Source organism: Sarcophilus harrisii, chromosome 1, assembly GCF_902635505.1.
Source record: "Sarcophilus harrisii chromosome 1, mSarHar1.11, whole genome shotgun sequence".
Classification (NCBI taxonomy): Eukaryota; Metazoa; Chordata; class Mammalia; order Dasyuromorphia; family Dasyuridae; genus Sarcophilus; species Sarcophilus harrisii.
The window spans coordinates 19432724-19576902 of NC_045426.1; the positions used below are offsets into that span (position 1 = coordinate 19432724).

At 42.5% G+C, this 144179-nt stretch overlaps 2 protein-coding genes across 5 annotated transcripts in view; both read right to left on the bottom strand.

The window, feature by feature from the left end:
- Positions 1-5792: 5792 nt before the first annotated feature.
- Positions 5793-120235, bottom strand: FAM107A (family with sequence similarity 107 member A). Of its 3 annotated transcripts, XM_031953403.1 has the most exons (5): positions 119787-120235; positions 44621-44684; positions 11470-11647; positions 8880-9036; positions 5793-7294 (listed from the first exon to the last, which is right to left on the bottom strand). In XM_031953403.1, the coding sequence occupies exons 1-5, from the start codon at positions 119949-119951 to the stop codon at positions 7190-7192; spliced, it is 669 nt and encodes a 222-aa protein (XP_031809263.1). In that variant the 5' UTR covers positions 119952-120235; the 3' UTR covers positions 5793-7189. The 3 variants fall into 3 exon arrangements, with proteins under 3 accessions (XP_031809263.1, XP_031809274.1, XP_012399530.1); XM_031953414.1 differs by lacking the exons at positions 44621-44684; positions 119787-120235 and adding an exon at positions 42898-43157; XM_012544076.3 differs by lacking the exons at positions 44621-44684; positions 119787-120235 and adding an exon at positions 34688-34888.
- An 8929-nt stretch (positions 120236-129164) lies between these two features.
- Positions 129165-144179, bottom strand: part of FAM3D (FAM3 metabolism regulating signaling molecule D) — a 48635-nt gene continuing 33620 nt past the window's right edge. For both annotated transcript variants that reach the window (XM_012543541.2, XM_023498083.2), the window contains exons 7-10: positions 139281-139331; positions 133788-133872; positions 132971-133097; positions 129165-129637 (exon numbers count right to left, since the gene is read on the bottom strand). In XM_012543541.2, coding sequence (XP_012398995.1) covers positions 129548-129637; positions 132971-133097; positions 133788-133872; positions 139281-139331 — 353 coding nt within the window. In that variant the 3' untranslated portion in view covers positions 129165-129547. The remainder of the gene's footprint in view (positions 129638-132970; positions 133098-133787; positions 133873-139280; positions 139332-144179) is intronic.

Here is a 144179-nt window from a genome sequence, read left to right on the forward strand (position 1 = left end):
GAATGGCCAAACAAGTTGTGGTACATGAAAGCAATGGAATATTATTGTTCTATAAAAAATGATGAACAAGCTGATTTTAGAAAGTCCTGGAGAGATTTATAAGAACTGATGCTGAGCAAAATAAGCAGAACCAGGAAGACAGTGTACACAATAACAGCAAGATGATCAACTACGAAAAACTTGGTTCGTTTCAGTAGTGTAGAAATCCAAAAGAATCCTGATAGACTTTGGACAGAAAATGCCATCTGCATCCAGAAAAAGAACTAAGGAGACTGAATGTAAATCAACACAGGCAATGTTCACTTCTTTTTTCTGTTTTTGTTTTTATTTTTCCCATGGTTTTTCCCATTTGCTTAATTTTTCTCTCCCAATATAATTCATAAAAGAATGGGCATTAAAAATAAGTAAACTAAAAAGGCAAAACCAAAAACAAACCCCCCCCAAAGACAAATTACTGGCTTGAGGCAGCTAGATGGTGCTACAGTGGATAGAGTATTGGCCATGAAGTCAAGAAAACTCATTTTCCTGAGTTCAAATCTAACCACAGACACTTTATAGCTGTGAAACCCTGGATAAGTCACTTTATTCTGTTTGCCTCAGTTTACTCATCTGTAAATGAGCCAGAGAAAGAATCAGTATCTCTGTCAAGAAAAACCCAGATTTGCGGTGGGGGGGGGGAACAGGAGGAGTCACAGAAACTCTGAAAGGACTGAACAACAATGTTGGTAGAAGGGATGGAATTGTTTTAGTATGAGCTAGCTGTATTTTAAGGTTCACTAATATTCTCTCATTTTGTTTTTTCCTATAATTACCCCTATTTTACAGTTGAGGAAATTGAGGTAGACAGAGTTTAATGACTTTCAGCATCACACTAAATATCTGAGGGGAGCTTTGAATTCAAGTTTCCCAAATATCAATCCTTTGTGCCCCAGAAGTGCCTTTACTACATAGGAGATAGAGGAGTGAGAAGGGGGTGTAATTATATTTACAAAATAATTGTGAGACTGCTGTAGTCTTAGGTACTGTATGTATATGTTCACCCTTTGGGCCAATGTATTGGTCACTCTGTTTATCGGATGAGCATTTCAAATTCTGCAGAATCATGATACCAAGAAAAATCCTGTCCATAGGATCCATTGAAGGCCCTGGGGAATCATTGGCTACTTCAGTTGGGAAGAAGCCTATATGAGGACCCCAGATCTCGTCGGGGCCATGGAGTCCACCCTCAGCCTCGCTTTACTGGAGAAGGAATGGCCAGGATCACACAAGGCTCTGTGTGGCAGAGGTCACTTTGTAAATCCTTTTCACCATCCTCTATTCCCTTTCCAGACTTGTCCTTCTTGGACTTAGAGGACAGAACAAGAAAAGAAGTAGAGAGGTGGGTTTAGACAGGAGACAAGTTTGTTCTAAATGTTAGCTCTATCTCACTGTGGAATGGGCCATCTCAGGGAATGGGGGTGGGGGGGTGTTTCCCTTGCATAGAGGTCTTCAAGCAGAGACTTGAGGACCACTTTTTTTGAGGCAATAAGGATTAAGTGAGGGTCACAAAGCTAGTGACTGTCTGGATTTGAACTCAGATCCTCCTGATTCCAGGACCAGTGCTCTATCCACTGCCCCATTTAAGTGCCCCCGCCCCCACCCCATGCTATTATTATTAAGAGGTTTCTGGGTCAGCAGGGAAAGATCAAGAAAGGCCAGCTCATTTTGGATCAGACCAGGCTCAGGGTGGGCTGCTTCAGTGAACAGGATGGTCACCCTGAAGGGCAGCTCACTGGCCCTGCTCTTCCCCCTCGCCTCCTGTTGTGTTTATCTCCTTACCAGCTGTAGATGTAACTTGGGCGATCAGGAAAGCCTTGTTGAATTGGATGATTTTGACCTAGGGACTTCGGGACCCTTTGGCTCCCACCTGTGGCTTCTGTTAATAGATAACACAGACAGACTGTCACACGTGGCCACACCTGTGCAGTTGCAGGGTACAGAGATGCTCACGCCTGCCACATTTGGGGCGCCACCGGGCACCTGCCGGTCATGCTAGAGCGTTCCTGGCTGGGCATCCAGAAGCTGGAGCTTACTTGATTCTGCTACCAATGAAAGGTCACTGTTTCCTCCTGTATGGATGAGATTGGATCAGATCACTGCTTCCCAGACTTTGTTACTAATATTATTGTTGCTGTTTATACAGTTGTAACTCAGGGATACATTGTTGGTCCTGATTTCTTTACCTTCTAAAACTTCCTACAAATCCTTCCATATTTCTTTGTATTCTTCATACTTGCCATTGCTAAAGATACAGAAATATCTTATTGTATGCTTCAAACAGTTTTTTTTTGGGGGGGTGTATGGGGGAGGTTCTTAGGTAGGGGGGAGGAGAATTTCACCCCAGTTACCATCTGGTGGCTTTCTACGGTCTGTGTTCCAGCAAGGTCTTCTTGCTGACTGTAAACTACTGGTAACTCTCTAAGATTGAGTGTCACAGGCGGCGGCTGCTTCATTGGTGATTAGCAAAGGGAGCTCACCAGGAGGTCTCTACACAGACACCATGATAGGTCTGGAAAACAATTCCCTTTCTCCCCAAAGGGGGTGCCAAGGTGTTGTTTCTGTACCGCTGAAGGACACCCTTTAGATTTGGTTCCCTGGGATAATGTCCCAATTGCCCCATCTAAGTTCTGACTCCCACGTATCCCCCAGTTGCTTGTCATGTCACACGTCTCATCTCTCTGATGACCCTTCCCCACCATTCCCAATACCACGCTGGCCACTTAGGCTCCATCCTCCTCCTTATACCCTGGTGATCTATCACCTTCTTTTACACTATGTCTTCCATCCTTTTATTTTGTCCCCCACTCCCTTTTATCCACACTTCTGGATTACTCTGGCCAGAATTTGTGAGATCTGTCTATGTATTTCAATTCCCTGTATGCTCTGGGGTCACACTGAGGTAAAATGTTTTATAGATCACAACTATATTGGATCTATAGTTCCTCTGGATTCTGATGATAGCCAGGCCTTGGGAGTCCTCTGAAAGGAGACCTTGGGGCCCTCTGATCTAATGCTTCCCAAACTAGGATCATGGAATCATGACTCTAGAACTGGAAAAATCTTAGGAACTTTCTAGTTCAACACCTCATTTTACAGATGAGGAAACTAAGGTTCAAAGACATTAAGTGGCTTGCCCAAAGGCAAGAAGGTTGTAAGTGCCTGAGCCTGGATGTGATCTCAGGATCAGGGTTCTTTCTAGTCTCTCCCAGTGTCTAAGTAGTTCTTGGTCTTTGAGAATCTATAGCTTCTGGGGCCAGAGCCAGTGGTCAGGCAATTCACAAATCTGTGATCACAATCACAAATGCTAGTTACCAGAGAAAGAACCATGTCAGACAGAACTATCGGATCATGAGGGCCAATCTCAGGGGTAGAATCAGTAGTAAGATAGAAGTATCAGAAATGCTGGCCACCAAGGGCAGAGCCAGTGGGATGCTGGTCACTAGGGGCAGAGCCAATGGTCAGAGCTATTGTATGATGGATGCCAGCCACACTTTGGTTCCTTCCCCCACGCTATGAGCTGCCTCCCTTCCCTGGCCCGTAGGACATTCCCAATGTCCTTGCTAGAGTTCTCTCTCCCTCTGGTGGGCCTGCTTTTCCTGTCCCAACTGGCCCAAGCCCTACTCAACTCAGAAAATAAAGAAACTTTCTTTGGAAACTGGAGAATTCATTAGCTTTATTTTGGAGCCCTGCATCATTCCAGGTGGGATCTGGAGAACAACACCATTGTCTCACTGGGGTCACATCCAGTTGCCCTTTTAGAAGGCAGACTCCATGATCCAGATCCCACCTGCCTATCCCACTTTTCCCAGAGAGCACAGGTGCTGTGGACAAGAACGTCTTCCAAAAAGTCAGTGAGTGTGGACTCATGTAAAGGGCATCATTCTTGGGGTGAAGAAATCTGAGTTCAAGTCCCAACTTGACCATGTACCAGCCACGTGACTCTGAGCAAGCCTGCCTAATCTGGTTTTTCCTGTATCTTTCACAAAGGTAACAAAGGTAAGCAATCAGATGATTGATTTCTTGTGCTTGACTTTCTTGGCCAACAAAGAAATATGAATCAATGTAATTTTTTTTTTTTTTTTAACTAAAGTTGTAGAGGCTGGGGAGTGGTTTTTCACTTCTAGTTCTACTTTTGATGCTGTCTATCAAAACCTGGAAAATGTAATTTTAAAGAGGGAAGATGACAAGCTTGTTTTATTTATTGGGCCTTCTTTCTTTAAAAAAAAAATAGTGTGGGGCAGCTAGTTGGTGCAGTGGATAGAACACCAGCCCTGAAGTCAAGAGGACTTGAGTTCAAATCTGGCCTCAGATATTGAACACTTCCTAGTTGTGTGACCCTGGGCAAGTCACTTAACCCCAATTGCCTCAGGGGAAAAAATTAAGAGTGGAAGACAAGCTCAGATTGAATGACAGGCAGAGTCTGTCCAAGAGACCTTGGACTGCATCGGGCTGTATAGGCTTTGGGAGTTAGGGAGGTGCCCATCCTACACTACCCTATGGCCAGGCTGCTTTCAGAGAGCTGTGTTCAATTCCAAATGCCACATCTCAGATGGGTTAATGAACTGGAGAATGTGCAGAAGAGATTGACCAAGATGGTGCTGAATTCATGCCTTATTGGTTAAGGAGGAGAAAGCCTGAGTGAGATATGATGGTCACCTCCAGATATTTGAAGGGCCATCATCTTGGAGAGGAATCACTTGCTCCATCTGATCTCCAAGGGCCGAACCAGGAGCTATGAGGAGACACAATGTTGCCTAACCAAAATTCTGGCTGCCCCAGAGGGAGATGGGCTACCCTGGGAGGTGATGGGATTCCCTCTCACTGGCAGCCTTCTGGCGCAGGCTAGATCACCACTTACCATGTTGGACAGGGGCACTTTCTGGTGTCCCTGGATTGGACTAGATGCCTATTGACTCCCATTGATCTCCCAAATTCTAAGATCCAATGATTAGTTGAGAATCAAAATTTAACAATGGGACCTGAGGTTTGTTTCATTTTCTAGTGTGGGCATTTTTCTAGTGTCCAAACTCTAGCTGTGTCTAGTGGACGCGAACTCCAGTTTGGACACTTTTGTAGAGTCCAAAACGAGAATCCGAGACCATTCGTGGCCTTCCTGACCTCAGGATGGCGCTACTTGAGATTTTTAGCAAAAATAATTTCTGTTCAGTGAGTTAGCACATAAGAATTAGTTAGACCAGTGTAGGCTGGACTGTCGGCCACTGCTATTTGTAAACGAGAGCTAAAAGGTCTAGTTCAGCCAGTGGCCCAGAGACAATAAATGGCTCACACTGCTGTGAGCAGACCTGGGTCCGGAATCCAAGTCTCTTGATTTCCAGTCCTGGGGCTCGTGGTGTTTGAAGCTTTCTGTGGGAGAACATCTCTGAGCATGTCGTCAGATGGACAAATCCGCCATGTCAGAGCTCTCTCCAGGCCCTTGGATTCACTTTTTCTAACTCCCTCCTTCCTCCATCTTCCCCGTTCTCCCTTCCCTCCTTCCATTTTTTCCTTCCCTTCCTAAAGGTTTCACCCACTGGGAATTATTTGACAAATACATCAACACAAGGGGCATGAAGAATTCTTGTTGGCCGCCCCTTGCTCCCGGGAGGCTGATATGGTTCCCATTTGGGGCTGGGATGGGGAGAGAGGGACGGGAGGATCTGACCATAGGGAGCTGGCCTTGTTTGGAAAAGCACTGAGTTTCAGGTTCTGCGTTGCACTCATTCGGCCCAATCTCATCCATAAAGTCTCTACCAGCAGCTGGAATTTTCATACAACTTAAAGATGTTTGATCTACTGCAGCAGTTTTATTTATTCATTGGATGCTTTGATTTTTTGTTTTGTTTTGGTTAGCCCAAATCTGATTTGAACCAGTGCAGGCCCCTTCCCTGAAGCTCCTAGTCCTTGAGGGCCAGACCAGGTAGCCGGTACTGGCCGGTACTTCCCAACGGCTTTCTCTGGACTCTCCAGAGCCTCTCAGGATTTAATTTTAAGCCGTTTGTAGTCTCTGAGTTTCCTTTGGTCTGCCTCGGATGTACAGTTAGTTGGATTAGGGAGTTTGTTGGAGGTTTAGCTCTTAACCCAGGGGTGGGCATGGCTGGTCGGAGCAGAGACCCTGGCCTTGTACCTCCCTGCCAGACTGGGCTGATGCTGGCCAGAGCCTGGAAGGAGCAAAACGTGGCTTCTCTCTGCCCGCTCCGCCAGTCCGTCCCTTTCTGGGCAGAATTCTGTTTGAGACGACTTAAGGGTCTGATTTGAGCAGCTGAGGGGACTGGGGGCTAAATATTCTCCAGTTTTCTCAAACATACAAGGCATCACAAAATGGCACAGAACTCACAGGGGTGCAGGTAGCCCAGGAAGCAGAAAGGGAAATGGAGTCAGAAGGAGCCCAGGAAACCAGGTCTGAACACCGGATTGGGAGGGGTCTGCTGTTCCTGGAGCGGGGGTGTCTTGGTGACCCCCACAATGATGGCCCGCTAGGAAGCCATCCCCAGGGCAGCCAGGGCTGGTCCTAACTCCAAGAATTACCCTCTCCATGCTGATGACCCCAAGCCCTGTGACTGGCAAACCTGAGGGGGAAAGGGCACGGGCTTCCCAACACTTGGCAGCTGTTTGAGTTTTGGCCAGCCGGGCAAGGCTCTGATCAGGAAGTCCTACTTATCCAAGCTGGGGCTCATCTGGGGGTCAGACCACGGAAGGCTGCCATTAAGTGCCCCCTGTGACTTCCGGGCTAATAATGGCAGCAATAATAAAGACAAAAACACTTGCAGGGTGCCCTCCCTCTCCTTCAACACGCCCAGATTCCCATGGTGGGCAGGGGACACTGGGGGGTTGTTACCGAGGAAGTGGAGCTCTAGGTGTTAGTGTGCCCGCAGGGAGGAGAGGCCCTGGTAGTGGGCCATGCCCGCCCTCATAGGAAGAGTCCTACTAGGGACTGCTATATGTCGCGTGACCCTTGCCATAACCCACTTCCGGACCTAGAGCCCCCACGAGGCGTTGGGGAGCGAGCGCTAGTGTCGGGAAGGAGTCCCAAAGGTCTGGTTGCCAGTGTCCATGGGGAGCACAGGGATGTCAGGTACAGGAGGCTGCGGCGGCTGCTGGGGTCGAGGCTCCGGGAGTCCAGGTGGCGGCCCCCTGGCTCCGTCCTCCCCGGCTAGACTTGCTCCTCCCCCGCTATTGTGGCAATGTGCCGCAGATTTTCTTTGACTTTAATAAACTCGGGGGCCTGGTCCTCTTCCCTTTGGGCTTCTTTTTCCATCTGAAGAAAAGAGAAATTGATACATCAAAGAGAAACGCATGGGCTGTTTTTTGCACTTACAGGGTGCCCAGCACTGTGTGGGTGAACTTGGGAGACCTGGAGTTGAGCCTGACCTGGGCAAGTGCCCACTGGGCGCCTCATCCATTGCTCTGGGCAGCTCAGGCAACAGGGAGAGGAACCCTGGGTTCCAGTTTCACCTCCAAGGCTTACTACGGTGCCGGTGGGACCTTGGCCAGATTGAGCCTTTCTGGGCTGATGGAACCAAGGGCTCCCTCTCTGAGGTTCCCTGCACCCTGAGCCAGGACCCAACACTTGGAGACCCTTTGATAGTAAGGATATCCGCAAGGTCGTTCAAATAGAAAGGAGCTGAACAAAAAGTTGAACCTGGGCTTTCTGACTCCAAATCCAGGGCTTTCTCCACTGTACCAAGGCCCTAAAAGTACCAAGGCCCTAAAAGTACCGAGGCTGTGTCCCCATCATGGAACTCCTGATACCATCCAGCATTAATTGATCTCTTTAGGGTGGGTAAAACATGGGATCTCCTAGGATGGTTGTGAAGAAAAGACCGACTAATTAAAGCGCTCTGTAAATATCTTCTTGCCATTATTGTCTGGATTTCTTTTTGCTTTGTGCTAATTTATTGAACCCATTTAGAGTGGTTGACCATTTCCGCCTCCTGTTCATTTACAGATGAGGAAACTGGGGCAAGCAGGACCCCATTTGGAGTGCTTGGTCATTTCCCTTTCCAGGAGAATTACAGATGAGAACATTAAGGCACACAGGGTGAAATGACTTGCCCAGAGTCACACAGCTATGAGGTGTCTGTGACTGGATTTGAACAAGGAACTTGAGTCTTCCTGACTGCAAGCCCAGGGCTCTGTCCACTGCCCCACCTGGCTGCCCATCCAGTGCCGCCAATTCTGGAGAAGGCTTTGCCGGCCATGTACTGAGAACCCTAATCTCAGACTGGCTTACACCTGGAAGGAGTCTTAGGGACCTAGTCCAGACCCCACATTTCTAGAGGGAGATCTGAGGAGTGAAGTCACTGGCCAGAGCCAGAAAGCAGAGCAGGAAGGGTTTGGATCAAAGTCTCCTGGTACCAGATCCAGTTCTCTTCTCTGGTTCTGGTTCTCTGAAAGTCTCCTCCAAGGCTTCTGTGGTTTGCCTTTGCCCGGCTTTGCTGGGTTCCCCCCACTCACAAGAATGTTTTTCACCCACTGCCCTCTGGGGAGCAGAGAACATTCAGTCTAGAAAGCGCCTTGGGCATCTTGCTGCTCCTCATTTTATGCAGACCAGAGGCTGCTTGTCCTGGCACCGGCTGGCAGGTGGCAGTGGGCCTTCCAGGACCCGATTCCTCCATGTGGCTGGTCCCTGCTCTCTCCCTGGTCTCTCCCCGCTTCCCTACCCTCCCTACTTCCCCTACTGCCTCCCTCCTCCCCAACTCCCTGCCCTCTCTTCCCTCCCACCCTTTTTCTCCCTCTCTCCCTCCCCCACTGTGCCCCTCCTCCCCCACTCCCCACCCTCCCCCACCAGGGCAGCCCCTCCCTTTAGCCCTCTCCCCCACATTTGTGGGGGTCTTTCCCACCTCGTCCAGTCGTTGCTGTCTCTTCAGGAGCTCCTGCTCAAATGGCGACTTGAGTTTTTTGGCTTCTTCCTCCTCCTTTTTCAGCCTGAGCAGCTGATTCCTCCTCCGGTGCTCCAGGACCCGCTGCAGCTCCGGCTTGCTGTCCACTCCCAGGCCTCTGCAGGTGTCAGGGGTAAGGCGGGGGAGGAAGGGACAAGGACAGAGGCTTAGTGGGAAAAGCAGCTGGATTGGGGTCGCAGCCAAGCCCCTCAGAGCATGATTCCTCATGGCTCCTTGGAATCCACAGAGAAAGGAAGCGGCTGCCTGGCTGACTTCTCCCGTCCCCCACAGCCATGGGAGCTTGGGAGTCTGTGAAGCTCAATCCTCCTGTCTGTAAAATGGGGCATGAAGGGGATTTTTTACACAGGTTGCCAACTGTTGGGGAGAGTTATTCCAAAAATCAAGATGTGGTACTTTTGGGATTGTTGTTATTCAGCTTTCTTTCTCTTTCTCTCTCTCTTTCTCTCTTTCTCTCTTTCTCTCTCTCTCTCTTTCTTTCTCTCTCTTTCTTTCTCTATCTCTTTCTCTCTCTCTCTCTTTCTCTCTCTCTCTCTCTCTCTCTCTCTCTCTTTCTCTTTCTCTCTCTCTTTCTCTCTTTCTCTCTTTCTCTCTCTCTTTCTCTCTTTCTTTCTCTCTCTTTCTTTCTCTATCTCTTTCTCTCTCTCTCTCTTTCTCTCTTTCTCTCTCTCTTTCTCTCTCTCTTTCTCTCTTTCTTTCTCTCTCTTTCTCTCTTTCTCTCTCTTTCTCTCTTTCTTTCTCTCTCTTTCTTTCTTTCTTTCTCTCTCTTTCTTTCTTTCTTTCTTTCCTTTCCTTCCTTCCTTCCTTCCTTCCTTCCTTCCTTCCTTCCTTCCTTCCTTCCTTCCTTCCTTCCTTCCTTCCTTCCTTCCTTCCTTCCTTTCTTTCTTTCTTTCTTTCTTTCTTTCTTTCTTTCTTTCTTTCTTTCTTTCTTTCTTTCTTTCTTTCTTTCTTTCTTTCTTTCCCTTCTATTTTCCATTATTTGCATTGTACCTGATTGCCCCAATTTGCTATACCACAAAAGTAGGATGAATACATCTTTAACCATTTAAAGTTTATTCATCCTATAGGGCACATCCAATTAATGTGACCCACAGTTATTGAGCTTCATAGTCTTTTCTTTCTTTCTTTTTTTTTTTTTTAAGAGTGAAAATACTATGTTGTGATTCACACTCAGTTCCCACAGTCCCACAGTGCACATGATTGGCCTTTCAAGGGCACCAACATCCCTCTGGGTTCCCAGGTTCATTATCTCTCTCATGACTCTTTTTTTTTTTTTTGCTGAGGCAATTGGGATTAAGTGACTTGCCCAGGGTCACACAGCTAGGAAGTGTTAAGTGTCTGGGACTAGATTTAAACTCGGGGACCTCCTGATTTCAGGACTGGCGCTCTACCCACTGCGCCATCCAGCTGCCCCTCTCTCATGACTCTTGACTCCCATCTCTAATGAGAACTGTTCCATCTCCCACAATATCTTAATTGTCAAATATAATGAACTTTTCTCAGTCCTCATCCTTCCCATGGCTATGTAGCCTGTAAGCCATAGATGACCCTCTTTTCCTGGGTACTTACTATTCCTCTCTATGTTACTGAAAATTATAAATGTCATTTATAAAAATTCTCATGTTTATAGAATTAAAAATTAAAAACTTGCAATTGGAATTTTGAAGCATGTTTGAAAATCTTCCAAAGTTTCAGTAGGTTCTGAACCTATTTATTAAAAATATAAAATGCCTTTCTTCTGGTTTGTAAGAACAACTGATTGACATCAGGGAAGATGGGAATTTGCCAGTGGATTCTGTGAAAAGCCTTTGCATGATGGGTGGATGGCATTGAAAATTGAAGATTATATTTTGGTAAGTGTAGCTGATGATGTTCTTTTTTGAGGGGGGCCTTCAGAGCCTTGTGTGGCATTTAAAAAAAAGCTAAGATATCCATCGAAACCATGTGTTGAAATAAAAAGCTTAGGACCAAAGTTGTAATCTCTATATCACTGTTGCTGTTCAATGGTTTCTAACTTTTCCCATTTGAAGTTTTCTCGGCAAAGATCTTGGAGTGGTTTGTCATTTTCTTCTCCAGATCATTTTACAGTTGAAGGAACTGAGGCAAACAGGATTAAGTAACTTTTTTCATCTTTATCTCTTTTTTAATTTCAATTTTTGTGTAAGATTTATAATAAACATAATTATTAGTAAGCATAAGTAACATAATCATAATTATGTTTATGATGTTATATTGTAGTATTAACTGTAATGATTATGAATAATTATAAGTATATGGTATTAACATGATTTATAAATAAATATAGTTGTTGGACCCATGTACAATTAAAAAAAAGGGCCACACGATTTAAAAAAGCCTGGAGAACACTAGGATGGTTTATATATGTCAGAGATGAGACTTTCACCCTCTAAATCTAGATTTTTTTTTTTTTTGGGTACCCAATTTCCATGACAATCCAGAGACTCCAGCTGAGGATGCTCAGGGTCTAGTTCAATCTAAGCAATGGGATGGAGATTCCTTCCCCAGCTCTCACCTTCTGTGGTTCATTAAGAGCTCCCTATGTAGCTCCTGGTGACTTCTGGAGGCTTTGACGGGATTGGTCAGCTTCTTGGGTTTGATAAGTTCTGTGTTCCAGTCTTTGTAGTCCGGATGGGCTGTGACTCCTCCAGCTCTTTCTGTTCGATCCCTCTGCATTTCGGAATATAATGAAGCTGTGAAGAGAGGGGCGAGAAAGGTGGACACATTAGAGACAGGGAGCTTCCTCAGGGAGGATGGCAAGGTCCAAACTTACCTCCAGTGACGTTCCCCAGGAAGCAAATCAAAGGATCAGAGTTTGTGTCGAAATCGACCCTTCTCATCTCACCCCCTTATTCTGCAGATGGGGAAACTGAGGCCACTTGGCCAAGGGCATCCAGGAGTGGCAATGGAGCCAGGATTCCAGATCTGGCTCCGGATGGGGGCTCCCTGTGATGCAGGTGCTTGCTGAGCACTTTGGTCCTATCAGGGAGTCCTGGGAGGGAGACAGTATGTGTCCTATGGGATCCCACTGAGGAATTCTTTCTACCCATGCAGAGCCTGCTGGGCAGCCTATCATCTTGGGCGCTGCTTGTGGGCAGTGAGAGGCTCAGAGCTGGGGCAGACAGCCAGCTTGTATGTCAGAGGGCAGCACTTGAATCCAAGTCTTCTGGACTTTGAGATCAGCTCTCTGCCACCAAGCCACACTGCCTCTTACTCCATTTGACTGAAGGAGAGACAGGCTCATTCAGGTTAAGTGACTTGCCTATGGTCACAAAGACATGCAATACAATAGCATGTATTAGACACCTATTGTATGCCTCTGTGTAAGGTGCTGGGGAAAACAAAGACAAACATGATGTAGTTCCTAAAGAACTCTATATGTTATAGCAACCCAAAAGCTAATTAATTTTGGGCTGAATTAATTGGGGATAGGAAGGAATAGCATCTCTAGGCTGGGGAAGGACACGTCTGCCCAGGTCCGATCACTTTGGTGAATGCTGTAGCTAGTTCTGGCGTCCACTGGGGCTGAGACCCTACCCACTATGAAGCATATTACCCAAGGATGCCGGGACACCGAGACCCCACGGATAGAAAAATATTCATTATAGCATTCTTCATAGAGGCAAAGAACTGGGAACAAACAAAATACCCACTGACCTGGGAATAAATGGCCCATCAAGGCTATAGGATATTGCTATATATAGTGCTATAGAGAGAGCTATAGAAAATGATGGAGGAGGAATTCAGATAATCATGGGGAGATATCCACTTTTTTCTGACCAACCCCCACCCCCCCAAAAAAAAAATTAGTTACATCCAGAGGATGTAGTCTCCATCTGTTTTAAGTCCATCCCTTCTCTGGCAAAAAGTGAGTCAATGAACTTAATCTTTAGTTCTCCAGAGCATGGTTAGCGATTGCATTGATCAGGATTCTTTGTTGTTATGGTGCGATGGTATAAATTGTTCTCCCTGTTTGCTGTTGTCTTGCTCAGACTGGGGAAGACTTGTATGAACGGATGCAAAATGAAGTCAGCAGAACCAGGAAAATACTACACACAGAAGGCCATAAGAGGTGTCTATAAAAAGAATAATAATTTTGGTTCTGTGGAATATGTAAGGAAATAGCCCTCGCTCCCCTTGTTAGAGAGAGCAGCCCACAGCAGCAGATGCCATAGACACGTGTCAGAAAGGTTCCTGGGTTGGCTGGTTCCATTAAATTCAACAGGCATTTATTAAATGTCTGCTCTGGAGGCTGAGGATACAATGGACTTGAGGACCTTATGTTGTACTTGAGGGGAAGTAGAGTAAAAAGAAGAACAATATTTACATAAATGAGCAAGTATAAAGTAAATGTAAGATAAACATAACCGCCTTTTGAGTGTGTACATGTAGGGACAAATGGAGAAGCTATTGAGAAACAGTTCTTAGGCTTAAGCAAACTCAAGATTTCAAGGGAAAGCATTACAGCCAGGGGGAAAATGCCTAGATTTGGGAGATGGGGAATCTTGTTGGAGATTATTGGCTTCCAGATTGGGGGAGGAGGGGCATAAAGTATAAAAAGAGCTTCAGGACTGGCCTTTTGTGAGGGTAGCAGAATTTCAAGGAGGTGGGGAGCCTCCCATTCCAAGATTTCTCCCCTATCTCTGTTACTCATGCTCTTAAGTCATCATTTAAGTTATTTCTTTGGATTAAAGTACGTCCAGTGGAAGACAGTGTGATAGAATAATAACTTTTAGCTTGCGGTTATCATGTGCTAGCCACACAACCACCTTGGAAGGTCGATGCTATTATTATCCTCATTTTACAGATTAGGAAACTGGGGCAAATAGAGTTTATGCAATCTGCCCCGGGATGTGGTTGAGGCAGGATTCCTAACTTATTAGAAATCTGCCACTCAAGAAAACTTTCACCATTTCAGTGTCATTTGTTAAAACAGGTTTCCCTCCCTTCCTCCTCCCAGAGAAGTTTATGCATTGACCCAAGTACAAACTTTTCCTGCACCTGTCTGTCCAGCTCTGCCTGAAGGCTGATACGGCCAGAGAGAGAACAGCTCTCTTGGCTTGAGGAGGTTTTGTGGGTACATTGTGTTTTTATGTCACAGTTGATTCCAGCACTTTTTGGCTGCTTGCCCTCTGAAACCAACAGGACTTTGGACAGTTAATAAATAAAGGTCACATCTGCCAAGTGACACAATAAATAGACCACTCCAAAGTGAATGGGTGACCTCCACCAGATGTCTCAGCAAGAAGAGTCCCCATCACCCAGGAAGACATGGGGGGGCCCACCCTCAGGTGAGAGGTGGTAGCAGGGGTGACCGGAGGCCTGTCCTGCACCCAGAAGTAGTCAAAGAACTGGAGAAAGGATATTCCCCTCAAGAGATTTCACAGAAAGGCCCGGACAGGAATCACACAGGTGAAGTTGGCAAGTAAGAAGGGAATCAAGAGCCAAGGAGGTAAGCCTCAGGCTGGGTCTCCTTGTGGGGAAAAGGCCTGAAGTTGCCTTTGATTTTTTTTTTTGCTCCCTTAAAGCAAAATTTTATTGTGTTTAGTTTTCATGTCACTCTCATTTTTTTATATTTTTCTCCCTCTTCCTTACTCAGCAAGCCATTTCTTATAACAAAGAATAAAAAAGGGAACAAGACAAAAAGGAATACTTTACCAGTTCAGTTCCTCCTACAACTGAGCTTGAGAGTTCGCCCATCCTCTGCACTAAAATGGAGGCCGCCTCCTCTCATCTCTAGACCTAGCCCCCATTGGTCTCCTTATCTCTAGTCTCTCTTCTCCCCAGTCCCTCATTTGCCAGTAAACACACATTGACCACATCTCTCACTTACTTAAGTTGCTTCAGTGGCTTCCCATTTCCTTGAATTCCCCACTCTCCCATTGTGGGGAATAGAGAGAGAGAGAAGGTGAAGAACTTACAGGAATGGATGAATCCTTTTTCTGTATTTTATTTTCATGATTTCTGTGTTTCCCCTATGACCCGTATATGTGCAGGCCCATATTTACTTGAGCCTTGGCCAGCTAGAAACCTATTTATTTAACCTGAGCTGATGCCATTTATCGGTATTTGACATTTATCGATATTTAGTCTATTAGCTGGTCTACTATCTGCTTGATTAAGCCTGAAGGTCTGATTTTCTGTTTCCCGAAAAAATGAGAAACCTTCCATTCCAATCTCTCCAAACAGGGAGAGAGGCATCTAATTCGTTGTTGCTTTCTCAATGCTCTCTTCCTTGTGATGTAATCTCTTGTATAAAAGCTGTTTCTTTACTTCTTTAGCTCTCCTGCCGCGAGCTTTCTCTTTCGCTTATCTCATGATGGGATAGCTCATCCTTCGGAGGTTTTAATAAACAACCTTCCTGCTTTCTACTGAATGATCTCTGAGTAGTCATTTTGGGTAAGGGGGGGTCTTCTATGTCCCTCACACCATAAAATACCAACTTCTCTGGTATTTCAAAGCCCTGACTCCAGACTTTGGCCACTTCCTGGTGCTTAAAATGGAATGTTTTGGGGCAGCTAGGTGGTGCAGTGGAGAGAGGACTAGCCCTGAAGTCAGGAGGACCTGAATTCAAATCTGACCTCAGACACTTAACATTTCCTGGCTGTGTGACCCTGGGCAAGTCACTTAAGCCTCAGGGGAAAAAAAAGAAAAAGGAATGTTTCCCTGGCCTTCTGGAACACCCCCTCAACTGTACCATGCTCTCAGTGGGGTCCTCTTCTCCTCCCTCAGTCTACTGGCTCCTTTTTTACAAGCTTCTTTTCCCCATTAGAGTGTAAGCTTCTGGAGGGCAAGGCCTTTTTTTTTTTTTTTTTTTTTTTTTTTTTTTCCCCTGCCTCCATCTGCTTCAGGAAGGCTTCTTGACTTCACTGGTTGAAGTGCATTGTACTTCCAGGGCTGACCTTTCCTGCACAGAGCCTTACCTGCTTAACTCGCATCTATACCCGGAAGATTTCCTTCTTGGCCAGGCTTGGGTCTGCTAAAGTCACAGCCGAGGACCAGGAAGAAGGCAACGATATTGGAGTCGGGAGACCTAGGTGGGAATCCCAGCCCTGCCGCTGTCCCTCCTCTGTGTGACCGTGTGCCTCAGTTACCCAAATTGTAAAGTTAGTAGTGGGGCCTTTGGACCCTTTCCACCGTGTCTTGGATTCATGGAAAGAATTCCTTTGCTTATGAACAGCTTTCTGGTTTCCGATTTAGTTCTGTGCCTTTGGGAAGCAGCTACCTCTTAGAGGAGTTACTCCAATATAGAGAAAATCACCCACAGGTGATGGATTTGTATTCACTGCCCCTTTCTGCCAGTTAATCTAAGACCTTCCTGAATAACAGCCTGGATTTTTTTTTAATAGTTTATTTTTTTTAATAACTTTTTATTGACAGAACCTATGCCAGGGTAGTTTTTTACAACATTATCCCTTGCACTCACTTCTGTTCCGATTTTTCCCCTCCCTCCCTCCGCCCTATCCCCAAAGATGGCAAGCAGTCCTATACATATTAAATAGATTGCAGTGGATCTTGGATATAATATATGTGTGCAGAACCGAACAGTTTTCTTGTTGCTCAAGGAGAATTGGATTTAGAAGGTAGAAATAACCTGGGAAAAAGAACAAAAATGCAAGCAGTTTACATTCATTTCCCAGTGTTCTTTCTCTGGGTGGAGCTGCTTCTGTCCATCCTTGATCAATTGAAACTCAGTTGGATCTTGTCTTTATTGAAGAAATCCACTTCCATCAGAATACATCCTCATACAGTATCGCTGTTGAGGTATATAATGATTTCCTGGTTCTGCTCATTTCGCTCAGCATCAGTTCATGTAAGTCTCGCCAATCCTCTCTGTATTTGTCCTGCTGGTCATTTCTTACAGAACAATAATATTCCATAACATTCATATACCACAATTTACTCAACCATTCTCCAATTGATGGGCATCCATTCATTTTCCAGCTTCTGGCCACTACAAACAGGGCTGCCACAAACAGGTCCCTTTCCCTTTTTTAGTATCTCTTTGGGGTATAAGCCCAGTAGAGACACTGCTGGATCAAAGGGTATGCACAGTTTGATAACTTTTTGGGCATAGTTCCAAATTGCTCTCCAGAATGGCTGGATGTATCCACAATTCCACCAACAATGTATCAGTGTCCCTGTTTTCCCACATCCCCTCCAACATTCTGCATTATCTTTCCCTGTCATTCTAGCCTGGATGTTAATAAAGCTCTAGTTTAATGATCTACTCAACAGTAAATAATGAATTTGTTTTTAATCAATATACTTTAAAAGTGCTGCCAGTTTATCCAAAGACATCTGGCTGTCCTTAAAAGCTTTCGGGAAGGACAGCTACATGGTGCAGTGGATAGAGCACTGACCCTGGAGTCAGGAGGACTTGCTTTCAAATCCAGCCTCAGACACTTAACACTGTGTGACCCTGGGCAAGTCGCTTAACCCCAACTGCCTCAGCAAATAAATAATTAAAAAGCCTTCAGGAGCTCTACCTACATCAGTAGCACCTACATCACCTATTCCTGCCATGTTGGCGGTTGAATAAGACCTCAGGGTCTTGAGGGAGAAAAACCAGTATTTTACTGTCCAAGGTATTCCCAGAGGGAAGCAGGGAGGAGCACTGATGGGATTATCTCGGCCTTAAGCAGGCCTTTTGCTCCTTGCATTGGCAAAATCTTCATGACCCCATAGTTTACTGTATCCAATCAGAGAGCCAAGTCATGATGTCAACTTCCAAGGCTATATTTTCCCTATAAAAGACCATACAGTAAACTCCTATTAGGAGCAACTTCTTTTTAGAGTTAGCCCCAGCCCATGGAGTAATCTCTTACTAAATTTCTTTTCTAGGAATTTAGTCCGCCTTGTAGAGTTCAGAGTTCATTAGCAACTTGCCATGCCTTAATGGACTCTTCCTCCCCGTTAATTGTGAGTTTTAGAGAATTTAACTCTTCCTCTCCACCCTTTCTTAATTTCTAAAAACACCATAGAGGTTTAGCATGTTTTTAACAGTGTAATAAAATCTTTGCCTCTTGTTTTGGAGAAGGTCCCTTGAAACATTGGCTCGTAACCCCAGTATACTTTAGGGGTAACATCCCCTCTCTCTAACATTTGATGGGTAACCCCAGATTCTGTATGGCAAGAATCTGGATGCACTCACATTCTGATAATGCCAGGCCAGCTCTGATTTGATTTTATCAGAGTATCTTTAAAAAAAACCCATTAATTTACAACTTAGACTTAGGAACTTGAAGGGATGTTAACTAATCTACATTGCTGCTAACTCAATAAATGGAGAGGAATTCCCAACCACCCATCAGAGCAAGACAAAGGAGCGAAAATATCAGCATTTTCAAAACCAGTTTAAGGATGTAACCCAACCTCCGTTTGCCCCCCAAATGCCAGTTGGCTATTTCATATGATTAGATTCATATGGAAAATCGGATGGTCAAGAACGCCAAGAGAAGAATAATTTTTTGAAGAAGAAAGACGAATCATTAAGGAGCATGTAAAAAGGTGCTCAATTTATTTGATAATTAAAGGAAATTCAAGGAAGACAAATTTAGAAGACCATATTATATCCAGGAAGGATCAGGACTAAAGCTGTCATTTCATTGGTAGGGAACTCTCAGATTAGGAAACTCTTAACAGTATCCTAAAGCCTTAGGGATTTACCTGGAGCACTGATAGATGGAGTTACCTGCCTAGAGTCACATTGCTAGTGTGTGTTCCAGCACACAGCATGGCGTCTGGCATGGATGTGCTTAATAAATGGTTTTTGATTGATTAAAGGAGGAAGAGTTGAATCTAGCATTTTGTGGTTTTGAGGGTGGCTCTTCATTCACTATATACATTATACTTATTCAAAAACCAATAATTTAATGGTGGTGGAATTTGGGGAAATCGGCATTCTAATACATTATCGGTGAAACTGAATACTGGTCAAGCTAGGAAGTGTTAAGTGTCAGAGATCACATTTGAACTCAGGTCCTCCTGGCTTCGAGGCTGCTGCTCTACCCACGGCACCATCTAGCTGCCCCTTCTTTCCTCTATTTTCACTCATTTTTGAAATCTTCTATGGAGAGATGAGAGTATTATTCTGGAAATACTAAATGTTTTTTGAAAATATTATTTAATAAGCATTATCTATGGATAGAAATACATGAACCATGGTTTGAATGGACTGTAGGAATTATATTTGAACATTTTGATAGTAATAGTAGCAATTCACAGCAGAAGGAAACTCAGCCAGAGAGAGGTTAAGGGATTCGCCCAATGGCACGAGTTGTCTAAGAGATGGACTCTGAGCTGAAGGTTTTCCTTCTAATCTTATGCTAATATCCAGCAAGGACAAAATCACTTAGTCTCTGCTTGAAGAACCCCCAGTGAGAAGGAAGAAGGTCATTAATAGTAAGAACTGACATTTATTTGGCACTTTAAAATGCTTTTATATCTCTCTATAATATATTTACGTTCTCCTATATATATTTCGAGAATATTTATGTTAGATATATTTATTCGCCATTATATTAGAAATATTTGCAATGTGATATTTATATTATTCTGTAATTTATCTTCCATAATATTTCTGCTATTCTATAATTCATATGGTTATAGATATTTTTGATCATTTATATTCTATATTTATGTTATTCTATAATTTATATCGTATCTGTGTATAGCATTTATAGATGCATTTATATGGCGCTGCCAAGTGCTGAAGGCCATTCCTTGGAGGCTCCCAGCTGCTGGAAGGAGGGGCCCCCTTGGGAGACTCCCCCAGGCTCACCAGCTAAGGAGTACCAGCCATGGGCTTTGGTATCCATCGCACCGTCGGGCTTCCTAGAGGGCTTGCCTGGGGAAACAAAGTCTCAGTTTCCTGCTCTATTTCCCGCCCCTCCCTGCACGCGGTGCCAAAGTAATTCACCAACTCTTGTTAATTCCCATCTGGGGGTTCTGCGGTTACTTAGAGGATTTCCCAGAGCGGCCACCAGGTGGCGGTGCAGCAACACCGCCTCCACGTGTCCCTGGCGTTGGGAGGCAGTGGGGTGGGCGTGGGAGTCAAAATAAGCGGATTTAGTTTCTGTCTCCCCGGGAGGCGGGAAGGGCCGAGGTTGGGGCGGCGGACGGAGGACCCTGCGTGCTGTCCTTGCCCTCTGCTGGGACTCCAAAAGCTTGTCCGCTTGTGATGGGGGAAAGTGGAGCCCGCCGGGCAAATACCCGAGGGAGGGAAGGAAGGGTTCGCGGGCTCACCGAGTCAGAGGGGCTCAGGTTCTATTCTATTTATTTATTGCTGAGGCAGTTGGGGTTAAGTGACTTGCCCAGGGTCACACAGTTGGGGAGATTTGAGGGCAGATTTGAACTCGGGTCCTCCTGACTTCAGGGCTGGTGCTCCATCCACTGAGCTGCCACTCAGATTCTTCATTTTGAAGCGGGGGAAACTGAGGCACAAGGAATCAAGTTACATGCCCAGCGTCACAAGGCTCCGAAGTGCTTGACATAGAATTTGAACTCTGGTCTTCCTGACTCCTAAGGTAGCACCCTAAGCTAATGGTTCCTCATCCAGCCCATTAGTCTCTGTTCCAGAGAAGGTGTGTAGCTGTCAGCTGGACAGGAGTGCCTGGAGACCGCTGCGCCTACTCTGGCCTGAAAGATGCCCTCTCAGGTTGGAGGATCCTGCCCAAGGGTCGTCCCATTGATGCCGGACAGGAGCCAGAAGAAGAACTGCCCAGTGAGCAGCACTACTGGATCAGCCCCGCAGTGGTAGCTGCCAGGGAGGCTGCGGGGATGAGGTACCAGGAGTCTGGGCACCCAGGTTCTGGTCTCAGCTCAGCTTTCACTTGTCGGGTGACCTTAGACAAGGGCTTCCTTTCTTGGATTCGGTTTCTTCGCCTGTCAGTTTAGGGGTCTGGTGGGATAGGTTGGTGATGTGGCAGACAAGGATCTGCCCTAGAGTGAGGAAGGCAGAGTGTTTTCTGGCCAATGACAACTGGCTTTTTAAATAATGCAAGCAAGTGGGATGGGGAATGATGGGGGTAACAGTGGGAATCAGGTATAGTTTAGCTTCATTCGGCTCTATGTCCTTATCATGGTCATCAAATAGGGTGTTCCTTAGGAAGGAAATCAAGGAAAGATTTGGAAGCAGCTGGGTTCAAATCCTGGCAAGACCAGGGTTGTCTGGGTAATTCCGAGAAAGCCTCTGAACCTCATTATGCACAGCTGCAAAACAAGAAAGCTAGACTTGATGCCTTGGGAGGCAATTTTCTTATAGCTGGCATGGAGAAAAGTCCTTGGAAAAGCCAGTGACATATTCCTAAATACCCTCAGAGGGTCAGGGAGGTAGGACTTTGGGGCTAAAGGGCACACCAACAAGAGGGAGAAAAGAAAAAAGAAACTCAAGGTGGGACAACATTTGTTAAGAAATGGAGAAATACGCCCAAATGTTTCACAGTGATAACATCTTGATCTTTCCTAGATCATCACTTTTCCAAGTCGTTTGCGTTGGTTAAAAGGTTTTACTAACATTGTAGAAGCTCAGCATAGGAAAAGGTCCCAGAGACCAGCTAGCCAGCCCTTGCCAGAAGAAGAATTAGATACCCAACACCTCCAGCCCGTAGTCAGCTATTCCAAACTAAATCTGCTGCCCTGCAATTTCTACTCAGATTTGCCTTATGGAGCCTGTGAGGCAAAGTGAAATCATTAGTCCTTCCCTCAGATTCTTTTTTTGCTGAGGCAATTGGGGTTAAATGATTTGCCCAGGGTCACACAGCTAGGAAATCTTAAGTGTCTGAGGCCAGATTTGGACTCAGGTCCTCCTGACTTCAGAGCTGGTGCTCTATCCACTGAGCCACCTCACTGCCCCCTCTTACGTCAAATTCTTAAAGACAGCCATCACAACCTCCCTAAAACTCTTTTTTGGACTTAAGACCCATAGTTCTCCCATTTCATTTTTGTATGGTTGGGTTTCTAATCCTTGCCCACCACCTGGGCATTCTTGGATTATTAGGTAATCCCCTTTCTACAGTGTGGCACCCAGAAGTGAACACAGTGCTCTAGGTGGCATCTGGGCATGGTGGAAGACGGTCTGAAAGCCTTTGTTGAATGCAGGAGTAATTTATGTCTAAAGTGATTCACTGATCTATTGCTCTAATAAGTAACCCTTTCAAAAAAGGACATGGATTCAGTCTGTTTGATCTATTCTTGATTGTCTGGTATGACCTATTTTTGATAAAAATCACTCTTGCTTTTAATGATCACTAATTTTCTTTCTAGATGCTGACATTCTAGAAGATGAAGCTTTTCAGTTTTAGAAGAACCTGGCCCTAGGCTTGGATCAGGAAGACATAGATTCAAGTTCCATTTCATTCTCATCCTATCTGTGTGATGCTGAGGAAGTCCCTTAACTTTTCTGAGTCTCAGTTTCCTCATCTGCAAAATAACAAACTTGGGGGAAGTAAACTTTACTGTCCCTTCCAGTTCTAATTTAGGAGCTTCCAAGTCAAGAGAAGAAACCAGATTACTAATCTATGCAGAGGGCACAAACTGAATATGCAGAGGGCCGCAGACAGTGGGGGAACTCTGGGTAAGATATAAGACCCTTCAGCCCAGAGGAAACCTGCTGACAATGTCTGGTTTGGCTCCCTATTTCCCTTGGTATTCACACCTTTTCCTCAGAAGTCAGGATGGGCACAACCACTTGTCCTACTTGAAATAAGGGATACTTACAGCAAGAGGCATTTACATAGCAAAATGCATGTAGTTAGCACTTCTCAGTGTGATTGATGATATAATGGTTCTCTAGTTCGCAAATACTTAATGTGCTGTAATGATATAAACATACTGAGGTATTTAAGGGCTGAGAAGACTGGAAATAGACACACTCCATCTTTGACCATCCTCATGGCTCTCCTACCTCCTCCACTCCTCCACTAAGACCAAGGCTAGTCCGGAGATCCTCCCGAGAGCCAGTCCAGACACTACATATTGGCGCCCAATGTGGGGCCCACAAAAGAAAGTGGGACATATAGAGGGCCACAGATAGTGGAGGAACTCTGGGTAAAGTATAAGACCCTTCAGCCCTGAGTTCCCCCACTATCTGAGGCCCTCTATATCGGGGACAGACTCAGACTGATTAAAATGGTCCTTTAAGTCTGAGAGGTCCTTTTAAAAGAAATATCTAAAGAAACAACATTCAGGAAAAGCCCATGGTCTTATTTCTCCTTTTCTTCCCTTCATCTTTTGCTGTTTTGGTTATAACTATAACTTGGTTCCTATGGATCCTTTGTTAGAGGTCTCTAGGATATCTCATTATGATCACTTTTGCTCTTCTAGCCACAATTTTTTGTTTTTGTTTTACTTATAAATAAAATGGTTTGGGCACATGAACAAACTAACATTTATATGAAATGGAATAGTCGCTATATAAGAAAATCATAAAGAAGGAATTCAAGGGAAACAAGGGAAGACTTGAAGGATTAAGAAAGAAGAAAGCAGAATCTTTATATAATTTAAACAATAAAATTACATGGGTCAAAGTCTAATAAATTATAACGAACAACAATGGTCCTGGAGAACTTTGAAAACTCACCTTTCTCTTTGTTTTAATGGTGAGGATGGATAGATGTATGATGTCAGATGTTCTTATGTCACTTTAAGGGTTTTTCTTTGTAATAGAGAAGGGTTTAATGTGTGTGAGAGATGAGATTAAACAGAAACCCTTGTTTAAAAAGGCAAACAAAATTCAATTAATAAAGAACTGAAAGAAAGAAACAATGGAAGCAAGGAAAAAGGAAGTAAAGAGAAAGGAAGAATGAAAGAAAGGAAGGAAAGAAATGACCAAACAAAATGAAAGAAGAGGGATGGAAGGAGGAAATGAAAGAAAGTAGGAATGAAAAAAGAGCAATGAAAGATGAATAAATGAAAAGGAAAGGAAGTTTTTGGAATTTTCTACCTGTCCCAGAGCTATTCATCAGAGTTAATCCCTATGTCCCACAGCAGAGATAGAAATGACAGAAAATATCATAAAACAGGGAAACATGGAGATTTCTGTCTTCTGTTTGTATAGTTAATGTACTATTGCAAGGAGTTACTTCCCACTGAGTTTGACCACCACTTGGGTATGGGAAAAATCATACAGATGACTGGATTTTGTACATAGCTTAGCTTAGCATCATAACAGAGAAAAACACCATTAGAACCCTTGCACACTTAATTTGGGAACATATGTACTGGGGAGGAGTTAAAAATTAGCCACACAATTGTGCAATGTTAAATAATCAGATAACATCTGCTTGAACATCTAGTCATCCTTTCTCCCTCCCTCCTTTCCCGTACCAAGGCACCTTGTTATCATAGTAGTCCATGAGTTAAAAAAGAGGAAGAATCAGCTACAGCTCTCCATTTTGCAAATGGAGAAACTGAGGTCATTTGAATGGAAGTAATTTTAAGATCAGACAACAGGATCAAGGAAGCTCTGGTTAAGGGCTAGGATGATGTCTCTTCACTTAATTTAAATAAAAATTAAATGATAAAAATCATTCAGCAAATCATAAATTGTTCTTCTAGATTGTCCTACGTTCTGTCCTTCCCTTAGTACTGGGAATGTGTAATCAGTTGATATGCTGGATGCTGCTGCTGGAGTGCAGCATTATTGCTACAAATCCGAATCAAAGAAAGGTGGAATTAGAGCTTGAAAGTCTCTTTACGATCATTTGATACAACTCCCCCATTTTATAATCAGAAATCCTGAGGCAAAAGGGGTTAGTGTCTTGCCCACAGCCATACAGATGGTATCAGAGAAAAGGTCAAAGTCAGTCAGCTTAGCTTCCCTTCCATTATCACCTCCATGTAAGGTTGCTCCCTTTCCTGCCCCACAACTGGCCACTTCTGTTTGGTGACAATCAGCAGTCAGATTCAAAGAGGCCTTTGGAGGAAGGAGCTAAGGGTATCTATGGGGAGCAGATTTTAGTTCTGAGAGATCATCTCCCCCAAATAAGAAGGCAACCTGGGTGTTCATTTAGTCCAATGGTGTCACACTCAAATAGAAACAGAGGCTTCCTTGGTTTAGAATATCACAAATTGGCCTTATTTATATTGTATTACATTTTAATTTCTTAAACATTTCCAATCTGAGGTTGGTTCGGGTTCAGGAGTTCTGGAGCTCTGAGCTAAAGCAGACTGGATGTCCTTGATGAGTCGGGCACCAGTATGGTGAGTCCCGGGAGTGACGGGCCACTACGTTGTCTGATGAAGGGCAAAGGAGCCCGGGTCAGAAATGAGTGGGCCAAAACTTTGGGTCGTTCGGTAATGGGATAGGGTCCGAGTGGAGCCATTTCTGTTTCCTTTTCTATGTGACCTTGAACAAGACTCTTAAACCATTTGGGACCTCAGTTTTCTCAAATGTAAGGTGTGATTTTGGACTATGTGACTACAGAGGTCCCTTCCCCACCTTGATCTATGACCCTTATTTGGATGTTCTCCTCCTGCTTGAGCCTTAGTTTATTAAAGCTGGGGCCTCCAGGGGGGAGTATCCCATTCCAGATGGGAGCACAGGGGGAGTACCATGTTGGAATCAGTCAAGATATTGGGATATATTCTCTTTCTCAGAGTTACCGTCCAGCAAGCTGTGCCTTGAACTTGGTAAAACAACAATCCTTTGTACTCACCCTCTGAGCTCAGCCACACCAAAATCACAGAACTATTGCGCGCGGGCATCAGGTGGTCTCTGAGCTTGGACAAGCACCTGCAGGACTCATGTTCTGGTCATGAAGCCCTGCTATAAATTAAACGTGTCTCACTCTTGTTGCTACTCTTCATTGTCAGGACCACATATAACCAGAGATATAAGTACTTGGATCTCACCACACTACCTCGGGTCCCTTCCATTAGGTCCATGTGTCCTAGCTTGCAAGCCATCTTCCTCACTTTGAAATTAAACTTCTGTTTGCTCTGTCTCTCCTGCTTCTAGCCTGCTTTGTTTGGTTCTGGCCGCCCATAGGTTAGGGGCCAGTTCCGGTCCAGTTGACAGATCCATGAGCCTTGAAGCAAGGGTCGTCAGGGTCCATAATGTCGGGTCCTCTGGAGCACTAAACTATCCATAACTCTAAGGTTTTTCTCATGTTTCTTTCTTGTACCCACTTCCAAGGAGCTGCCACGAGCTTGTAAGTAGTCGATCTCCAACACATAGACATCAGCCAAGTCTCCATGACAACTCAAGCTTCCTCCCTAGGTCTCATACTCTAAAATTTCAAAAGCCTTCTTTTAGGCTTTCAAAGACATTTCTGCAAAACCATCGCCACAAACAAAAACAACCGGGAGTCTCTGCAACTGCTCTTGGCTGAAAGAATGGAAGGGGTGGGAGTGTGTTGGGATAATAATAACTTGTCATGGAATACAGTATGGGGAGGGGGCGAGGCTGCAAAGAAAAGGAACTTAAGCCTTTATTAACAAGCTTAGGCCATAAAAAATTGTCTGCTGGAGATCTGGGAAAGGCAAGAGGCTTGTTTTCGAAAAGCGTGTGTGTCAGAGAGAGAAGAATGAATATTCTTCTGAAAATCATCTTCCTCTCAGTTGCCATTAGGGATGGTTGGTTGGGTCCTTTATCCCAAGTACGGCTCTCCTTTGGTTTTCTCTTTCAGACATTTTTGTTCTGTCTTAAGTTTGTTCTTCTGGGGTGACAGGAAGATAAAAAAGATGGAAAATGGATCGGGGTTCTGAGAAGAGGGCCGTGAAAGGAGAATGAATGGGTGGAAACCTCAGAAGGCACCAAACTCCATCCTGGCCAAAGCAGGCAAATTCCCAGGATTCCAGGCCATGGCTGCCCCTTCTCTGACCTTTCAGAAAGCTCAGGAGTGCCACCTGATCTGCCAAGCCCCGGGGAAAGCTCCTCGGTGCCCTGTGGGGCCTTTTCCTACCAGCTATCCAACCGGCCCTCTGTCTAATGCCGACTATGGGCAAAGTACTGCCCGAGAGATCGGATGACAATCGGGAAAAGAGTCTGGAGTAAGTAAATATGAGTACTACTACCCTCCCAGGGCGTGGGTGCCTGCTGCTGCTAACTGCACAGGGCTTTAAGGGGTACCAGCCAATTTGTACAGCGCATAGTACTGACTATTTACCTTTCCAGCCTTGTTACTTGTTACTTCCCTTCCCAAGCTCCATGGTCCATGCAGACTGACCTTTCTGCTCCTCCCACATCAAGCCTCCAAGCCTTGCAATGACTAACCTGAACCCCTCACCTAGAATTCTGCCTCTGAGAATCCTCATTTCCCTTCAGGGCTCAGCTCTGGGGCCACTTCCTACAGGAGGCTTCTTCTGATCTGCCAAGTGCCAGTGTCCTTTATCCAATTAGCTTATATTTACTTGAAATATATCTATTTAAGTGTGGATTGTTTCTCCTATAGCCTCCTTTGGCCTAAAATTATTTCACTTATATGTGTCTACTAAGTGCCTAGTGTGGTGGCTGGAACAAAGCAGGTGCCTAATAAGTGCTCACGGACTGATTACTTGAAAGGTGTTCTGGGGAGGGAAGATGGTTTCTGAGTTAGAGGGTAAGAAGAGAAAGCTCCACAAAAAGGGGTGACATTGGAGCTGATTGATAGATTGATTGACATATGTTCTGTGATCTAGATTGATTAGCTGGGAGGATCATAGGATCCCAAGGAATCTTAGAGATCACCAAATCTGAGATGCTCTTTTTATTTGGTGAGGAAACTGACTCTTAGAAAGCTTATACAATTGGTCCATTAATTAAGTATATGAGGAAGCATTTGAACCCGAGTCTTAATGATTCCAAGAAGCCTACTGGCCTTATTATAGGCTGCTTCTTAAGGACTTTGGAGATGATTGGGTTCTTCTCCCCAATTTTATAATGAAAAAATATAGCTGAAGAAGCTGGAACTCCTTCTTGAAAGTGTGGGGGGATTTAAAACAGGTTGAAGTGGAGCTGAATTTATTTGTGGAGATTGCACAGACAAGACACAGGAGTAAGAAAAAAGAGGATGTTTTCCTGAATCGGGTTTATTCCCCAACCCAAATGAAGGATTGCCCGGCAATCATCGGGGAGGGCCTTGAGATGAATCTGTAAAGATAGTATGGATTAGATTGCAGAGGGCTTTAGAGTTTTCCTTTAGTTGGGGGAAAAAAAGTCATAGGATCTTAAATCTAGGGGGAGAAAAGGTCATCAAATCAGATAGCCCAGTGGTTATATGCTTTTCCCCAAGGTCACACAGGGAGTAAATGGCAGAGTCAAGATTTGAACCCAAGTGTCATTGTTCAGTTTTTGTCCAACTCGCCTCAACCTCATTTGGTGTTTTCTTGGCAAAGATGCTGGAATAGTTTGTCATTTCCTTCTCCAGCTCAGCTTACAGATGAGGAAACTGAGGCAAATAGGGTGAAGTGACTTGCCTAGGGTCACACAGCTAGTAAGAATCCATTCTTGAACTCTCAAAGATGAACATGACTCCAGGCCTGGTGCTCTATCCACTGTGCCACCTAGCTGCTCCAGTCTGGGCAGTGCAGTGACATAATCAGATCTATTAACTAGTAAAATCAACCCGACAATGGTTTGAGAGACAGGAGTAGGGGAAAGGTAAGAAGCCCAGAGAATTTTGAATAGTCCAGGCAAAAAATAGTTGAATACCTGGATCAGGGTGATGGGAACTATGGGAATAACATGGGGTCCATGGATTGGGGATAAAAAAGACTAAGCAGCTGAAAGAAACAAGTAGGGAAATGAGGGGCAAGGAAAAGTCAAAAAGCATACTAAGATCTCAAGATTCACCAAAGAGGGGAAGGCTCTGTCATAACACAGAGAAAAGGATGGTACCCAGTGGGCAAGAGAGGCTTTTGTTTGGTTCTAGTCATGATGAATTTGGCGGCCGTTCAAGATGTCTTATGGGCATTGGAAATGTGGGTCTGGACAACAGCATTCCTTGCTGTCAAAGGAGTTAAATAAATCACTTTCAAAAGAAGAATGACAAACCATTAGATACCAAAGGAGACCACACCTCATGCTACTGGTGATAAGAGAAGAGCAAACGGACAATTTTGGAAGCAGATTAGCAAAGATGAGAAGAATCGGTGTTGGAAGGACTGTGGGAAACAGGCTCTTGATAGATCTGGGAAGTGGTCTGGCTATTCCAGAGGAATCACGTGAGGAAAGTGACCGGTGATTCTTTTTAGTTCAGTGATCACCATACCCAACATGCACCTACAAGATGTCCAAGTCAGAAGTGAAAATTTGAATTTGTACTAAAAAAAATGGGATAAAATAGCATTCCTTGTGGCAGCAAAGAATTGAAAGCAATGCAGGTCCCTCTGACCTGCGTTATAGGGATGTAATGATATATATTATTATGAAGTAAGAAATGATGACCATGAGGAATTCAGAGAAAAACCTTGGAAGACTTGCATGGACTGAAACAAAATAAGGGAAGCTAGAGGAACTCTCTGACTGATGTGAAAAGAATATTGAAAGGAAATGATGTAACAATTTTGGACCAGAAGACAGTTGAAGAACCTAACATATCTCCTTCCTTTTTTGCAGAGAGGCACAGAAACATAAGGGCAGCATGCCATGGACATGGTCGGGTGTGATCACCGTCTCATTGTTTTTTTTTGCTGTAAGGGAGGGCTTCGTTTCCAGGTTGAGGGGTGGCGGTGGCAGAGGAATATATCTGGAAACGACTATGATGTGATCGATCTTATTTAATAAATTAATGAATAATACACATGTAAACAAATCCTGTGGGTCTGTAACCTGGGATAAAGGTTGAGATTAGAGATGCGAATTTAGAGGTTTCTCATGGAACAATAGTTGGAACTGTGGGAGGAGAAACGGTCATAAAGAAGAGCGTGGAGAAAGGTCAATGGAGGAGAGATGCCCAGAACCAGCCTGGTTTAAGGGGTCAGCAGGAAGAAAGATGTGAAAAGCTCAGAGATGGATCAATGGCAGAGACAGACCCAGCAAGATGCTGTTCTCTAGAACTCAAGGGGAGAAAAGTAGCAAGGAGTGAGCTGCCAACACTCTAAATGTTGCCAATAGAGTGAGGAAGGGAAGAAGAGGCCACTTGATTGGTCATTTGCCCACTGGGGACCTTTTAGAGAAGTTTTTAGAGATGGAAGGCGGATGGTGTAATGAGATGGAGATTACTCTTTCAAAAAGTCACTAGTGAAAGAGATGAGGCGGTGGCTTTTGGGAAGGAGGTGGGAGAAAGGCATAGAAAGGTTTGAATAGGATTGTTTTTTTAAAATTTGCTTGTTGCTTTTATTTTAAGAGAAATAAGATGAATAATAAAGTCATTCAAAGAGAGATTAAAGATGCATGGAGATAGGGAGTGTCATAGAATCTTGAATAACAGGGATCTTTAAAACGGAAAGCAATTATTACATAAATTTCTCAATCACCTCATTTTACAGAGGAGGAAACTGAGGCAGTGAAGATTGCTTGACTTGCTGAGGTCACAAAAGGAATCTGGACCCAGATGGGACCTGGGAGGTGCTGTTGCTTTCATTCCTGTCAGAGGAAGCCCAGAGGAGGAGATAGCTCTCCAGACTGCAGACGCCAATGTGTTAAGAGCTAACAAGACTTTTCCCATACTAATCGAAGGCAGGGTGATCATGAAAGGCTGCGGCTGGTCAGGAAAAGCTGGGAGGGGCTGCCAGAGTCGGCTGTGTGACAATTATTAGGGTATTTGTACGGGACGCAGAGGATGAGAATCACAGCATCTCAGAACTGGAGGAGACCTTGTGGGCCATGTAGAGCAATCCACCCTTGGACAGAAATCCCTCCACAGCAGAAGGAAGAACTCCAATAACGACACTGCCCATTTTATTTTTCCGTAAAACTCTCTATGTTGAAATATTTTTTTTGTTTTGCATCAGGCTGAAATTTCATTTTTTCCAACTTTTATCCATTACACCCTTTTCTGGCTCAGGGACAAGTAGAGTGCTGGGCTTGGAGTCAGGAAAAATTCATTTCAAATCTGAGCTCAATATTTGGTAGTTGTGTGACTCTGTGCAAGTCACTTAACCCCTCTTGTCTAAATTCTACATCTAAGATCCCCATCTGTCGAATGGGGATAATAAGAGTTCTTACCTCTCATGGTTGTTGGGAGTCTCAAATGAGATAATATTTATGAAGCACTTAGCACAGGACTGGAATACAGTAGGAGCTTAATAAATGCTTGTTTCCTTTTTTCCTGTCCTCTGGGGCCAATCAGAAACAGTCTAATTCCACTGCACATGAAGGCCCTTCAGATGCTTGAATGTAGTGGTTCATATGACCCTTTATATCTCTTCTCCTCCTGTCCCCAAACCCCCTTACACCTAATCTCCATTTGTCATGATCTCAGTGGCATTTGCTGATCTGGTGGCTCTCCTTGGATAGTCTCCAGCTTGCTACAATTCTTCCTCAAATCTCCAGAACTGATGTCATCAGAGTAGAGAACAAGAGGATGATTTCCCCCTACCCAGTTCTAGACCCTTCGGTCCCTCAGAGCAATCTAACCCACTATAAGCTCAGATTGAGTTTATAGTCCATTGAGACCCCCAGGTCTTTTTTTCCCCATGAGGCAATTGGGGTTAAGTGACTTGCCCAGGGTCATACAGCCAGGAAGTCTTAAGTGTCTGAGGTCAGATTTGAACTCAGGTCCTCCTGACTTTAGGGCTGGTGCTCTCTCCACTGCGCCACCACCTAGCTGTCCCACCCCCAGATCTTTTTTCAAAGCTAATGCCCATCTAAAGTTCTGACAGTTATTTCTGGGGATGATGGTCAATTCCTAGCTTTACATTGATGAGAGGTCAGAACAATTACAAATTAACCAATATATCTATAGGTACGACTGTACAGCCAATGCTCCATCCCCCCATCTCTGGCCACAATGACCAAGCCTGGTCCCAGCATCCTCTCAGGGCTACCTTCCCAAAGTGACCGGGCTTCCAACCGAAGCCAGCATCCTCAGACTCACACACTGTTTATCCCCACATCTCTGAGGGCTTTCAGAAGTCACCTCATCCATCCTGTAGCAGGAAGAGACCCTCTCTCGACAGCATCCTTCTTCTGATGCTCAGAAGACAGGAAGAAAAGGGGAGGGTGCGTCAGCCTGTAGAGGGGGGGTGCGTTTAGTCCTTTTGCTACAGCAAGGGAATGAATCTGAACGTACAGAGTTCAGGCTGGTCTCTCTCTTATAATAAAAGATGAAAGAAAGAAGGAATCGCTTTCCTGCTAAGAGATAAAAAACCTTTTTTTTTTAAATGGAGGGATTTCAAAGTAAAAACAAACAAAAAATAAAAGAAGAAGAAACTACAGAGGGTCCAGTTACTCTAATGTATGACAGGGGCTGGAAGGTGGAAGGAGGGGCTAACTAAGGGACTCTCCCTGCAGAGGGCAGAGATGAGCCATCTTGAAGGAGGCTGTGAGATGAGAGGTTACTCAGTAAGGGTCAGGGGAAGATGAGTGGTAGGCGATTCTCTGCTGAGGGAACGAAAGGAAACCAAAGTTTGTCAAACTGTGGTCAATCAGCAAGATTTTCGGTGTACCTACTATGTGCTAAGTGCCATCTTAGGCTCTGAGGAGATGGAGACAGAAATGAAAGAGTCTCCTCCTTCCAGGAGCTTCTGCTGCAGCCAGGCACACACCAGGCCAGGATGCGAACTGGCAAACTCATTCCCCACTTCCAGTGATTTAGTGGGGATGCATTATACTACCGCAAGAAAGTTAGCAAGCATGACGGGCACCAGGAAGTCTTGGGCAAGAAAGTGGAGGCTTTTAAGGGCCCAAGGGGCTTTTTCATCATGTTTGTCAGTTAAAACAAGAGCTTTTGGAAGAGAAAGACACATGTGTGGAGTGAACAGTTGCTTAAGAAGAGTTTTATCTGAAAAAATATATTTCTATTTTGACTAGAGTTAAAATGTGGGAATAACACACTTTTGACCATAATCATAACATAATAAAGTCTAGAAAAATATATCTGCTCAGAGACTGGCAATGCTATTAAAAGAAAGGGACTTAGAACTGGAAAGGGGGGAGAGTGAAAGGAGAAAGCAACCTTCACCTATTGCCAAGCTCAGGATCACTGAGTGTAGTTCCAATCATAGTAGCAGAGAGGCCTCCTAATTCTCGGGAGCCAAAAATGCAAGAAAAAAGTCAGCAGGAGCACGGGGGCCACAGAGGGCCATCCACAAGGGCACAAATTATGGATAATAAGCAAGAGGAACGAGAGGAGGCCCTTTGTCTATAGGATTGAGGCTTGGGGGAGTGGATTTATGTCTAGACTACAACTTTAGAAAGATATACCTGATTAAAGAATAACAGAAAACGAAAGGGCCCCATCATTGGGAGGGAACTTACCCCAAGCCAGATCTGAACAAGAATTCTCTTCACATAAAGCTTTCACACCTCAATAATGGGGGGGGGGACCCACTATCTCCTTAAGCAATTGATTCCACTGCTAGATAAGGGGTGTGTGTGTGTGTGTGTGTGTGAGAGAGAGAGAGAGAGAGAGAGAGAGAGAGAAAGAAGAGAGAGAGAGAGACAGACAGAGAGAGAGACAGAGAGACAGAGACAGACAGACAGAGAGAGAGACAGAGAGACAGAGAGAGACAGAGAGAGACAGAGAGAGACAGAGAGAGAGACAGAGAGAGAGAGAGAGAGAGAGAGAGAGAGAGAGAGAGAGAGAGAGAGAAAGTAAGAGTGTGTGTGTATGTGGATCAAGGAAGGCTTTATGGAGAAAGTGGCATTTGGATTAGCTTTTAAAGGACACCAATTAGGGGCTTCCAACTTTTCCCCTAACTAGCTGTGTGATCCTGGATAAGTCCCTTCACTTTGAAGAATTTCAGTTGCCAAATGAAGACATATGGGGAGGAAGGAAAAACTCTGAACATTCCATGATTTTTTTTCTTTTCATCTCCCGATGCCAGCCCAGAGCTCTACAGATAATGGACACTCAATCAGTCCAAGCTAAGTGATTAATAACCCCGAAAGGCTGCTTTGGGCCCTTTCTTGTCCCGAGCAGGCTTCAGAGTTCATTTTTAGCCATTCCCAGCATGTCCCGGGATGATTGACTCCAGGAGCCGCTGAATCAGACTGAATCCCTGCAATTTTGCTTGCTTTGATGTTTCCCAAGGCTCCAGGAGCAGACACACAAAAGCCCCGGCTAGACTCGGGCTCCGTTGCCCACGGCTGGCAGGGCCCCAGTTGGGAGCTCAGGGCGCCTCGCTTGGTTACCAGGCTGGGTCTGCCTCTCTGACCTTGGCCCAGGGCATCCTGGCTGATTTCTCATGAAATCTCTTTTGAGTTAAGGAAGGTGGAGCCGGCAGGATTATGAGGCTACGGAAAACATCGCACTCAAAATACAATCATAGAAATGTAAGAGACACAGGGACCATTCTTTGTCTTCCCCCCTTTCCAAAAGGCAAGCCATTCCCCTGTTAAAACTAGGACTTCCTTACCGGGACTCTGGGACTTGTTAAAAAAAAAGGAAACAAACCAAAGAAATCTCCCCTGGATAATCATAATACCCACATTTGTAGAAAAAGTATAGTCAGCAATCTTTTAAAATCAGTCATTTTAAGAAATCTCATCTACAGGGCAGCTGGGATCCTGTCATAGAGCTCTCCAGCACCTTGCAGACGCCCAGGAAAATGCCAGGAGAGGTGCCCAGGTGGAAGCAGGCAAACACATCCTTTGCCCAGCCAAGGAAGCCGGGCAGCTGACCCCCCCATGCCAAGCTTACTCTTACCTGATTTGACCAGCATGGCTCGGTAGAACCCTGTTGCCTCAGGGGGCACCCTGATCCCCATGTCTCTCTGGGCCATGAGTGCCGGCCGGGCACGGGGGAAGCTAGTGGAATCTCGGAGGCTGCACATGCTGGCAAGTGTGCATAGCTTTTTGGCAGTTTCTCTCTCTCTCTCTCTCTCTTTCTCTCTCTCTCTCTCTCTCTCTCTCACTTCAGTGAGGTCTTTTCAGAGATGGAAAGCAGTCATGTGAGATGGGCAGGCTTAGCACAGCCCCTGCCCTCCCCTGCCAGGCGGTACATTTTGATCTGCTGCTCTCACAAAAACCTTTCCTGGGTGATTTCGAGAGATTATGTTACAGCTGCGAGGGCTGGGATCCCAGGGCCAGGATGGAAGAACAGCCACTTTTCCTCACAATTTGCTTGGAAAGAAGGTAGGACAGGTAGCATCATGGATAGGAAACTGAGTCACAGAGGGACCAAGGGTTAGATTCTGACTTTGTTATAATTCTGACTCACGAGGGCATCACTGAGACACTCTGGTCCTCAGTTTTCTCACTTGTAAAATGAAGAGATGGGACTAGAAGACCTTCAAAGTCCCTCCCAGCTCTAGACCTATCATTTTGGTTTTTACTTTATATGTTTAATACCAATCAGCAATGGATAGAGTGATGACCCTGGAGTCGAGAGGATCTGAGATTAAATCTGACTTTAGACACTTACTAGCCGTGTGATCCCAAGCAAGACATTGAACCTGTTTGCCTCAGTTTCCCCACACCTGTAAAATGAACTGGAGAAATGGCAAAGTGATTCAGAATCTTTGCCAAGGAAACTTCAAATAGGGTCAGGGAGAGTCAGAAATGATATAAAAAAGCTAGACAGGGGTAGAAACAGCTTGAAACCCAGAGTTTCTTCTTGACATCTTGGGCTCTTTCTGGGAGACCAAAGACTTCATCAAGTGAAATGGAAAGAGTTGGGGGCTTGGAGTGAGAGAGTCTGGGGTAGCCCATTAATAACACTATGATGTTGAATAAATATTCTTTACTTTACTCTAAAGTCCTTTTTGGTTCAAGATCTCAGGCTCTGTGATTCTGGGTTGACCATTGGCTGAGAATCAAAACTAAATACAAAATACACTGGGGGCAGGGGAGGAAGATATGGCTAGAATATGGTCAGCAGGTGGGCAGCCCCGGAACCTCGGAGGGGAAGGTCTCAGGGCTTCCTCCTTCTTCGTTCTCCTAGAGTTCAATGTCAATGGATTTTGACCTCTTTCCCTTCCCCCCTGCACAAGCATCTGAAATGTAGATGGATGAGTAAGAACAATGGGAAGAACCCGGGGTTCCCATGAAGAGACTCAGTGGTTCACTCATTTATTGGGCATTTATCCTGACAACCTACATGCAGGCCTTGGTGATGGGCACTGTAAGGACTTCATTGATATGGGGGACACTGGTCCTTGCCCTCTTGGAGCCCATAGGACTATACGGGAGAGAATAATAACTAATAATTGTTTTTATTTATATTTATTTACTGCTTTATTATTTATTTATATATTGCTTTAACATATGCAAAGCACTTTACCAATGTCATCTTATTTTAGCCTTAAAAGGTAGGTAGGTGCTATTATTATAACCCCATTTTACAGTTGAGGAAATAGGGTAAAGTGACTTGGTCAGGGTCACACAGCTAATAATACCAGCCATTGAACTCAGTTCCTCTTGTCTACACATTGAGTGTACCTGTGAGTGCAATGGAGAATGCAGGGGGAGATAAAGTACTTTATTAGTTCAGAAGATAGAAAGATGGGGGGGGCAGCTTGAAAGAAAAGCAGGTCTTAGTTTAGCTAGGAACTAGACAGATAAAGGCTAGAGCATCGGACATGGTTGTTAAGACTGATCTTTGTGAATTCAAATCCAGCCTCAGGAACTTACTAGCTGTGTGACCCTGACCGAGTCACTTCATCCTATTTGCCTCAGTTTCCTTATTTGTAAAAAAAATTGGAGAAAGAAATGGCAAGTATTCCAGTATCTCTGCCAAAAAGACTCAAGAGTTGGATGTGTCTGAACAACAGTGACAAAGACAGGAAAAAATGGATAGAATCCAAGAACTCTGAGAGGAGGGAGAATTTCATCTTTATCTTTCCATCCCCAGGGTTTTATGATGGGGACTGGAACCATGATTTCATGAGTATATAGATGAGGAAATTCCCAAGACAGGTTAGCATTATTGCTATCAGTCTTAGAAAATGGCCCAGAAGCCTGAAAGGTGAAGAGGATTGCTCAGGATCACTTAGGGAGGATTCTTCCTGACTTCAGAGCTGTCTCGGTCACATATACTGCTTCCCATGGTGGATTTTGTGAAGAAATAGATGAATAAATTCTTATCGATTGATTGAAAATGAGGTGGCAAAGGGAAGTCTACATAGCTGTGGTACCAGGAGTAGAGATGGAGCTGTGAGAAAGAGTGTGGTGAGGACTCCGGGTATCACCAGCCCAGAAGACACACAGAGGGTGGAAGACCAGCCTGGAAGGTTGGGTTCCTATGGCCAAAAATGTTGGCTAACTCTCTGGTAGCCACTGTGACAACCGCGCTAGCTCCCTGGATACCTTAGAATGAGCTAGAGTCAGGATAAGCAAAAGTCCTTGGTCTTTATTCTTGATCTTTAGGGGGAGAAGTGAATTGGATGGACACAGGATCTCCACGACCTCTCCTCTTTGGCTCTCGCCCAGAAGTGACCCTGGCGAGTCTTACTCCACCCCCTAGTCCCTCCTACAATTTTCTATATACACCAATCATTGAGCCAGCACAGAATAGTGGGAAGGGCCATTTTCCAAGCATATGCTTATAGAGTATTGTCCAATCGGGTATTAGCCTTAAGTGCTCAGTTGTCCGACCTCAGTGCATCAACTCAAGAGTTTCAGTCCTTTACAGCCACAAATTGGAGATCTAGTGTGTGTCCATTCTTGGGGGAATGGCTGAACTGACAGAGATAGACAAATAGGATGGAATACAAAGAACACGAGGAGTTCAGAGAGTCGGGAGAAGACATATATGAACTGATGTGTTGGGGAATAAGGTAGAACCAGAAGGACAAAGCAGCTGCTATGGTTTAATCCAAGTCTGATCCTCTTCTGGTGTCAGTCAGTCGTTGTGTATGTTGAGATGACAGGATCACGGACTAGAGTAAGAAAGGGGCTTTAGAGCCCCATAAATCCAGCCCACCCATTTTACCGATGGGGAAACTGAGGCTCAGGCAAGAAAGGTGGCTTGCTTATCCAAGGTCATTCAAATTGTACCAAGGTCATTTAAATTCTGCCTTTGTCATTATCTGTGTGATTTTGGGTACGTCAATTAACCTCTCTCTGGATCTCAGTTTTCAACATCTGTAAAATTAGAGTTTAGATTAGTTGACCTTTGTGTTCAACTTTTCATTTCTTAAGCTAGCATTATGTATTATGTGCAGGGAGTACAGAAATGATAGGAAATATCACTAAAGCAGCTGAATTGTGATTTATTTTAATGAACAGTCTTGTTCTCAAAGAACTAACGCAGACAGCTATGGATTGAATGAAATGGAATGTAGTATAAGACATAACCGCTATGGCAGCTGTTTAAATCTTTATTAAACTTGTCAAATTGTTTAAATCTTTAAAAAAACAATCATCAAATTAAAAATTACCTAATTGTTTAAATCTTTTAAAAACAATTATCAAACTAAAAAAATTACCAACTTGTTTAAATCTGTTTTAAACAGTTGTCAAGTTAAAATGATCAAATTGTTCATGCCTTTTTTACAACAAATATCAAGCTAAGAAATTATCAAATTATTTAAATATTTAAACAAACTATTATTGAGGCAACTAGGTGGCACAGTGGATAGAGCACCAGCCCTGATGTCAGGAGGACTTGAGTTAAAATCTGACCTCAGACACTTAATACGTCCTAGCTGTGTGATCCTGGGCAAGTCACTTAACCCCAATTGCCTCAGCAAACAAATAAACAAAAAACTATTATCAATTTTAAAAATTACCCAATAGTTTAAATCTTGTTTTAAACAATTTTCAAATTAAAATGATCAAATTGCTTATAGCGTTGATAATCTCTCATGTCCATTTCATCTCTTTTATCTCTGGCTCTCAGTTTCCTCATCTGCAAAATGGGGGATGGGGTGGACTCCATGACCTTTAGGATTCTAGGACGAAATGTATGACATAATTACGAGCTTAGAAGGGGGAATAAAAGCAGTTCTCAAGCTTACCATGAGGGGTAAGACTTCTGGGTAGCCCAAGAAGACAAGGGCAGATTTGGGGAGCCTCTTGGATCCTAGTTCAGAAGCTGCTTAAGAGATCACTGGGTATCCAGGGCAGTGCTAGTCCCTGAGGGTGACTCTGATCAGTACGGGGGGGGGAGGGGAAGCGGGGGCTGCAAGAGTCAAGAAGAGTTGGCCAAAGGCCTAAGAGATGTCGAGGAGGGAGAGAGACCCGTCTGGCAGGTCCTGGGGATGGAGGTAGGTGTGAGGATAAGGAAAGGTCCCTGGAGGAGGGAAACAGCATTCAAGCCAGCCAGGATTTGTAGGATGGAGAGGATTCCAAGAGACAAGAGAGCCCGGGCATGGGGAAGAATGGGAGCAAGGACTTCTTGCCTTCTCTGACCATCAGTTTACTGATCCAGAGAATGGGGACAATCATATTCTTACTCACCTTTCTAGCAGGATGGTGGTGAGGAGGAAAGCACGTGGCAGAACTTAAAGTCCTTTCTAAACATGAGCAATGCTTTATAGGAGGGGAAAACCCATTTAAGAGGCAGAGCGGAAGGGGAGCTGAATGGGGATGCTGGAGGACAAAGTTTGGATCCCATCCTGACGCTAATGAGCTGTGTGACCACAGGCAGCCCACTAACCGCCCTCAGCCTCAGTTTCCTGTACTGTAAACAGGAGTTAATCATATAGAGTGATTCACCAAGGGGAAGCTGGGGGCTGTACGAACAGGAAGTCAGGGGCTGTTTGTAAAGAAACCATCACAGTAAGGCTAAAACTCCATAATTTGGGGCCTGCCGTATGTTCACATCCTGACTAATCACTGGACAATCCATTTCTGAAAGGCTTCAAGCCCTTCCGAATCACCCGCTCCTGGGGAAGGGGCTCAGTGGCTGCTGAGATTCTGTGTATAAAGTACTTGGTTATCATTAAGGCACAGCTCGTTACTCAAGGAATAGCGGGTCCAAATTAGCCAGCATTGAGAGCGCCTTTAGAAGCAGGAGGGGAAGTTTCTTTGGCCAAGTGTTCCAAGTCAGTCAAGCATCTGAGCAGCTGCTGCCCGGAGCTCTCCATGGTCCAGTGGAGCTGGAGCCTCTGTCCGCCCCTGACCTGTCGGGGCCTTCGTCCGCCTTGAACTTTGTTTTCCCCCACCACAGCTGCCTGCCCTGACCGGGCACATGCCCGGCTGTGACTGCTGTCTGCCTGGCAGCTGCTGGCTCCTGTTGGTACAGTTTAGTTTTTAATAAACACGTGTACGTGTACCTGTTGTTTAGCTGTGCATCCCTGGGCAAGTGACTTAACTGCTCAGTCTCAGTTTCCTTATCTCTAAAAAGGAGATCATAATGGCTTTTGTGTCACGGGCCTGCTGTGAAGAACAAACAGCATATATAACTTTGTAAACCTTAAAGTTCTAAGTGCTAGCTCTTATTGTCTCCCCTGGTAGAATGGTAGTTTCTTGAGAATAAGAATCCTTCTTCTTTCCTTCCTTCCTTCCTTCCTTCCTTCCTTCCTTCCTTCCTTCCTTCCTTCCTTCCTTCCTTCCTTCCTTCTTTCCTTCCTTCCTGCCTCCCTCCCTTCCTCCTTTCTCTCCTTCCTTCCTTCCTTCCTTCCTTCCTTCCTTCCTTCCTTCCTTCCTTCCTTCCTTCCTTCCTTCCTCTTCCTTCCTTCCTTCCTTCCTTCCTTCCTTCCTTCTTCCTTCCTTCCTTCCTTCCTTCCTTCCTTCCTTCCTTCCTTCCTTCCTTTCTTCCTGCCTCCCTCCCTTCCTTCCTTCCTTCCTTCCTTCCTTCCTTTTTTCCTTCCTTCTTTCCTCCTTTCCTCCCTCCCTCCTTCCTTCCTTCCTCCTCCCTCCCTCCCTTTGTCCCTCCCTCCCTCCCTCCTTCCTTCCTTCCTTCCTTCCTTCCTTCCTTCCTTCCTTCTTTCCTTCCTTCTTTCCTTCCTTCCTGCCTCCCTCCCTTCCTCCTTTCCTTCCTTCCTTCCTTCCTTCCTTCCTTCCTTCCTTCCTTCCTTCCTTCCTTCCTTCCTTCCTTCCTTCCTTCCTTCCTTCCTTCCTTCCTTCCTTCCTTCCTTCCTTCCTTCCTTTCTTCCTGCCTCCCTCCCTTCCTTCCTTCCTTCCTTCCTTCCTTCTTTCCTTCCTTCTTTCCTCCTTTCCTCCCTCCTCCCTCCCTCCCTCCTTCCTTCCTTCCCTCCTCCCTCCCTCCCTTTGTCCCTCCCTCCCCTCCTCCTTCCTTCCTTCCTTCCTTTCCTTCCTTCCTTCCTTCCTTCCTTCCTTCCTTCCTTCCTTCCTTCCTTTTTTTTCATTTGTTTCTCCTCCTCCCTTTTTCCTCCTCTTTCTTCTTCTCTTCCTCTTCTTTCTTCTCCTCCTCCTCTTCTTCCATTATCCTTTATGTCATGATCTCTCATGTCTCAGTAAAAAGAGCTAACATCTCTACAGCTTATAGCTATATAACACACATGTGTGCAGTTCATTTCAAGGTTTGCCCAGCACTTTCCATGTAACTTGCTCCTCACTCCAGCCCTGGGAGGGAGGTGCCATGTAGTTATCTGGCATATACTCTTTCCCTCTGTGCTCACACCCTCAGTCTCCCCACCCTCCACAATCCTGCCTTCTAAACCGTCTCTCTCATTACAAGGGGCTCTCTTTCTAGCTCTCTCTTTGCCTCACCCCCTAATCCTATTCTTTATCTTTACCATGACCCGGGGCAGGCGTCTCCTTCCCCCAAGTCTCTGCTACCCCAGTCCTTCATAATAATTACTAAATGGCTTTGTAATTGCTTTTATGTATCTCCTATTTCTTTGTATAAATTTCTCGCCTTTCAGCCGCATACATGCTCCTTGAGAGACAGGGTTGTATAATTTTTGTTTCTATGTCTTTAACCTCTGGCACAGTATCCCAACAAAGGGCAGCCACTTACCAGGTGATTATTGAATTGGATCAAGGAGGATGAATTCATTCCTTCACAAGTTACGATGACTATGAAGACCTGAGTTTGAATCCTACCTTAGACACTTTCTAGTTGTGTGAATCTGGGCAAGTTACTTCAGTCTCCTTATCAGTAAAGTGAAGGGAGTTAGAGTTTTTGGTCTCTAAGATCTTTCAAAGATCTAGATGTATGAACCTGTGATCTTTCCAGTTCTCAATCTGGGAGAGAGGTTGTGTTAATAGTAGCTCTTTACGGATCCTTCTCTTTCCCCACCCTCAAGTCAGAAGTGATCATCCCCTGCAGTGCCCCCTACAGATCTCGAGTCTATGATCCATGATCCCAAGAATTGAAAGAAATACAAGAAAACTTACTTGGGGAATGAATTTTTCACACAAAGAAGAAAAAGAAAGCTAAAAGAATGATGTGACATCCTGAAGTCAGGAGGACCTGAGTTCAGATCTGACCTCAGGCACTTAACACTTCCTAGCTGTGTGATCCTGGGCAAGTCACTTAACCCCAATTGCCTCAGCAGAAAAAAAAAAGAATGTGACAAAATTCAGCCAAAGTTAAAAAATGACCATAGCTGACACTTCTCTAGTTCTGGGGTTCTTGATGCACTTTTTCTAAGAAGCAGCCTAGGGGATAAGTTGCCCAGTTTGGCTCACCTTTCTAGAAGAACAGTGGGAGATGGATGGGCAGATGGAAAGAGAACGGGCGTACCTTTGGCCATTATCAAGAGATTCATTGGGAATTAGGAGCAGAGCCCACCAAGCCAGCTTCTGGGCCAGGGAACAGGATTTGTAAAATCCTTCGCTCTAAGTGAGCTGATGTAGAGAATGGAGGCTGTGTCCAACAGGGCTACCCCCGACCTAAAGAGACTTTTATTTGTTGGGTGCGTTCTTGAGATCCCACAATAATCTAGGGCCAACTAAAATCTAGTGTGAAGACTGAGAAACCTGGGCATGGCAAGGGCGCAGCAGGAGACAAACGGCCGGGAGGTAGATGGAACTGGAGGTCTGTTGCCTTTCTGAAGTACTTACTGAACGTAACGCTGGGACAGGGCCTTGGATTACGCTCGGCAAGCTCCTTTCCCATAACTTTTGACAGGCCGATGTGGCAAGGTAAGTCTTAGAGAAATTCAGGTTCCCTTCAAGTTGTTCTATGACCTTGGAAATTCATGATGGAAGAATGGCTGGGGAGCAACAAAGGGAGGATATGAACCTTAGTCAGGCATTTCGGATCTTGGAAATGTCATCGATGTCTTAACAAGTGGAAAGAGAAAAGAAAAACAAAGAATGTTCCTCTTACGGAGAGAGCATACTGGCGTGATTGTTAAGAGTTCCTTGGAAGAAATGGATTGATTATCAGGGTAGTGCTTTGTCCTAGCTGGTGCCAGATTGTATTGGCTCTGGAGAACTGATTATTAAATTTTCAGTGTGGGGAACTGATGGTTAAATTTTGTGAGTGTGAATTTGAGTATTTATTTAAATCTTGGATCAGTCACTGCTAAATACCAAGGTTTGATTTATTCATTTATTGATTGATTGTTTAGACTTAAGAAATGATAAGGAAGATGGAAATAATGTAGATATAACTTTTAAATGTACTATGTGTACACTTTTTCCTTCCAGAGATCTGATTGTTAAATATTTACTAGCATACCCTTACATCTGTGCGGGTAACTTGACTATATTAACTGCCTAAGTTAACTATATTTGGGAGCACTGTATGTAGTCTGGACAGTCAGTCACAAGACACAATACTTAAAGTTTGGTAATGAGCAAAGAGAGGTCAGAAAGTTGAAAGAGAAGCCAAAAAGCTATGGAGAGCAGAATAGGATCATGGGACCATCAGCTCAGAACAGGAAGGAACCATCATGACAGTCTATCACAACCTTCTCATTTGACAGTGGAAGAAACTGGGACCCAAATAAGGGAAGAGACTTGGGCAGGAGCATATAGGCAGAAAGGAATCCCTGGGATTCGAATTCAGGTTTTCTTTCTACTATTCTACAAATAGTTCTTCATGAGAAGAGCAAGGGAAGAGAGAGAGAGAAAGAGAGAGAGACAGAGAGAAAGAGAGAGTGAAACAGAGCGAGCAAGAGATAGAGAGAGAAAGAGATAGAGCGAGAGAGAGAGAGACGGAGCGAGAGAGAGAGAGAGAGAGAGAGAAAAAAAGAGAGAGACAGAGAGACACAGAGAGAGAGACAGAGACAGAGAGACAGACAGATAGAGAGACAGACACAGAGAGAGAGAATGAGAACACAGGGGCAAAAAGAATAGAGGATAGAGAGCTGGCCTTGAAGCCAGAAAGCCCTGGGTTCAAATCTTAACCTCAGACTGTTATTGACCCTGGGTAAATCATTCACTCCATCCAATAACTATCTAAGATTGTAAATCATCAATAAGGTGCTGATCTGCATTGGTAGAAAGACTTTCCCTGCCTGAGAGTTCCTTATACCAATGAAATCCAGTACCTATTCAATAAAAAGGGGAACTTTTTAATGCATTTGTTAATTCACATCATAATAGTTAGAAAGTTAGAATAAAATCTCAGATTTTCAATCTGAAGTTGAAAAAAATAGGCCTTAATAAAGTGGGGAGCCAAAGCAGACCTTAAGCCAGACCCATTTGGAAAGGTTGTACCCTCTTGATGGGGGGCGGGCACCTTCCCAAGGATCCAGCCTCTGAGCTGGGAAGAACAAGGTCACTCTTCTAGGTTCGCTGCTCTGGGTAACTCTAGCCGGGTTAGTTTCTGACTTACCTGAGCCATTCATACTGTGTTTCCTATTTTCATTGTGAAACTTGGACTGAGAAGAATATTCTTTCTGCAAAAACAGAGAAAGAAAAGTAAAATAGATGAGCTGCTCTTGGAGGGTGTGTGTGAGTGTGAATGTGTGAGTGTGAGTGTGTAAATGTGTGTGTGTGTGAGTGTGTGTGTGTGTGAGTGTGTCTGTGTGCTATAGTCTGGGGGAGGAGGAGGAAGCGGGACGTCTGAGGGAGACAAGCAGGCTCCTCTGGATTCCCAGCATCCCACACTAATCCTTCCACTGTTCAAACTTGCCCCTGGAGAAGGCTCTTTGGGAAGGAAAGCGGGGAGGGCTGCCTTGGGAAATGAAGACGCTGCAGAGACAAAGGACAGTAACAAAAGTTATTTTATTCAAGTAAATGAGATTGTTTCCAGAGAATCACAGGGCTCCGGATCCCAGGTCAGAAGGATCTCAGAGCTCATGTGCAACAATCCACTCACGTTACGGTCGAGGAAACCAAAGCCGACGAAGCTGTTCCAAGTTACCTGGCCAAGGTCATACGATAGTTGCCCTGCTGCCTGGAGAACAAGGGAATCCTGTGCTAAGTTCTGTCTCCTTTTCGGGGCCCCTAGGACGTCATGGCTCCAAAATAGGCGGCTTCACACGTGGCTTCATTTGAACAAGTCATTGATGTTAGAAAGGTAGACCTCCAACACCTTGCCTATGTTTTTCTTCTTTCAAAATGACGATGGTGATTGAGTAGGGCCTCTTCCCATCCCAAGTCTTATTTTGCAATTTGCAGAAGTGATGCATCGGACTAGATGGTCTCCTTTCTACTCAGAATTTTTTTTCCCCTGAGGCAATTGGGGTTAAGTGACTTGCCCAGGGTCACATAGCCAGGAAGTGTTAAGTGTCTGAAACCAGATTTGAACTCTGGTCCTCCCGACTTCAGGGCTGGTGCTCTATCCACTGCACCACGTAGCTGCCCCTTCACTCAGAATTTTGATCACTAACTGTCCCAATAGTGAGAAGTCCCTTCAAACAAACAAGGATGTTGCTGAACATTTGAAAGGAAGGATTGTGTACAGTAGAATTATATCCAGAAGAGACATTTGCTCATGAGAGAGCATGTTATTCTAGAATTAGAGCATAAAGTTACCTGACTTAGAAGTCATCTAATTTGATTTCCTATTTTTATAAACTGGGTAAACTGAGGCCCAGAGAGCTTGAGCAATTTGCCAAAACAGTGAATATATAGTGCTGTCAGGATTTGAATCTAAGCCCTCTGACTTCAGAGGGCAGCAAGGTGGTGCAGCAGATAGTGCTGGGATTGGAATCAAGAAGATTCATCTTTGTGAGTTCAAATCTCGGCTTAGACATTTACTAGTTGTGTGACTCCGGGCAAGTCACTCAGTCCTATTTGCTTCAGTTCCTCCTATAAGGAGGAGAAGGAGGCTGTAAGCTGGAGAAGGAAGAGTTGGACATGACTGAAAATAAGTGAACAACAAGCTCTCAGGCTCCAAAGCCAGAACTCCTTCCATTACACCTTGTATTAGAACAGAAGGGCCTTCAATGACTCTGGAAGAGGGAAGGAGCCGTTCATTCAGCCGGATATTAGAAAGTAGTTTGGTGAAAACAGAAACAGCATCAACCTGTTTCGACAGAGGACTGGGGCCTTGGCTTGGCCGTTTATTGTCCTTGGGAGCCTGGGCCAGCTTACTTAAGCTCTCCGTGTTTCTCATTACTAAACAACAGGGATGGCCTTGTGCACCTCTGTCTCACTTAAATCCAGTGGACGAATGAGTACCTGTGATGTCATTGGCCTTTGAAAATGGACAAACCACAGCAGCAACGGCAACGGCCTAAACACACGATACATGGATGTCCAGAAGTCGGTCACATGCTCCCTTTCCAGAGCCCATTAACCACTGCTGCGCTGAGTGACTGCATTGGAATTATAATTCAACAATTCTGGAACAGGCAGAGTTTGGGGTGCAAAGAAATGCTTGTGTGTTCCTGCCGAGGCTTCCATGCTCGAATTCATGACAAATAAGGCTGGTTTTATATATGACGAAGCTCCAGAAATCGAAGGTCGTCATTTGTCTTTAAACACAAGGCTCTCCGAGGAGAGAAAAGGACCTGTTTCTGAAGTGAGAAGGTCTCATGGATTAATTAAGTGTGGATGGCAGCTTGGCTTGGTAGCAGCCAAAGTCTGTGACTTGCTCAGGGTCCCACAGGTAGTAACTGTCTAGATTAGATTTGAACTCAGACCATTCTGACTCTAACCACTAAGCTACATGACCACCCAGGCCTTGGCTAGAGGCTTTCAGTAGCTGCCAATATGTCTCCCAGCCTCTCGTCTCTCCCTTCTCCGGTTCATCTTCTATTCATCTGCCAAAGGGATCTTCCAAAAGCACAGCTCCGATCCTGCTTCCCAATTAATTGCTCATGGTGGTATGTATGTAGTGGTCTGCCCAAGCCGCCATCTTCTCCTCCTTCCCTTTTGGGTAACCTCCAATTTTAATTCTTCACTGTCTTCACTATCTCCTGACTCACAGGATCAACATCAACAAAAAATTATTGTTACAAAGACAGGCTTTTGAAGAAGCTGATGATGATTAAGTGACGTACAATCCCGGTGGCTTCCCCTCCTTCTATTCAATAAAGGGCTCAATTGTAGCTCTGATCTAAGATCCGTGTACTGAGGGACCAACTCCATGGCTGTTCATTCAACTGAATATTAGAGAGTAGCTTGGTGAAAATAGAACAGAAAACTGTTTAGACTGGGGCCTTGGCTCGGCCATTTATTGTCCTTGGGAGCCTGGTCAAGCCTACTTAAGCTCTCTGTGTTTCAGTTCCTTCATCACTAAAGCAATAGGATTGTTCTATATAACCTCTAGGGATCCTTTTAAGTCAAAGTCCATCATCTTATCCTGATGAAGGGTCTCAGTTTTATCTTATTTTTTTAAATATATATATTTAATATTTAGTTTTATTTATTATTTTTCATTTCATGAATTTTGATGAATTTCATTTCATTATATATAAATTAATATTTAATAATATATATTATTATATTTTATAAAAGAATCAAATAAAGACACTGGGAAGGTATCTGTCACATGGGGGAAATAAGACCTAGGAGACACATGGAAGACAGAAATCTTCCTGTTTCATAGACTGTCTGACTTCAGGGGAAGTTTTAAAGAGAAAAACTTAGATTTGACTTAAAAAGTTTGCAAGCTAAAAGTAGCTAGGCAGTACAGTGGAGTTAGGAAAGCCTGAGTTCAAATCTGCCCACGGCTTTGACTGTGTGACCCTGAGCGAGTCATTTAATATCTATCTGGCCCGGTATCCTCATCTGTGAAGTGAAGATATCATCATCATCAAGTTGTTATAAGGATCAGATGAGATAATATTTGTGAAGTTCGTTGTATTCTAAAAATGTAAACGATAATTATCATGTGGAAAAGACCATAGGGGCCATTTGGCCACCCCGAGGGGTAGTGAGAGGGTTCCCACGTGTTGGAGTCTTCAGGTAGAGGCTGTGTTGTGTGCTTTGTAGAGGAAACTCACTTTTTGGTACAGATTGGACTAGACGACCCTCGAAATCCCTTTAACTTGGAGATCCTATGATGTCTGCAGCTTTTGGGGAGCTTTTGGGGCAGCAATTTGTGACCTCCCAAAGAGCCATTTGGCTAAATTTAGCCACAAGAATTGGCCCAGAGAGTTGCCAAAAAATCCAAAGGAAAATAAATACAAACTACGTGAATAATTAATGCAAAATAAACTTGTGATAATGTTGACGAATTGGAAGAGACTGGGAGCAAGGGGGAGAATGGAAGCCATGGGGAAGATGCAGAACAGATGACTCAGAAAGGGGCAGATCCCAGGAGACAAAGCATTTCTGTGTCTGATGAGGAAGTTCTGGTTTGGCCGGAACACTGGAGCTCTTGGGTTCACAGGTAAGTCAAGTTAAGAAGTATTTCTAAAGCACCTACTATGTGCTAAGCACTGGAGATATAAAGTAAATAGAAAGTTAGTCTGACCTCAAGAAGCTCAGTCTCATGCTGGGAAGGAACAACATGCAAATGACTATTCATAAACAACAGGAAATATTAGAGATTATCAACAACAGGAAGGAGTTAGTATTAAGAGGCTCAGAAGGCTTCCTGAAGAAGGTGGCGTTTTGTCTAAAGGTGATCTGGGAAGCCCGATGATGAGGGAGTGCATTCCAGGCAGGGGGGACAGCCAGGGCAAAGGCCTGGCGTTGGGAGATGGAGGGCCTTATGTGAAGAACTGCTAGGAGTCATCATTGGATCACAGCATGTAGGAAAGACAGAAAGGGGGAAGAAGGCTGGGAGGGAGCTGACCTTCAGAAAGGGCTCGAAAGGGCAAATGGAGGGTTTGAGAGTTGAAGCTGCCGGCCATTGGGAGGTAGTGGTGTGGGATGAAGAGCATTAGGTGATGTGCTCAGATGTGAGCTTTGGGATGGTCGATTTGACATGTGAGGGAAGGATTGGAAAAGGCAGAATCTTAAGGGAGAGAGAGAGAGAGAGAGAGAGCGAGAGAGAGAGAGAGCGAGCGAGCTGGGTTCAAGTTGAAAAAAGGGGCTGGGTGGGAAAGTTGCTACAAAGGTAGAATGGATAGGACTGGTAATCTGGAAGAGGGAGAGAAATAGAAGACAGACAGAGATACACACACAGAGACAGAGAGACAGTGATAGAGATAGAAAGAAGAAAAAGGGACAGAGAGCAAAGAGAGAGACAGAGAAAGAGACAAGGAGGTAAGGAGAAAAGGATGAAGGGAGGGAGAGAGAGAAAGCTAGAGGGGGGAAGGGAGAGACTGACAGAGCAGAGACAGAGATAGAGAAGGAGAAAGAGAGAGAAAAGGGGGGGAAGGAGAGGGAGAGAGAAAAAGGGGGAGGGAGGGAGAGGGAGAGAGACAGATAGACAGACAATAGACAGACAGAAAGAAGTTGAAGCTAACCCCTGTATTACAAGCCTGAGTGACTGGGAGGATGGTGGGTCCTCGACAGTAATAGAAAGGTCAGAAAGAGGAAAGGGTTGGGAAGTTCCATTTTAGACTTGTAAATGTCTTTGGGACATTCAGTAAGAGATGTCAAACAGTCAGTTGTAACCATGAGGATGGAGGTCAGGAGAGAGGTTAAGATTGGATAAATTGATCCCAGAATCATTTCCTCAGAGACTATAATTAGCCCATTGGAGCTGAGATCACAAATAAAATATTACAGAGAGAGAAGAGAAGAGAGTCCTGGACAGAGCCTTTCTTCTCTTCTGCCAATCAAAGGGAGAACATTCAGGAGAATCAGGCACGTTTGGGGAGTGAACAGATGTCTAAGAATAGGATTTAGAGTGCTGGACTGTGGCACTAAATTATGGGCTCTTAGTCCAGGATGATGTTTTCATAAAAAGGGCTGTTTAAAATCATAATCCAGAGACTGGAGAATCTGATCAAGATGTTTTCAGAAAGAATGGGAGAAGGGAGAAATAGAGAACAGGAGATATAACCAGGACAAAGAATAGGAGATAGAAGACTATGAGATTACAGGACATAATGTCCAAAAGGGACCTAGATCCGTGGTGCTCCTTGGATGTCTACGTTCAAATGCATAAAATGTAGAAAAAGAACTAGAAATGACTCATCAGTCAGGGGATGGCTGATGGTTCATGATTTGATGGCAACTCGAATTCTCTAGAACTATAAGGGATGATTCAAGAGAAATTTGTGAAATTGTGTATGAATGGATGAAGTAAACAGGACTTGGAGAACAATTTATACCATAATGAAAACATTGTAAGGATAGATAAGATTGAAAAATTTTAAAATTCTGATCAATACAATATCAAATCTCAGTTTCAGAGAATTGACAGTGAAATCTCCTATCACTTTCAGCATCACTTAGCACAGTGCTTAGAAAGTAGTAAGCACTTAAAAATATTTGTTGATTTGATAAAAAAGTAATGAATAAGACATATTTTTGGACGGGGTCACTGGGGGAATTTGTTTTGTTTGATTATGTGTATTTGTCAAAGAGGTTTTGCTTTTGATTTGGTTTTTTCCTATTGATTGAAGGTATGATGATGGGTGAGGAAACATGCACATTAACTGAAAAGATAAAATGAAATGTAGAAAACTAAAGGATGGGTAATTAGTTAAAAGGTATATTTAAAGATCTTAAAGCCCCCCAAATTTGATATCATAGCTCTCACTGACTCTTGGTGGGAAAGGACTGGTCGCTTGAATATGACTGAGGAAAAGGAATTCTTTGATCAAACAGAACAATAGATAATGTAGGTGGAGTAGAATTTTATATTAAGGAGATACATTCATAGGGAGAAATCTGAGAACATAAAAAGGACGGGGGTAGAACATATTGGAGAACATTTAAGTATGAATATTAATTAACAATGACATAGGAAGATATACTACAGAGGATCTGGATAGAAGGATGGGAAATTAGGTTTGTTTGCAAAACACCACAAAGGTAACTATCTAGACATTTGGTGTAACATGCTCTTTCTCTTTTAGTCTCTGTCTCTGTCCTTTTTCTTTCCATTTTTCTCTCCTTCCTTTCTTTCTCTTTTCTCTGTTTCTCTTTCTTTTTTTCTTTCTTTCTCTCCTTCCTCTCTCTTTTTGTCTTTCCATTTTCTCTTTCTTTCCCCTCCCCTCTCTTCCCCAAAATCAGAACCATTGATAAATCTGTAGCTTGATCTACTGATAATTTTTTCTTTAAAAGGGACCACGGCCTTAGTATTTTGCATCTGAATCTGTCCAACCAGGAGGACTTATCTTCTGAAGTGGGGACCTCTGCTTCATCACAGAGTTCATGAAATTGAGAGGAAAGGAAAAGTGACTGTAGGCTGACTCTAACTCTAGACTTGGGGAGAGTAGATTTCAAATGGTTCATAGAAAGTATGGATGGGATCCAACAATCTTTCTGGAGAAATTGCCCCAAGAAAGAATGAAATTTGGAGTTATTCTGATGAGGAGGAAAAATGGAAACTATCTATAAAGATAAATGGGGACACCCAAGGAACATGTCATAGGATCTTAGATTTAGATGTGGAGGGACCTTAGACAATATCAAATTCAATCCATCTCATATTACATATGTGAAAAGTCTGTAAAAAGTCAAGTCACAGCTAATAAGCAGCTGAGGTAGGATTTGAATTCAGATCTTTCTGACTCCAAGATCAGTTGCCTTTTCACTGTAACATGTAGCTGCTCAACTAGGAAGAGGGAAGCAAGGGTAATTCATGGGGCTAACTGGTCCCACATCAGGACCACTAGCCCCAAGAATGAACTGAGGCTGGCAGAGGAGGCCACTATGATGGGGGCAAGAAAAAAGATTTATCAGGTCCTTATGTGAGGGTGATAGGATCTTGATGATGCAGGATAGAGAGATGACTGGATTCTTCTACTCTGACTCAGTTGCCTCTTCTAAATGAGGACTTGATTTATTGTTTTGTTAGTCATCGACTTAAGAAAGAGACGGGGAAATGCTAATGTTGTAAATTAACCTTCCCAGTGTGCTGTGTGTACATTTCCCCCTCTCTTTCCCCCTCCCCTCCGGCGAGCGCTGGTTGCTAAGTATTTACCAGCATGTTCCTGGCTCTTGCTGATATTTATGTAGGGATGGAAGATTTGTGAGATATTCCATACACTCCATGTCATTTCATCCTCACAATGACTCCATGTCATTGGGGCAAGTATCACCATTTCCATTTTACAGATGAGGAAACTGAGACAGAGAGAAGTTTAGTAAATATCCTGGAAGGATCCAAACCCACCTCCTCCTGTCTTCAGCTCCAAGCCCTTCTCCAAATTACAGAAGTGCCATCATTTACTCAAGTAAAATATTGGGGAAAATTTCTCACATTATCCTTGTGGACAAGATGGGGAGATAGGGACTAGATGACAGGACAGCTGAGTCGATTTAGATCTGACTGAATGACCGGACTTAGTCATTAATGGGCTGAGTTTGGAGGCAGATCCTTAGGATCTCACAGGATTGTCTCCATAACCCCATATTCTTCCTCATTTTTATCAAGGACTTGGGTGAAGGCGCAGACATTATACATGGCAGAAAACATGAATTTTGGAGTCAACTGGCATCTGGGATTATAATCTGGGTTTAAAAAAGATCTTGACAGGCTGTAGCATCTAGGGAAAGGAAGTTTAATGGAGATAGAGGTTAAATTCATTTCTTGGGTTGATTGCACCAACTCCACAAGTCCGGAAGAGGAGGAAACTGGCTCAGGATGAAAAGTTGCTATTGATGTGAAGTTTTGGGGACTCTGTGTAGCTTTGGTAGCCCCAAAGCTAATGCTACCTTGTTCCACCGAAAGAGGAAGAAAGGGAGAACCTTGACACTCTTGCCCTGATTAGATCCCAGCTGGACAATTAGGTGCAATTGAGGCACAATATTTTGGGAAGGACATCGATATGCTGGAAAGTGTCTGGCAAAGGGTTAAGAGGATGAGGATGATGAGAGCCTGGGGAACACACTTCACAGGCTCGGGTGAAGGGATCAAGGATACTTGGCCTGGAGAGGAAAAAGGCCAAGGTAGATGTGAGAGGAGGCTAACTACATTGGAAGATTTGTGAGGTGAAAGATATTTTGTTCTGCTCATTCCCAAGAAGGGAGAATAAGGAACAAGAAATAGATAGAAGCCAAAAAGAGGCAAAATTAGGTTTGATGTCAGTAAAAAACAACAAACTTCCTAATTCTTTAAATGATCGAGAGTGGGATAGGCTGTCTCGGAGGCTGGTCCCTTGAGAAGGGGGCTTTTGAAGAGGTCTCTGAGGTCCCATCCAACCTGGAGAGTCTATGATTCCCTTGATTCATATTCTGGGAGTTGATAATAATCTGGATTGGGTTTCATAAGACTCTGAACTCATATAAAAATGCCAGACCTAATTGGGAACATGATTTGGGATGCTTGCAGTGTTCAGCTTTTACAGTTGCCAGAGCACTGGGGAGGAGGCCGTGGAAGAGAGGACCCCGCTGCTCCAAGGGAAAACCTCCAAGGGCTCCAGAGCCAGCGGCTAATGCATTGTCACTTCAGGGGTCCGGCCTCTTTTAAGCTGCCATTTTATCAGAGAACATCGGGTATTATTGACTTCCCCAAGAGATGTTTATTAGCCAGATTTTGTATCTGGGGATGGGGAAAAAATCCGATCCATCCTTTCCTGATCCGTCCATTTTATCAATTGGGCAAGAAGGAGGCAGTGTCCCTGCCCTGTTCTATGTCTAAGAAGAAAGTGGGGTGTCGGTTTTCCAAATGTGGGGGCCCGGCCCGATGCCTTCTAAAACTCTTGAGGTATGAACAATAGAAACTCTGAACAACTGGCTTCAGTACTCAACCTCTTGAGCTCAAAAATCAAGATACTTTTCTTTTGGGGCTGCCGCCTCCTCCTCCTCTTCCTCCTCTTGAGACCATCAGATGATCCTCTCCAAGGTTCTTTGGAGAAAAAAGTCCCAACCCAGAGAATTGTTTGGGTTCAGAGCTACAGTTACACCTGGCTTGTATCGAATTCCTTCAGCTGAAATGTGGTAATGAGGTCACCGTCTTCGAGTAAGGAAAGCCTCCCAAATCTCAGTCTCCCGGGTCGTCTCACTGTCCCTTTCCCGTCACACTCCCTCTCAGGTTCCCGTGCCCCAGAAAATGCCCTTCTGGCTCTTTTTCTACAGCCAGGGGAACTTCATCTCTTACTGAAGTAAAAGCAAAGGTGCCACCTGCTCCGCCGGGCCGCAAAAGCAGCCAATGTCCTTTGCACCTTGATGGTCCGGGTCTTAGAAGTGGGCATTCCTTTGTGACTCCTAGATATTGGACACATTTTGTACTGACCTGGAATGGAACTTTCCATTATTCCCTCCTGGATTTTGTTATTGCTATAGCAAAAGGAAGCTCTTATTTTAGGGCAAAGCTGCCTGAGAGGTGGCTAATGTGGCAGGGTGTGTGGTCATTGAAAAAAATCAATCCTCCATATATATATATAAAATGCCTATTATGAGCTAATTACTGTGTGTACAAAACCTCAGTCTCAGCCCTCAGGAGGTTACAGTCTAACATAAAAGCAAAGACCTCAGAATGCATTAGATGCAGGGCCAAATTATTTTTTAAATGCCTGCATCATTCCCACAATGGGGGTCGTTCTGTATGAATTATGGGGGATGCAACAAAGGGGCTGAAATTTGCGGTCTGGGATTAGTATTTGTAAAATTAAGGTTCCCAAATTACAAATATTCTCTTATTGGTGCTCACAACAACTCTGTGGGGTAGATACTATTTTTATGCTTATTTTACAGAGGAAGAAACTGAGGCAGCAGGTGACTTGCCCAGGATCAGACAGCTAGTAAGTATTTGAGGTTGGAGAATACATAGGTCCAGTCTGGGTCCAGATGGTTTATCAACAAGAGCAATCAGTGAAGACTTCTTGGAGGAGGTGATGTTGAACTGGGCTTTAAGGGATAGTCAGGGATTCAACAGAGAGTTAGAGGACCATCATAACAAAGAAAGCAGTAGCCAAAGAGCACAAACATGGGGCACAGGGTTGTCTGTGCCTGAAGTAGGGGGTTTGTGATTGGGAAAACAGTGAAGGAAAGCTGGGTGACAGCAGACTCCAGAATGTTTGTTTGTTTGTTTGCTTTTTGCTAAGGCAATTGGGGTTAAGTGATTTGCCCAGGGTCACACGGGTAGGAAGTGTCTGAGATCGTATTTGAACTCAGGTCCTCCTGATTTCAGGGCTGGTGCTCTACCCACTGCTCCACCTAGCGGCCCCCAGAGTGTTCTTAATACCAGGCAGAGGAGTTTGGATTTCATTTGGTTAACAATAAAGATTTCTCAGCAGCCAGATGAAACCAGCAGTTGTGTGCAGAAGGATTTTGTGGGCAATGCGGGAAATGGTGCAATTTTCAGCAGGGAGGGGAGGAGGAAGCCTCTGGAAGGAAGGTATTGAAAGTGTCCAGGTGGGTGGTAATGAAGGCTGGCACTGAGTGTTGGCAGTTAGAAGAAGTAGGAGGGCACTGATGAGAAATCCAAGAAGTTGGCACTATGGGGTTGAAAGAAAATTGAGTCAGGAAACCCCGGTCAAAGTCCTGTTGCTGCCAATTATTCACTGTAGATCTTTGACAAATCTCTTTAAGTTTCCTCAAATGTAAATGGACTTGGACTCAGATTTCCACAGCTCCCTTCCAGCTCTGAATCCAATCATTCCAGCTTGGGGAGATGGTATTGAATGGACCTTGAAATCTCTTGGATATTAGAAAGAATGGAAATGGAAGGATCCAAGGAAACTTCAAAATGGCGGCCATGGTGGGCTGAATGAATGGTGGTACATCAAGCAGGAACGTTGGAGGAAGTTGTATGGATGGAAAAAGATGCCCCATTTTTGACAAACTGAATCTGGAGTGCAGATCTAGGTAGGGATGATGGCTAACTTGCGATGTAGGTGTAGAACTCAGGACTGGAGACAGAACAGCTCATAAATCCAAAGCTAGAAGGAACTTTAGGTCGATGCAGTTCAATCCAAATTTAGAACTGAGGAAAAGGAGTTTCCATAGAGGTAAGATTTGAATCCAGGTTTTCCCAATCCCTGGGTTCTTTCTACTTTTCCATTGTTGTTGTTTTTATTCAGTTGTATCTAACTGTTCATGACCCTATTTGGGGTTTTCTTGGCAGAGATAATGGAACGGTTTGCCATTTCCTTCTCCAGCTCATTTTACAGATTAGCAAACGGGGTTAAGTGACTTGTCCAGAGTCTCATAGTTAATAAGTGTCTGAGGCTGGATTTGAACTCAGGGATCTGAGTCTTTTTGATTCCCAACCTAGTGCTCTGCCCACTGCAGAACCATTAGTTATACCATGTTGCTTGCCTCTGAGTGGTACTTGAAGTCTGGGGAACCTTGCTAAGGAGGTAGGTGACAAGGGAGAAGAGAAAATGGCCTTCATATGATAGAATGAGGTTATGGGGTGACTGTGGGTACGAAGGAGGTTACTCAGGGTAGTAGTTAGGTAGGAGAAGCCTTTTTTTAAGGCTAGAAGGGACTTTTAAAGTATTCTATTATCCCCCAATATTTTATGGATAAGAAGGTCAAAGCCCAGAATGGTTGATTAAATTGGTCGAAGTACCACAGACAGCAAATAGCAGGCACCCAAGTCCTGTGCCAATAGCCATGGCAGCTAGATACACATTTATAAAACCCTATATCTAAAGCCAGGAAACTCTGAGTTCAAATCCAAACTCAGACACTTATTAGCGATAATACTCTGGGCAAATTATTTAATCTCTGTTTGCCTCAGTTTCCTTATCTGTAGAATAAGGTCAATAATAGCATCTAAGCACTCTGTTTGGCACATGTAGGTACTTATTCCTCCTTTTCCTACAAAGGAAGCCAATTATATGGGCAGCTAGGTAGCACAGTAGATAGAACCTGAGATATAGAATTCAGAAGAACTGAGTCAAATGGCCTCAGTCACAAGTGTGTGACTCTGGGCAAATCATTTCACCTGTCTACCTCAATTTCTTCATATATAAAATGGGGATCATAATAGCACCTCCCTCTTAGGTTTAATTTAAGGATAAAATGAGATAATATTTTGTAAAGTCCTTAGCATAGTGTCTGACGCATAATAGGCACTGAAAGTGTCCTTTCCCTTTCCTTCCCTCCTCTTTAAATTTAATGCTTTTCCCACTGGACATTACTGCCTCCTGGCTAGTGTCAAAAGATGTAGAGAGATCTATTAGGATTAGAGCAAGAAAGCCCAGTAAAATTGCTGTCAATTATATCAGGCTGGCCAGAATTAGACTAGACCCCAAAGCTCCAATTTCCAGGACCTAGCATTTGCTGAGAACTTGTGAAGGATGAAATACAGACAAAACTCGCTTCATACAACCCACATGCCCCTCCGGTTACCATAGAAGCCAGGAACCTCCAAAACGCCCTAGAAAACCTACACAGGGAAGTGTTACCTTGACCCTTTTTGTCGAGCCTTCTCTAAGTGATGTTAAGCAACTGTTCTGTCTAGCATATGATCCCAACTTAGGAAAATGACAATTCCCCAAAGTTGGACACATTTTATATAAAGTCGTCCTTGGGCCACTGGCAGTGGGGAAGGGGAAAGAGAGGCAGGGGAAGGAGAAATATTCCAGCAAATGGAATAGAAATCTGCTTTTTATTGAGAGAATTCTTACTGGATTGTGAAAAATGATTTGTTTTATCCCAAAATAATGAGGAGCAAGACTTCCTTCTGGAAGTGGGGCATCCCCAATTTAGAGAGAGAAGCAAAATAAATGAAAGGACTGGAAGCCAAGGGGGTGCCCACCAACGGGAGAATGGCTGCGCAAAGTCTAGTACATGAAAGTGAAGGAAAGTTGGGCCACAAGAAATAATGAAAGGGATGGCTTTAGAAAAATCTGGGAAGATTTGTATGAATTGAAAACTGAGTGAAGTCAGCCAGAACCAGGAGAACAATTTATACAATGAAATATCATAAAGGAAAACAACTCTGAAAGATTCGAGAATTCTGGTCTATACCGTAGCCACCGATAATTCCGGAAAACTGTTACCAAGCCATCCCTCTCTTGGCAGAGCAGGGATGGATTCACAAAGCAGAATGAGGCAAACAACTTTTGGACACGACCAAGCTGGGGATTTGTTTGACCTGATTATCCATGTTTGCATTTGGGTTTACTTTTTCTTTTTCTTTTTCATTGTGGGGCATGGATGGAGAGAGAAGAAAATACATTTTTATTATTAAAAATTAGTTTTATTAAAAAGAAGCTTCTGAACAGGCAAGTTTAGAAGGTGAAGGGAATGTGGCCAGAAGGGCCCCTTGCTCAGAAGGTACCTCCAAAGGAGAGCTATACCCATTCCCTGTCCTCCCCAGCAAAATCTCTAAAGAAGAGTTTTTGTGTTTGGGGGAGCAGGACCCTAAAACATTGCTATGAGGGTGTGGCAGAGAGAGACCCAAGGAAGCTGCCACTCGAGGGGGGCCCGGAGCTGATTGCTAGGTGGTGTTTATCTGGAATGGCTCCTCTGGACACCGTAGAGAGGGCTTGAAGGTCCCGAGTTATTGGCTGGACTTTTGCTGGGGATGCTTAGAGCTGGGATGGATGTGGGGACAGAGTGGCAAGCTTCTTACTTCACTTTAATTAATTAATTAATTAAATTTCTGCTAACTGGAGAGAGGCAATGTGGCCCAGAGGGTAGAGAATCAACCTCCAAATGGGGAAGATCTGAATTCGAAAGAGATTACAGAGTCTGTGTGACTCAAAGTAAGTGATTTAGCCCTTCTGAGTCTCTGTTGTAAAACAGAGATGGAGGTCCCTCCAGAGGCAGAGGGCTCCCTCTCCCCTAATGAAGTCATAGAGACCCCAAACCCAACCCCTACAAAGAATGACTACCTCTAGATACTGAGTTCAGCTGTTTCATTACTGTAGGATCAGCTAGATGGTGAGTGGATAGATTATGAGGTTTAGAACAAGGGTAGCCTGAATTTAAATTCTGCCTCAGACTCCCCATCTGTGTGACCCTGAGCAAGTCACATAACCTGCCTGAGCCTCAGTCTCCCCATCTATACAATGAGAACATTCATCGGATTTGAAGATGTGTCTCTAAAGTCCTTTCCGGTTCAGAGATTCCCAAATCTTGGTGCTTAAACACAACCCCAATCATCTCACTCTAGCTCCTTCCCCAAGTCACCTGGGGGGTAACCCCAAACCCAACATCTTCCCCTAGGTTTGGTTGCCCTCTGTACTCCCAGCTTCTCATACACCTCACAAGGAGAAGGAAAAGCAGGGTTCTCTGCCTGTCCACGGAAGGGCAGCCAGCTGAGCGTTTCCTCCTGTAGCTCTCCATCCACGTACCCTCCCTTCCCATTACCCCACAAGCTGTTTTTCTGGGAGTCACCTGAGCTCAGATTCAAGTTGGCATCTAAATTAGTAAACAATTTCAACATGTGCTCTTAAAGTCAGCCACCAACAAAACGTCTTTGTGTTTCTCCACGGTCCCTTGAAGGTTATTATACCTTGGAGGCGGTTGCTAGGTGATATTTATCTGGAATGGTTCCTTTGGACAATGCACTGAAGGCTTGAACTGCTCCCCCGTCCTCCCTCTTCCCTCCCTCCTTCTCCTTCTCCACCTCCCTCCTTTGGAAACTGAAATTCCTGCACTCCTCAGCCCCAGGTAATATGATCTAGACTGGGCACTCTTTCCTAACCTATTTCTTAAACTCAGCCATCATGTACAGGGAGTCCAGGGCTTTAAGCCCCCAAGGGCGGGGCACATCTTGGATTTCTTTTGCACCCCTTTAGCAACAAAGTAGGAGGAAGCAGAATTGTTTCTGGGGCCCCTTTCTAGAAATCCATCTGCAGGGCACTCAGAATGTTGGGCAAGAAGGTAGAGCCCCTGGGCAAATAGCAGGGACCTTGGAGGCAAAGGGTCGTTGAAGGAGAGGAGCAGAACAGGGCTGGGCAGGGAGGGGCTCACCTTGATTTGAGGGAATCTGGTAGCTCCCCAATTTGAACTCATTACTCGTACTAACCATCTGCTAAACTCTGTTGTTTCTATGCTACACAAGGATTGGAAATTCTGCCAGAGATGTCTAAATTTAGAAACCTGAGCAAAACCCTGATTGTTTCACCCGAGTTCTGGCTCTCTGAATGCTTATGTTATGGGCATATATGTGTGTGATGAGTGTGTATATATGTGTGTGTATATGTATTTGTATTTACATGTCTATGTGTATATATGTATATTTGTATGTGTGTATGTTTGTGCACGTGTGTGTGCATGAGTGTTTATCTCACAATCTATGTGCATGAGTGTTTATCTCACAATCTATCCATCTCTCTAGAGCTATAATGAGCAGAAATCAAGTTGGGCTGCCAACCTGTAGAGGAAGTCTACTTCATCTCCTTGATCAATCAATTAACAAACACTTATCTCGGTGGACTCCATCTACTGTGTGCCAGGTGCTGGGGATACAAGTACAAAGAATTCATCAACACCTATTCTCATGGATCCTAATTTATCTCTAAACCTGGCTTCCTGCTCCTTTGGCATCGGACAGTGGGCACGGCCACCTCCAGGCCACTCCATCAGGGTTCATTGCCATGGTACTCTTACCCTGATGCACTCAGACTTCCCCCCCCCCCCAGAAGCATAGAGACTGCACTCCCTGAGTGACAGTTGTCTCTTCTCCCTTTGTGACTGCTCTTGGGATTGGACTAATCACTGGGATATCACCAAGATTCTTCCTCCCTATGGCCAAATTAATTTTCCTAAGGTTCAAGAAGTTTTAATTCTGGCTCTGGCTCTGTCTCTCTCTCACTGCTGATCCCAGAAACAGTACTGAGATAAAATACAGTTAGGAAATTGGGGAAGTTTTGAGGCAAAATGGAGTAGAATGATCTATTTCTGAGAGGTTGAAAGGGAGGGGATCCTCTTATAAATTAGTTAATTTGTTCTGACATAGAAAGATTTCCTGGGTCCATATGAAGACCAGCTTTATAATCCCTTCAAGTCCCAGCTAAAATCTCATCTTCTAGAAGCCTTTGCTAAACCCCCACACATAGTAGGTATGAAAAAATAAGCATGTAATTATTGGTGATTACTTTTCAAAGTATTTGTAAGGTTTGCAAAGACTTATTCTGTAATTATCTTCTACAAAGAAAATCATTTGTAGATTGTCTCCCCCATTTAGAAGATAAGGTCTTTGAGAGCAGATACTGCCTAGTGTCTAGTACATAATAGGTACTTAATAAATGCTTGTTGACTTGATTTACAGAGAACCAGAGTCCAGTAGGAGAACTGGATCTCCATCTTGAGCTTATCCATCAAAATCCTTAATTCTTTCCACAGCAAACTTAGCTTTTCGTCTCTTGTATTTCTTCAGATGATTTTTGGGCCCCAAGTACAAGACTTTCTAGCCATCCCTGTTTTGTTTCCTGTTGGTCTATTGTGCCATTCTGTCCATTCCTTTGCATGCTGATTCTGTCATCCTTCCAAACTCAGGATAATTCACACTCTGGAAAGCCTGGTTTCTATGTCTTCATCTAAGACGTTAGTAAGAATAGTGAATAGATGAGGGCAGTTCTTTGGTTCACTCCAATGGAAATCTAACTACATCATTCATTATTGTGAAAATCTTCTCATTAACTTCACTATCAAGCCAACTAGGTCAGCTAGATAGGGCTTTGGGCTCGGAATCAAATCTGACCCTATTCAGTCATCAAAAAGGCATTTACTAGTTGTGTGACATCAACATTTACTAACTGTTTGATCTTGGTTGAGCACTTCACTTAACCCTGTTTGCCTCAGTTTCTCCATCTGTAAAATGAGCTAGAAGAAGAAATGGCAAACCATTCCAATATTTTTGCCATGAAAACTCCAAATGGGGTCAGACACGACTGAAAGGACCCAACCACAGCAAAATCAATACAATTAACTGCTTTATCATTTGGAGGTTGCTGGATGTTGCAGTGGGTAGATTGTTGAATCTGGGGCCCAGAAGACCTGGATCCCAGTCCAGCCTTAGGTTGTTTCTACTTGAATTCCCCTGGGCAAGTCACTTGAAATGTCTCCCTCAGTGTGCTCATCTATAAAATAGGGATAATAATAGCATCTGCTTTAAATGGTGTTGTGATGATCAAATGAGATATTATTTATAAGACAATTTGCAAACCTTATAAATACTTTGTAAACTAATCACCAATAATTACATGCTCATTTTCTCATACCTACTATGTGTGGGGGTTTAGATTTAGAATTTTTGAGTGATTGGCTTGTCTTTATTTTATCCAAAGGATTATCATAAGACTTTGTCCCCTACTGAATTAAATGGACACCCTTGTTTCCCAAATCAAATGGCATCAGAAAATCATCCTTCTAGAGCTGGAAAGAGCATTGGAGGCCATTTAACTCAAATTTCCTCATTTTGAGGCTCAGGGAAATGACATTGCTCCAAGTCACAGAAGTTGCAACCTTCAGAGATGCTTTGGATATTAGAATACATTGATGCAGGCCTAATGCATCTCACAGATCTAGTAACCTTTATTACAAAAAGAATATTAGGTTAATTTGACTCAATTTTTCCTTCGTAGCCCAATGCTTGGCTCGTTGCAGTCCCGTTTTCTTTTCTGAGTGCTTTGCAGACCATCTGTTTAATAATCTGTTCTAGAATGTTGCCAGGCACATCCCTCAAGCTCATTGGTCAAGAGTTTCCAGGATCTCTCTCCCCCCATCCTCTTTTTGAAAATTAGGATGACATTTACCCGTCTCCAGTTCTCTGGCATCTGTCCTGTCCTCTGTAATTCAGGCACTTGAAATGTTGGCAGCCATGACCATCCCTTCCATGAGTGACAGGGAGAATGAGCTCTTTGCAGATGCTAAGATTTATTCCTCTTCAGGGATTGGCATAAGCGGCAGAGGGGACCAATTGGCTGATCAGACTTGGTACCCAGCCGCAGAAGAGGGTAATCACTATGGAGAAGGGCCTTGAGTCCCTGCCAATTTAATCAATAAACCAATTAAGTGGCTACTTAGATGCCAGGTACTATTCCAGATGCTGGGGGATAGACAGAAAAAAAGAAATGCTACCTGCCCTCAAGAAGTTTTTATTCTATCAGAGGAGACATGAAGTTCACGTAAGATATAAATAGATCATTTGAAAGGAAAAGTACAAACAGCTGGGGGGAAGCGGTGTGATCTGGGAAAGGCCTGAATTTTAATGGAAACTAGAGATTATAAGTGGTAGAGATGAGAAAAGAATGTGTTCTACTTCTGGGGGACACTGAGTCAAAAAAGGACATGATGATCACTTGAAGAAAGTGGGAAGGTTTGACCTGGAGAAGAATCAGTTGGGATGTGAAAGCTGCCTTTAAATTTTTGAACAGCCTTCCTATGGAATAGGAATTAGTTTAATTCTATTTGATCCCAAGGGTCAGTGCCAAGGGCAGTAACGGAAGTAGCAAAGAGGCAAATTTGGGTTTGACATTAGGATAAAGGACTTCCTACTAATTAGAACTTTCCTTAAATGGCATGGATCATGTTGAAAGGCTGTGGGTTCCCTCTCATTGGAGACCTTGGATGACCACTTGCAATACACTCAATTCTTCAACTGGGTTTTAAGCTACATAACCTGTGGTCACTTCTAAACCTAGAATTGTCATCCAAAGGAAGAAACAGACAAGTGTAGAAAGGAAGCATTTTGGATCCTAGGGAGATGTGGGGTAAAAAGGTCATTGCCCTTCTGATCTCACCTATTTTAGTTCCTTTGATTGCCATGGCATATGAGGAACATGATAGAAAGCCTGGGGAAGGTGGAGAGAAATCTGTCGTTACTCTTCATTTAGCTCTCCCTCAGTTTTGTTCAGTGAAATACTTGGAGATAATTTCCTAGGGTCAGGAGTGTGATAAGAATTAAAGAGAATTTTCTAATATTTAAATAAGAATTAGCTGGAGCAAGTCCAAACATTAGCAAATGAGATGCAATTCTTGGGATAACAAAGACAGACATGAAACAGTTCCAGCTCTTAAGAAGTACATGTTCTGTTAGGAGAGGTTAAAAAAAAAAAAAAAAACAAAAAACAACAAACCCCAAACAAACTATATAAAGAGATAAGCCAAGACAACATATATGCAAAAAGATACACATTAAGTCTCATCTGTCAAGTCAAAATGCCTAAAGGTTTTTGTAGCTAGCTGTCTGGGTACAGTTGGCTGGACACTGAAGCAAAAGAATATTTATATTCTGAAGTTCTGGGCTTTTCAGGATCTTGGATCCTAGTAACTGCCATCTCAGCAAAGAAACCTCCCTACAGCTGAAGACCAAAGTAGTTCAGCAGAGACGTGCTGCTGAAACAGCCATTGAAAGGATTTGCTGAACAGAGCCAGGCAGAGAAAGGGTAATGTCATCACTGCAGCACATGTGCAAATGTGTAGTGTTGGAGCTGTGACTTGCCCCTCATTCACGTGCTCACTCCTTTGTATGTGTTCCCAGATCTCAAGTGTTTCCTGCATGTGTTTCTCTCTGTTACTCTTGTATGGAGAGAGGGGAATCTTTCTTGTCATTTATTTTGCAATTCTAGGATAAGGTATTTCTTATTTTGAAGATATGTATCCTCTGTTTAGTTTAATAATAGGAACACATCAGTGGGGGCTCATGAGGTCTGTTTTTGAGATGATGATTTGCAGAATGTAGGTTCTGGGGGAGGTTCTGGGGAGGGACACATAGTGAGGGACAAGCCTTGGGTCCCGTAGAAGAAATTATAAAGATCTATTTAAGTTTTGACAATAGTTAAGGGGTCACAATCATTTTTGGTTAGGGATTTTTCTTGGGTCAGCCTGTAGCCTGGTGTGATCAGTGAAACAGGGCAAGACAAATATCTGATTCCTTTGTTGATTTCCTAAGGTTATAGATGTAGAAGTAGAAGGGACCTTAATGGAAAATGAGGGGTATTAACAATTGGGGGAATCAGGAAGAACCTCACATAGGATGTGGCAGTTGAATGGAGCTTGGGAGGAAGCTAGAGATTCTGAGAGGTAAAGGGAAGGAGAGGTCTTAGTCAATCAAGAAACATTTTATTAAGCACCTACTATGTGCTAGGCACCCTGCTAAGCAGTAGTATTTAGAAGATCACAGGACTGTAGAGTTAGAATTGGGTGGAACTTTAGTCTAATTCCCTCATTTTACAGATGAAATTAAATGGCCAAGGTTACACAGGTTAACAAAAGGCAGGTTCAGGATTTGAATTTAAGTCTAATACTCTTTCAGCTATATCATGCTGCTTTCACACTCATTTTGGGAAGCCTATATTGCTCAGCACTCTAATTTTAGTGCTCTAGGGCATATGACTCCCTATACTTTCTGTCACTGGGCTTTCCATTTCTGATGTTCTTTGCACTTTGCTTAGGGAACCCTCTGGCACCTCTTCTAAGGGACTGTAGGCAACTCAGTGTTGAGGTTGTAGTTCAGGAGCCACTGGGCACCCCAGAACCCTCTCTCTGCAGTGTGAACCCCAAGAGGAGGAGATGTATAAGGCCTCAACCTCAGATTTCTGTCTACCTTGGACTTCTCATATTTCTGTTCCTGGGGATCAAGGGTAGGCAATCAGCAAACATGTGGCCATTTTCTCTCGCTATTCAAGAAGAAAATTACAAATACTGAAAATAGCCCTGTGCATTCTTTTATTTATGAATAAGCGACAATTTGATGTAGCGAGCTGATGACGCGTGGATCTTTTCTTTCCTTTTGGCCCCTCACGGCATCAATCCCACACATCCGCTGACAGGCAGGTCCTGGGGATCTGAAGCATTCAGAACAAAAAAGCAAAAACAAGTCTCTCACTCTTGGTGAGTTTGGAGAGCAGGATTCAGTTTCCTCCCTCCCCAGGGAACGAGGAAGCAAAGCACAGATCTTTCAGAAAGCTGTCAAAAAGAAATATGGGTACCAGCCACTTTTAACCCTCTAGAGCCAAGTGGTGGAGTCCACAATGGGAGATTTGTGAGGCAGGAAGGTCATCTCTGGGCCTTTGCCCAGGCTGTGCTCCCTGCCTGGACAGAGTGTCAAGATTTGGGTTTGAATTCCTCCTCACCCATGAACTAGCTAGTATGACTCCCGCTAAGTCATTTATCTCTTCTCTATGAAAGAAAGAGGTTGAAGTCAGTGACCCTAAAGGTCCCTTCCCACTTTCTCCATAATCCACCTTATCCTGCTTCTCACCTTTACCTCTTGGAATCCTTAGCGTCCTTCAAAGCTCAATTGTGATGCTGCCCGTTACATGAAGGCTTTCCTGATTGCCACCTCCCAGTTATTAGGATTCTCCTTTTGACCTTGTAGATGTTTCATATATGTACATGTATGTGTGTGTATGTATATATGTGGCAGTTAGGTGATGCCGTGGGGTTGGAAGGATCTGTGTTCAAAAATGGCCTCAGATACTGGCTGTGCGACCCTGAACAAAGCACTTAACTCTGTTTGCCTCAGTTTCCTTATCTGGAAAATGAGTTGGAGAAGAACTACTCCAGTATCTTTGCCAAGAAAATCCCGAATGGATCATGCCATGAAAGCCAGACATGATGGAAAAATAATTCAACAACGACAAAATATCACACACACACATTTTTTAAAAGTCCTTTTTGACTCTCTGTGCCCCATTGGGAGTTTACTTGGCAAAGATACCGGACTCATTTGCCATTCCCTTCTCCACCTTGTAGAAGTTGCCTAATAAACACTTGCTGAATGACTATCTTCACTCAATCCCTGGGACAGAGGATGCCAGGGCTCTGGAGCACACTCCTCCATCTTGGACACTTTTTTGTACTCTGCTTTAGGGGTTCCTCTGATATTCCTCCTAAGTGCCTCAATATCGGATAAATCACGGAAATGTTGTATTTGCCTAATAGACACTGAATGCCTGCCTTAACTATGCCTTGTTGGTTCTAAAGAGTCTTTCAAGGGCAAGTCCTCCAAATCCTTCCATTTAGAATCCTCAGCTTCCTTTGAAGCACATTTCAGGTGCCTCCTCCTACAGGACTCCCCCAAATGCTAGTCCTTCCCTTAAAAATTTACCTTGTTTTTGTTACATACACATATGGGCATCTCTTAAGCTTGAATAGCTCTACTCTATACTAAGAGTTTTGGATCTCCCCTTACATAGTTTATATTTGTTTCTCTGTGACATGATGTCTCCCCTTATGGCAATGTAAGTGCCATGAGGCAAGGGATTGTTTCATTTCTGTCTTTGTATCCCCAGCGTTTAGCTAAAGTGCTGTAGAAGGCCTCGGATCAGTGTTGATTGATCCAAATTTGTCTCTGGTTCTTACTTGTTCTGTGATTTGGGGCAAATCATTCTGTCATCACTTCCCAGCCCTACTTTCCCCATTTGTAAAATGGGAATAATAAAATCTATAGTATCAAACCTTTCCAGAATGCTGTAAGACTTAAATGAGAAAATATACCTTTAGTATTTTGCAAAGTTGAAAGTGCTACACAAAGATCTGCTAACACCCACACAGATCATATGTGTCAAAAGTAGAGCATAGAATTAGGACTTCCTGGGTCTGAGGTCAGCCAGTTCCCTAATACCCCAGGCTCTCTTGTAAGTAGTAGGTATTTAATAAAAGCCAATAGAATGAAATAGAATAGAATTTCTTGCTTCTGGTCAGTGACCAAATGCTGTTGGAACTTATATTCTATATTTATTATATCATGTTATGTTATGTTATATTATATACTCTATAACCTCAGTTCATGGGTTGAATTTGTTCCTAGAAATAATTAACCAATATTCTTGACTGAGTAAGAGAGCTGATTTGTTAAATGAGTGACTCTTTCAGGGATTGGAACAAGTATCCATGGCTGACTGGTAGAAAGATTTCTGAATTAAAAACCCAGGATCCATAAACCCCAGCTTGGGTTTTCTAGGTCAAATAGACTTGGGATCCATTGTTAGGTTGTAGAATCGTAGACTTTGAGCTAGAAGGGATCTTAGATCTCATCCAGTCCAACTTCCTCATGTGGAAAATACAAACTTTACAGCTCTGAGAAGCAATTAATTAATCAAAAGAGGAAGGTTTTTTGAAGGGGGGGGGGTGATCCTTATACTTCTGTCAGAGAGAACTTCTCCAACCCTTCACACTCCATTGGCCTTGGCAGCTTTCAACCAAGAGACATACTCACTCAGTAGAAGGCAGTGAATTAAAAAAAAAAAAAAGAATAAAAGACAGTTGGGATAGGAAGCAGCTTCAAGAAGGTCCGGCAGTGGGGAAAAGAGCCAACCATAGATTCAAAGGATTATAAGCGCTGGCTTCTGGGAGCTGAGCTTCAGAGAGGAGAAGGCTTGAATAGCAGAGATGTTGTTCGTAGGGGGATGAAACATGTGGATATCTTGAGATTAAAAAAAAAAAAAGATTATCAAAGCCCCGCAGTAAAAGAAGCATGAGTTGCCTTGGTCTTATATATTCCTGACATATGTCTTACTACCAGTGTACTCTAAATTTGCCCTAACTCTTCCCCTGATGTATGAATTTCTTCAGAGACCAATCCAGTTTTATGCAAGGCATGTTCTTATAACCTTTATTAAATGCCTTTAGTTAAATAATAAAAAAATAAAGTTATTTTTTAGCTTTTTTACTAAAGTAAAAAAAAAGTTTTTTTTTGTTTTTTTAGCTCTTATTACTAAAGTAAAAAAAATAAAAAAAATTTTAAACTGTGTTTACTGGCTGGCTATTAAAGAAAAAAGCCCACTGGTGGGGGCTCATGATATATAGTTTTAGAATGAGGACCCATAGAGTATCCTTAAACCTGAGGAAGTAGACACCTCTCTGAGGACCTAATAGGAAAACATGTGAGTGTTAGGCTGGGAAAGTACAAACAGTTTTTATAAAAGAGATGAAAGCTGGATTAATGAAAAATCACTCCAGATTATGGGCCCTTGGGAAGAGATTGTTTCAAGTGTTAGTTGTCATAGGAATGAGATGTGAATATCAGATGGATAATGAAAGATGAAACTTTGTTGATGCTTGGTCTGAAACAAAAGACTTCTTCAGATGAATGAATACCTTTGATAATAAAAATCTGGCTTTGTGAAAATCAGGGAAATCTAGGAGGTCGTGGACTTAGATTTGGAAGATTGCCTAGGTCAGCCCCCTCATTTCACTGCTGGGGAATCTGGGGCCCAAAGAGATTAAGTGAATTGCTCAACCAAGGTCATGCAGTGACAAAGCAGGGATTTTAATCTCCAAATCAAGCATTTTTCCCACTGCAAGCCTCTTAAAGACAAGCTCAAATTTCTCACTTTCAGTGTCTGAATTTGTCTTCATATTCACTATATATCACATATCTATATATCACATTCATTTGAAAAGTCCAAATCTGTTATTTCCTCTTTAGGGAATTTCCGATGTAAAAACTGCCTCTGCTGCCGCAGATGAATCACACACGTGTAACTAATCTCCTTGGACAACTGCCTTCCCACACTGAGAGTTTCAATGGTCTGCCCAGTTTCACATAGTCAGGGTGTGTCAGAGGTGGAGACCAGACCCTAGCCCTCCCTGTTTCTGGAGCTGTCCCTCTATCCACTCTCTGTGCTGCCCCTTGGCTTGTACTTAGTGGGGCCTTAGAAATGCTTGTTGAATTACATTAGAAGCACCATTTCATCCTACCTCTATCTTTCAAATGAGGAAACTGAGGTTCAGAAAAGGTAAATTATTTGTTCATAGTTGCACAAGAAGGAAGTGGAAGACCTGGGTTTTGAACTTGGGTCTTGGGACTCTAAAGCTACTCCATGACTTATCTTCCTACTTTGTCAACCCTATTTCCTATGTGTAAGGGCTCATTCTCTTGGGGAAAGAAATCTTACCCTTTGAGGAGAGCAGGAAGATATGGACCCAAGGATGAAGCACAAAGGTTACTTCATAGTCAATATGGTTGGGTCAACAATTCTGACTCACCCATTGGAGTCAGGTTTGGAATGAACTCAACAAGAGAAGTCTAGGACCATTTGGGACAGATACGGTGCAACCAGGATCTCCTAAAATCCAACCAAATTCAATTTGATTCAAGGAATATTTATTAGCTGCCTACTGCATGCAGGGCTGACCTGACGAAGAGTGAAGCAGGAGGACAGTGGGTCTGATATTGGGAGTCCAGGAGCCCTCAATGGAGAGCGCCCTGCATCTGATGGAGTGGTAGAGAAGTTCTAGATGTTGGACATCTTTTCTCCCATGCCCAGTGGCCTCAAGCAGGGCCTCTGGGTTTTTTCCTCTGCTCCAGGAACAGTAGGCAAATAGCCAACCAGATTACCAGAAGCACCTTGGAGGAGGGAGAGAGGGGGGAAGGAAGACGATGGCCTTAGCCAGCTAGTGCGTCCATCCTCGTCATCCATAGACAAAGGATCATTAACAGGTTGAGCCAGGAGCACATTCTGGTGAGGCTCTTGCCAATTGCCCCTTGGCAATGGGTGAGCTGATGCTGGAGGAACTTGGGCCATACTGCCATCTATTGGCCAAGGGTGAATCGGCAAGTCTCAGTAGCTGGAAAGCTTCCTCTAGTCTGGAAAATGCACCCAATTCCTTGGTGCTAGAATTCAGTCAAGTGTTTTACTTGAAGAAGACTCCCTTTCACTCCCTCTTAATAAGTAGGCTCCTCACATGCCCCAGGAAGGCTTCCTGGATTAGGAGGAGTTACTTCTTTTTACTCCCTTGTGCTCTCTCTCTCTCTCTCTCTTTTTGGCTTTTTTTCCCCCTGAGGCAATTGGGATTAAGTGACTTGCCCAGGGTCACACAGCTAGGAAGTGTAAATGTCTAAGATCAGATTTGAACTCAGGTCATCCTGACTTCAGGATTGGTGGTCTATCCACTTCGCCACCTAGCTGCCCCCATTCCCTTATTAAACTCATGTGGATTTCCACCTTGGGATTCACAGCTTATTTTAATATCAGAGCAATGAAATGATATACAAAAATCACAAAGTGACAGGCAGGGTTTCATCCAGATCCCTTCATCCCTCACTCTTTCTCCATGGGCTCTTTCCCCATCATGCCTTTTCCCACCCAGATTACCTAGGACTTATTCATGTGTCAAGAGGGAGCAAGTAGAGGGCTTGCCCTTCTCCCCACACTTCCCCACTCGTTCTAGGCCTATTTAGGTAACAGAGAACCAAAGAGAATAAGTTTGTGTAAGCGCTTTCTTCCAAGATACGTGTTCCACTTAGAACCCCTTCTCAATGGCGGTGGGTAAAGCCCCTACAGGCTCCCTACCCTACAGAGTGGACATAGCCATTCATACTTCTTAAATGAGTCAGGAATTATCAGCTCCAATCCTTCTGATAAGCTAGATCTCAGAGATTTGCCATTTTTTCCCTGCCATTGTGCCCTCCAGGTTTCTGAGCACCACTATCTGACTTGCTGTTGCACCCTAGGCCCTTGGGCCTTGTTATCTTCCCTCTATCTGAACTATCCCATCTGATTTATCTCTTCCATTAGAATGTGAGCTCCTTGAAGGCAGGAACTATTTCCCTTCTCTATTTTTATCCTAAAAACTTAGCACAGAATATACATCCAACAAATACTTTTTCATTACTCATTCACTTATTCATTTCCAGCACACCAGTGGGTTTAAGTTCTTTTTTTCAATTAATCCATCAACAAACATTTATTAAGTGTCTACTATGTTCCAGTTACTCTCCTGGGTTCTGGAGAATATACAGATAGAGCTGAAACACTTCCTGCCTTCAGAGAACTTACATTCTAGCCAATGAACCTCGATTCAACTTGGTGCAGCTCAAATTCAACATATGCTTTATTACACACCCACCATGTGCTAGGCAAGGGGAACATGAAGTAATACACAGACCACAATAGTCTCTAATCTCAAGAAGTTTATATTCTACTAGGAGAAAATACTGTGTATACACAGACAAGCACATTTAAATAAATATAAAATCTGTCAGGTGTGGTGACACACTCCTGTAATTTTTCTGCTGGGGATCCCGAGGCTGGGACACTGCTTAACTTAGGGAGTTGTGAGTTGTGACCAAATAGGTGTTTGTACTGAGTCTAGCATCAGAGTAGGGAACCTTGGGGCGGGAGCCCATTAGGTGGCCTGAGGAGGGATGAAGCAGGCCGGCTGGGAAATGGAGCAGCTCAAGGCTCCTCTGTTGATCAGAATGGGAGCAGTCTGGGTAAAATGGGGAGATCCTGACTTTAAAAAAAGCATACATGTACCTCTATGCATTAAATGCGTTAAAATGCACACACATTTATAGTATATATAAGTAACATATAGTTATGTATATATGTATGTGACATATATATAGGTTATAGTATGTATGTAACATAAAATGATTTGGGGGAGAACACTGAGAACTGAGGAGATTATAAAGACCTTGGGAGTACTTGAACTGAGTCTTGAAAGGAGGCAGGGACAACAGGAAGTTTAGGTAAGGGAGGGGGAAGCATTCCAGGTAGGGAGCACAACCTCTACCAAGGTATAGAGATGAGAGATGGAGGATCATACATCTGGAACAGTAAGCAGGCAAGTTTGGTCGAAACAAAGCCCACTGGGAATAATAGGCTGGACCCACATTGTACTGTTGTTGCTGCTCGATTATTTAAATCATTTCCAAGTCTTGTGACTTCATTTGGGGTTTTCTTGGCAGAGATGCTGGAGTAATTTGCTATTTTGTTCTCCTTCATTTTACAGATAAGGAAACTGAGGCAAGCATAGTTAAGTGACTTGTCCAAGGTCACACCGCTAGGATGTGTCTGAAGCCACAGTTAAGTTCAGGAAGAGGAGTCTTCCCTGACTGCAGACTTGGTGCTCTAGCCACTGGGCACATAGTGCTCCATCCACTGTGCCACTTGGTGTTCTATCCACTATGTCACCTAGCAGAGCAGTTTGACTAAAACAGAGTCCACAAGGGGGAATAATAGATGGAAATAAGATTATAAAGGATCATAAATGCAGAATGGAAGAGTCTGCATTTTATAGGGGAGCCATGGGAGCTTTTAGAGGAGGGGAGTGACATTGTCATACTTTCAGATTTCCCTCTGTGTTGCTTTCTGTTTGGATTGTAAGCTTTAAGGGCAGGGGCACATGCACTGTCCCTTGGCACACTTCCCCACCATAACTAGTAACTACCTCCACACATGGCATGTGCTCAATTAATGATGATCTAAGTAGATCTTTGTAGGAATCTCTAAGACTTCCCAGAACTTGGCTCAGTGCGGGCCAGACTCCCCCCCAGAGGTTTATGTGAAGGAGATTAAAGGTAGAGATCAAATGAGGATAAATTAAAGCAGCCCTGGAGACCTGAAGCCAGGAAATAACTCCAACCACATTAACCACAGCTACTGTCCCTCCCCCTCAGCCCCCAAGCAACAGATCCTGACATTTGCCGAGGATCCAGGGATGACGTTTAAGGGGCCAACAGATGGGCAGATGGAGAATTTGGTAAACAGGCCTTCCTCTTCCGGCACTGAGACAGAAGATGCCGGCTGTTCTCGGCCTCACATTCAGCAATTAGGTGAGGCACGTGTGGAATTAAGCTGTATCATTGTGAGGTCTCAGACAGAAGAGTTGTTACCCGTCAGGGAGCTTTGTCTCTGTGCCTGTCTTGGACACGTAGAATGGGGCCAATTTGGACCCTGGAGGTGGAGAGATGCTGGGAAATATGGAGAGTGGTCTGAAGAAGAGAGACAAATAGAACCATAGATCTACAACTGCCCATCTACTGCCGCCCATTTTATAGATGAAGAAACTGTACTGCATCTTTGTACTAAACCATATCTCAATGGAATTGTTACAATATAGTATCTTGTAGAGATACAGCTTGTATCTCTCCCATTTGTAGCTCATTCTAGCAGAGTGTAATGAACACCAATGGGGATTAAAGCATTGTTACAATATAGCATCTACACCTTGTGTCTCTCCTACTTGTAGCTCACTCTAGCAGAGTGAAATAAACACCAATGGAGCTTAATGAATTGTTACAATATAGCATCTACCACTTGTATCTCTCCTATTTGTAGCTCATTCTAGCAGAGTGCAATAAACATCAATGGGGGGGGGGGATAAGGAATTGTTACAATACAGCATCTACCACTTGTATCTCTCCTACTTGTAGCTCATTCTAGCAGAGTGCAATGAATACCAATGGGGCTTAATAAATCGTTACAATATAGCATCTACCACTTGTATCTCTCCTATTTGTAGCTCATTCTAGCAGAGTGCAATAAATACCAGGGGGGGGGGAAATAAGGAATTGTTACAATATAGCATCTCCCACTTGTATCTCTCCTATTTGTAACTGACTGTAGCAGTGTACAATAAACAGCAATGGGGGATAAGGAATTGTTACAATACAGCATCTACCACTTGTATCTCCCCTACTCGTAGCTCACTCTAGCAGAGTGCAGAGAATACCAGTGGGGATTTAAGGAGCACTTGTTGCTCAGCTGCTTTACGGAATGAATGCATGAAATCTATAAAATGGCCACTCACCAGAACTTCCAAGTACCTTTCCATACTGTCTCTCTGCCAGAAATCTCACTGCTAACATTTATATTCTAACATTGTTACATCTCCAATTAAGGGGAATTATGTTTAAAGTTATCTTTCAATTCTAAACCCCTTCCTGCCTTCACCTTCAAGGATGATGCAATAAAGCCTTTCCAGGTCCATCTTAATGCTAGGACCTTCCCTTTAAAATCCCCTCCCACTAACGCTATTCGCATCTTGTTTGTACCCAGTTCTTTGCCAATTTCTTGCCTCTGTTGGAAAGTGAGCTCCTTAAGAGCAAGAACTATTTTTGCTTTTATTTGTATCCTGTATGGCACACAGAAAAAGCCTAGTAAATGTGGACTAGCTTACTCATGCTCATCTAGGCCTCTTGTTTACTAGGCAATAGCAGCACTAGGTAGCTCTTAATTCATTGGTTGATTTTGAATGTCTCTGGACAGGGCCAGGGATTGTGATACACCAAGGGATTGGCCAGATGTTCTTGGACAGCTCCAAGACACCAGGGCTCTTATGATCAGCCAATTAAACACTTATTATATTCCCAGGAATTGTCCTAAGCATTGAGGATACAAAGACAAATGTGAGATAGGATGTAAACTCCTAACAGGAGAGACAAATGTAAAGAATTGGGTACAATAAAGTCAGCTCTAAGCAATTGGAAAAATATCAAGTGCTCTTGGATAGGTCAAGCAAATATGATAATGATGACAATACTCCCTAAACTAATTTATGTATTTAGTGCTATATCAATCAGACTCCCAAAAACCTATTTTACTGCCCTAGAAAAAATAACAACAAAATTCACCTGGAAGTACAAAAGGTCAAGACTTTCAAGGCAACTAATGAAAAAAAAAATCAAATGAAGGATGAAGGTGGCCTAGCTGTACCAGACCTAAAACTATATTATAAAGCAGCAGTCATCAAAACCATTTGGTACTGACTAAGAAATAGAGAAGTTGATCAGTGGAATAGATTAGATTCACAGAACAAAATAGTCAGTGACTATAGCAATCTAGTACAAAGCCAAAGACCCAGCTTTTGGGATAAGAATTCATTATTTGACAAAAACTGCTGGGAAAACTGGAAATTAGTATGGCAAAAAGTAGGCATAGACCCACACCTAACACCGTATATACCAAGATAGGTCAAAATGGGTTCATAATGATATTATAAACAAATTAGAAGAACATAGGATAGTTTATCTCTCAGATTTATGGAGGAGGAAGGAATTTGTGACCAAAGAAGAACTAGAGATCATTGTTGATCACAAAATAGATAATTTTGATTATATTAAGTTAAAAAGTTTTTGTACAAACAAAACGAATGCAGATAAGATTAGAAGGGAAGCAATAAACTGGGAAAACATCTTTATATCCAAAGGTTCTGATAAAGGCCTCATTTCCAAAATAAATAGAGAATTGACTCAAATTTTCCCATTTCCATTTTCCAATTGATAAATGGTCAAAGAATATGAACAGACAATTTTCCTAACAGGAAAGACAAATGTAAAGAAATAAAGTCAGATCTAAGCAACTGGAAAAAATATCAAGTGCTCTTGAATAGGTCAAGCAAATATAATAAAGATGACAATACTCCCTAAACTAATCTATTTGAGAAGAAATTGAAACTATTTGTAGTCACGTGAAAAGATGCTCCAAATCACTATTGATCAGATAAATGCAAATTAAGACAACTTGGAGATACCACTACATACCTGTTAAATTGGCTAAGATGACAGGAAATGATAATGATCAATGTTGGAGGGGATGTGGGAAAACTAGGACAGTGATGCATTGTGGGTGGATCTGTGAATGGAACAGGGACAGGTATTGTGAAGATTCTGGAGAGCAGTTTAGAATTATGCTCAAAAAGTTATCAAACTGTGCATACCCTTTGATCCAGCAGTGTTACTACTGGGCTTATATCCCAAAGAGATCTTAAAGGAGGGAAAGAGACCCACATGTGCAAAATGTTTGTGGCAGCCCTTTTTGTAGTGGGAAGAAACTGGAAACTGAGTGGATGCCCATGAAATGGGGAATGGCTGAATAAATTATGGTATATGAATGATATGAAATATTATTCTTCTGAAGAAACGACCAGCAGGATGATTTCAGAGAGACCTGGAGACACTTATATGAACTGATGCTAAGTGAAATGAGTAGAACTAGGAGATCATTATACATGGCAACGAGAAGACTATACGATGATCAATTCTGACTGACGTGGTTCTCTTCAACGATGAGATGATTCAAACCAGTTCCACTTGCTCACTGATGAAGAGAGCCATCTACATTCACAAAGAGAATTGTGGGAACAGAGTGTGTAACACAACATAGCATTCTCACTCTCTCTATTGTTATTTGCTTGCATTTTGTTTTCCTTCTCAGTTTTTCTGTTTCTTCCTTCTTGATCCAATTTTTCTTGTGTACCAAGATAACTGTATAAATATGTATACATATATTGGATTTAACATGTATTTTAACATATTTAACATGTATTAGATGAACTACCTGCCATCTAGAGGAGGGGGTGGGAAGGGGAGGAAAATTTGAACAAAAGGTTTTGCAAGGGTCAGTGTTGGAAAAATTACCTGTGCATATGTTTTGTAAATAAAAAGCTTTAATAAAAAAAAATGGGTACAAACAAGCCATGAATAGTGTAACTAGGAGGAAGAAGCACCAGTATCAGCAGAAATAAAATCTTCACTTTCTTCACTGCCCCCATTTCCAAATCTACTATTCTTTGTACCACAATAGTAGTGTGACAGACTTTGTCAAATGCTTTGTTAACATCTAGGTTAGCTGGATCCCCAGCATTGTCTTTGTCTGTAGGTAGATAAATGAGGTGAATTTCAAATGAAAATTTTTGATGAACTTTCCTTGGCTCTTATGGATCACTCATTTTTTAAATTTAGATCTTCACCAACAATCCCTTTAACAGGTTCTAGGATTTTGTAAGGAATAAAAGTCAAGTGATCTATGGTTTTCAAATTATAATTTCTTTTAAGTAATGAAAATTGGGGCAAAAGTTGCCTGCAATACCAATCTCATTCTCCATGGTTTTTCTTTTAAAAATAATTAAAGAAAAAATAAATTTAATGTGATTTGATTTTTTTTTTTTACCAATATCACAATACCAATAAATATGACACAGAGAAATGGCCATGGAGTCAAGAAAACTTGGATTTTCCTCTACCACCTAGGTTGTATGACTCTGACCTTAAACTCGTAGTATCCCAGGCAGTGGTCTATAGTTCTAATCTGCAAAGAAATTGTCCACCTACATTGGTAAGGGAGTTTTCTTACATGGGGGTTCCTTATGTCAATCATACTACAGGTCCAAGTTTTATTTCCAGCTTTTGTTTTATATTCCACATATCCCTTCTCTACCCATAGAAAGTCTTCCTTTGTAATATGTAATATAAAAAGGTGGTGGGGTGGGGAAAGAGTATTCACCAAGTTCAACATTATATGTTCCATTCCATACCCATAGTCACCCACTTCTTCGAAGAAGAGAATATCTATGATGTTTCAAAGATGAGAGATGATGGATAACCTTGGCAATTCCTCCTGCCAGTTCTCTTGGTAACCTAGGGATGTTATTCACCTGGGTCTGGTGATTTGAACTCATCCAAGGCAGCCAGGCACTCACCTCCTATCCCTCTACTTATCTTGGCTATCGGCTCCCTTCCAGCCATTTTAATTCTGCCGTTTCAGGCCAAAGATCATTGTTCTTGGCAGAGAAAACTGAAGGAAAATAAGAAATGACCAGCTCCCTTTTTCCATATCATCTGATTTTAGTGTTAGAGCCACAGCCCCCAGCCTGGTAATAATGATAGTTTGGAGATTAAAGGCCATAGGGTTTGACATAAGAACTCCTTCCAAGAAGGGTCAGCCTTCAGAGCATCTGAGGATTCAAGAGAGAACAGTATGCAAGTGAGGCTATCCAGGGGTTGGGGCTACAAGGCCTGAGAGTCACTCGAAGCACAGCAGTTGTTCTTTCAGGGCTGGCTTAACATATCTCATAGGAAACAACCCCCCAAAAAACAACAGGGATGATGGCTCAGGGCCCTGAGTGCATCCCACATGCGGAAAGTGAGTAGGAAGTGAGTATGGCTGGTGACCAGGCTCTTCTTGTAAACAACTGATCCAGGCTTTACTTTGCTGCTTGGGGGGAGATGTCTTCTTGCTTAGTATTCTGTGTCTGTATCTCTGCTTCTTCTGGTTTCTCCCTTAAGTAGCTCTTCTCCCTACCTGCCTTAGCCTTTTTTATCCTTTGAGATTTCTCTATTAATCACCTGCAGGCTGCAACCATTTGTCACTCCGCCAACATCCTGGAAGCTGCAATGGTCCCAACATCCTGGGGATGTCTGGATGAGACACTCGGATCAAGATCTCCCTTCTAACATCCCAACCATAGTCACTGGGGATGAACATTCAGTGATCCAGGTGCTCCAAACTATCAATAATAATGGAAGGTAGAGATGGTTTAAACTGAGGCATGAGCTAAGATTATGTTAGACTTCAGTACTGCCGTGGAAAAGAACAGAAGGCAATCTGCTCCACATGGGTACAGAGGCCGAGAGCCAGAAGGGAGCATGGAATTGCAAAATGATGATGATGATGATAATAATAAGAGCTAGCATTTTTGTACATATGTGGTATCACATAATAAGTGCTATAACATATCATATAAGCAATAACACTATATATGGAACAACAGCATATATTATATAGTAGATATGATATAACATATAGTACATACATGCTATATGCATGATACTGTATGGACTATCTAGTATTTTAAGGATTGAAAAGCATCTTGATTCTCCCAACAACCCTGTGAGGTAGGTACTATCATCTCTATTTTATTGATGAGGAAAGTGAGGCTCAGAAAAGTCTCACAAATATGTATGTGTTTGAGGTGAAGAATTGTTTTTGCCTTTCCTTGTTTTTCCAGGACTTAGCATAGTACCTGACACATCATATATAGCAGGTGCTTAATAAATGCTTGTTAAGTTGACTTCCTGATTAAAGTCCAGCACTTTATCCACTGTGTCACCTAGTGTGATATTTAATTTCTTTACTTTTAAGTCTAGCCCTAGCTAGTAGGATCCTTGGCTGTGGACAGAGAATCCCAAGGTCATCTAATCTAACCTGCTTAGTTTACAGATAAAAATCCAAGGTCAAGTACAGAGCCCAGCTGTTGTCCTTCACTCTTGCTACATGGCTGAGCCCTTCCTGTCCCCTTTTTCTGGACACACACATTTTTACCTAACGCCATAGATGCAATTCCTCATTCATGGTACACTGTGACCCACTTAATTCAAGGCTTCCCTCTATTGCAATTTGTGTGACCCACAGTTTTAATTCTTTGGGGACCATGGTGTTGTATGATTTATAGTCATTTAGCACCACGGGTGCACTGGCACTAAAGGCAAGCTCTTGTTTCAGGGAGAAGCTGGAGGTCATTGACAGCATCACTCCACCTCCCAAAGCCAGTTAGCCCCTTCTCCTGCTCTACTTCACTTTTTTGACTCTGGGCCCAACTTAGGTTCACCGGCATGGTCTGTCCAAGGTACCAACTGGTGGTTCTATGGGCCACGTTCAGCTGCATATTAGAGTCTGGTAACTGTAACATGTTGTGAAAATGAACATTGGCATGACATCATGAGAAAGGCAACAGAAGGATGGTGGGTGTGTTGAGTGTAGAAAAAAGCGGGATGTGTAGCAGGTGTAGGGCAGCTTGCCACGGCTTAATGAAAATATCTTAAGACATTCAATTTCCATCTTCTCCCATGTCCCATGTGACTGTGAGCTCCTTGAGGGGAGTTTCTCTCCTATACCCATCCCTATGGTAATTAAGGTCTTCTTAATTAATTAAAATATTAATCCATTTTCTTCAACTAGTTTTTTTTCCCCCCAAGGAAATGGGGTGATTCGTTTGGAAATAAACTGACACATCGGGATATCTGTCCTGGAGTTTTTGACAGGTTGTCCTATGGAGAGAAGATTAGACTTGTTCTGTTTGATAGCAGGAGTAATAGGTGGGAATCGAGACAATGCTTGCTGTCCCAAGGTAGTGCAGGCTGCTTAGGGAGGAGTGTCTCCCCACTCCTTGAGGCTCTTATGCAGGGACTGAAGCTGGGAAAAAGTGAAGGCAAAAGGAGAAGGGGATGGCAGAAGATGAGATGAATAGAAAGTGTCATGGGAACAAAGAAGGTGAGTTTGGTCAGACTTTGGTAGTTAGAGGAGGACAGAAGGGCCTGGTAATGTTGTTTTGTCTATGGGTTAAAGAAGAGTCATATATGACTGAATGATTGAACAACAGAAAAAGAATCCTTATCACATTATGTCACAGAGGAAATTCATTTCTAGATGAACTTTGGGACCTCTTTTAAACTGTCAAATTCTTCAGTCCTTATTATTATTATTATTATTATTATTATTAAATAGTCAAATTCTTTCAAAACCATCTATATGCATGTTCTGATTTCAAATTTGTCTCCCTTCTTTTTTTTCTTTATTCCCTAGTCCTTTTCTTAAAGGGGCATAGCAGCCATCCCACCTGTGGGTGGCTTAAGCATGGATGTCTTCAGTGACCTCCCAAATCTTTTCTGGATGTGGTGAAGCTGTGTGACTATTAGATAGGAAGTATTGTATTTGCAGGGACCAACGTGGTGGGCAGAGGGATCTTCTGAAGCTTGTTTATACCCAAGAACTCTTTCCTTCCAGCCATTGGCTTATTCCCAGAAGTCAGCAACAACATTTCCTCTAACACTCATCTTTCCCTGGGCGCGTCAAGACTCAACATTTCTTTTTTCCTGTGCAGTTTGGCCATCTAGTGGATGGCTAATGTTTTACTTCAACTATAGATTTCACTCATCCTGTTCTAGATGGATTGAAAAATCCTGTTCTCCCACTGACTGCTAGGAAATCACATGGGTCACTTGGGACAGAGGAGCTTCAGAGTAATAGTGATGAACAACCTCCCCATCCAATACACAGGAAGTCAGCCCTGCCCAACCAAATCCTGCTTCCAACTTCCATCTAGGAGAGCGATTCCTTTGTGGTTGCGCCCTGACAACTTCCTCTGCAGGTGCCATAGTGCAACACCCAGAAGCTGTTAGAGAGCCAGAAAAGAACAAAGTCCTTGACACGGACTAATGGTTCAATATTAGAAACAGAAAATTTAAAAAAAATTTTTTATAAAATAAGTGGTTAAAAGAAGATACATCACCATCTGAATTGCTGATGACTATTAAGGACCATTGGGGTTTTTCCATCTGATTTACAATAGAAACTTCTCCCTATCCGGAATGAGAATTCCTTGAAGTTGGAGACCATCTAGCTTTTTTATGAATAGCTACAGTAGTTACATACAGTAAGCACTTAATAAATATTCATTCAGACTTACAGACTGGCAATAAGCTGGAAAATTTGACCAAAATTTCTTCTAACTCTAGTAGCACCTTCTTTATTTTTTTTTTGGTTCCAATCTCAGCCCTCTTGACCAAGGTTCTGTTCCACTATGGTTACACCCATTTTACCTCTTTCCCTAAATTCTAAATTCAGTGCTCTTTTCACTGACTCACCCTGCCTTCCTATTATTTCATTATTTATTTATGTACAGAACAAATTTCTGGAGGAAAGGACTTTTATTTTCAATTTTGTATCCTTAGGGCTTGTAAGACTAGGAAAGATCAAATGGGGCACTCTAGAGTGTGAAGAAACCAGATTAAAATGGGAAAACAGTTAATAAAATAGATTAAAAATACAACAGAACATGGATGATGTTAATTTGTGGTTTTCTAAGTCAATAGGCAGTAGCTGGGATTGTTCTAGACCTTTGGTGGTCCTGATTTCTGTATGAATTGATGCCACTGGTCTTGTATTTAGAGTTGGCCTCCAAGCCAAGGAGGACCCCAGATTCAGGTCCTGTTTCTGACATATCTTAGCTGTGTGATCCTGGGCAGGGCACTTACCCTCCGTGTACTAGATGACTCTATAATACTAGGAGTTTAATACTAAGAGCTAGGTGGTGCAGTGGAGAGAGCACTGGCCCTAGAGTCAGAAGTATCTGAGTTCAAATCAAAATGCCTCAGACACTTAATATTTCCTAGCTGTGTGACCCTAGGCAAGTCACTTAACCCAATTGCCACAAACATACACACACACACACGCACACACACACACACACACACAAACACACACACAACTATGAGTTGCCAAGATGGTACCGACTTGAACCCATATAGAAAGTTTTTCAGGAAGAACTCCTATTCTGATGAATCATAGGCCCCAGAAATTAGCTCAGTTCCTTTCACATAAGAGACAATTTCATTGAGTTGCATTGAATTCAATTGATTCTTAGCTTCCTTGCTACAGTAGAGAGCAACCCCTATCAGTGTTCTTCCTATGGCCTACTCATGATTTTTTGATTAGACATCTACGTGAGCTAGTGGCAGACTACATCCTCCATTGGCTGGAACTTACTGCAAACAGGGCAATATGTGGCAACCCCTTATTGTGGGTGGGAAGATCCTAAGGCCACATTTTGGCCATTTTAGGAGGAGACCATAACTCCAAGGCCAACCCTTCTACCTCTGATGACATAGAGTCCACAGCATCTTTCCCCCAAACCTGTACTACATCCCTCTTTCCTCCTGTAAGCAAGTCCAACTCTTGACTCATTTGTGCCTCCTGTTGATTTCTTTTTGCTGCCATCACTTTTCCTTTCTGGATTCTTATTATGCCACAGAAGAGAGGATGCATTTCTTTTCTTTTATCCCCTAACTTTGTTTTTGGAATAGGGCACGGGGACCAAATAAGACCACACTGACTTTTGTAACATTTTATCAAATAAACTTCCCTGAATAAACTTTCAAAACAAAAACAAAAACAAAACAAAAATAGCCAAGATCTGGCCACTCTAAACACATTTGATACCCTTGAAACATGGCCAGGGAAGCAAGCTGCCCAGATATTCTTCTCACTTTAACTTCCTGTCTCCTTTGTTCCCAGGCCACTTGGGTAGAACTGAAGTTCTGAGAGTATTTGCTTTTTTTCCCCTTAAATATTTGTTCTAGTTTCTGCTCTTCTAACAGGCAATAAAACGATCGGTCAACACAAACCAAACTGTATGTTTTAGTTTGCTTATTACCTATGTATGTAGATAAAAAGATGATTCTTTGCTTTAGACAGAAGTTTTTTTGTTGAAATGATGAAAAGGGTTGGACCTGGAACTCAAAATAGAAGACAGAGAAAAGTGGAAATGCTGATAGTAGATTTTTTTTTACAAAGACTAGCAAAATAAGACAATATGATTAATATCAAACAATTAAATAACTAATAATAATGTCAAAACCCTTAATTAATTCTATTAAAATGTGAGCTGACTCAAAAGAAAGAGGAATCAGTGTTGTGATGCTAGAGAAAAGAGTCACCTTCTCAGGCACTGGAGCAAAAGGGGAAGAAGTGAGGGATGGTACAAAGAAGTATTTGAAATGTTTAAGTGACTAGATAGAAGAACTCATAATCTATGGTCTCAGTTTTCTTGGTCTGGTAGATGTCCATTGCCGAGAGTCAGAACTTGAATCTAGATCTTCTGACTTCAAATTCTAACCCTTTCCCCCATTAGACTCTGCTCCCTCCTTATAAGAGAGTAAGGTATAGAGCAGGAAAACACTTTAGAAATCTTCCAGTCCAACCATCTCATTTTACAGATTGGGAAACTAAGGCCTACAGAGATGAAAATGACATCGCTCATCAGTGAAATCTCTGTTATGGTTCTGCTTTCATTTGCACATTTTCCTACAGTCCGTCTAACTCTCTTGATATTCTTAATACTTGTCCATTTCAGATCTCACTGATAGACATCATTTTATTCTTTGATTGTTGCATATAATAGTTGTTTCTATTTTTTTCCTCTCCAGTGACAAATGATGCTGCTATAAATATTTTTGAACACGGAACCTTTTTTCTTCTCTTTTTGATGGCACTCTCAGGGAGTGCTTGGAAGAATGAGATGATCATTTTCCTAATTGCAATGTACTGCTAAATTTCTCTTCAAAAAGCTCTTCCCCATTTGCCATCCCAGCAGCAAACCATTGACAGAGTGGAAAATTTCTGGGTTAGATTTGGATCTTGGATTCAGTCACATGCCTTCCTTGTTTGTCCCATGGACAACACGATCAGGGCACTGCCAACTAACGGCAGCTTGCCCTCATGGTATGCAAAGTCGCTAAGAAATAACCAGCCTCTGGTGGGGAAGAGAAACAAAACATGGCGACAGAAAGTGACAGAATGCTAACTTAACCTTTTCAGGTAACAGTAATATTGGCTAGGACCCTTCAAGAGACAGCAAGCTTTAAAGCCATCTTGGTGGGAATGATGGAGGGCTAGAGCAGACTGAGAATCTTGACATCCCTTATTTCCTGTCATAATGAGGAGTGGCCCCTACTTATAGGGTGTGATTTGTGTTTGACTCTGTTAGATGCTGAATGCTCCCTTTGCCAATTACTGATGGAGAAGCCAGGAAATTTGGGGAAGAGCCAGAGGAAAGGATGTCATGGGAATTGGTGTGATAACATGGTGGTCCAGAATATTATTGAAACTGGGGAGGACTGAGTTGACTTCCAGTGGAATGTTGGTAAGTATTTAACAACCAGCCCTCCCAAATATATATCAATATCTATTATCTATGTCTATATCTATTATTATTATTATTTGCTGAGGTAATTAGGGTTAAGCGACTTGCCCAAGGTCACACAGCTAGGAAGTGTTAAATGTCTGAGGTCAGATTTGAACTCAAGTCCTCCTGACTTCAGGGCTGGTGCTCTATCCACTGCACCATCTAGTTACTCCTATATCTATATCTATATCTATATATGTATACACACATAGATATGTGCATGTATACATAGATATGAGACATTAAGTTTAATTTGCATTATTAATATTTTCTCCATCACTTTTTAAAGTCTACAGGATCAACAAAACAATAAATCAAGCCTTGATTTGTACTATTTGCTGATTTGTGAGGGGTAAATGCTCACATTAAAGATTTAACAATTGACTTTTCCCAGAAGGTTCAAACTGACTCTAGCACATTTATGCCTTAACCTCCAAAGCACCAAATAGGATTGTCGTGAACCAAGATGTTATATAGAAAAATCTGGGATAGTTTGAGTTAACATTGTTCCCAGGTGGGTTGATTTTGGACCCAGATGTGGGTTCTTTTGGCAAGGAGAATATGAAAACAGTTTTAGGACACTGGCAGAGAAGCTCTAGAACCCCAGGGAACCTCTTGGTTAACTACTTGTAGCTTTTATCATCTTGTGGATTGCCTTTTTCCTGTGCATTGTTGGATGAGGTTTTTTTTTTAATTAAAGGGATTATTTATATGAAATCTTTGGCTCTGAGTGACCCATTACATCAGATGTAGGACTAGAAAGATGAGGAGAGATGATGCATGGGAAAAGAGCCAGAAAATGATATGGCCAGTTGAAGAATTCCATTGGTAGAAGGAAGTGATCTAGCCTTCCAACACCTTTGGTAGAAACATATGTGAATTTAGCAGGAATTTTTCTCATACTCATACAATCCAGGGATATTAGGCCTAGATCTGAAAGGGACCCTAGAAGCCATTGAGTCAAACTCACTCATTTTGCAGATGAAGAAAAGGGCACCCACTGTATCACAGAGTTAGAATGGAAAGGACCTCAGAAGTTCTATTGTTTAACCCATCCCTTATAGAACCTTGCCCAAGGACAAACAGGAAGTAAGTAGCAAAGTCTAGATTTGAACCCAGTTCCTGATTTTAAATCCAGAATTCTTTTCACTGTGCCCATGTTCTTCCACAGACTTGTCTTTTGTCTTTCTTTGCAATCCCAGAGCTTAGCACAGCACTTGGTACAAGGTAGGAGCTTAATAAGTGTTTTTTTTTTGAGTGTTTAATTAAATTACTTTCTCAAGAAAACTTGTCTGTTTCTTGACTTGGATTCAGTCTTCCATAATGTCCTTTTGTTCACTTGTTTAAAATATTCTGGGAGTTCGAGGCTGAGGAGGAGTTAATAGTACTTACAAAATCTCTCTCTAGTCGATTCATCACAGTCACATTAAGAATCAGGGATGGATGGGTGCCAACCAAAAAAAAAAAAAAAAAAAAAAAGAACAAAAAAATGAGGCAAGGAAAGCCTCAGGCTAGCCCACTGAACTCCCAGCAGACAGAATGTGGGGACAGATTTTCCCAATGGATTTCCCCAGCCAAGCACTGACCCCAGCACATTCCAGTCTTGGAGAAAGTTTGGTGAACTTTACACTAGGACAAACTGTGCAGGAACAACCCTTGTGGTGTCACACACAGACTGTCTTTTCTTTGCCCAGGCCCTGTAGGGTGTCTTATTTAAATCATTTCTTTTTCTCCAGAGGAACCATACAGATAAACAGGCATTAATTCTAAAAGCCTATTTTTTGAGCTTTGCCCATAAAGAATGGGAACAGAATGGCTCTTTTAGTATTCTCTTTTAGGAAGCGATTCAATTAGTTGGGAGGATGATTGATCAACACCACTTTTTGGGGGGCATTTAAATTTTTTCAGAATGTAACTAAATTAAGGCAATCACAGCTCTGTCCCTGGCCAGGGCACTGATATTTAGAGGGCATTGGAAGATAGTGCTTGAAATCCTTCATCAGGCGGAAATATTTGAGCTTGAGCCCAATTAACAAGAATAGTTATAATAGGAAGCTACCAGATGGCGTGCTTCTTTCTCAGATGAAATTCTCCTGGCTTGTTCTTCTCTTGTTTCCTTACCCAGAGGTGATAGCTCCCAGAAGTATCTTAGCTCAATGGGTCTGCCTCTACTGGACAAGTTGCTCTTCCTGGATCTTTCCTACACAAAGCTCTGTTTTTGGAGATCCTAGATCTTTTTTCCTATGTCTTTTCCCTTCCCCCTTGATTGAATTTGTCTAAAAATATTGATTTGATGTCACCATTTTGATTCTTTCCCCACCCAAATTACTTGTTAAGTTGCTTTCAAGGCTTTTTGGGTAACCTCCTCCCCCTTTTAAAAACATCTAACCATTATTTATTATTTATTAAGTACCTACTGTGTACTGAATCTCCTTATCTCACAGAGACAAGTACTCTACAAGTACTCCAGGAGATAAGTTGGATAAATTGTGACCTAGAGAAATTAAATGAGTTTATTAAAGTCAGACAGTAAGTGGAGGTGATTAGTTGGGCAGAAAAGTTCGATTCCCATTAGAGTCTGAAAGGGAGGTTGGGTTGGGGGAGAGGAACTTCTGACAAGAAGTTACATATTATTCTAGTGAGGAAAAATGGAGAAGCACTTAAAGAGCCCACTATAGCTACCTACCCAGAGAACTCATTGCTAAATCAAGCTCAAAAAGATGAATGACAATGAGGGCTGTACGATGAACATAAGAGTCTAGCAAGGTGAATAATGAGTGACTAGAATACTTTTCTTTTAATTGGGAAAACCTGAGTTCAGATCCTGCCTCACACTTATCTGTGTGATCTTGGGCCAATCACTTAATCTCTATCTGTCTCAGTTTCCTCATCTATAGAATAAGAATAATAGCACCTACCTCTCAGGGTTGTCAAGAAGATATTAAAGGCAAATGAGATAATAGAGGCAAAGTGCTTCACACATACTCAACACTATGTAAGTGCCAGAACAAAAAACAATGCTATATATTTATTTATTTAATAAGCATTTATTAAATAATTATCATGTGCAAGGTACTCTGCTAGGTGCTAGAGATTTTAAAAAAAAATCCTGCCTTTATGGAGTTTACCTTTTATGGAGAGGGAGAGTACGACATTGCATATGCACATAAGTAAATACTAATTATACACAAAGTAAATTTGAAGTAATTAATGGTAGTTGAGCCGAAGGAGAGCACTAATGTTTTGTTGTTGTTGAGTTGTTCCAACCATGTCCTACTATTCATGATTCCATTTGGGGCTTTCTTGGCAAAGATCCTGAAGTGGTTTGCCACTTTCTTCTCTATCTAACTTTACAGATGAGGAAACTGAGGCAAACAAGATTTAAAAACTCAGGGTCACACCAGTAGTAAGTGTCTGAGGACAGATTTGAAGTCAGGTTTTCCTGATTCCAGGAATTCCTGTGTTCCCCAGGTTCCCTCACTACCCACTCAACCACTCACTACTCAAGGAATGGGTAGGGCTCAGAAAACTGCATGGGAATTCCCTTCCTGGTTTGGGGCTGCCTTTTGTTGTTCTTCTTTCCCCACATACTTCTCATAATAAACATTTCTCAACTACACAAAGGCACTTTTCTGCAGTTGAATAAAACCAGACAGATTGTCATTGAACTTGGACAGTCTATCCTTTGTAAACTGGTCGGTATTTTGTCTGTGTAAGTATGGGGCTGTTTTTTAAACCCCATCTTTGTTTAGGCACCTAGACATTTTAACTGGAAGAAGATAATGGAAGAAAGGATGATAGTTAAGCAATCTTGACAATGTTTTGCCCCCCAAAGAGGGTCAGTAATGCTGCTGTGAACCCTCTGTCTTACTGCTCTCACACAGGGAGAAAATTATAGATGACCTAGATATGGCGAGTTCAGTTTATTAATCCTTGGGAAAATCTTCCAGTTTTTTTATCTCCTGGAATTTGTCTCACAGTTAGTGAAATTTCTCCCCATCCACTCCACCAGATAATAATTTCCTCTAACCCAAAAGCTACTGTAATTGGCCTCTACTGTCCAATCTTGACTCCCATTTCCATCCCCTTCCCTTTTTCATCCATCCCAAACAAAGATCCAATTTAGTGAGAGGCAGAATAAGCTCTTCCAAAAGTATGAAAGGGTTGTTCTTTTGAGGTCTCGTCTTCTCCTATGGGACTTCTGTGAACTTCTTGAATTCTTGAAGTCTGATCCCTGATGACGTCTTGCACACGATGGCTATGTGGACTACATGGTAAAGAACAATGAACAATCATTGCTTCCTTAGCTTACCATTTGCTCTGGACCAATCTCATTTGTATGATAAACCAGAGAGGATCTTGGGCAAGTCAACTTGAGTTATATCATTATATGTAAAAGAGAATCAAAAGACTTAATCTTAGCCTAAGGAGTACTCTGCCTGCTTTTTGTGAGAGTGCTATATTGAAGAGAGCCCTCAACCTGCATTTATCAAAAAGGGGTTCTATACCCAACTTAACTGGCACCAATATAATCAGCAGATGGCCCGGAAAATCTGGGATAAATGCCTATTAATTACCAGGAGACTAGCAAAAGCTAGATGGCAACACTTAGAAAGACTCTACTCTTAGCCAAGAGAAGTCCTAATGAAAACATTACCATGACATCACTGGAAGACATTTGTGATTTTGTAGCATCATATGCTTCCTGTGTTCCTTGGACACATGCTCTCTAACTTTGCTCTTCATATATGATTCCTTTTTTTTCCTGAGGCAATTGGGGTTAAATGACTTGCCTACAGTCACACAGCTAGGAAGTGTTAAAGTGTCTGAGATCAGGTTTGAACTCAGGTCCTCCTGACTTCAGGGCTAGTGTGCTATCCACTACACCAACTAACTGCCCCCATATATGATTTCTTTGCATGATTTCTCTCTCAACTGATAACATGTCTTTGTGGGACAGTATGCCCTAGATTTACAGGGACAATGTTCTACTGAAATTTTTCTTGTTACCCTATTAAATGTCTTCACTTTAAACTTATTTGTGCCCTCTGGTTGACTAAGAAAAAATCAGCACATTAATGGGAGCCTGTGAACTAGTTTTGAGAGGATGTGAACTCAGAAAGTACCTTGAACTTGGGATAAAAAGAGATATGTAAAAACATGTGCTTCATATTATTTGGAGTTCTGTGAAATTTGGTGATATTATAAAGGGATTCCCATGCTCAAAATAATTGGGAGGGAACTAGATGAACTCTTCTCATTGAATGGATGAACAGCGAAGAGAATGCAATGAGTAGTAATTCATCTTTTTTTTTTTTTTGTTACTTTAACATTTAAAAAAGTTTTGAAATTTAAGAAAAAATTAAAAACATTTGTACATATTATTTCATATTATTCCAATAATCCTTATTATTTTCATTGTATAGATGAGAAAACTGAAATGCAGAGAGGTTCAGCATTCCAGGGTCACACAAATAATGTTTAATGCAGGATTCAGTCCTATCAGCTCCCTGTTTGCTATGCCAGCTTGCTTCTCTGGTAACAGAGTTTGAAGACGGGTTTATAATATAGTAGGATTATAGCTAGAAAAGCGGAAGGGACTTCACTTACTCAATCAGCTGCAAACTTTGTCATTTTTATCTGCAGAACATCTTTCAGATTCTTTCCCTTCTCTCTACTTCCTTGGCTACCATCCCGCTTCAGACTATGGTTGTTTTCCCTGGACTATTGTAATGACCTCATTTTTCTCCCTCTCTCAATTCTTCCTACTCCTATCCATCTTCTTGACAGCTGCTGACATGATTTTCCTAAAACTTTGGTCTGACCACATGACCTCTATAAATTCAATAGGTTTCCTATAACCACTAGAACATCTGTGTTCCTCACTAAAGTTGCCTTGGGTCTATTTTGTATGTTACCTTCTTCGTGTGTGTGGAATTGCATGTTTCTTCTTTTTCAGAATTCAAGATCTTTGAAATTAGTTTTGTTTTCCCTTTTTCTTTGTGGGCTTACCACAATGTCACACAGTAGACACTTTACAAATATTTATTGATTACCTGTCTGATTGCTGATCGAAATAGTGCACTCTCACCTAGTATTAATTAGCACCAAACTGAATTATCTCATTATGACAACCCTGTGAGGTCAGTGCTGTTATTATCTCCATTTTACAGATGGAGAAACTGAGGCAAATTGAACCTAAGTGACCTGCAGAGGGTTCTACAGCTAGTAAATTTCAACTTGGGTCTCTGTTTCCAACTCTCTCGCTGGGCTTGATGCGTTGCCTAGGGTATGCACTTAATAAAATATTTGTTGAATTGAATTAGGAGACAAGGGCAGTATTGTTCACAGGAAAACCACAGCATGGCATTAATGATGAGCTTTGTTCCCTGAGGCTGCCAGGTCCTCAAATTGCGATTATAGAATATGGGTTCTTGCAGGGGGTAGAAAAACAGGAAATTAAACTGTGGTTGCCTATTCTCCACTCTCCCCTTCCCAGCTCTGCGTCAACAGCATTCAGCACGGCTGTCATTCAATAGCCCAGCTCCTGGGCTCAGATGTGACTCACCATCCCCTGCCTTTCTTTCAAGAGGCACCCTGTGTCTGGCAGAACTCATCAGCTCCACAGAGCTGAACCAAAGCTGAGAGGACTTGAACAGTTCTTTCTCTGTTTGCAAAGAATCCTCTCCAGCTCAAGAAAAGAACTGCTTGGTTGGTCTCACAAGCTTACTGCCTCCCAGGGCCAGAAGGATCCTTAACAGCTGTCAGTTCTGATCCATGTGTGGGGAAAAATCTCTCCGATGTGCCCAACAAAGGGTCATCCAGTCTTTTCTTAAGACTGCCAGTGATGGTGAACTCACCGCCTCCATTTTACTTTTGTATGATTCTGATTGTTAGGAAGTTTTTTCTGATATCAAGCCTAAATTTACTTTCTTGAACCATCTATATACTGGTATTGGTTCTGACCATTGGGAAAAAGCAGGTTTAATCCTTCTTTGCTGTGATAATCCTTCAGATATTTGAAGACAAGTATCATGTCCTTTCTGACTACAGGAGCCAGACTACCATTGATTAACCAAATGGTCATGGCAAGTCACTTAACTTCTGCCTCAGTTTCTCCATTAATAAAAATTCAGATAATAATAGCACCTCTCACCTCAGGTTGTTGAGACAACACATACCAAATTTAAACTGCTACATAAATGCTGGCTATAATTATATGGTGAAACCAGGTGGGGAAAAGCTTGCTTGGGGGCAGCAACTAGTGGGGAGAATGCATCCTTGTGGAAAGTGTGGTTGGCACCCCCGCAATGTCAGTGTCCTTTGGCAAAACCCTGGGAGCCCAACCCCACATAATGGTCCTTGGCGGCGAATTCAAAATTCAGACCCGTTGGCACCCTCTCAAGTTGCTTCTGACCGTGTTTCTTAGCAATACTGTTGGAGTCATAAAGACATGAAATGGGTGAGTTCAAGAAGACAGGCCAGAGAACAAAAGCATAAAAGCTAGTTGGGAGAAATGGCAGGCTCTAGTCTTCTCCATTCTCGTGTACTCTACTCCCGTTTCCATCTTAAAGCTGGAGGAGTGATACTACAATCAATGGCAATAATAACGATGATAGTAAGGAATAATAATAAAATATTCTAAGGTTTTCGAAGCATTTTACAGATATTTTCTCATTTGATTCTCACAATAATTCTGTGAGGAAGGTGGTATTGTTACCATTTTACTGATGAGAAAACAGATTTAGAGACTTGGACCCAGCTTGTGAGGGGTGGAGGAAAGATTTGGACCAAGGTTCATGCTGATTTCATATCCTAACTTCTCTACCACTGAACTGTCTCCAGAAAAACCTCCCTATGGATTTCCAGTCAAGGAACTTTGTAAAATATTCCCTTGACCCAAAATACCCTCCATAATTCCATGTAAAACTATTGCCCTTTTTTTCCCCTCCAGAATAGGAGAGTCCTTTTATAAGTCCTGATCTCTCAGATTCTCAGTGAAGAAATTCATTGCTTGGGGTATAAGCATGGATTATGGATTCATAATTCCAAGGGGACTTATCTGTCCATGCAAGGAGAGACCTAAGCTCCCTTTTCTCCAAATCTAAGATCTGAGGGATGCTTTAGGACAGCAGGGATACCAGCTCATATTTCTATGGTGAACCTTTTGGGTTCAGGATCATAGGTTGAGATCCAGAAAGAAGAAAGCACTAGAAGTCTAGGGATCTGTCCATTGTACATGACGCTTCCAAAGCTCTTATTTTAAGTAATGGGTCTCCTTCCCCACCCTCCATACCAGCCAGTATGTTAACTGATTCTGCGCTGCTTGGTGCATTAAAGAAGGGAGTGTTGTTGATTACAGAGGGGAAATGCGACTGACAACCACTACTGAAAAGCTGGAGGGAGGGAGCAGGGCTAGTGGTTTTCAGAAAACAAGAATGGCCTTCTGGGGGCCCAATTAACATGGGAACCAGCATGCTCACTCAAATCTACTTCTGCAGGAGGTGAATGAATGTCAGCCTTGCCCTGTTAGAATTCATTAGTAAAACGATATTTTCCTCTCCTTTTCATTGTAAGAAAACAGACCACATAATAAATAGGAATTTGCTATGCCCCTCTGAGGACATGGCTAGTTGCAATTTAATAAGCCTGTTTTATCTTATATGCCTTATTGGTTTGATGTTTGCAGGTGGATTAAATACCCCTTGGAGAGGACTTTGAAGGCATCAAATTCAGATTTTTTCAAGGAGGGACTCTGGCTGGGGTAAGAACCAAATGGCATGGCGTGAGAGTCTATAAGACTGAACCTGGTCTGTACTTTGTAAGGATGTGCGTCCCAATCTCTTCCCTGGCTGTCTCTACATCCTTTCTTTCTTTTTTCCCCCAGGGCATCTGTTTTCCAAAACAGTTAAGGAGAGTTGGGGGAAACCACTTGTTCCCCCATATTTCAACATGGCTACAATTTTGTAGCTCCTTTAATAACAACAGCAATAGCTCCCAAATTTATATGGTGATAAAAGCTCTTTTCTTACAACACCCCTGTGAGGATGTCTGACACCCTTCTCTAGAGCTAATTGATTTTTTAAAGTCTGCAGTCCACAGAAAATGTCTAGTTTTCAAGATGCTCCCAGCAGGGCTAGTTTTAATCAAAGGCAGAATGTCATTATGAAATATGACTACAGGAATACTAGAAAGGCATTCATTTCTCCAAGTCTTCCTCACCTCCCTTTAATACATGGAATTCTGAGATCAGAACTCCGCTCCTTCATCTCAGTACTTTGGACTTTGAAGCCTGTGGAACTGTGAATTTAATGGTACTATTTATACTAAAATTCTAAATGAGCACAGGCTAATTATGGCCCATTGAAAAGCCTCTGGTTTCAGCCTAAAAACTTCTCCATGGCTGCCGGAGATCAGAGTAGAGGCTCACCATCACCACCTACAGCTTAGTGGTCCAAGGGTCCATATTCAGGCTCACTGCTGTCAAGATGACAGGCTTTGTTAGATAGTCACCAAGATGTGCCGGCTTCAGGAACGGCTGGGCATGAAATCCAAAATGCCAAGGGAATCATTAAGATTAAAGAATACCCCGAAATGATTATCAGACCATGATTAATGAAAACTTCTGGACAATGTCAGATCCTGCGGCCTGGCACTCCCAGCAGTATGGTCTGGGACAAACTGCTCAGCCGAGATGGGTAAATGGGGTGTTTTGGTTCTTAGTGGGAAAGGAAGGAAGAAAGAAGAGAGAAAGGGAGAGAAGAGAAAAAGGATGTAGGGAAAATAGAGAAAGAAAGGGAAAAAGAGAAAGAACAAAGGAAGGAAAGACAGAAAGAAGAAATGGGAGGGGAGAGAATGAAAGAGAAAGGAAGGAAGAGAGAGAGAGAGAGAGAGAGAGAGAGAGAGAGAGAGAGAGAGAGAGAGAGAGAGAGAGAGAGAGAGATCTAGCCTGGAGTTATTGAATCAGTTAAAAAACTACCTAGCCATGAAAATGCTTGGGTTTTGAAACTTTCCCACCCTGCTCACATTTTTGGCACTCTGATACATTTTTGGCAAGACATCCAGGCAAAGTGGACGGAGTGCTGGCTTTGGAGTCAAGACCACAGAGGGAGGTTTAATCCCGCCTCAGATGTATCCTGCCTGTATGATCATGGGCAAGTCTTTCATCTCTTCCTCTGAGCTTCAGCCTCCTAAACTTTAAAACAAGGATAATTATACTTGAGAAACTGCTCATCTCAAAGAAGATGGAAAAACAATACCTATAGACGGAGATCATGATTAATGCAAGTTCAAATAATGTGAACATCTATTTAGTGTGAATTTTATTTTATTTTTGCTGAAGCAATTGGGGTTAAGTGACTTGCCCAGGGTCCCACGGCTAGGAAGTGTTAAGTGTCTGAGATCAGATTTAATTCAAGTCTTCCTGACTTCAGGGCTGGTAGTATGAATTTTAAAAGGATGCAAGGCCCATGTAATGTAAGATAAAATACAATGGATGTGACTTGTGTGAGATTGTGAGGGTTTAACATGCCATTATTTCTTGTTAGAGACAGCTGAGTAGCTCAGTAGATGGAGTGCCAGGCTTGGAGTCAGGAAGAATTGGGTTCAAGTCCAGCCTCAGAAATTTCCTAGCTGTGTGACTCTGGCAAGTCACTTAACCCTGTTTGTCTGAATTTCTCCATGTATAAAATGAGCTGGAGAAGGAAATGAGAAATGGTATCTCTGCCAAGAAAACTCTATGGACAAACTGGTGCACGATGGTCCATGGCACAATCAGCCATGACTGAGCAACATCTTCTTGCCTATGTATGGATGTGCTGTGCTACTGGGTGCCATATTATTTTTAAAAAGAGTCCTTAGCAAAATGGATAAAAGGAAGAATACTTCAGCTGGAAACACTGCCAGTGCCAAAAAATTAAGCTTGATATTATATATATATATATTATTACAGTTCTGGTTTAGTGGCCTCCATTTGGGATTTTCTTGGCAGAGATGCTGAAGTGGTACTCTAGCTTATTTTACAGATGAGGAAACTGAGGTAAATTAGGTTAAGTGTAACCCATGGCTACACAGCTAATAAGTGTATGAGGTTGTATTTGAACTCAGATCTTCCTGACTACAGGGCCAGTATTCTATTCACTGAGCTACTTAGCTTCCTCCAAACTACTTTGTTATTCATAATAAAATCAGAAATACATATTCTTATCCTTTTCTTTTATATTGTATCAATAAACAGATAAAATTTATTATTCATTGCATATTTCCATTGTTCTGGAACCAATTATTACATTCACATACAATTAGAACTTTGAATAGTGCAAATTTAAATAATGTGAACACTTAATGGAATTTGTTATTTAGACTAAGTGGTATGTAGCTGTACTACCTATCTCATGGTGTTTGGGGGAGTCTCAAAAAAGCTAATGGATATAAAGTATTTCTCAAGGCATTAAGTATTATTGAAATTTCAATTATTCAAAAATTACTAAGATGCTGCAGGTAAAAATGCTGCGCTGCAAGAACCATGTACTTTTCCTCTGCAACACCCATCCATCTCTGCTGAATGGTATTTTGCAATGATAGAACCTTTTTGGGGATTTGAACAGAGGTTTTCTGAAGTTTCCATTAATGAATGACCAACTGCTCTAGGGAAGTGAATACACGCAGGTGTGTGTGTGTGTGTGTGTGTGTGTAAATTCCCAAACTTGAAAGACAAATGACTATTTGTTCCTTTCTCTAAGATCCTATATTCCCTTGAGTCTCAACAGTGATTGTAGTAGGCACGTAGATTAAAAAAAATAATTCACGTGTGGTTTTTTCCCCTTCCCTTTCCTTTCCTTCCCCTTCCTTCCATTCTCTTCCCTTTCCTTTTTTCTTCCTTTCCTTTTCCCTTTCCCTTTCCATTTCCCTTCTCTTTTTTTCCCTTTCCCTTTCTCTTTCTCTTTCCCTTCCCTTCCCTTCCTTTCTTTTTTTCCCCCATTCTTTCCCTTCTAATAGTAATTCCTGCTGCTAGGGGAGACTGAGACTGGTGAATTGTTTGAGTTCAAGAGCTGCTTTGACTGGCAACTGAGTGGATGCCCATCAAATGGAGAATGGCTGAATAAATTGTGGTATATGAATGCTATGGAATATTATTGTTCTGTAAGAAATGACCAGCAGGAGGATTTCAGAAAGGCCTGGAGAGACTTACACGAACTGATGCTGAGTGAAATGAGCAGGACCAGGAGATCATTATATATTTCAACAACAATACTAGATGATGATCAGTTCTGATGGATGTGGCCCTCTCCAGCAATGAGATGAACCAAATCCGCTACACCCAGTGAAAGAACTCTGGGAAATGAGTATGAACCACTATACCACATTCCCAATCCCTCTATTTTTGTCTGCCTGCACTTTTGATTTCCTTCACAGGCTAATTGTACACTATTTCAAAGTCTGATTCTTCTTGTGTAGCAAAATAACTGTATGGACATGTATACATATATTGTATTTAACTTATACTTTAACATATTTAACACATATTGGTTTACCTGCCCTCTGGGGGAAGGGGTGGGGGGAAGGAAGGGAAAAATTAGAACAAAAGGTTTAGCAATTGTCAATGCTGAAAAATTACCCATGTATATATTTGTAAATAAAAAGCTGTAAAAAGACCTGTTTTGAGCTGCAGTAGGGCTAAAGCCAATCAAATTTCTCTACTAAGAGGGGCACCAATATGATGAGTCCCTATGAATGGGGAGAGACCTGGCTACTTAAACAGAGGTGAATCAGCTTCCAAATTAAAAATGGTGCAGGTCAAAGTTTCTGAGTCAATCAACAATAAGATTGGGCCTATGGGTGGTGATGTTATTTCTAGCCTGAGTGAGATAGGAGAGTCCAGTCAAAGAACAGAAGGAAGGAAGGAAAGAAGAAAAAGAAAGGAAGAAGTAAGAGAGAAATAAACAAAGGAAAGAAACAAGGAAGGAAAGAAAAAGAAAAGGAGGTTGACATCAGTAGCACCCAGACAAAGGGGAAGGGAATAAGAACGATTTAAGCATGATTGATCACCATTAATCAGAGCACCTATGTCTCTCTGGAACTCATCATATTGCTTTTTTTTTTTTTTTTTTTTTTTTTTTTTTTTTTTTTTTTTTTTTTTTTTTTTTTTTTTAACAAGTGGCCTGAGAAGAGATCTCACATCTTTGGGCACTGTAGTTCCCAACTCTTGCTAAAAGGGCATATTACTGCTTCACATCATTTATTTCTTGGATGGTGAAATGAGCCATAACTACAATTCCCCCAGCTTGCTTTGTGAGGATTGAAACTCGTTCCCACGATGGGATCCTTAGCATTGTAAAGTTATATTGGGAAGAACAGAAAAAATCAAAGGAGGAAAAGAATTCCTTCTGGGAGTGGTGCTGTAGATAAGAATCTGATGGCTGATTTGCAGAAAGAAGCCAGAACTGCTCAGTTTTAGTTTGCTTCTGTCTTCCCTGCCCAAGGAGAATAATCTATAGATTGGAAAGGATAACTAATGGGGACTGATGCCAAAGATACTTAGGGAAAAAGTAAGAGAACCTGACTGACCCAGCTGCATTCAGATCACCTGCCCCAGCTGAACTAACTGTATCTTAGGCAAGTGAATGAACTGGGGAATGAGACAGCTGGGCACCTGTCAGTGATTTTTGGAGGACTGGGGAAAATGGGAGAGGGGATGGCTAATCTTGTCCTGATTTTCAGAATAAAGGGAAGAGAATAGAATCTTCAAAGTGTGGCCCAGTAAGCTTGACTTTGATTCCTGGTAAAGTTCTAATATAAAAGAACTGGTTAATGAATGGTTAGAAAAGGAAGCCATCATCTCAAAGATCCAGCACAACCTTATTTCATTTTCTAGACAATATCATTAACCTGACAAAGGAGAGCAATAATGCAGCTATTGTTACCTAAATTTTGGCAAAGCTTTTCATATAGCTTCTCATTCTATTCTTGTGGAACAGTTAGAAAGCTATGGGCTAGATGATCAAACAATTAATTGGAAATGGGGCTGGTTGAATAGCTGGCCCCAAAAGCAGTCATCATTGGTTTGATGTTGATTTGGAAAGAAGTCTCCTGTGGAGTTCATAAGGAATTTGTGCTTTGTCCCATAATGTTGGGCAAAGGCAATGGCTTGCAGGCAAAATTCCTCCCTCCCTCCCTCCTGCCCTTCTTCCTTTCTTTTCTTCCTCTCTCCCTCCCTCCTTTCCTTCTTTCTTTCCTTCCTTCCTTCTTCCTTTCCTTCCCCCCTCCTTTGCTTCCTTTTTTCTTTCCTTCCCTCCTCTCTTCCTTCCTTCCTCCCTCCTTCCGTCCTTTCTTTCCTCCCTCCCTCCCTTCCCCTCATCTTGCCTTCACTCCTTCTTTCCTTTTTTCCTTTATACTCTCTTTTAAGAGAGTACAAGAGAATGAGAAGCCCAGTGATAATCAGGATCGGAACAATTAATCTCTGAGATGACATTAGGCCTGTTTAGGACTCAGTCCTCCAAACCACTGAGGTGCCATTTAGTACATTAGGAAGTAACTTCATAAAGGCTCCCAAGGGACCTGCTCTGGCCAATAAGCCTCTAAGAGTTCTTCAATGATGGGCTGTCTATAGCAAATGGATGATGATAGAAACAAAGTAATAGGTCTCCTTGCATCCCGTTTTCATTTTCATGGGATGCTCGTGTTTTGTTAATGGGAATATGCCACGAAGAGCCAAGGGAATAGTGGTACAGATGAGGGGAGAACTCTGCTGTGTATACTGCAAGAACAAGGGTTATCCATGAACTGGTACAAATCAAAGGCCTAATTCTTTTAGAAAATGTGGAAATGAAACCTTTCATCATTGTGATGCAGAAGAAGATGGAGGGGAGAATAAATTATGATAGTTTCCAAATACAGATTAGTCTGATTTTTTAAAAGATATATTCTGGTACCTCTTCCTTTGAAAATATTTATCATCCAGAGCCATAACTATTAACATTAATATTAATATTTCCTTCTATAATGACCACTCTAAGCTATAATGGGGGCAAATAGCACAAAACACTTCAGTCATCCTCAATTTGGGTTGGGAGGGGATGTTGGAAGGGAAAGAACTCATTCTAGTACATCAACAACCAGTATTCTATTTTAGCTAATTATTCTTAAAAACTAGGTCATAGGGTCTGCTATTTTTACACTGATGATGTTGATGTCTACTAAGAACAGTACCATTCAAACTCAGTTTTTTGGTACCAAATCTCAGCTGTCCCAGTGTCGTTACCATTTTCTTCTCACCTTCCATGGACTTGGAATTGGAAAAATATTATTTTTTGGTTCCATAATGAAAATGAATATGAGAACAGAGAGAGACTTTGCTAGGCCTCCATTACATTATCTATTAAATCCAGGAGTTGGAATTGATCTATAATAGTCAAATCATTCTGGGATTTTAGAAAACATTTATACAAAAACAAAACAAACCAAAAACCCAAACAACAGAACAACTGAAATATACCCAGACCTGGGGCTGCTGAAGGACTCCCCCACCCCAACAGAGTTGATCCACAGGAGCAAACACCAACCAAAATAACTAAGCATGATTGGGGCAGGGGGTGAAGTTGGGAGGAATCGCCCAAAGGAAGCCCTTTTTGCTTGGAGATCTGTTTATTCTGGTGTTAAGAAAGAGTGGATGGGATCTTTCTGATATTTTTTGTCTTGGGGCCTCCGAATTTCCACTCCCTATTTAATAGTATTTTATTCTTCCAATTACATGTAAAGATACTTAGTAGTATTTTATTTTTTCCAATTACATGTAATGATAAAGTTGACTTTTATAAGATTTTGAATTCCAATTTTCCCCCCCTTTCACCCCCTCTCCAAGATGGCAAGCAATCTGATACAAGTTATACACGTGGAATCATACAAACATATTTCCACATTACTTGTGTCTTGAAAGAAGAATCAGAACAAAAAGGAAAAACCCCGAGAAAGAAAAGTAAAACTTGTGTGCTTCAATCTTCGTTCAATCTCCATAGTTCTTTCCCTGGATGCGAATAGCATTTTCCATCATGAGTCTTTTGCAATTGTCTTGGATCATTTTATTGCTGAGAAGAGCCAAGTCCATCAAAGTTGATCATCATACGATTTCGTTACTGTGTACAATGTTTTCCTGGTTGTGCTCACTCCACATCAGTTCATATAAGTCATTCCGGGTTTTTCTGAAATCCATAGGGGCCTCAAATTTAATCTGAAAATGTAGATTTTATTGCTTACTTTTTATTTTAGCCAAGTAAGAGACTGAGAGAAGACTCCAGGTGATTTTGGCCATTTTCCTTACATATTTGCAGTAGAGTTGGGAGTAAGTAGTGGAACTTTGGAGTTCATGAACCAGTTCCAACACTTTAGGAGAAGTGATGGGACATAGTGATTAGAGACAGTGCTAGCTTTAGAGCCCAGAAACCTGAGTTCAAGTTTCACTTCTGACACATAGTGGCCACGTGACTCTGGGAAAGCCATTGAACTTCTCTGTGCTCAAGGCATCTTGAAGACTCTCAGTCACAGAAGAGATGCCAACCTACATGAATAGAGGGAGTTGTTCCTCTAGGAGTTCCCAATGACATCATAGGTCCAATGACTAGAATTGTAATTTTTATGCTAAGCTGAAAGAAGCTCATTGTCCAGAACATACAGGGATGGTTTTACTATCCAGTTTCTTGGTCAGACCACATCTGAATTGCTAGGTTGGGTTCTGGATGCTACATTTTTAGGAAAGACAATGACAAACTACAACACTCCAGAGAACAGTGACCAGGTCATTGAGAACCCTCAAAACCATGTCATAAAAGAGAAGGAAATGAAGGAATTTAGCTTGGAGAATGGCAGTCCAAAGTGGTACAAGACTATTATTTTCATAACCGAAGAGCTGTCATGTGACAGAATAATTTCATTTAAACTAACTATAGAATGTATAGAATGCTTGAGACCCAGACACATACAGAAACTATATGAATATAAGCACAAAATACTCTTTTTATGGCAATAGAGACCTGAATATTTGGAGAAATACTTTTTGCTCATGGATAAGTCAAGGCATTATAATAAAAGTGGCAATGTTACCTAAATTAATTTTATTATTCAATGCTATGCCAACCAAATGCTTTATGACTTTATAGAGTTAGAAAAATTAGTGACAAAATTTATTTGGAGGAACAAAAGATGAAAAACCTCAAGGGAAATAATAGAAAATCTGGAAAGGAAGAAAGCCTCATTGTCAAGATTTCAAATTATACAGCAAATTATTTTTTAAATTATTTTATAACTGATTAAAAATAGAGAGGTCAATAAGGGGAACAGATTAGCTATACAACATAGAAAAGCAAATGAAACTTGTAGCCTAGTGTTTTTTTTTTTTGCGTCATGTTATTTTATTTGTATAGAAACTGTTAGACTTATGTCTTTTTTTTTTTTTTTTGTCACCCTAGGCAATACAGACAGTGGACATCTATTTACCTTTTACTATTTAGAATAAGACTGGTGGAAGAGTAAAGCTTCCCCTTCAGTTTCTTTTTTTTTTTTTCATAATTATAACTTTTTATTGCCAGAACTCATGCCTGGGTAGTTTTTTTACAACATTATCCCTTGCACTCACTTCGGTTCTGACTTTTCCCCTCCCTCCCTCCACCCCCTCCTCTAGATGGCAAGCAGTCCTATACATGTTAAATATTAGCCTAGTGTTTAATAACCCTGAAGCCACAGTTGCTGAAGTACTTGTTCAATTCAACAAAAAATACTGGGAAATATGGAAAACTATCTGACAGTTTAGGTTTAGATGAACATATCACACAATATACCTATCTGGATCCACGGATAAGTTCAAATGGATAAATAACTTAGATGTATAAGGCCACATTATAAACAAATTAAGGAGGAAGAAATTATTATTCAGATTTATGGAAAGGAAAGACAATAAGGGACAGAGAAGATCACAGTAAATAGAATGAATAATTTTTATAATGAGAAGTTAAAAAGGTTTCGCACAAACAAAACCAATGCACTATAATTAGAAAAGAAACAACTGGGGAAAATTGTGTTCGTAGTTTCTCTGATATCTCATTTCCAAGACATATAAGAAGCTGATTCAAAAAGGTAAGAATAAAAAAAACATTTTTCTTCAATCAATAAATGGACAAAGGATGTGAATACAAAGTTTCAAACTATCAATATCTATGTGAAAAAAGTTATCCAAATCACTGATAATTAGGATCATGTAAATTAGTGTAGTTCTGAGGTTCCATTTCATACCCATCATATTGACAAAGCTGACAAACGAGGGAAATGACAAATGCCGGAGGGACTGTGGGAAACAAGTACTGCACATTAATGAATTCTTGATGGATTTGTGAAGTGGTCCAGCCATTCTCAAAAGCAATTTAAAACCATGCCCCCCAAACTACTAAACTGTGAGTGCCTTTTAATCCAGAAGCACCACTAAGTCTATTTCCCAAAGCCATAAAAGAAAGAGGAAAAGTACTCAAATCTTAGAGCAACTCTTTTTGTTGTTCTAAGAGTTTCTATCAAGTAGGTATGGTAAATGGGATAATATTGTGCCATAAGATATGAATAAAAGGACAAGATCATACAGACTTGTATGAACTGATGCAGAATGAAATGAGTAGAATCAGGAGAACAATTTATACAACACCGGAAAAACAAACACCTTTGAAAAACTTAAGAAGTCTGACCAATATCACAACCAACCACAGTCCCACCTCCATGCCTTTGCCCATTTTGTTCCTCGGAAACTTCTTTTAACTGCTGAAATCCCTTCTTGTTTTCCATATCTACCATGAAGGGGCCACCTCTTCCTGGAAGTCTGTTCTTACATCTCAACTCCTTTCTTTTCCTCCTCCCTCCAGAGAAAGTGATCACACTTTTCAAACAGCTCATTAATAACATTTTGCCTGGGCCCATCTTCTTTGCTTCCAGCAGACTTTCTCACTCTTTTTCTCCATCATTATGTGTAAATGTCTTTCCCTTTCCCTTCATACATTATAATTCTTTTGAGAGTGAAATCTGTATCCATACATTTCTGCCATGTCAAGTACATAGAATAGTGCCTTGAACCCAAAAGGTGCCTATTGAATGAATTGATGAATGAATGAATGAAATAAGAGGGTTCAATTCCAGGGGGGTTGATCAGGGAAGGAGGAGATAACATTTAAATTGAGAATATTCATGGGAGGGTAAAATAATCTGTTCAGCAAGAACAGATTATTTTGTGGTTTACATCTCTTTTACAAAAATTCTCAACTCAAAACCAATGCCCAATCTCTTAGCTTACTCACACAGCTAGAACTTCTGCGCTAGAAATATTCCCTGTTCACACCAACACAAATCCTAATAGAACCAGCATCTTCTCCAAGAAGACAGAGAAGAATGGTGGCTAGCTAGGGGTGGCTGACCTCCTTAAAAGAATTTCAGATTTATTGGGTAGATACAAGGGTGTCTGTTCACGACTAGCTGGCAGGGTGGCTGAGTGAGAGCAGGGCAGTCTTTCCAATTCATTTCCATATGCACCATTTAACTTGGGGCTTGCTGAAATGGAAAATGTGCAGAACTAGGCAAGATTAGAATTTTCAAATCAAGCTCATTCATCATCAGAAAACATAATTGTTTTGGGATCAAGGATGGCCCAGCCAGCTGTATAGAGCTTAGGGTCTTAAAAAACTTATTATGAGTTTCAAGTCATTTATCAAATTTAGTGATTTCACCAATAAAACAACCTGCTTTTTTTGGTTTCCTTATCAGGGCAATCTGGTTTTTTTTTCATGGAATTAAATAAGAAGAATGAGTATTTTTATAGCAATATAAAAGAATCCAGGCAATTTAGTAAGGTGAGTACAGTGCTGGGTTTGGAGTTGGTAAGAGCAGTCTGATGCTGTGTGAGCAAGGGTTAAGTTACTTAACTCCTATGGGCCTCAGTTTCCTTTTATGTAAAATGATATTGGCTTAGAAGGCTGTAAAGTCCCTTCCAGCTCTGAATTTGTGGCACTGCCTTGTCTCCAAAAGCATGAGTTGGAATTTGTATTGGTGGAGGGAATTCACACATGAGGAGTTCCACTATGCGCTCAATATCACAGATACTCTTTCCATTCATATATTAGAATGGTCAGAAAATAGAAAATAGAAAAAAATTGGGATTCTGAGCCTGAAGAAACCATCTGAGCTATCAGGAAAAACAAGGGGTTTGGAATTGAAGGATCTGGGTTCAAATTTCACCTCTGCCATTTGCTCCCTATATACAGCAAATAAGAGGACTGGAATAAACACTTTCCATAGGTCTCTTCCATCTTTTTTTTTTTTTTCTGGTTCTTTTTATTTTATTTTATTTTTTAAATAGCTTTTTATTTACAAGTTATATGCATGGGTAATTTTACAGCATTGACAATTGCCAAACCTTTTGTTCCAATTTTTCCCCGGTCTCTTACATCTTTAAATATGTCTTTGTAGAGCCTTCTTTCTTTCTTTCTTTCTTTCTTTCTTTCTTTCTTTCTTTCTTTCTTTCTTTCTTTCTTTCTTTTTTCCTTCCTTCCTTCCTTCCTTCCTTCCTTCCTTCCTTCCTTCCTTCCTTCCTTCCTTCCCTCCTTCCTCTCTTCCATTCTCTCTCCTTCCCTCTCTTTCTTCTTTCTGTCCCTCCTTCCTTCCTTTCTTCTCATTTTTTCTCTCTCTCTCCTCCTCCTCTTCTCCTTCCTTTCCCGCCCTTCCTTCCTTGATTTCTCCTATCTTTTCTTCCAATATTTTTAAAGCCATCACATATTTAGGAGTTCTGTAGGCTAACATTTATCTGAGCTATCTAAAACATGATTCTGACTGAAGACAGGAGGATGGACTTCAAGACTACAAAGATTATCCCAACTCTCTATTCCCTTTGGAATTTTCCTCACTTGGATGGCAGCCACGTTCCCAGGACAGATATTGGAACTTGTAATCTTGTTCTTCACTTGAGAGGGACATCAAAAATTTAGTGAGCTATTGCCTGGGGACCGTCTGAAGTTTAGCAAGGCTGTTTATGGCATCTTCAGCCACTGTGGACCCGCTTGAAAACTTCTGTTAGTGCTCAAGATCTGTGGGAAGCGGCAAATCCCCTTCAGCTGAAGGATGCTCTTTGATCTCACTGAAGTCTGGTTCTAAAGATTAAACAGATTTGCTTAGTGATAAAAAGCTTGTACGATCCCGGCATCTGAGAGTTGGAAGGGACCTCAAGGCCAACTTGTTCAACACATACCTGAGCTGCAATCATTACACAGCATCACCAACAGTAGTCATTGCTAGCTTTCACATAGATCTTTGGGGCTTTTGAAGCACTTACATATTATTTCAAATGATCCTCAAGACAACCTTGTGAACTACATCCTCTTAGTACCTCTACTTTATTGATAAAGGAAACTGAAGCTCAGATAAGTTAAAGACATAGCTAGCAAGTGTCTGAGGAAAGATCTGCCCTCAGGTCTCCCCAAAATTGCATCTTTTATAATTTCCATCCCCTTGCTACCAGCTCTGTTCTCTTGGGGCAAGGAAAACAAGTCTAATCGAACTTCCATTTGATAACCCTTCAAATACTGGTAGACAATTCTTACGTCTCCCCGTCCCACTTTCAGGCTTTTCCTCTCCAGACTAAAAACCCTCAGTTTCTTTCTTTCTTTCTTTCTTTCTTTTTTTTTAAACATATCCTTGTGTGGTTTGATCTCCAGTTCCTTTGGCATCTTCTCTAAGTGGCTGATAGTTTTTTTACTGATCCTTGGGAGGGAACCCAGAACATGGTTTGAGCCTAGCTGACAGTGAGTTGGTCATGGAAGAAAAATAAATATTGCATACATTATGCTGGTCCCCCACAAATCTCTCGTTCTTCATACTTTCAGATTCAGAACTGTTATTTAAGGCAAGACTAAAATCTCTGCTATATTAAAGATGGACTTTCCCATATTTTCAAGGAGTAATCAACTATTTAAATGTTCTTTCTTATACAAGACACTCCCTTTCCCATCTATCATTGAACCCTGTGCTTAAAATGCACTCCCGTCTTGCTTCTATTTCTTAAGCATCTCTAATTGCCTTCAATGCTCAGAGAAGACACCATCTCCTGTATACATAAAGCTATTTCTGACTTCTAACATGAATTTGTCTTTATTTCCTACCTATTTGTGGATGCATAGAGGGATATGGGTTGTTTTCCCTCATAAAATGGAAAATCCATGAGGGTAAAGATATAGATTTTTGGTTTTATTTCCTCAGTGTTTGACATAGCATCTGGCACAAGTAGATGTTTACTAAATGCTTGTTGATGGATGGATTGAGTCTAGATCTTCCAAAATTAGACAGTTTTCTTTACAGTGTTACAAAACTGCCCCTTTGCCACCTTGTTCATCCCATGTTCTCACTCATTCTTTCCTCACTCCTACTAGATCTTCTCAATAGGGAACATTAAAAGCCTCTAATTATAGCTCATTCTTCTGACATTCTCATGGGGCGTGTGAGGCTGGCCAGGGAGAGGAGTAGTCACTTGTTGGCCAGACATTCCCACCCATCATCCCTGTTGAGCTCACATACAATGGACATAGATCAAACAGAGCTTCATTCTTTATTTCTATTGGTTTTAGACCTATCTATCAGATAGACCTATCTATCTATCCATCTATATATCTATATATCCATCTAGCTATTTTTCTATCCATCCATCCATTTATCTATCTATCTATCCATCCAACTGTCTGTCTATGTATCTGTCTATTTATCCATCCATTTATCTATCTATCCATCCCTCTATCTATCTGTCTGTCTGTCTGTCTCTCTCTGTTCATCCATCTGCCTATCTATCTATCCATCTTTCTTTCTTTCTTTCTTTCTTTCTTTCTTTCTTTCTTTCTTTCTTTCTTTCTTTCTTTCTTTTTTTCTTTCTGTCTCTCTCTCTGTCCATCCATCTATGTATGTCTATTTATCCATCCATCCATCTATCTATCTACTTTCCTATAAAAATATGTAGGAAGAAATCATAGACTCTGCCCTCACATAGCTTCTGAGCTAGCCTTTCTTACAACTGAGCATGAGCACATCTGTCCCCTGCTCAGAATACTTCAAGGACTCCCCACAGCCCACAGAAAAAAATCCAGAAACATTGAAATTCTGTGAATTGGTCAAGAATTGCAGCAGTACAAATAGAAAGAACAAATAGAAGATCTGAACTGAATGGTATATAATTATTTTAATAATAGCAATTAACATTTATCAAGCATTTTAAGGTTATATAAGATGATTAATGTACTTTATCTCATTTTATCCCCTCAGAATTAGGTGCTATCATAATCCCAATTTTACAGATTAGTAAACTGAGACAGAGAGATTCTGTGATTTGTCCAGGGTCACAGATAGAAAGTGTCTGGAGCAGGATTTGAATTCATAGCTTCTTGACCTGAGAGGTCCATCACTCTCTTCCCTGCACCTCTTCACTGCCTCAAGTTTGTTTCTTGAAAAAGAGAAATGAGCATGTACCCATTTTCCTTCTTTGTGGGGTAAGGAACATGGCACCAACTGACTGGCTTCATTGATGTAATGACTTGGATTTACTGAACTTAAAAAAAAAATAATCTTTTTATCCTTCATTATAAAGCATGGCTGCCTAGGTAGGAGAGAGGGCAGAATATACTGGGAAATGAAGGTGACATAAAAACAAAAGACATTAGATTCTCTTTTGCCTGACATTGAAGGTCTTTTTTTTTTAATAACTTTTTATTGACAGAGACATTGAAGGTCTTGCCCATTCTTGCCTCAATGGATCTTTCTTGCTTTATTTGATACTTTCCCCTTTATGTATTTTGTGTTCTGGTTCATCTGAAATATTAAATCACTCCTTCCATTCAATACTCCATTGCCTACTTTCCTGTTTTCATATTGACTTATTCCCTGAGCCTGGAATGCACTGTGTCCTCATCTCTGACCACTAGATTCCTTAAGCTTCCCTTACCTCTCAATTTAGTCGCCCCTTCTTCCATGAAGTCTCCCTTGATTGAACTAGATAAAGGCATTCTCTTTCTCCTGAAACGTTCCTAGATTGTTCTGTCTGTGCCTCTCTTTTGCCTCCCTTAAGCCCTACCTTGTCATAGATCTAGCTGTATATAAGTTCTGTAAGCTTCTTAAGGACATGAACTTTATCCCTTGTAAAGGCCCAATCCAATGCTATATAGTGTGTGTGTGTGTGTGTGGAGGGGGAGCAGGTGGTTACCACTTGTTTCTTGATTTGAATCAAATCTTATAGAAATTAGTTCCAAGCAATGGGGGTGTCATCCTGGCACTGGTGCAATGCTCCCTCTATGTTCTCAGAAGCCTTAGACATGACAGCAAAAATCTACCGTCTTGATGTGTTTGGGAATTCTAGAAGTGCCTGCAGTGAATGTAAAAGGGAGTCTTGGATTCTAGAAAGACTTAATGGATAATGGACACGAATTGATGGATGAATGGGCTCCTTCCACTGGAGATGGCTGGATAAATCGCAGCACATGAGCGCAACAGAATATCGTGCAAAAAGAAGTGATCAGCATGAGAAATTCGTAGAAACTTCGGAAAACCTCTATGAACTGATGCCGAATGGAGTGAGCAGAACTAGGAGACATTATACACTAGGGTCATGATAACATAAATGGAAAGAACACAAGAAGAATGGCTGGAAGAAAATTGGCTCTGGAACCAGAGGTCCTGGACTCAAAACCTAATCTCACTTAAGTGAGTTTGAGCAAATCACTTAACCTCCAAAGGCCTCAGTCTCCTCATTTGTGGAATGGAAGGTTGGACCAGACTCCTTCTAGCTCTAGGTAATGAGTTAATAAATTGTAATGAGCAGCCTTGGTTCTGGAGGTCAGGTAACGAAGTCTCCCTCTTGTAAGTAGAGAGATGAGAGAGTGAGGGGCAGAAGGCTGTACGTGGTGTCAGGTGAGGTCATTGGATGGCCTGTTTTTTGGCTTGTTTGTTTTTCCTTATTATGAGGCAGGGTTCGCTGCCAGTGTGCTGGAGATGAGGCGCTATTCCTATGTCTGGAAATGATGATGCTGTAAAAACCGATGGCATCGATGGAGCTTATTATAGAAAAACAAACGGATGGTCCATTAGCATCATTAAGATCAAATCAATGCTCGGCCTGGATGGAGACAGGCCATTTGCTCAGTTGTTTGTCCCTAGACGTCACAAAGAAATCAGTTTATGTTGCTGATTTTGGAAAGAACAGACGTCCAAAGGAGAAATTGAATTAAAGTCAAGGACACGGGCTATTCCCCTCTGCCCTTTTAACTAGGCAAGATAATGTTCTTCCAGGATGGATAAATCCTTAGGAAGCTGGAGTCCGAAGACCTGGCTTGTGGCTATTGTTGTTCGGTTACTCTTCCTGACTTTTCCTGACCCTGTTTGGGATTTTCTTGGCAAAGATATTAGAATGATTTGCTATTTCCTTCTCCAGTTAATTTTGCAAATGAGGAAACTGAGGCACACAGGGTAAAGTGACCAGCCCAGGGTCATATAGCTAGGAAGTGTCTGAAGCCTCATTTGAACTCACAAGAATGAGTGTGCCTGACTTTGGCTCCAGCTTTGTCATGATCTTCTCTCCTTGCTCTGCTTAGCAGAATAATACCAGGAAAGTCACATAACCTCTGACTGTGCATCTTCGTTTGGATCTGGGTGTGAGCTGGAAGGACCCTCAGACATCATGTCATCCAACTTTCCCATTTTGCCAAGAAGGAAGGCGGAATCAAGTTTCCATGATTTTTCTCGAGGTTCTACCGCATCGAGTAGCAGACTTGCAATTTGGAATGCAAGCCCTGGAGCTCCAGATCTGGTCTTCCTAAAGCACTAGTCTGATGATGTCACTCCCCTACTCAACAAGTTACAGTGGCTCTCTAGTACCTCTAGGATCCACTACAAAGTTCTCTCCTCAATATTTAAAACCTCCGTAGTCTGGCTGCCATTACCATTCTGTACAGGCTCTCCCAAGAGTCTTAGTGCTTAAGGAAAGTAAAGCTGAAAACTCTCACCCAAATTCTGGCTATTCTAACCAAATCGGCTTCTCTCTTTTTCTTACTTGTTCAGTTATTTCCTAACTCCTGGCTGTCCCCCATGACTGGGAGATTCCTTCTCCTTCTTTCCTCCAAAACTCAACTGAAATTCTGTGTTCCAAATCTTTATGCCTTCCCCCTTGGCCCCAGTTGATAGTGTGTCCACCCCAGCTCCAATTCCCCTGAATTTGTTATATGTCTGCTTATTGAACGTAAGTTTCTTGAGAGCGAATGTTTCTTTTGTCTCACACACAGTAGGTGCTTATTATAATGCTTGTTGATTGCTTATTCTGTCCCACTGCAGCCTCTGATTTTTTTTTTAATAGCATGCAGTTCCATATTTTTTTTTTTATTTCGTCAGTGTGGGAAAGCTGTGTATAGGGGAGTTCCCAGTTTAATCTATTATTTAGTAGACACATCCTAAAGAATCATCTGGGATTTCAAGGAGCATATTAACTTGCTCAGGATCATTCAGCCATTGTGTGTTAGAAAGAAGATTTGAATCCCAGTCTTCCTGCCTCTATTCCCAGCTTTCTATCCATTGCAGCCATATATAATACTGCATCCATGCTAATATGTGAAATTGGTAAAAATTGTGAAACTGGTAAAATATTTGAAATTGGTAAAATGCTGGATGTGAGGGTGATCTGGCTGCGACATCTGTCACCCCATTGATCACCAGGGTTGAAATTGATAAAATTGTGAAATTGATAAAACTGTTAAATTGATAAAAATTGTGGAATTGGTGAAAATTGTGAAACCGATAAAATTGGGGAATTGGTAACAATTGTGAAACTGGTTAAATTGTGAAATTGGTCAAATTATGAAATTGGTCAAAATTATGAAACTGGTCAAAAAGATGAAATTGATAAAACTGTGAAATTGATAAAAACTGTGGAATTGGTGAAAATTGTGAAACCAATAAAACTGGGAAATTGGTAACAATTGTGAAACTGGTCAGATTGTTAAATTGGTCAAAATTATGAAACTGGTCAAAAAGATGAAATTGATAAAACTGCGAAATTGATAAAAACTGTGGAATTGGTGAAAATTGTGAAACCAATAAAATTGGGGAATTGGTAACCATTATGAAACTGGTCAAAAAGATGAAATTGATAAAACTGTGAAATTGATAAAAACTGTGGAATTGGTGAAAATTGTGAAACCAATAAAATTGGGGAATTGGTAACCATTATGAAACTGGTCAAATTGTGAAATTGGTTAAAATTATGAAACTGGTCAAAAAGATGAAATTGATAAAACTGCTATTGATAAAAATTGTGAAATTGGTCAAATTGTGAAATTGATTGACATCTGCTTAGCACTTTGAGCTTCACAAACATTCTCATTTGCTCTTCATGATCTCTATTCTAGAGCAGTTGGGAAGTTACTGAGGAGGAGAAAGTGATTTGCCCAGGATGACACAGCCAGTCAGTGACTAAGAGTCTAGGTCCTCTATGCTCATGTATCTCCCAGGGATGGGCTTTGGAAAGCATAAACCAGGAAATCCGAGGGAAGCATTCTCATGAGTGGTAGGCTGTTTCAAGATCTGGGTGGTTCCCTCTCCCTTCCTAAGAAGTCACAGAGTCTCTTAAATCTGCCCTTTAGAAAATGGTGCAGGGAGTCCCTGCCTACGACTTGCAGAATCCTGAGCTTTGCACATACATAGTCTGGCATTCCATAAACGCAGGCAATGGGCCATTGTTCCCAGTTGGGTGTCTCAGCAGTAGTGTCTCGTGAGTCTGGGGATTGGGAAGGATAAGTGGTTTCCAGACTGTTAATAGATTAGAAAGAAGAAAGGCACGCGGAATGTCTGATGGGGGAGAGTGTCCCTGGCTAGTCATATTTCCTGGCAAAAAGCTTGCTGCCAGTAACTTGGTCTGGGTTTCCTTCATCATCTGCCCCACCCCACTCTAGCTGCCACTTCTCCAGCTGCTCGTTCTTTCCCCCCTCTGTTTTTATCCTCTCTCAATCAGTCTGTCATTTCTCTTTGAGAATGGATCTCACATTAGGGGACATGGGAAATAGCTGGAGAGATGCCTGTCTCTGTGACGGGGCTGCTTCAAGAGAATGTGGGAGAAGTGGAGCATTCAGCTTGGGGGAAGCAGAAAAAGTCCATAGGGTTTTTATCTAAGCAACAGCTCATTTCTATAAGCTCTTTAGAGTTTAGGATAATAGATGAAACTAGAGTTAGAATGCACCTTCAAGGTTATCTCTTCAACCTACTTAGTTTACAGATAAGGAAACTGAGGACAAATGAAGGAAGTGACTTATGTAAAGTGTCACATAGCAAATGCACCTAACTCTGACCCAGATTCTCAGCTCTTCCCACCAGCATCTCAAAGCATCCCTTTGCACTTCACTTCCCTGTACAAAGTCTTTTCCTCAAGGTAACTCTTGGAGGTATATATCAGAAGAGCTAGTCTTGCCCCCATTATACAGATAAGGAGGCTAAGGCACAGTAGAATTGAGTTACCAGAGATCCTTTCAGACCACAGGCAGAGTGTTCCTTACACATGTTGCCTTTCAAAGGGAAACATTTTCTTTTTTTGTCTCCCCCTCCCACTCAGCAGGAAATGCTTGGAGAGTTGGTTGCTTTGATTTCTAATTGGGTGACCACCCGGATCCCAGTTAGAGAAATAATGTGGTAGATGGAGACAATGCTTTGGAGCCAGAAGGTCTGAATTTGAGTCTTTGCTCTGTTCTGGAATTGCTGATAAATCATTTAACCTCTTATTTTCCTTATCTGTAAAATGGGCGTGATAATATTTGCACTAAGCACCTTCATGGGGCTGTTTTATATTTTTTCTAACATATGTACTTAGCTTAAGTATTTTATACATATTAGCTCATCTGATCCCCAGAACAATTCTGCATTTTACGGATAAGGAAATTAAGACTGAGAGATATTAATGATTTACTCAGAGCTTCATTCCTAATAAATGAAAGGAGTGTGCTGTTGGAGACAGAGCAATGGACATGAATTCTAAGACTTAGAGGAAGCCCTGAGTTCCAATCTTGCCTCTGATACTTGAGAGCTGTGTAATCTTGGTCAAATCACGTAACCTGTTCATGTCTCAGTTTCGTCAAATATAAAATGAAAGGATTGGTTTAGATGGCCTCTAAGATCCCTTCTCACTCTCGATCTGTTTATAGCTTCTGAGTATCTGAGGCAACATTCAAATCCAGGACTTTCTGACTATAGGTATTTGATCCCATCAGTTATCTTGAGTAATTATCATATGTTGTAAAGAATCATGATTCTGAGTAAATGTCAGTGCTTTCCAGATTTAGCTTTTGATATTAGCCCTTGCACAATGCTAAGTTTCTTCCCAGATGTTATAATTACCTCCTAAGAAATGCTTTCACTCCTCCAGTCTGCTTAACCCAGATCCTTTCTCCTCTAAGATTATCTGTCAGGGCACCCAGGAAGACCCCGAGAAGCCGAGGGATTTTCCCCAGATGCTTCCAGAGTCATTCCAAAGAAAGGACAGAGGTAAACTGTCCCTTGGGACACTTCCATGGGAAGTCAATAGGAGGGGAAGGGAAGACTATTGGCTTTCTTGGCTCAGAAAAAAGAAAAGAAAAGAATCACAGATTTGGGGGAAATCAAAGCTTTCTCTTCTTGCTACGAAACTTTATTTCCAACTCACTCAACCCATTAGCAACATTCATTCTTCCCTCCAATCGAGCAATGTCCCTCAGGAGCCAACATCTCAATATCTGTATCACCCTCACAGACAATATCCCAGCATCCCTACTTCCCTCACAGCCAACATCCCAACATCCCTACCCCCTTCAGAGCCAACATCTCAACATCCTCACCTTGGAGTCAACATCTTTACTCTTTAGCTAATTCTTATTGAATCAAAGGAACCCTTCCAGTGAGAGTGAATCCCATCATCTGGGCCAATTCAGGAAGCAGGATGGGAGAGAAAAGAGCTTTGAGACTGGTAGAGAAGAGCCCCGGGCTCCCAGTCTGGCTCTGCCATTTCACTTTTAGGCTCCTGGGGTCTTAGGAAGTCACCTCACTTTCTGAGTTCCAGGTCTCTTTAAGACTCTCCTATTTGCTAGGTGGGAAGATTTCCCACAGCCAGGAAATTTCCTCCAAGAGATGCTGTGAGTTCCCAGCAAGATGCAGTGAGATGCAAATCCTTCTGAAAGGATTCTCTTCAAAGGGAGATGTGATTTATTGGAAGGAGCGGTCCTGGATCTGGCAGGATTCCGAAGCATGGCCAGGACAAGCTGTTCTGACTTTGAACTTGGGTTTTGGATGGCTTCTCTCCATCTCCTTTGCTCCTTACTGCCTGGTACAAGACCCTCCAGGATGTGGCTGCAGCCTTTCTCTCCAGCCTTATCTTACATTACCCCCTTCCCCACAGAAGTTTCCTTCCCAGTCTTTTTAGTTTCCTTTTAGGCTCAGCTCACATGCTTTCTGGATTTCTCTCTTCTCAACTGACCAAGCCTTCACTCCTCTGTCTCCATGCTGTGACCATTAGGCTCCTTGGGGGCAGAAAGCCCTTCTTCATTGGATATCCCCTCCAAACTGCCTTGTATTCAATGTATACATTATACATACACCTTAATAGTACAAATTATCTTGTTTATCAGAATTGAAGCTTCTTGAGGGCAGAGACTGCCTCACTTTCGTCTCGGTTTCCCACGTCTCCTTACTCAGTATTTTCTGAATTTGAGTTGAAATGCCTGCAGATGGGTTGGAGATGGTCTAGTGGTTTCCCTACGCGAACAGGGATGCAGATGGTGCTTGGGATGAAAAAGGAGACTTGGGGTCAATGGCGGGGGGAGCCGTGAAAGAAGATCATAGGTTCTTAGTTTTAGAGATGGAAGGAAGCTTGGAGATTACCTAGTGGATTTCACAATTTTTTTTTTTTTTACAGATAAGGAAACTGAGACATAGAGAAGTTAGGTCACCTTCCCAAGATCACACAGCCACTACCCCAGCCAGATACCGAGAGGAGACTAATTGTGTCTCTCATTTCATTCACTTGAAGCTGTCTTGAGAGTCTGGCTTGGGTCTCCTGGGTGCCCTCATTTATTTTCCACAAGCCTGAATCCTTCAGGGAGACAGAGCCCAAGAGTCTGACTTAAAAGGCTGAAAGTGTTCCCTGCGTGGGAGGGGGAAGTTTCTCCTCCCCACAGGAGGCCCTTTCACCCTTGAGCTGAAAAGGAAGCTGGAGGATGGGATGGCATGCCGGCCGGGGTCCCAGGAATTCCATTCTCTGGGCCAGCGTGGCTGGCTCCTTGTTCCATTCTCAGCAGGAAACAGGAGGGACGGTGCCAGCAGCCCCAGGAGCCGGTAAGCTGGTGATCAGGGTTTAAGGAAGGAGCTGGCCTGAGGATTTCAGCCATAATCCCAAGTGTCTGCATTATCCCTGCCCCCTTCCCTTGCCTCTTTAGCCCCAGGACTGGCTCTCTGCTTGGATCCTTCAGCCTCCAGCACCTCAGGGGACAACCAACAGTGATTCCTTAAAGTTAACTGCCCTTGACCTGCAGTCAAGGTGAGAGTCTGGCCCTTCTGAGCAAACCCATGGAGCTCGTGGGCTAGAGCAACAGAAGGCTGGACCTGGAGGGGACCATCTGGTCCAGCTGCTTCACTTTCCAGAAGAGCAAAGTTTGTACCAGAAAAGGGTAAGTGACAGTCAGAAGTGTCAGAGCAGGGACCAGAGGAAGCTGGATAAAGAGCTCTGAACTTGGATGTCTCCAACATTACTAGTTTTTTGGTGACCCTGAACAAATTACTTAATCTCTCCCAGTCTTAGTTTCTTTATCTATAAAATGGGAATAATAATAGCATCCACTTCATAGGAGTGTCATGAGGAGCTAATGAGTTAGCCTATATAAAGAAATTATAAACCTTAAAGATTATATATTTGCTAACTATCACTTTCACAGTCATCATGGTCATCATCATCATCATCACCACCATAATCATCATCATCATCATCATCATCATCAATAATAATGATAAACTAGATAAAAAAAAAACTTCTCATTCACTGTTTTTTTCCATTGTGAGTGCCTTCCCTCTGAGATTATCCCCATTTACTGTAAATGTATATATGTCTGTTTGTCTGTATCCATCTATCTATCTAGCCATCTTTCCATCCATCCATTTGTCTATTCATCTGTCCATTCACCATCCACCTATCCATCCATCTCTCTCTCTGTCTGTCTCTCTCTATGTCTCTCTGTCTCTCTCTCTCTCTCCATCCATATGTCCATATATCTATTCACCAACCCACCCATCTATTCATCCAAATCTCTTTCCATTTGTCTAATTGGCACAATAAACAGGCTATTGGGCATGATGACAGAAAGACCTGAGCCTCAGACACTTACTAGCTGTGTGATCTTAGACAAGTCACTTAACCTCTATTTGCTGTAAAATGGGGTTAACAACACAATCCACTTTGCAGGATTGTTGTGAGGATCAAATGAGAAAGTACTTAGAACTGTATCTGGCACACAGTAGGTGTGCTAAATAAATTTTTACTCTCTTGTCCATCTCTATAGATAGATAATTTACATGCTTATACATACAGAATTGTTTGCATTTTGTCTTTCCCGTTAGGATGCGATCTCACAGATGGGGAAACTGAGGCATATAGAAGAAAGCGAGGGAGAGGAGGGGATAACATTTATATGGCGCCTACTAAATACCAGGCTCTATGATAATTACTTTTCACTGATATCTCATTTGGTCCTCACAACAATCCCAGGAATTAGATGCTATTAATCTCCCCATTTACAGTTGAGGAAACTGAGGCAAACAGAGGTATGATGAGAGTCACACTGTTAGTAGGTAGGTGTCTGAGGCCAAATTTGAACTCACATCTTTCTTTAAGTGTAGCCCCTGAAACAGCACACCATGTTGCTTCCCTCTACCCTATCAAAAGAAGCTGCCTGACATCTGCTTTGAATGCCAAGAACAAAGCAACTCCCAATAATAGCAAACATTTGTATGACACTTACTATATTCCAGGCACTGTGCTGAGCACTTATTGCTCCTCCCAACAATCCTGAGAGAGGTACTATAATTATCCTCAATTTACTGATATGGAAACTGAGGCAGAGACTAAGGGACTTTTGCAAGTCACAGCTGGTAAGTGGCTGAGGCTGGATTTGAATTCAGATCTTCTTGGCTCCCAGACCCAGCACTCCCAATGTGTCACCTTCCTTTGCTTCCCGAGTCCCCAGCTAATTCATGGCAAGGTGTTTCTGACAGCATCAGCCCCACAGTGGTTTCCTTATCAACTCCAGACAATCTGGAGAAAGTTCAGGATGGGTCCAAAAGAGGAAATTGCCGATCCTGGACAGCCTCCCAATGCTGCCCATGGCTCCATAGTATCAATTGCCTCCAGCATTCTCCCAGGTCAGGGCTAACTGAAAAGTGCCTAGGATAATAATGAGCATTTGTGTAGTGCTAGAAAGCTTTATGAATCACTTTGCATATGATCTTTACAACAATGCTCTGAGGTAGGGCTTAATATCATCCCCATTTTACAGATGAGACTAAGGCAGAAAGAGGCCAAGTGACTTTCACTGAAAAATACAACTAATGAGTATCTGAGCTGGAATTAGAATTCAAAACTTCTTGATTATAAATCTAACACAATCTACTATACAAAACAGCAAAGAGGGGGGAAAGAAACCTGGATCTCTTACACAATATTTACAAAAGCACATAATTACAATAATACAACAATTACAATTTATATAGGATTTGAAGGTTTGCGCCATGGATAGGTTATCTTATTAGATGTCTCAACATTGCAAGTTTTATGGTGACCCTGACCAAATTACTTAATCTCTCCCAGCCTTAGTTTCTTTATCTGTAAAAAGGGAATAATAATAGCATCTACTTCATATTAGGGTCCACATTTTACAGATGTGGAAACTGAGACTCAGGGAAAGTTACAAGCTGATAAATGTCTGAGTAGGAATTTGAATCTCCCTAACTCTGCATCCTCAGTGCTGGTGTCCCTCCTGCTGGGGAGACCAGAAAGTCTATTCCAATGTGTCTCTGATCCACCCCCACCCCCAATCAAACCCCTCCAGATTTGGAGGGAACAGTCATCCCAAGACCAAAGGAGTCCTTTGTGTGTTCCAAGGATTCAGAGACCCTCTGCTTCCATCCCCCCCACTTTGTAAAGGAGAAAGCTGGTCAAGAGCTGAGAAATGACTCTGCCAGAATCACAGATTCTGCTCTGGGATGGTTTCAATCACTCAGTCAGGTGGTAGGGGAGTGGGGAGATGAGAGGGAGCGGGCAATGAGAGGGAGCAGGTAGATGAGACAGAGTGGGGAGATGAGAGGGAACGGGCGATGAGAGGGAGCAGGCTGCCTACCTTTTTCCCATGAGTTGCTCCCATGGCATGGGGGCCGGCCCACACGAGCACCGGCGTACCCCCCAGGCTTCTCCTTCTGCTCCTGTGGGAGGAAGGGGGCTCCGGCCGGGGCCTCTTGCTGGAGGCAGCTGGGGTCCACTGGAGCCTTCGAGGCGGAGGCTGCATCCACGGTCCCGGGGCACGGGCTGGCTGCTAGCCCTGACCTCCCGCAGCCGGGCTTTCACAGGCGAGCAGCAGGAACTTTTCCTCGGGTTGAGCTGACCACTGAACACACGCTCTGTCTCCCTCTCCCCTGGTCCGCCTCCAATGGGGCTCAGCCTCGGCTCAGCCCAGACACAGCTTTCAGAGATGCTCTAACCTTTAAGCCCATCTCCCGGCTGCGAAGGGACTTAGGATAATTGCTCTTGACAAAGCGGGACGCCAGAGGAGGCTGGGCCAGCCCCGGGAGAAATCCCACAAGCCGCCTCGGACCCTGAGCCGATTTCTGGCCTCTGGAATGTCTTGGCTCAGGCCCAACACAGCATTCCTGCCTGGGAGGAGGCGGGGGACTGTTAGCACTTGGTCTATTGAGGTTATTTCTCTGGTCCTAGAGAGGCCCAGGATGAGCACCCGAGGGAAAACAAGTCAGCCGGGAGCCAGAAAGCTCAGGCTTTTGGCTGGTGACCTCAGAGACTGGGCAGCCGACAGACTTCTGGGCAGCCTTGTCACTGCCCAACAGACACCGTCCTGAACAATGAGGTTACATAACATGCTGCTTGTGGCGGGGCTCCCACGGGGGACCAGCCTGCCTGGGAGGAGATGGGCAGGAGAAGGAGGGGGAGAAGAGGAGGGGGGAGAAAGAGGAGGAAGAAGAGGAGGAGAAGGAAGGAACAGGAGGAGGAGGAAGACAAAGAGGAAGGGGGAGAGGAGGAGGGGGAGAAAGAGGAAGAGAAAGAAAGAAGAGGAGGGAAGAGGAGGAAGAGGGGGAGAAGAGTAGGGAGGAGAAAGGAGGAAGAAGAGGAGGAAAGGAAGGGGGGAACAGGAGGAGGAGGAGAAAGAGAAAGAGGAGGGAGGAAGAGGAGGAGGAAGAAGAGGAGAAAAAGGAAAGGGGGAACAGGAGGAGAAGGAGAAAGAAGAGAAAGAGGAGGGGGGAAGAGGAGGAAGAAGAGAAAGAGGAGGGGGGAAGAGGAGGAAGAAGAAGAGGAACAGGAGGAGGAGAAGTAAGGGAGGAACAGGAGGAGGAGAAAGAAAAAGAGGAGGAGGGAGAGAAAGAGAAGGAGAAAGAAAGAGGAGGAAGGAAGAGGAGGAAGAGGGGGGTGAAAAGTAGGGGGGAGAAAGGAGGAAGAAGAGGAGGAAAAGGAAGGGGGGAACAGGAGGAGGAGGAGGAAGAGAAAGAGGAAGGGGAAGAGGAGGAAGAAGGGGATAAGAGGATGGGGGAGAAAGAGGAGGAGGAAGAGAAGGAGGAGAAGGAAGTGGGGAACAGGAGGAGGAGGAAGAAGAAGAGAAAGAGGAAGGGGGAAGAGGAGGAAGAGGAAGAGAAGGTGGAGAAAGAAAAGGGAAGAGGAGGAGGAAGAGTGAAGAGGAAAAAGAAAAGGAGGAGGAAGGAGGAAAGAGGAGAAGGAGGAGGAGGGGAAGGGAAAGAGAAGGAGGGGGGAGGGAGGGGGAGAGGGACTGTTTAAGGTCTCCTGGGCAGCATGGCCGCTCAGGAATGCAAGACCCAGTCAAGAAGGCCTCATTAATAATTGATCCTTTAAGATCATCCAGGGCCCAGAGTTCTCAGAGTGTAGAAACCTAATGCATCTCTGATCATTAATTCAAAGGGCAATGGGGGTGGGGCCCTGGGCCCAGATTCATAAATCCCTTCTCTTCAGTCCTGCCAAGTCCTGGGTCCTCAGCCCACCCTTCCTCAAGTCGCCCGCCCTTGTCATGCCCTCCTGAGCACTGCCAGCCTCTGACTCTGCTCTAGCTGTAGCTCACCTGCTGGCTGTTTTCTGAATGGGACTCCTGCTCCCGAGGCTGGGGAGGCTCTGACTCTCCTGCCCTCCCATTCACACATGGCTCCCCTCCCTCCTAGCAAACTTTCCCTGATTTTCTCAACCCTGTATCTTTCTGATCTCCCTGACACCAGTTCCCTTCCTTGCCATTTGCTTTGCATTTCCCCATACCGATTCATTGAAATCGACAGCCCAATTCTCCATAGATTTGGGATGGAAGGAACCTCGGTTCAGGGCCAGTTCAGCCCTTTCTTTACAGAGGAGGAAACTGAGGCTCACAGGTGGAAAGTGTCATGTTTTAGGTCACATGGCAAATGTGGCAGAGAGGATATTTGAACCCAGGCCCACTGAGCCCAGAACCAGGATGCTTCCTCTATGGGAACTCTTTGTGAAATGATCACTGAACTAGGGTTATAGAAATGGAGATGTGTAGTCTTGGCTGTCACTGAATTTGGACCGTCCATTTAATTTTTCTAACATTTACTTTTCTCTCTATAAAATAAAAGATTTGGGGGAGGCGGCCTTGGAGATTCATTCCAGCTTGAAATCTGGGGCTCTGGGATGCTGTTGGGGGTCAGGGCAAGTCTGGTCTTACACAGAGTTTGGATAGTTGGGGAAAGAAGGGATCATGGGATTAGGGGGGAAGGCAGGAAAAGTGTGGGATCCTCTCCTTTTCTGGGCTTTGTGAATTGCATTGCTGTGAGAGTTTACAGGGGAATAACTTCTGCCAATCTATGGTTGCAGAAATTAGGCAACTATAGAATTTCCTCATAGGCTCATGGGTTTAGAGATGAAAGGAATCTTAGAGGTCCTGAAGTCCGACTGCTTCATCTTACAGATGAGGAAATTGAGGCACAGAGAATTTAAATGACATGCTCAAGATCACATAACTAGTAACTAGACACCTACTATGGGTCAGGAAGTGAGCTGAGCTTTAGGTAGGATTTGAATCCTGGTCTCATAGACTCCAAGTTGTAATGAATGTCCCATGGAGAAGATACAAGGAGATAGTAAGACAGAAGAGTGAGATACTTGGGAAAACATGGTTACAAAGAGCCCCTCTCTTGTCCTAACCATGCTCCTCTTCTCCCCCTTCTGTATATGATGATTCACTTTGGGCGCAAGTTGCTGCTTCCCTTGAATGATAACGATAATGATAATGGTGATGGTTATGATGATGTCTCAGCAGTTGCCATAAAAATGCCATATGTTGATGGGGAAGATCAAAGTCCTTTATGCATCTCTCGTTGTGGCCTTGGCCTAAATTGGGTGGTTGGGGTGGGGGAGGAGGGAGGTTAGGAAGAGAGATTTGAATTTTTTCATTTATAAATCACTTGGACTCCAAGTTTAAGAGAGACCTAGAATTTGATCAGGAACCATAGATTAAGAGCTGAAAGGGACTTGAAAGGACACAGAATCTAACTCCATCATTTTATAGCTAAGGAAGCTGAAATTCAGAGAGGTGAATCATAGTAAAAGCTAGCCTTCATGTGGTATTTTACAAATAATTGTCTTGTTTCATCCTCATGACAACCCTGGAAAGTAGCTGCGCTCTCTCTCTCTCTCTCTCTCTCTCTCTGTCTCTCTGTCTCTCTGTCTCTGTCTCTCTCTCTCTCTGTCTTTCTCTCTCTCTCTCTCTCTCTCTCTCTCTCTATATATATATATATATATATGTATATATATCTTATCTCTCTTTTATAGTTTTGGAAATAGAGGCAGACAGACTGATTTTTCTCTAGGGTAACCCAGTTAGTAAATGACCCAGAATGGAATTGAACTTGGCTCTTCCTGATTTGAGATCCAATGCTCTAGTTTTTGTGCCACATCGATGCCTCCAAAATGAAAACAACTTGTCCAGCGTCACATAGACCACAAGTGGCCAAGGTGCCATTGAAGCCCATGTTCATCGATTCCATAGCTAATACTCTATCAGGTCTCAACTCTGATTACCTGGAGCCCTAAACTAAGCAATTGTGTTCACTGAAGAGTTAGGAGAAATAGGCAAATGTCATTAGCTGATTGGGTAGAACCAGTGCATTCCAACTTCTACAGCATGTTCTAGAGGGTAGCAGATGCAAGGAGGGACCATGATTCATCCTGGAAGCCCCTCAGCAGCTCCCACTATATTTTGCACAGAAAACTATAGAATCCAGGGTCAGGAGGGCCCAGTGACCCTCTGGTCTTCTCAAAGATGGATAAGAGACCTCTCTAAAATACCTTGGTAAATAAATGTTTATTCAGCATTTGCCTGAACACCTCCATTGAGGCAAAACTGGCTAGATCCTGAGGCAGTTCCTTCCATTTTTGGACAGTTTCAAAATAAAATACTTCAAAAAAAAAACCTTCAAGAAAACAACAACCAAGGGTTTTGAGAACATTCTTGCCTTCTCCATTCTAATGGGGTGATAACCCAGGGTGATGGGAGCCAGGAAGGGAGTTTTGGTCTAGGAAGTCTTGGGATAATATGTTATCATCAAAGGGATGGCTACCTAGGGAGGGCCTGTTGCCATGCCTCTTCCAGTAGCAATGGTGGTGTTGGTTTGAATGTTGTCCTCAGAGCAAAACCATGTTAGAAATGTTGGGATGGGGCTATGATGTTGGCAGAGGGGAAGATGGTGTCCTGTTGGGTAGCTGAATGGGAAGTGACAAGAATGAAGAAGTAGCAGCCACTAGAAAGTGTGGGATTTGGAGTCCGGGTTTGAGTTATAGCTTTCCCCTCAATTGCCATGTGACTTTGAACAAATCTTTGTTTTTTATTAGCATAAAAATAATGATGGCAATGGTAACTCTTGTTTCTATAATTCTCTTTCTCTTTCCTCTCCTCTCTTCTCTTTTCCTTTCTCCATCCCTCCCTTCCCCTCCCTCCTTCTTTCTCCTGCTCTTCCTCCTCCTCCTCTTCTTTCTCTGTCTGTCTCTGTCTCTCTCCCCTCTTATCATTTGTTTCTTTTTTCTCTATGTCTGTGTATCTTCCCATCTGGGTTTGCATCTCTCCCCTACTTTCTGTTTTTCCATGTCTCTATCTTCTTTCATTTCTTCTGCATTTCTTCTTCCATTTAAATCAAACTTGTGCTTCAAATGATATCAGAGAGACAACTTTAGCTGTCCTGGCTTATACATTAAGATAAGATAATGCAGAGCCACAGAGTGCTGGAGAGGGAAGGAGAAGGGAGGGGAATTCACATGGCTCAATCCCTTTTTTTTATGATTGAGGTTTTGGAGCTTGGGAGGACTGAAGCAGTCTGGTCTGGGTTATTTATTGTTTTCTGGAGGCTCTTTTTCTAATGCATGGGTGTGGCCTGGAGTGTTGAGAAGGTCCTCCAGGGCCTCCTGTAGCCCCCTTCTCCCCTCTCTATTAATAATGATTTTATTGACTAAATTAACTTACTTTGAAATGCCCCAGCCTTGAAGGGACTGAAGAATGGGGTAGGAAGGAGAAGAGAAATTAACTATGGGAGAGCCAGGAAGGAAATGGGACGGCCATAAATAAGGAGAAGAGGTCTCAGTAGAGACTCCTTGTTTTCAGCTTGGGGATCCTATAGGTACCTACAGAAGCTCCAGTGTAGACAGAACAAATACCAGGGAGTTTAAGGGATGGTGTTGGCAGTTGGGGAAGGAGATGAGAAGATGGAAGAATGAGGCAAGGCGAAAGCCTCCCAGAAATGGGTGATGGAGCCTCTTATCTAAAGAGCAGAGAAGAGGCTACTTTGGCTGGACTATAGAAGGTCAGAAAGCTAGTTTGTGAAAGACTCTAAAGGTCAAACAAGCTATTTTATCTTAGAGGCAATAGGGAGCCACTGGAGATAAGTAGGAAGTGATCTGGTCAAATCTCTGCTTAAGGAAAATCACTGAGGCAGCTGAGGAGAGCTGGGAGTAGAGTGGGAGATGTTGGAGGTGGAGACCAATGAGGAAACCATTGTAATAGTCAAGTGAAGAGATATAAGGACCTGAATTAAGAGGGTGGCTATAGGTAGGCTTATGAGGGAGATTAACATTAACCTCTTACTGTATACCAAATATAGTACTGTGTGCTGGGGATGCAAATACAAAAGCAAAACCATATTTGCCCCCTTAAAGAGTTTAGATTCTGATGGGAAGATCATCCAAAAAGGAGGGGCCAGAGATAGAAATCGGGGCACGGGGCAGGTGGAAGATGTGCACGTGTTATGGTTAAGAAATGACCTTGAAGAAGCAGAATGACTTGGTTCCAGAGAAAATAAGGTAAGAACTCAACAACAAGAGCCCAGCGTCTCAGGGACAAGGATGGCCACAGAGATTGAAGAGTCCAGGGTGACACCGAGGTTTTGAGCTGGTGGTGCTTTCAACAGAAATAGAGAAATCTGGAAGATGAGTGGGTTTGAGGGGAAAGAGATTAAGTCCTGTTAGGAGTCCAAGTGATATTGCTGGGAACTACCCCCGAACCCTGTTTCCTCAGCAGATAAAAGTAAAGCTTGAGGACCAGAGAGGCATCTTTGTTTACCTAGAGACCTACAGCTATTTGGTAAGATGGCTGGGACAAGGGACCCGGGCGTCCTGGCTCCCGGTCCAGGGCACTGCCCACCACTGCAGGCTGTCTGCTCCGCAGGGGATCCTGGGTAATCAGCATGATTTTTCCCAGGCTCTGCAAGCTCAGGAATTATCCAAGAAGCATGAAGTTACACTGAACATGGTTTGAACATGGTTTAAAATGTAGTCAGAGGGTTTTGCTCTCAATTAATCAGAATCTTCAATTAACTGGAGCCCTCCAGTCATCCTGGAGTTTGTCAGTCTAATCTTTTCCCAATTGATCTTGGGCTCCACCTACTGATCGGAACACGACTGACAACTTCTTGGAAGACTTCTTCACTTTTTCCATCTCCAGGGAATGGAACCCCTGGCAGACTCATCTCAGGGGCCACACCTGCTCGGCTGCTCTCTAGGACCAGCCAGCCAGACCTGGGCTAGCATTCAAATACCTCTATCTACCCTTTCTTCCATACCCCCCTGCTGTGGCAAGTACTTCCAGTGGCTAGCCCTGCCATCTTCTCACTGTTGGGCTTGGGCCAGACCAGGGGCTATGCCTTGAGGATTTAACCTTTTAATTCCCAGTATTCCCAGCCTGAGCCTGCTGATTGATCCATCCATTCATCAGTAAACATTTATTTTTTCTTTTTAAGCTTTATTTTAATTAATCAATCACTCAATTAATTAATTAACTTTATCCCTAATTTTAGAATTAAAACATATATTTCCATAGCATAGTAGAATAAGGGGGGAAAAATGATTAAACATGAAACTGCAAATCTATTCTGTATAACTTGCTGTCATTAAGTGCTAACTATGTGCCAGGCAAGATGCTGAGCACTGGATTGACGAAGATCTCCCTGGCTCAGTATTGTAGGTGGGTACCAGCCGTGCTTCCCTTTATTTTTTCTCTCCATCCCACCTCATTCCTCTGCTGTCCAGATCTCCATTTCTGGAACCTCAAACAAATGAATCCTGTTGTTACTAGTGGCAATGTGTCAATCTACTCCTGCACGGACTCAGTGATCATCCATGGAACTCTCCAATGTACCCACCGGTGGCTGCCCCTCTGTTTTGGAATATGTACTGTCCCATTATTAACTCCCTTCTTAAGCTCCTTGAAAGCAGGGCCAGTTTCTGCTTTTGTCATGTCAGTCATGATTGAACCACAATAACTATGCAGCTATTATGTTTTTATAGATAATATTTCATTTGGTCCTCAAAACAACCCTATGAAGTAGGTGCTGTTGTAATTCTCGTTATACACTTGAGGAAACTGAGGCTTGGAGAGGGCGTCACACAACCCCCTCCCCACTTGATGGTGCCCTCTCCTTCAAATAATCATGTATATAAGCACATATATCCTGGTTTATCGTATCCATTCCATAATTGGGAAGATGAAAGAAAGAAAACTGTTTTTATCAGAACATAATCTCCTGCTCCCAGGTAGAGTTCTTAAAAATACACATTTCTCTTTCACATTTGGGAAATAAAAAGCAGAGGCTGTAAATCCATCTCTCTTTTCATGATTCTCTCGCCATCAAACCAGGTAATAGAGCCCTCCCTAAGAGCATCCTCTTGGACTCATTACTGAGAGAGAATTCAAAGATTTGAATCTCAAACATGCACGTCCCCTCCCCCTATAAACACATACAAAGATTCAAACAAAGGAATCCACAACCAAAGAGGAAATGGAGTCACTGAACCCTTTTGTTCTATCTGAGTTTAGTGGGAAATGCATGGCCCTACTGTTGATCCTTTTCATCCCTTTGTCCTTTTCCTGGTGTAGGATAGTCTGACCTGCATCCATTGGACTGCCATATTGGGCTATGTTGTCTTTTTTATCTGACTCCATTATTTGTCTGCTGTTTGCTGCAATGTTTGCAATGTGGGATTTCAGCTCTGATGGGGCGCCCCTGTGGATGGGGCTGAGGACTTTTGTCCCAGTGATTTCCCTAAGGGTGTGTGCATATTTAGTTTTGGATGTGCTTACAAAAGAGGCAGGCTACTGAGTATGGTAGATTACTTGGTCAATCTTGGTCCCTGAATCCTTGCAATGATCTTTCCCACAACCCCAAACTGGCACAATCAACAACCTAGAAAATGCTCAAGGGACGTCAGGGATCCATGGCGATGAGATAAGAGAGATGACCACAGCCTGGGTGCTATTAGTGCCCGAGACCAACCAAACCAAGAACTGCATGGACTCCAGACCCTTCAGCATTTCACTCCCTTTACTTTTTCAGTGTGCCCATCCTTCTGAACACAGAACATTAGAAGGGGTATTTCCCCCCATTAGAATGGAAACTCCTTGAGGATAGGGGCAGCACCCACTCTTGTGCAAATATAGATTTGATTTTCCTGAAGGGTGGATTCATTAGTGACTTTCATTCTGAAAGGATAAATCTATGCTCTGTTCAGCTGAAATTGTGTCCTTTCCATGGGAAGTATCCATGGAAATAGGAGTTGGGGACTGGACCTATGATTTCAGTGATGTAGGGAACTACCAGGTAAGAAAAACAGTGAACTTGGGCAGGTTAAGGTTCTGACATCTTCATCAGTCATGGGACTGGTCACTGCTGAGTAGTCACTGCTCTTCCAAATGGGCAAGATGGAGATACCCAGGTGCAAACAAACAAAAAGCAAAAAACAAATAAAAAGCAAAACAAAACAAAACAAAAAAAACATAAAATAAAACAGAAGGAACAACTAGACTTTGCTTCCTTTTTCCACCCCAAAGTGGCTTGGTGGTGAGACAGTTTGGTACAAATGAATGATTCAGCCAAGATCTCTGGGTCACTTTGAAAAGCCCCTAGTCCTAGAAAAATGAAAACCAAAGACATCTTCCCAAAAAGTTTCTCACCCTTCCCCCCAAAAGATAAGACAACCGGTAGGAAGTCACATCGATAATTAACAAAATAGAATTTAATTTTGCTTCTGTATTCACCAGTCCTCTTTGATATGGAGACGGAGAGCTTCCTGCCAATGGAAACTTCAGGAGGCAACAGAATCATGAGTAAACCTCAGCTTTAAGTTCATCTGACAGAGGGGGGCAGCTTGAAATTCTCTCTCCCCATTGGCTGGTGTCACTGAGGAAGGGGAAAAGCATCTGAGGTACTCGTGATTATCAAGTCTTTTCTAGAAGATTGCTTCTATTCCCTTCCTTGCCCTCCAGCCCTGGGGGCAGGCATCCTCCTGCTGAGCCAAGCTGGGCTGCTTCTGGGAGACAGCTCATAGCTTTTCGAAGTTGGAGGCTTTGTCTGGAGACCCCGAGCTGTCGTGGCGACCCTATACCATTTTGCGGGGGACACAGCCCTCTAGTTTCACTGCTTCCGGCCAGCCGTCATATTTGTTCTTTTCTGGCTTATTCTTTAAGAACTGTAAGAGAGGATGGAGAAATTGGTCAACTGTGAAGTGAGATTATCCAAGGGAAATAAGAAGAAGAGCTAGCTCTTCTCAGCTAGACAGCCATTCAAGACAATTCCAAAACACTTGTGATGGAAAATGCCGTCCGTATCCAGAGAGAGAACTATGGAGTCTGAATGCAGATTGGAGCATATTATTTTCACTTAAAAATTTTGTTTTGTTGTCTTTTCTTTCTTGTGGTTTTTCCCTTTTGTTCTGATTCTTTTTTCACAACATGACAAATGGGGAAATATGTTTAATATGGATGTACGTGCATAACTATGCTTTTTATCCTGGGGAAGAGGGAGAAAAGGGAGGGGGGAGAAAAATTTGGAACTCAAAATCTTACAAAAATGAATTCTGAAAACTGTCTTTATATGTAAGTGGAAAAAAGTACTATTAAGTGCAAAAAAGGAATAACAGCTAGCCTTTATATAGCACTTACTATGTGCCAAGTACTATACTAAGCATTTTACAAATATTATTTCATTCTCACAACAACCTTGATGCTGTTATTATTATTTATGTTTTATAGTTGAGGAGACTGAGGCTAAGTGACTTATCCAGGGATATCCAGCTAGCACATTTCTGAGACTGGATCTGAAGTCAGGTTTTCCTGATTCCAAATCCAGTGCTCTATCTGCTGCCCTGCTGCCCATTCTGCTCATGAAGAACTAAGTCATACTTCCCTGATTCCATGATCATAGACTGAGAGCAGGAAGATAGCTCAGAAGAAGTATAACCCTTTCATTTTATAGATAAGGAAATGAAGGCTTATCTTGTCCAAGGTCATGCAGGTAGTAAGCAATATGTGAGATAACCCTTATTTTTCTTTTTTCTTGTCCATTCTTTTTTTTTTAAATTTTTAAAAATTATAGCTTTTTATTTACAAGTTACACACGTGGGTAATTTTTCAGCATTGACAATTGCCAAACCTTTTGTTCCAATTTTTCCCCTCCTTCCCCTTCCTCCTTCCTCCAGATGGCAGGTTGACCAATACATGTTAAATATGTTAAAGTATAAGTTAAATACAATATATGTTCATATATGTATACAGTTATTTTGTTGCACAAGAAGAACCAGACTTTGAGATAATGTATACTTAACCTATGAAGAAAATAAAAAATGCAAGCAGACAAAAACAGAGGGATGGGAAATGCTATGTAGTTAACTCTTATTATTCTTGAAAGAGGCTTTACACATATTTTCTTGATAGGTATTGGAGTATAAGACCTGGAACAGGGAGATTGGTGTTCAAACCCCACTTCAGACACTCACTAGCCATATGACTCTAAACACCCCTTCATCCCTCTGTGCCTCAGTTTCCTCAGCTGAAAACAAGATAATATTATACACCTATGTTCCAGGGCTGCTATGAGGATCAAATGCGATAGTATATGGCAACACTTCGGAGCCCCTACTGTATTATATAAATTCTAGGTATTATCTTTCAGCACCTTATTCTTCTAGCCTTGAATTCCCAAGGCCCCTCCTGCTGCCTTTATTATTCTCAGGACCCTCCATTAAATTGACTCATCTTCTTATCACTCTCTTTGGGGACTTGCCAAGTGATTGTGGCTAAACCACAAACTAATTCACTTTGGTGCTAATTTCTTAGTGAGTCACTCTTCCAGATAACAGATTTCCATTTAAACAGAGATCTTCAAAGCTATCAGCCAAAGAAAGGACTAATGGGAAAATTTAATATGTTTAGGCTGGTCTAATGTGGGAAAGACTTTAGGGCCCAAAAAGGGCTCCTTCAGTACCTTATAAACTGCACCGAAGAGGCACTGTTGACCTCCAAGTAAGGTCAGCCCTAGTCAGAGGAACAATTTCATGGAAATGACTGAATTGCCCACAGCAAGATTTCTAAGGGAGGTCAGCATTTAGAGATTTGACCAGAAAGTCTCTAACATTTCACTCAGAAAAACATTTGCAACTGGCAGAAACTTAGACCCCAGAGGACAGTACAAAGTACAATCCTGTGGAGGACTAGGAAGGCCAAATGTGACAAGAAAATGAAAGAAGACATTTGTTTACTAGGCTCCTGCCTATATTCTTGCCATGAATGTGATTTTTAAAAATCTTTAATTATTTAAAAATATTTTTTATTTTCCTCCAGTTACATTTAAAACATTTTTTAAAATTTATTTTTTAAAACTTTGGGTTTTAGATTATCTCTCTTTATCTTCACTCCCAGCTCCCATTAAGAAAGCACATATAAAATTATGCAAAACATTTCTATAAAAGTCATGTTGTGAAAGAAAACATGGATCCCCTCCCTCAAAAAAAAACCCTCAAAAACAATAAAGTAAAATAAAGAGAAAGAGATAAGTATGCTTCAATCTGTATTCAGACACAATCAGTTCTTTCTCTGGGATTGGATAGGATTTTCTATCATTTTCAGAGTAATCGTGAATCATTGTATTGCTGAGAATAGCAAAGCCTGACATGAAGGTTGTTCATTTGTTTAACAGTCAATCTCGTATATCTGCAGTACCCTCAGCAATGCATTGGGTTGCCAACTGTCTAGGATTTTAGTGGTATTTCTAGGCCTGAATAACAGAACTTCATAGTTCACAGGTAGTTTGGATTCTATTTTAAAAAGAGACTTTTGTGCATTCTGATACTTAACACAAGGTCAGACACATAGTGAGCATCTCATAAATCTCATAAGGAGCATGGTGTTGGCTAAATGAGTAAAAACAGCTCTGGAGATGGGCCTCCAATGAGTTTCCCAACTGTCCCTCCTGACTCCAGGTATTAGTTAAGCATTCTTCCCTCTTCCGACTTATTCCTTATCCAAGTTTTTGAGATGAAAACTCTTGGGCAGGGGAGTCAAACTCATAGTCTTCCTGAACCAGATTAGAATGGACTTTGGGAAGCACTTAATAAAATGATAAAATATGATGCAATACAGATAATGTAAATTTGTGATTTTATCCCACCATGTGTCCTATTCTTTGAGTTTGATACAACTGCTCTTGAGAATCCAATATATAAATAAGACTCAGAAGGTCATCTACTTTGGGTTCTTTGTTATTTGGCTGTTAGGGATCGGATCACAGAACCCACAAAATGAAGCTAACAGGGACCTTGGAGATCAGCTAGTCCAGCTTCTCTATGTTATACATGAGGAAACGGATACCCAAAAGTCATTTTGACTTGCCCTATGTCACACATATTGTAAGTATCCCCTGATTCCGGAGTCCTCCCCATTGCCCCGTCCTGCTTCTCTGCTCTTGCCTCCCAGAAAGCCTCAGACTAATTGGGTTCCCATTGCAGATAAGCTATATGAGATGGTACCTCTTCAAAGGGGCTTTTCCCCTTGATGCCTTTGGCACCTAAGAAGACCCAGCTGTCCCGAAAACTGATGTTTTGTGCATGGGCACTCCCCAAGTCAGTGAGCAATTGTCGAGCTTCTGGGTTCAATCTGAAAAGTGAAAAGAGAATAATACAACAGAACTCTGTCATTACCCAGGTACGGGGGATTCTGTGTCTCCAGATAGAACACAACTGTGCTAAGGATGGCATCAAGAACTCCTCCCCACCTGGAAATCCTCCCCAAGCCCTACAATGAGTTACAACTGCCATCTGCCCTAAGGCATAAGAGAGAGGTCCTAAGGGATGTCTGAAGCTCAAGAAAGATAAAGAAGAGGGGAGGGAAGAAAAAGGGGAAGAGAGGAGAGGAAGGGATGTGGAGAAGGAATGAAGAATGGGAAGGGGAAGGGAGTAAAAAGAGGAGAAGAAAAAGAAAGGAAAGGGAGGGCAAGAGAGGAAGACAAAAAGAGAAGAAGAGAAGGGGAAAAGAAATAAAGGGAGGGAAGGGGACAGGAGAAAGAAAAGGGGATAGACAGGGAGAGGAGAGGAGGGAAGGAAGGGAAAAGGAGGAGATGAAAGGAAGCAAGAGAAAGGGAGGAGAGGAAAGAGAATGGAAGGGAAAGGAAAAGAAAAGAGAAGGGAAAGAGAGGGAGCTTCCTGATGTGGGACTCTCTGTTCAAAGGGTGAGGCAGCAAGGCAGTAGATTTTGTAGGAACAACCCCAAAAGGGGACCAAAAAGGCCCCCAAAGCTGCTTTTTTGGATTGGATAATCTGGTGGGATGCTCAGTGATTTCGTACTTACTTTGAGCCTGGATCATCAAATGAGGCTATCAGTACTAGGGTGCTCTCTGGAATTTCTTTTAGAAATGTCAAGAACGTGTCAATATCTGTTGGAGGGAAAAATAATCACAAGAAACGAAGTTAGGCACAAGTTCTATATACCCAATCATTTGCTCTTTCCCCCATCTCTGGGTCCTCTTCTCTCCATCCTTTTTTTGACAGAAAAATCTCTGACTTTCCATTCTAGGATCTCATTAAAAATACAAGTTTCCAGGAGAGGAAATCCCCACGTTTTGGGCTCCCATTCAATAACAATAGTCTTCTGGTAGGGACCTCTCAGTTTCTTCAAATGTCTCCCTAGGTTTAATAACCAAACCAAGCAAGTTGGGTATAGTGCAAAGGGGACTGAGCTCGGAAGTTCCAAGTTCAAATCCTGATGCTGTGATTTAACTTATCAGAATGATCTCAGACCTCAGTTTCTCCATTTGCAAAATGGGGATGGGTTGGGATAGATAAGTTCTAAGGCTGCTTCCCCCTTGAGATGTAATAAAACTGATGGTTCTTCTAGAGAGCCTTTCTAGAACCATCCCAGGCCTCCTAGGGAGGAGGAAGAAAATAAACGTTTCTCCATCCATTGGGGGATGTCACAACCATTCTAGTCCTTGCCCCTCCCCAGAGTCATTGTCTTGAGGGTATGTCTTAGTATTGTAGTATTATAAGATTGTGTGGAGATCCTCCACAGCATCACTGGGCTTCCCTCCAGCTTTGGGCAGAAGTGGGGCTGTGGGACCATGGACTATTAGAAATGGATGGGACCATGGAAAACTTTGGATCTCAGCCCCCTCTTTCTTCCTCCTCTGGTACTCTACTTGTCCTCAGATCAAGCAAAAGAAAATCTGAAATATTTATGGCTTCTTGGTCCCATTTTCCCCACGGAGGGAAGAATTCACAGCAACTGTAATTGTCAGAGAGCATGACTGAGGTCTCCAACCTCTTCTCCCTTTCCAAGGGAATTTGGGGGACTTTCCCATTGCTTCCCTGTCCCTATCTATGCCTCCTTTTTGACTACAGCTGTTCATTCCCTGGACTGCCCTTTCCCCACTCCATGACAGCTGCCATTTTCAAAAAAGGAAACATCCGTTGCATTTGTCTGATCCTTGGAATGAACATGTGCTCTCTTCCTGGGCATGTGCTGACCAGCTCATCTTCCTTCAGACAGCTGCTCTAGCACTTTCTCCTCCCAGGCAGCCTGCTTGAATGCCCTCTGCTCAGAAATGCCTCCATCTCCCAGGATCCTTGGAGCCCTTGGGGCCTCCCTTCACTCTAGGTCCCTTCTGCCTTCTCACACTCTCACTTCTTGAAACCCCTTTGTATTGGCAGTGATTTACTTCTATAACTGTTGTATAATCACCCCTCCTCCCAATTAAGGAGAATGTAAGTTCCTTGAGGGCAGGAACTCAAAATTAAAATTTTTTAAAATTTTGTTCAAAACCTAATGAAAAACAAAATGAAAAAAAAAAAAAAAGGATGAATTTGGGATCCATGGACATGAGTGCAAATCCTCCCTACCACTGGTCTTTGAAAAAATCTCTCACCCTATGCAATACTTGATACCTACTAGACGTTGGTGAATTAAGTTGAATTACTTGTATAGATCATTGCTTTCTCTCTCCATTAGATGTTAATCTCTATGAGGGAGGAGACTGTATTCTTTTATATTCTCTGGGTTGGAAGATAGTACTAAGTACATTTATTTTATTTTATTTGGACAAGAAGGGGTCTGAACCTGGATTTTATTGGCTACAGGACTTTCCAGTGAGGAAATGTTCTTCACTAAAGCACATTGGTACCTGACTTATAGTTTGTAGTTTATTGACTTCTTTTGGATCATATACCATTTGGCAATGCAGTATTTAACACAATGTCTGGCACGTAGTAGGTACTGATTAAATGCTATTTACCAACTGATTGGTAAAGCCTATAGATCTTTTGAGAATAATCTTTACAGATGAACTGAGGTCCAGAAACTTTAAATGATTTGCTAAATGTCATCCAGATGGTAAATGTCAAAGCTAGGATTTGAATGCTATGTACAAAGTAAAATAAATAGAATGACAAAGGAAACTCATTATATTAAGCTACAGTTATCCAAATCTTTCTTGTAAAAAGGTCAATGGACTCCAGGTTAAGGACGTCTGCCATAGTAGAGTTGGCTGGAACAATGAAAATTTTAAATGAGAGAAAAAGAGAGAGAGAGAAAGGGAGAGAGAGGAGGGGGAGGGGGAAAGAGAGGAGGGAGAAAGAGAGGGAGAGAGACAGAGACAGAGAGAGAGGGAGAGAAAGAGAGAGCAAGAGCAAGAGCGAGAGAGAGAGAGAGAGAGAGAGAGAGAGACTTTCATTCTACTCATGGGGTGGGGAGGAAGGATATATACCATTTATACAAATAAGTATTATTCTGCTCTGAAAACAATTTTCCTCTTTGTCTCTGTAGGAAGGAAATATCTTTAAAAAAATCACAATACTTTTATAGCTTTCCTATCAGGTAGTATAAGCTCAAAAGTTCATATTTTAAAACTTTCCACCCTCAACTATCTCCATGTAACTACTACCTCCTAAAGGGAGAAGAGTCAAATCTCTAATCTCTGAAAGTTTCTTTGTGGGCCATTTTGTCCAACCCTTTCATTTTACACATGAGGAAACTGAGGCTGACCCAGGTAGTAAGTGTAAGAGTTGGGATTTGAACTTAAATAGTTCATTAGGTTAGAGCCAACTATTTGGAGTAAAAGTTTTTCTTCTCTCAGAGCCCTCACTATCATAAAGGATAGCTGGGCACTTTTCTGGGTGTGGATATCTGGAGGACTTGGCCCCGTTTTAGATAAGGGGCTGAAATCCTTGAGCATAGCCATGAATTTTTATTTGTAGACAACTACCATGGGGTCTTAGGATGCTAGGTTTTGGAGTCCAACCTTCTTATTTACAGAGGAGGAAACTGAGTCCTGGAGAGGTCAGGTGATTTCCCTCAAGATCACACAAGTAGTTGTAGCAGAGCTAGGTCCTTGGACTCCAAATGAAGAACAATCTGGAGGTTTTGAATGTTTTCCAAAAAATGGTTCCTTGTTGAACATTTCTATCTTCCACTGGCCAAGTGAGGTCACATGGATACACTGCAAACTTTTAAGGAGCTGTCCACATGTTAGCTCATCATTATTTTTTATCTTAAACTTCAAACCCAGCAGATCAGAAATAGCTTCTTTATCACAATAAAAGGTTCATCTTTGTAGGTCCACAGCTCTACACAGTGATGCTTGTTTGTTCTCTCTCTCAAGGGAAACCTTTCCCTACAACTGGTCAGAAGTGGTTGGGATAGAAATGGTGAGTCCAAAGGATAAAGCAGGCCCTTCCTGGGGTGCCCAGGTCCTCCTATGGGGAGCAAAAGCAGGGCCAATTCTTGTAAGAGACGACCAAGAAAAAGAAAGCTTGGCAGGCAGAGTTGTTTTGTTCCTCTCCAGAGGGAACTGTTCCCCAGGATCAATGGACTGTATTTGTTCTGCAAAACTTGAGTGCAGTCCACGAATGGAGCCAGCTAAGGTTAATTAATGTTGCTCTTCAGCCCCTGGGAACAGCACAGTGCCCCCTCCCACCTCTTCTCTCCCACTCTCCACCAACTTGGGAATGCAAAACATGAAGGATGCCGAGTCAAAGCCACGTTCAGCGTCTCTGAGGGAAGAAAACCTTTCTGCATCCACAGAAGGAAGGCCAAGGGCTACCTGTGTGCCAAGTATTTTCTCTTGTCTGGGACATATATTCCTTAAATCTGGCAGCCCAGCTTACTGATGTCCCATATCACATTCACAGCCATCATTCCCATATGACCCCAAGCCTCAGCCCTGTGCTTCTCTCTTCACTTAAGCAATCAGTCAGAATTCGTTGAACACCTACTATGTGCCAGGCACTGTGCTAAGCATTGGGGATACAAAAAGAGGAAAAGGAGGAGAGGGACTTCCAGCTACCCAGAAAACCCATCTGCCAGGCTGAGGGGGAAGTTGGTTTGATGGCTGATGGTTTATAATACCCTTTGTCCCCAAGGCATTCTAGGGATATGGCTGATGTGTCGACTTCTATAAGAAACTATGTTGTTTTTTTTAAAATGATATCTCAATTTCTGAATATAATCGTCCCATGGGTTACTCTTTGTTTTCTAAAAAGTTGAATTTATGATTTTATTGGCATTGGGAATTATTAATAAACTTCCTCTGCCATTGAAAATTGCAGCTTATTATCAGCTTATTGTCTTAGAGAACTAGCCAGCACACTCTGAGATTAAATGTCACTAAACCTGTATGGTTCCTCCCAATTCTAAGGAGGCTCTATGACCCACACCTGCCTCTTCCTTTCTTCCTTTGTTGTCATGCTCAGTCCTTGCTTCAATTATCATGTAGACACTTTTATTTTTAATGAGTTGCTTCTCCTCCAGTAGGAAAGTAAGTTCCTTGAGGGCAGGGCTTTTTTATTTTTGTATTTGTCATCCAGTAGGTGCTTAATAAATGCTAGGTTGGATTATATCAGTTGCAAGCGGGAAGGCCAAAAAGGAGAACAGCTGCTGTTGTTATTTTTGATCTGCCAAGTGAAAGATTGAGCCAACCTTGGGATCTTTCTGAAGACCAGGAATGAGATGGGAACCCACAGATGAGCTCTTTGTCAGAGTGCAAGTGGGACCTCAGAACTCTACATTTCTCCCTTTTTGGGAGAATCATCATTAAGGAAAAGGTCTTTGGTCACAATGTGGGGGAAGGGTAAGTTTAAAATGTTATAATATGAACTTAATTTAATTTTCTGATAGAAAGAACTAAAGCTAGTACTGTCATGACAGCCTGATTCTGGTCAACAACTTCATTTCTTCTGATGAGACAGAGAAATGTCAGCTCTTACCACCCACCCTGCTGCAGCCTCCTGAGATCCTTAAGGTCTTACTGTCTAGTCTGTCTCTTTACCTTGAGGCCTCTGGAACTTTTAATCAATCAATAAACATTTATTAAATACCTACTGTGTACTAGGTCCTATCCTAGGTACTGGGGATACCAAAAGAGGGAAAAGACAGTTCCTGCTCTCATTGATCGCACAGGGAAAGGTGCTGGCATTCAAGTGGAGGGGAGTGGGAGGGAAAAGCTTCTCCTATAAATTAAAAATAATTTTTGTTCCACTAAAGTGGCAATGGAACCTAGTGGTTAGAGTGATGGATTTGGATACAGGAAGACTTGCATTCAAATCCTGCCAAATCTCGAATTTATGAGCTGAGTGATCTTGGGTTTAAGTCATTAACCCTAAAGCCTTAATTTCCTTATCTGTAAAAGGGGATAATCTCCATTTTAGTGTTAGATGGATAGAGAAATAGTCTCTACTGAAGAAGTGTTTTGCAAACTTGAAAGTGCTAAGGAAATACCAGTGATCACTGTTCTGCTCTCCCTGCCCACATCCCTGGCAACGCTAGACTTTCAATATGAAAGTGAATCCTTACCTCCTGAGAACATATCAAAGTATTGGTGCTTCTTGAGAATTCCTCTTGTTCCTAAGGGTTGGAATGAAAATATGATCATTATTACCTAGGATAACTCAGCCTTCCTCTAATTATGATATCAGTGAAAACAGCTTTTAATGTCTCAACAACCTGGCCCTCTAAAGCACCCCTCCAAAATGACCCTTCACTCTAGCAGACCTTGCAATGCTCTCTCTCTCCCATTCCCAGGCAGCTGAAGAAGAAGGAAAGTTGTGAACTCAGGGCCGCCTAGAACTGGGGCTAGAAGGGGCCCAGCTGCCTCTCCTCCCATTTTATAGACAGGGGAACTGAAGCCTAGAGAGAGAAGGCCCACTTATAGTAAGTGCAAGAGCCAGGATTCTAATCTGGAGCCTCTACTTCAAAACCAGGAGGCTGTGTCCTGGGGAGACCAGAAATAGCAGGAATGATGTTGGTTTCTTTCCCAGTTCTGGCTGTCTGTCTCCCCAGCCTTCTTCTCTCTGTCTCTCTTCCTCTACTCCCTCTCTCCCTTCCTTCCTTCCTTCCTTCCTTCCTTCCTTCCTTCCTTCCTTCCTTCCTTCCTTCCTTCCTTCCTTCCTTCCTTCCTTCCTTCCTTCTTCTCTCTCTGTTCATCTCTCAGTCTATCTCTCTCTCTCTCTGCATCTGTCTTTCTCTGTCCATCTCTGTCTCTCTTTTTCTCTTTCTGTCTGTCTGTTTGTCTCTCCCCCTTCCTCCCTCTCTCCTTCCCTCCTTCTCTCTCTTCCCCTCTGACACACTTGTCCTCCGTTTTTCTTTCTGGCTCAGCTAGACCGCCGCGAATGGTTCTTGCCTTCTTTGTTAGATTTTCAATCGGAACAGCTGCCTTTTCCCCTCTTTCTCCCTCTCTTGATACCCTCCCTTTCTCTCAAGCCAGTGACCTGGCCATATCTTAATTTGTCTTTCCCTTCTTTTTTTCGTCTTGAGTTTAAGGTTTAAGCTGATAGCCTGTTTAATCTTGTGTCAAATTAGCCCACTGGACCCTAGGAGACCCCTACCATTTATATAACCCAGCCTCGTCTTTGTGAAAATGCTTTCTTTGTGTGATTCTGTAGATTCTCAAGTTAGAGGTGCCATTTTTGATGGATTTACACGTGTCTGTTGAGATCAGAATTTCCTAGGAGTCTTTGTATTTACAAGGGCTCATTAAAATTCCCTCGGAAAGTTTCACCTGAGGGAGACATAGAACCACAGACAGCTCATAGCAATGTTCAGTCTGGCTTTTGCTCTGAGAGAGGGAAACTTGCTAACTGGGAAAGGAATTCTTTTGAGATGCAAAAGACGTAGCCCAAAATGCTACGGATTCTGTCCTCGACGAGTTTATGTTCAGATACCACACCCCCTGATTATTATTTTCTTTAATTTTTTTAAACAACTAATCAACATTTATTTTCTCTGCCTCCATCTCTCACTGGGAGAAAAAAAATTACAAACATGAAACTAATCTACATCATCAAGCAATGCAGATTCTTCCTGGAGAGAGTGCTGGCCATAGACATTTCCTCTATTAACCTGAGCAAGTCTCTCTGAGCCTCAGTTTCCTCATTTGGTAAATGGGGATAATGATTGTTGGGATGACCAAATGAGTCTTTGCAAACCTTAATGATCCATGTGAGTATCAGTTATCCTAATTATTCTTAGACAGCATTTATAATAGAATCAGAGAGTGGAGGGAAGCATCTTGTTATGTGGGAAAGAGCAGAGGGTTTAAATCTCGCCTCTGGTGCTTATTATCTGAATAAGCTTGGGTAAGGTCCTGTCCTACTCTTTATTGTTATTTCATGTTTAATGTTTAGCAGACTCTTGCTTATATGGATAAAAGGGTAAAAACCAAATCAACAAGCATTCTCATTAATCTCCCTTGGCCTCAGTTTCCTGCTCTGTAAAATGTGGTCATTTCCGATTCCAGATGGATAATTCCCAATTCTATAGCAAACCTATAGTCACCTCTGCAAGGACGAAGAAATATACTACAGATTATCTGTCTCATTTGTCCTTACCCAAGAATCTTTGGAATATAAAGACAATCAGGTGTCTAGCAGAACGGGAGCTCCTTGAGGGCAGGATTTGTTTTTTCTTTATTTGTTATTAATGGTGTTTAGTGCAGTATCTGGCACATAGTAGGGGCTTAATAGATGCTTTCTGATGAAGTGGAAAAAATATGGAAGCACTTATATTTATATTGTTTCCTTCATAAGAACGGGAGCTCCTTGAGGTTTTTCTTTATTTGGTGTCAATGGTGCTTAACACAGTGTATGGTACACAGTAGGGGCTTAATAGATGCTTCCTGATGAAGTGGGAAAAGCCTTGAGCGTGGAGCCAGAGGCGTGGTTGCTTACCACTAGTCCCTTCCTGTCTCCATTCCTGATTTTCCTCATCTATAAGGTGAGGGGAGGTTGGAATGATCCCTTCCCTCTTACGGCTCTAAATCCCCAAAGTCCTGGGAAATGCAGACTGGAATATGGGGCTAACCTGACCATCTTCCTCAATGCAGACTGTTGTTCTCCCCCGGTTCCACTAGATGGAGGTGTTGTAGAGGGGATGGGAGGGATCCCTACGCTCCTGGGAAGTTTCCAGTTTGTAGGAACTTTTAGGTGGGGGTTGGAAGCAGGGCCCAGGGAGCTCTTTGCGCCTGGTGATTGGCAGCAGAGTCCCCCATCTCCAAGCCATGGGCAGTCCCAGCCCTTGGGGTTCACAAGGGTCTCAGCAATCAGAACCCTGAAAACTCTAAGTACTCATGAACTCTCCGACCCAGGATTTCACAGTAGACATTTCCTCCCAGACACAGCCTGGGACCTGCTCCCCACCCCCCACCGCTGGCCACCCCACCCCCCCATTCGGGAGCCCTACTATGTGCTGTACGGATGCTCCTAATGGTTCTATCCCTCACTCTCCCTGAGAGTCTGAAGGAGTTCCCGTTTATCTGTGTCCTCCCGGCTCATCCCATAGGGCCAGGGCTGCCCTCCAATGCCTTCTGCTCTCCCATGTTTGATTTTTGGCATATCGGCAAATAAAATGATGAGCAAAACAAAGCATTTATTAAGTTCTTACTGTGTGCCAGGTGCTGAGGATACAAAGGGGAGGAGGAATAATGTGCCAAACATGGTTAATAACTCTTGACAAATATCTCATTTCACAATGAGCTCGGGAGACAGGTGTTCCTGTTATGCCCATTTTACCGCCAAGGAGCCTGAAGCAAACAGTTAGATGAATTGCCCAGAATCATGTCATTACTAAGTGTCTGAGGGTGGGTTTGAACTCTGGTTTTCCTGACACCATGCAGAACTCTACTACATCCATTGTATCAAGGGTTCTTGATACAAAATATAAAGACAATGAAATAATCCCTGCTTTCACAGAGTTTATTGTAGGTGACAGTGCACAGAGAGCTCAGCCTGGAATCAAAAAGATCTGAGTTGAAATCTGGCTTCAAACCCTAACTAAGTGATCCTGGGTAAGTCGCCCTCTGTTTGCCTCAGTTTCCCCATCTGTAAAGTGGGGAATAAGAAAAGCTCCTTCCCAGGCTTGTCATGAAGATTAAATGAGATAATAATTATAAAATGCTTAGCTCAGTGCCTGACACACAGGAGGTGCTATATACATGTGAACTATTATTATTCATCTAGCCTGATATTTTTGAGCTTTTCACAGGACCACGGGACCTTGTACACAGTGCAGAGTGGTTCTGTGAGAAAATGTGACTCAGCCACATTTCCCTTTAGTATCCAATGCCAGATTAGCATCTGGACTTCCTGATGCCAAGGAAGTGCTCCCTATGTAGCCTGCATTGTAAATGCTTGTTGAAGAAGAGGAGTCTCACTTCTTAAAGAACAGATTCTGTCTTGTGGCCTTGGGAAATCCAGCAAGTTTCAGAAGGCTAAGGAAGCTATCTATCCATCCATCCATCCATCCATCTACCTATCTATCTACCTATATCTAACTATTTATGCAATCTATCATCAGCCTGTTTATCATCCATTCAGCTATCCATCTACTTGTCTATTATCTCTCTCTCTATGTATGTATCTGTCTGTGTCTATCTACCTGTCTATTATCTATCAGCTTATCTATCATCTGTCAATCAATCTATATCATCTATCCATTCATTTGTTTAAATGCATCTATCATTTGCCCATCTCTCTACCATCTATCTTTCATCTATAATACACTGATCTATTTATATATTATCTATCATTTGATCTATTTATCTAAGCTATCTCCCATGTATCCACCTATTTATAATCTATCCATCATCTATCCTGTATTTGTCCATCTATCTATTATTTATCTACATCATCTGAGCATCCGTTTTTCTATCTACTCTCTATCATCTATATATTCTTCTATTTATCTAATCTATCATCTACTAATCTATCTTTTATCCATCTATCTTCTACTGTCTATCCATCCACTTGTCACCTATCCATCATCTATCTATTCTTCTGCATTAAGAATGTTGAGAGAAATTCAGTATAACCCAGTGTTCTTCCAACCTTTGGGGATTTTTTGAATTTACAAAAACACGAGGGAAGGCTGGAGCCTGGCATTAACTCACTTTAACAGAAGGAAATCATTAGGAGAATGCCAATACCTTTCTAAAAAAATGGAGTATTTGCCCAGAAAGAGACAGTATAAGAGCAGGGCTTATACCTCCAGGGTGAGCTAGAAATCTGATTTCAGGCCTAGCATCTCCAGTAACCTGCTTCCAGAAGGAGACTCAGAGAACCAGAGGGAGCCTTGGAGAAGAAAGAGGAGCAGGAAAAGGAGGAGAGCAAAAAGAAGAGGAAAGATGACAAGGGGAAAGACAAAGATAAAAGAAAAGGTGATAAAAAAGAAGAGAAAAAGGAAAAAAAATAAAACTTGGCT

Coding starts and splice junctions, on each gene's coding strand:
- FAM107A (XM_031953403.1), bottom strand. CDS start 119,951: ATGCAGCCTCCGCCTCGAAGGCTCCAGTGGACCCCAGCTGCCTCCAGC. Junction 9,037..11,469: donor CTCTTAATGAACCACAGAAG/GTGAGAGCTGGG, acceptor TGACACCTGCAG/AGGCCTGGGAGTGGACAGCA. Junction 7,295..8,879: donor GACAGCAACGACTGGACGAG/GTGGGAAAGACC, acceptor TCTTTTCTTCAG/ATGGAAAAAGAAGCCCAAAG.